This window comes from Phalangium opilio, unplaced genomic scaffold, assembly GCF_054372755.1.
Source record: "Phalangium opilio isolate 3A_F unplaced genomic scaffold, DU_Popi_V2 ptg000217l_1, whole genome shotgun sequence".
NCBI classification, from domain to species: Eukaryota; Metazoa; Arthropoda; class Arachnida; order Opiliones; family Phalangiidae; genus Phalangium; species Phalangium opilio.
The window spans coordinates 12,714,650-12,857,764 of NW_028324218.1; the positions used below are offsets into that span (position 1 = coordinate 12,714,650).

At 36.4% G+C, this 143,115-nt stretch overlaps 11 protein-coding genes and 2 long non-coding RNA genes across 18 annotated transcripts; 8 read left to right on the forward strand and 5 right to left on the reverse strand.

Moving 5' to 3' along the window:
• Positions 1-890: 890 nt before the first annotated feature.
• On the reverse strand, positions 891-1,787 carry LOC149616643 (uncharacterized). Its single transcript, XM_089856192.1, has 2 exons — positions 1,463-1,787; positions 891-1,396 (listed from the first exon to the last, which is right to left on the reverse strand). Exons 1-2 carry the CDS (start codon positions 1,785-1,787, stop codon positions 891-893), a joined length of 831 nt encoding a protein of 276 aa, XP_089712318.1.
• Positions 1,788-6,251: 4,464 nt separating this feature from the next.
• Positions 6,252-28,511, forward strand: LOC149616644 (multidrug resistance-associated protein 1-like). The gene is made up of 27 exons (XM_089857426.1): positions 6,252-6,351; positions 14,455-14,507; positions 14,575-14,751; positions 15,011-15,136; positions 16,347-16,484; positions 16,567-16,707; positions 17,515-17,576; positions 18,022-18,153; positions 18,236-18,406; positions 18,718-18,892; positions 19,470-19,724; positions 20,157-20,360; positions 21,340-21,486; positions 21,553-21,640; positions 21,720-21,913; positions 22,696-22,872; positions 22,939-23,354; positions 24,030-24,261; positions 24,327-24,543; positions 24,620-24,930; positions 25,013-25,212; positions 25,532-25,658; positions 25,712-25,813; positions 25,884-26,189; positions 26,965-27,131; positions 28,025-28,219; positions 28,288-28,511. The coding sequence occupies exons 2-27, from the start codon at positions 14,478-14,480 to the stop codon at positions 28,397-28,399; spliced, it is 4,602 nt and encodes a 1,533-aa protein (XP_089713552.1). The 5' UTR covers positions 6,252-6,351; positions 14,455-14,477; the 3' UTR covers positions 28,400-28,511.
• A 5,895-nt stretch (positions 28,512-34,406) lies between these two features.
• On the forward strand, positions 34,407-76,646 carry LOC149616645 (ATP-binding cassette sub-family C member 1-like). Its single transcript, XM_089857427.1, has 23 exons — positions 34,407-34,507; positions 34,582-34,725; positions 36,320-36,381; positions 36,454-36,585; positions 36,647-36,820; positions 41,109-41,283; positions 41,559-41,813; positions 42,471-42,674; positions 44,630-44,776; positions 48,829-48,913; positions 49,006-49,199; positions 49,268-49,444; positions 50,893-51,302; positions 53,169-53,397; positions 70,273-70,489; positions 71,364-71,674; positions 71,735-71,934; positions 72,094-72,220; positions 72,669-72,770; positions 72,840-73,145; positions 74,022-74,188; positions 74,630-74,824; positions 76,283-76,646. Exons 1-23 carry the CDS (start codon positions 34,451-34,453, stop codon positions 76,392-76,394), a joined length of 4,182 nt encoding a protein of 1,393 aa, XP_089713553.1. The 5' UTR covers positions 34,407-34,450; the 3' UTR covers positions 76,395-76,646.
• Positions 49,037-49,499, reverse strand: LOC149616646 (uncharacterized). Its single transcript, XR_016376085.1, has 3 exons — positions 49,413-49,499; positions 49,251-49,336; positions 49,037-49,175 (listed from the first exon to the last, which is right to left on the reverse strand). It is a non-coding gene; the product is annotated as an uncharacterized LOC149616646 (long non-coding RNA).
• LOC149616647 (uncharacterized) lies at positions 58,534-60,849 on the forward strand. The gene is made up of 2 exons (XM_089857445.1): positions 58,534-58,957; positions 59,030-60,849. Exons 1-2 carry the CDS (start codon positions 58,895-58,897, stop codon positions 60,767-60,769), a joined length of 1,803 nt encoding a protein of 600 aa, XP_089713571.1. The 5' UTR covers positions 58,534-58,894; the 3' UTR covers positions 60,770-60,849.
• On the reverse strand, positions 60,831-62,106 carry LOC149616648 (uncharacterized). The gene is made up of 2 exons (XM_089857432.1): positions 61,713-62,106; positions 60,831-61,637 (listed from the first exon to the last, which is right to left on the reverse strand). The coding sequence occupies exons 1-2, from the start codon at positions 62,085-62,087 to the stop codon at positions 60,927-60,929; spliced, it is 1,086 nt and encodes a 361-aa protein (XP_089713558.1). The 5' UTR covers positions 62,088-62,106; the 3' UTR covers positions 60,831-60,926.
• Positions 65,233-66,120, reverse strand: LOC149616649 (uncharacterized). The gene is made up of 2 exons (XM_089857100.1): positions 65,678-66,120; positions 65,233-65,614 (listed from the first exon to the last, which is right to left on the reverse strand). The coding sequence occupies exons 1-2, from the start codon at positions 65,884-65,886 to the stop codon at positions 65,233-65,235; spliced, it is 591 nt and encodes a 196-aa protein (XP_089713226.1). The 5' UTR covers positions 65,887-66,120.
• A 29-nt stretch (positions 76,647-76,675) lies between the features above and the next one.
• Positions 76,676-78,292, forward strand: LOC149616650 (uncharacterized). 4 transcript variants are annotated; one of them, XM_089857436.1, is made up of 5 exons: positions 76,676-77,252; positions 77,353-77,427; positions 77,496-77,693; positions 77,768-77,881; positions 78,027-78,162. In XM_089857436.1, exons 1-5 carry the CDS (start codon positions 77,064-77,066, stop codon positions 78,027-78,029), a joined length of 579 nt encoding a protein of 192 aa, XP_089713562.1. In that variant the 5' UTR covers positions 76,676-77,063; the 3' UTR covers positions 78,030-78,162. The 4 variants fall into 4 exon arrangements, with proteins under 4 accessions (XP_089713562.1, XP_089713561.1, XP_089713559.1 ...); XM_089857435.1 differs by having other exon boundaries at positions 77,968-78,096; XM_089857433.1 differs by having other exon boundaries at positions 77,768-78,292.
• An 84-nt stretch (positions 78,293-78,376) lies between these two features.
• On the forward strand, positions 78,377-80,363 carry LOC149616651 (uncharacterized). Its single transcript, XM_089857430.1, has 5 exons — positions 78,377-78,590; positions 78,661-78,708; positions 78,773-79,479; positions 79,543-79,767; positions 79,828-80,363. The coding sequence occupies exons 1-5, from the start codon at positions 78,377-78,379 to the stop codon at positions 79,999-80,001; spliced, it is 1,368 nt and encodes a 455-aa protein (XP_089713556.1). The 3' UTR covers positions 80,002-80,363.
• Positions 80,364-80,852: 489 nt separating this feature from the next.
• LOC149616652 (uncharacterized) lies at positions 80,853-82,051 on the forward strand. The gene is made up of 2 exons (XM_089857438.1): positions 80,853-81,512; positions 81,596-82,051. Exons 1-2 carry the CDS (start codon positions 81,347-81,349, stop codon positions 81,955-81,957), a joined length of 528 nt encoding a protein of 175 aa, XP_089713564.1. The 5' UTR covers positions 80,853-81,346; the 3' UTR covers positions 81,958-82,051.
• A 17,940-nt stretch (positions 82,052-99,991) lies between these two features.
• On the forward strand, positions 99,992-131,686 carry LOC149616653 (multidrug resistance-associated protein 1-like). Of its 2 annotated transcripts, XM_089857425.1 has the most exons (29): positions 99,992-100,190; positions 100,604-100,711; positions 100,770-100,830; positions 103,940-104,116; positions 106,108-106,233; positions 107,571-107,708; positions 107,769-107,909; positions 109,895-109,956; positions 110,027-110,158; positions 110,217-110,390; positions 111,264-111,438; positions 113,874-114,128; positions 115,900-116,103; positions 119,542-119,688; positions 120,152-120,236; positions 120,318-120,511; positions 120,580-120,756; positions 121,248-121,657; positions 122,321-122,549; positions 123,852-124,068; positions 124,553-124,863; positions 124,924-125,123; positions 125,850-125,976; positions 127,117-127,218; positions 127,288-127,593; positions 128,404-128,570; positions 129,563-129,757; positions 130,417-130,529; positions 130,595-131,686. In XM_089857425.1, the coding sequence occupies exons 2-28, from the start codon at positions 100,707-100,709 to the stop codon at positions 130,526-130,528; spliced, it is 4,629 nt and encodes a 1,542-aa protein (XP_089713551.1). In that variant the 5' UTR covers positions 99,992-100,190; positions 100,604-100,706; the 3' UTR covers position 130,529; positions 130,595-131,686. The 2 variants fall into 2 exon arrangements, with proteins under 2 accessions (XP_089713551.1, XP_089713550.1); XM_089857424.1 differs by having other exon boundaries at positions 130,417-131,686.
• Positions 116,122-119,526, forward strand: LOC149616654 (uncharacterized). The gene is made up of 2 exons (XR_016376082.1): positions 116,122-117,472; positions 117,546-119,526. It is a non-coding gene; the product is annotated as an uncharacterized LOC149616654 (long non-coding RNA).
• A 1,974-nt stretch (positions 131,687-133,660) lies between the features above and the next one.
• On the reverse strand, positions 133,661-140,114 carry LOC149616655 (uncharacterized). Of its 2 annotated transcripts, XM_089857429.1 has the most exons (5): positions 139,616-140,114; positions 139,001-139,515; positions 137,989-138,934; positions 135,104-135,249; positions 133,661-135,017 (listed from the first exon to the last, which is right to left on the reverse strand). In XM_089857429.1, the coding sequence occupies exons 2-4, from the start codon at positions 139,410-139,412 to the stop codon at positions 135,234-135,236; spliced, it is 1,374 nt and encodes a 457-aa protein (XP_089713555.1). In that variant the 5' UTR covers positions 139,413-139,515; positions 139,616-140,114; the 3' UTR covers positions 133,661-135,017; positions 135,104-135,233. The 2 variants fall into 2 exon arrangements, with proteins under 2 accessions (XP_089713555.1, XP_089713554.1); XM_089857428.1 differs by having other exon boundaries at positions 137,989-139,515.
• Positions 140,115-143,115: the final 3,001 nt, after the last annotated feature.

The window sequence follows — 143,115 nt, forward strand, 5'->3', positions numbered from 1 at the left end:
ACTACGCAAACCCTATGTATGAAGCACCGCCTGTTGATCGACCGGAAGTAATGGCCTGCTTCAACTACCTAAAAGCCTGCCATAACATCTTTGAAGAGGGTTTACTTTCCCATAATCCTGTTTATGGCGTAAACTCGGATCCTGTAAAATCCATGATAATGGGCATGAAGTTCTTTGAAGATTGGGCCACTGAAAGAATTAAGGAAGATACAAATGTATCGATGACGAAGAATCCCAAATTTCTGGCTTGGCAAACTTGGGAGCTTCTTCGAGTTGCAGTTTATGGATTTATAGACTACATTGAAGACTTTACCACTACTGACCCAGGACGTTATGTTTACCCAGTTCGGATCAGTGGCTCTGCAGTGGAGACATTGTTCAGCCAAATGAAGTACGTAGCCGCTGGAAAATTCACAAGCATAAATTATAGTAGTGCCAGAAGATCTCTGTTGATTAAAGGGTGTACAAAGACATCCCAGAATGCCGAGGCATCGTATCGTAAAGTAGGATTAGATATTTGCAATAAATAAATTTAGCGTATAAATAAAATCAATAAAAGTTACCAATTGAAGCAAAAACATTTCATATTGACCATTTACAATTTCAAATAATCACAGTTTTGACAGATTTGTTTTCAGATAAGAACTTAATTAAACTTTTAACAAATGAAATCTTATATTGACGAATTTAAATTTGAAATAATCACAGTTTTGTTATGAGATATCACATATAGGAACTTCGGAACAATTTGAACAAATTCATTTTAATTTGAAATAATCAGTCTTGTTTTAATATAGGAACTTGTTATCACAAAACAGGAAATATCATTAACCAATTTCTTCATGTTTGAATTAGTTGTAAACTTGTGATCGTCAAAATCATACCGTCCTCTAATCGTATTGAAAATCGTCGCAAATTCTTGTTCGGATCTGTCTGCCTCGTTTTGAAACTTGAATAGGTGACGTTGCCAATTGTGGAAGTGGGTTATGAGCTGATGATGTTGATGGATCCTGTTCACGAATTTCTGATTGTGGAACTGCGATATTAGCCTGCTGCAATTGCCTCTTCTGGGTTTCGTTCAAGGATTTTAGAAATTTATCTGTTTTAGCTTTGGTTTTAGCTGCTTTTATTTTTCCCGATTTCATTCCATACAGCATACAACGTAATGTTTGTCCTCCAACTCTTCGTCTCCCTTTTAATTCATTTCTTCTTCTTGCTGCGGCTCTAATTAAATCCGCAACTTTGGCATGAGTTATTTTTCTTTGGAAAATAACCCTGTATTTTTCCAAATCGGCATTTTGAAATTCATGCTCAATAATTTCTGGTATATTTGACACAGCAGAATGAAATTGTTGCTTTAACGATTGGTTATTTTTGACAATTGCTGTTATTTCATCTGTAAAAATTATAGGATTAAGTCCAAATAGACAAAAATAAAGCGCTATGGTTAAGAGAAAATTACTTATAACTCTAGATGGATAAGCGCTGAGCCTCCACTTTCGGTATTCGTCAACCACGATTTTGCATATCTTGTTGACGTAAGGAATTAGACTCACATCAGCGACAAATAAACCACCTTTGTTTATCGCATCTATGGCTGGTGGGATGTCTTCTTTAAAGAGATCACGGTTGCGCAGTGAAAGGCTGATTTGATATAAAGTGTGGGCCTCAACCCTTTGTTTTGCAGTTAAAAGTTTTTTCCCTTTTTTCAGCCTCCTAGTAATTTGCATGCCAGCTTTATTTATGGACCATATTTCACCCATGGCACCCCCAACCAGTCTATTCATTGAGTATGCCTATCAGTTTGGAGGTGTCTGATTTTACATTTTTTGGCTGGAGAGTTTGGTATGTTTAAATCGTAACTTCTTTCGAGCTTTTGCTGATTATCAACTTTTAGGCTCATTTCAATATCAGTTTCTCTAGAAACCTTAGCTTTGGCATCTAGTACTTTCCAGGCAAACCAATGGATTACCTTGGAAAGTTCTGATTTAAATTCTTCGTGGCACACAATAACTGGGTGAGGCTTATCATTTTGGAACAATATATCATGTACCCAGTTGTTCCAAGGAAACAAAAACGAGGAATACCCACATTGTTCTTTTTTATATTTTGATTTCAACAAATCATACTGGCTACACATAACTTCGAATATTTCTTTTAAACTGCCATTGTTTTTCATGCATTCTATTGCACCTTTAAGTTTTCCGTCTTTATCAATCAGGAAAAAGTCATCCTTTTCGTAACTTTCTAAAATGTTTGCTAAATTCAAATCTGACATTTTGACAACTGTGCCGATTCCCGACAACCTAAATGACTAGATTATATTAAGCCTAGGAATTAAACTATAGCAGACGACATGAAGATAAGGAAATAAGTGCACTATTTTTTCGAACCAACTTACGCATGTACCTTGTGTAAAACTACGCGAAAGTAACTCTCCGCGGCGGCATAAGACCAACTCTTCCCGTCGCTCTGTAAGGGGGACGGAAATCTTGAATCGACTATGGGGGAACTCATTTTTCACGTTGCGGTTTAGGCTTCTCGTTCTTCACTTTCTGGTTATCTATGCGCTTTTGGTATAAATTACTTATGCCGTAATTGTAATATTCCAACTTATGCCCAGAAGCGTTTGAAAGAGAAAGAATTCGGTAAAACACCCAACTTGAGTTCTTTCTTTGTGTAAACCCCGAACTTTTTATTGTATAGATAGTTCTGATTCTTAGAAAAGTCATGGCTTAAAGTATGAGAAATTTTAAAGAGAGAATGAAATTTCTCGATTTAGGTAAGGCAATATGATAAATTTGTGTGTTCATAAGAGACTATAGATCTCTTTGTTCCTTAATATTTTCACAGTGCTTCCGCATTGTACTGTTAGAGATATATCATAAGCCTCTCCCCTTTAAAATCGCCAATTAATGAAAAATATCACCTTAACACAATTTATCCCTTTTCACTCTAAGTGCGTTCATTAACATGTGCGTTGTACATTCGCATTGCACTGTTATAGACAAATCATAATCTCCACCCTTTGAAAATCAAAAATCCCTTTTTCATTCTCCCTTTAAAAGACGAACGATACTTCATCATCACCATCTTCTTCAGACCAAGCCAAACTAATACCCCCATCGTTAGATGTACATCAAACGATGTGGCTAAAAAGCGGAGAGGAAAACCCTAACCGTACCTAGACCGTACAATCATAAAAATTCAACAGAGCAGACGACATAATAAAGGTCACAAGATCTATGCCTTGAAAAGTTTCGGGACTCTCCCGCTAGGGGCGACAACACGCGCTGAAGTTTAAAGATAGGGGTTTTAGCTTATCATTCTAGTCCATCTGTGTTTAATGGTTTTAGGTCGGAGGTCCTTATTTCAAATTATCCATAAAATCTGAACCTAATTTGAATTTTAAAATCATTCGGAGATATTTCCTGGATGTTACACCACTGCCATCTCAAATACTAGGCCATGCAATACGAAAAAAGGGGGTGGCAGTTAGTATTTCATAAATGGCGCTAGATGTCGCTTTTCTGGGGTTTTAAACTGGCGGCAAATTCAAAACTAGGGGAAATTTTTGAAAGTTTGCAAGACAACGGTTAAAGTAAAGGTATTGAGGATAATATAGAAGCTGACTTAAATAAAAAGACACATAAAAATTCAAACGACAATATAAAAAGGCATGTATCACAGTGTGGGTAAAATGTATTTACATCTTTAGAGTTTTTCATGGGAGAAATTTGTTCTTGAACTTTTTGTACGATTCTTTGCGATCTGTTAAATCTTTTGCATAGTTGTCTAACAATGGTCTTATAAACTTTGTTAACAGTAGTTTCATTAATGCCAAATATGTATCACAGTCATATTTTAAAGCCTTCGCGAATCGGAAATATGGTTGAATGATATGTACAAGTATCATCAATGAAGTGCATTGCTTCCTTCACAAAATCTGCAACATCAATTAAAATGTTCGTCTCTATTGATCTAGCAAATGTATTAAACTTAAAAGTTTTTGCATTGGTTCTAGGTTGAGAGACACGATCCAAACACATTGATCTATTCATTGTAGTTGGGCTTCAGATTTAACTGAATTTGACGAAAAATACAATCATACATACCTAAGTATCATTTTAACGACGAATTGCACCCATAGTCCGCCACAGCGTGGGAAATAAGGCGGTGGCACAGGGCAAATGACCAGTTTAAAAATTGCCTGGTCCAGTTTAAAAATTAAACAGGAGGGGGTCAATGGTCCTCGGGACCACTAAGATAATTCAAGGGTAACTAGAGTTCAAACATTAACTCTAATAGTTTAATTATCCACTTCTCTAGTTTAGCAGACGGCGTGCCCTTGTGAAATGGACCATGTTATTTAGTCCAGTTTAAAAAAACCCTTATTTCCCACCCTGGTCTGCCATAAGCGAAAGAAGTGACGTCATGCGAGACTGCGCAGTACGAATTTACTTTCGTCATCGCGAAAATTCTCCCCAGAAAAGAGCCATCTAACGGTTACTAAGCGCAAATTCAAAATGTTAAATAAAAATACTTCTGTTGTATTAGAGAAGGCAGTGGTTACACTATGCAGAATGGACATACAATTAGTAGAAGAATCGATAAAAAATCATTTGATTTCCCACTTCACCCTCCCTTTAAGTATCTGGTTTTTTTTCTTTGTACTAAAATTATTATTGTAGTACAATTATAAGTTATAAATATTATTTACTTGCCTTATGCAGTATTTATATTTAAAGCCCTAAATATAATAGAATAAGACCGATAGATGGCGAGCACGAGTTTTCAAATCATAAGCCACTCCCATCAAGTTATACAAAGTAGTCGAGGATGAGTAGGGAATTAGCTAGGATCAAAGTTCTTACATTAATCCGTTTTCGGTAAAACTGACATATTTGATAATTCAAAAATCGTGACATAGGAAGGCCTTCATATTTCCTATAGAGCATATCAGAAGCTTATAATTCACACCGAAGTTCACATTAGGCATCTGTTCCAGCTTGGCATTGAAGATGAAAGTTTCCATTTCTGCGATAGTAGCGCTCTAAGGCGGAATTTTTAATTCTTGTCCGAAAAAAAAGTAATAAATAAAAAATAAGTTAATAAAAGAAAATTGAAATTAAAATTCCACTTGCTAATCAGGGCGTCGTAATTTTTTCGAGATCCAGAGTCGTACAGTTATGACGACGCCAATACGCTTTAAAAAAAAAATCCCCTCTCTAAGCTGCATTCAGCAGAGCACACTAAGCAAAACAGCGGATTTTGGGAACTTTTACCCGTGAGCTTTGTCGTCATAGCTTTGCTGAACGCTTTTCCCCAGTCATCGGTGTTTTCATAATTAGGGTAGCGCAATAAAGCGTGCAAGGTACCAAGGCTTAACAAAACTGGTATGATACATATTTATAGAGATAAATTAGAAAAACGTTCTTTAATAATTAAAATTAGAAAGACTAACATATCTCTTAAAATTCTTGCGTAGGTAGTCCCAACAGAATCAGCAAGAGCTATTTGTAATAATTTCTCCATGTTTTTTTTTCGCCAAACTGAGAACTACGCGTTTTACGTCACGCTATCCAAAAAACCGACTATTTTCTAGCGTGACGTCAAAGAGAATATAGGGGAGGAGTGGAAAATGGGGCAAAACTTGTCACTCTTTTCTACCGCGCATCTTCAATGCGCAGTACCGAGGCATTTCCGTTTGAGACATTAAATGGTATGTAGGTGGCGCGACTGAGCCGGAAACTCCCTCGTACCGCTAGTATAATTTAGGCGTAACATAACCATTTACGCTTGTGGAGCGGGGGAGGTTCCACTCCTCCCTTATATTCTCTTTGGTGACGTCAAAATCCAAAAACAAAATCCCGTTCAGTAGAACACAGCCAACAGCGGTGACTCAGCGCTAAGCTCTGCTGAACACGGCCCTAATCTCATCGCTTCTCGACTTTAGAAGGGGCAACAATTTTCAACTATATCTGTGCTTAAAATGGGAACTTTCCAAGAATTTTCATCGCCAACGCCAGTTACAGTATAAAGCATTGCTCTTACTAACTCCCTGTGTAATAAACTCCTGAGTATACTAACTTTGGAAATGTGGGCTACAGTGGATGTTTAATCAGTTTGGGATAATTGCCAACTTTATGATATAGTTTTGAATGACTTTTATTCTATATTTTTGCAAAACAGAGATAAGAGTTCTACCAAATTTCCTGATAATGGAAAAGCGGCGTGGTGTGCATTGTTTCGTAAGAATCTTCGGATGAATGTATGGTTTTTAAAACTCTCCCCTTCGATGATTTTGGAACAATTTTAGCGGCAGAACAAGGATTTCTTGGATTTTTGGAGGTAAATCATTAAAAATTTCCAATTAATTTTTTTATCTCAAATTATAGAAGTTGCAATTATTTTATTTAACTTTTGATATTGTTTTTTCCAACTGGAAGCCTTGTTTAATTCAATAGCTATTAACCGCGGCGTCGCACGCGTATTTTTAGAAATTCTATTGAATTTTTTTTATAGGAAATGGGTTAATTTTACTAATGAGTAATATTTTGTAGTACTTCATTTTCTCGTATAATCAACCATTTGTTGAGCGATAGTCAATAAAATAGCTTCGGAATAGATTAAAGGGATAGAATCAAGGATTTCCGACTAGTACAAGATGAGGGCAGTTTTAGGTAAAAAAAATGTGCCTAAAATTATGTGTGCCAAAAAAAAATCGAATTAAAACGTTTAAAATTAAGAAAAGTACGTTAGATATTTTGAAATTCAAACTAGCCGCGAATACCGTCCAACTTGTTTTGTTACCCTAGTGACGTTGCTAACGTCCACTCATTCATTGGTTGTTTGGAAATAGGAGTATATAGGGGAACTCAAGTTGAGGATAGTAGGTTTTTTTTTCCGTCGTCTGCTACAGGAGCCAAATAGAAAATGTCATCGTCGACGTCGAGTCGTAGCTCGGAATCCGAAATATCAGACGGGCCTGACTCTGTAGTAGAATCCGATAGTTTAGACTCGGTTGAATCTTTCGAAATTCGTGAGTCAAGTGAGGAAAATTCAAATTCGGATAATTCGTTACTTGGTAGACTATGAAATGACAGAGATTTGTCCGAGTCTGTATTGGTACAGTCAAAAACAACGCACTTTCTACGACATTTTGGCAAAGGCTTAGTTTCCATGATCGATTTTTTTATTCTAAGTGGCCCTAAATTCAAGCTTTTAAAATTTATTTTTCAAATTAAATGTGCTAAACCTCTTCCTTAAACGATTTAATTGCTATGAAACTATTTAGCTTCTTTCACGCCTCTCAAAACACGTAAATCGAAATAAAAGTTAAGGCCAAGTTTATTTGTGATCCACAAGTGAAATAGTATGAAAACTACTGTTAGTCGTAAAGCTACCATATCTTCAAATAAGAGGAGCGTATGGAGGGGTGGGTAGATGTTTCAACCGTGTTTTTGCCAAACGACGCAGGAGGGGGTAGTGATCGGAGCAGTCCCAAAAAACAATACTTTTAAAAATTAATTAAAAATAGTTAAGTTATTAAAAGTATCAATATATATATATTTTTGAAAACGTAATTTTAGGTTCTATCTGATTTTAAAATATGAAATCTTTTCATTAGTAGCCAAAACATCGATTCTATCCCTTTAACAAATATTAGAATTAATTTACGAACTTGTTTAAAAATGGGACGACCTCATATGAGCGGTTCTTATAGCCGCGGTTTCCCGAAAAAGCAGTTTACCCGTTACGGTAGTTCCCTATAAAGTGGTTTCCCAAAAACCTGGTGTACCATTACAGCAGTTCTCTAAAGATCAGTACAACCGGATGTGAACAACGAGACGTTTCTGAGGGTGTAGGTTGGGTTATTTGAACTCAAATAGTACTAGGTCAGGTAACGTTAATTGGGTCACATTATTTGAAACCCAAACAGTGTAAGGTTAAATTAGAATTAATTTTTTTTTATTTTTTATTTTTTTATATAGGTAAGGTAAAGTGTAGGATTAAGAATTTTTCAAAATTGTTGTTAAACACTGCTATTTCCCAAAAACAGCAGCCGCTATTTCTAAAACAGTACTTTTGAATTACACCTCAGCTTTTTAGAACCGCGATTGCTATTTCAAGAACTGCTCTTCAGGGAACTGATGCTACATGGTGCACCCTTTAAAAATAAAGTATAGCCTTAATTGCTCAGGGTTAGTATAGCTAATGAAACTAGTTGCTAAGGTTACGGCAGTTGTCTCATCCGTTAAACACTCAAATCATAACTTGTAACAATGACCCTTGGTTCTAAATTTCATAAAACGTTTTCGACTCAAATTGACCCATTGAACCCTGGTCCTACCACCCTTTTAGGAACACTCTGTATAATAAGTACGTTTTTATATCAAATTAATACAGATGCCTATATTCGGATGAACTTTTAACAATTTATAATTAACAGAATGAAAATGCATAAATAATTTTATCATATTGTTCGTTTTAACTTATATAATCAATTGAAATACATTTACATACACTCGTAGACTCGTGATCGTTCTATTTCAATTTATCAAGAAGGCTTATCTTTAAAACCTCAGATATTATATACAAGACGAATAAACATGAAGTACTCTAAGAGTTATATAAATATGAGGCATTATGTAATTAAATTACATAATATACAGGGTGTGGTAGGACCAAAGCACAGTTTACTCTAAGCGAAAGTTTTAGTCGTATATTCAATGATAATTGGCACTAAGGCCCACAATCTTTAAATTATGATGGAAAATTTATGAAATTAGCAGTTTAAATCAAAGGGCGGTTCCGTTGTGCCCCTTAAAGATGAACTTTCCTACAATACAGTGGCTAAGCTTGGTAAAGGCTAGTGTAGACAAAAGCCGGAACCAAACGGACCTTAAGAATTAGGTCTGATTGGTTCCTGCCTTTGGCAAGATAAAATTCGTGTTCAGAAGATTATCCAGAATGCTAGGGAGCCGCCTGTTGTTTTAGGAGAAGAAAATTTTATGAAATTAGCCATGTCTTTCAGTTTCTTACTTAAAAAACTTTCAATTAAAAATTGCTTATTGTGGCCTTTAGTGAAAAGTGTCACAGATCTTTTCTTGACTCAAAATCGCCCATTGAACCCATTGTACTTAGGTTCTAAAAACCCGTACGTAACTTCCTGTATAATAAGAGTTTTAGAAGGGGTGACGTGTTTATGTAATTAAAGTACATAAAAGTTTTCAAACTTTGAAGATAAAGTATGATTATTATGAAACATAAGCAGTCTATTTACAGAAGCTATTCAAACTCCCCATTATCGAAAGTGAATTACAATGAAACCACAGAACGTGCGAGTAAAATGAAGGCCGCAAAACGCCCTAAATCGATTAAGCTTTTACATTAGTTGCTAATCGTAGAGCAGCGTTTTATCAGAAGTATATAATACTTCTCTTCAAGAGAAGTGTACCACAAAGCGGGGTAAGTGTAACGTCATTCTTCCCAACATCCGAACATTTGGAGCAAGGTTACTAAACCGAATCACACGCAATAAATATTTCTCTCATCATTAGTCTATTTGCGTTAACTATTTTGCAAGACGCACTTTAAGATTTTTGTCTCACCCCAAGACGAGGTTAGGGAGTTGATTGCTGAGGATTTAGTACCAAACAGTTATAGAATTCACCTTACGGTGCGATGCCTATCTGTAGTTTGATGAGCGGGAGAGCAAACAAAAAGGGTGCGCCTGGGAAGAATGACGTTACATAACTAATGTATTAAGATGATACAGAGTGGCATCCTTTTTCTATTATCCCCTTCTGGTTTCATGGATGATATAACCTCACTATCCACTGGAACACAGTGTCGCGATAGTTGTCCTCTAATGAAGCAGACTATTCTAGGAAGTCTTTCTTGAAATTTATCTATTTGGTAGCTGTCAGTACTCAGTAGTGGTACTTTCCCGTTTTGATAAATAAAAATTGGGAAAGTTGAGTACTTTGACCTTATTGGTCTGATGGAAGGGTGACGATGTTTTAAGATATTACAAATCTTTTCACATGGTGTTAGTTTACTTACGTATCTAAAAATGCGGTTATTTTGTGATTGCTTGCTTTTTTGTGTATTTCAATGGGGAAAGGATTTAGTTAGGCCGCCACAGGATATAATCGTGCACTTTTTGATAAAAGCATGAAAATTGGTGAAAAGGTAGTACTATATATGTAGAAGCAATTTAAGATTGGAGGCAACGTGCATTCGCTGTGCAAAATTAATTATAAGTAATTAAACATGCCTCGAAAGTGTAGTGATACCTGTATGAGAAACCCCTATACTGGCCCTTTTACCCGCTATACGGAGGGGAGTCGACTATAATTCACGACTCTTTGCGATCGCGGGGGACCGACACTAAAGGTATGTCCGCACTAGGCCAAAAATTGCGCTAAGTTCGCTGCGTTCGCTACGCTCGCCAATCACGCCGAGAAAACCAGCTGTTCGCACTTCGAAATTTTCCGCGCTCAGCGTACTCGACGAAGCTGGCGAGAGAGAGAACGAAGTTGAAAATGTTGAACTTTTTGCGTCGATCTCGCCAGCGTAGGCGACGCACAAACAATCCACGACCTTTTCTTTGTCACGTGGGATAAGTTCTGTGAATAGATCGAAATAATGGCGGGAAATTGCAGTAGAGTGAAGCGTTTAGCTCATGCGAATAAATTAATTATTTCATTGCTATTAATTCGAAAACAAAAGAAAAGGGACCATATAAAAGGTATTTGGTTTAGAGAAGTTTTCCAGGACAGAAAAAAAGATGGAGATTTTTATAATCTCACACCCAAAATGAGATATTATTACGAACGATACGGGGATAAACTCTTCGTTGAGCATTTGCATTAATATCAATTCTAGTTTCGTTGTCCGACAGCATAACGAGAAAAATTCCAAATAGCAGCCAAACCAAGATTCAACATGCAATTAATTCAGACTTCTATAGTGAATAAAAACCGATGCAGCTCTTTAAATATGACGTCCGTAAAACGATGGACGCTGATTGGTTGTGCGTCGCCTACGCCGGCGAGACCGACGCAAAAAGTTGAACATTTTCAACTTCGTTCTCTCTCTCGCCAGCTTCGTCGAGTACGCTGAGCGCGGAAAATTTCGAAGTGCGAACAGCTGGTTTTCTCGGCGTGATTGGCGAGCGTAGCGAACGCAGCGAACTTAGCGCAATTTTTGGCCTAGTGCGGACATACCTTAAAGCCAATTTTTAGGTAAAACTACCTTTCTGCGGCTTCCAAATTGAATAATGTACAGAAATGTTCATGGATTAAAAGCAAATTATAATTATACATCACCAAATTTTATTTAATCATAAAAATAGTTAGTACTTCACTTATACTGAATATAATTTGTTTAATTTTAATGAGAATTAAATCGTTAATCGTATACACGAGTACAAATCGGTGGAATGTTTACCTTATCTCTGTTTTTTTTTTTTGGGAGAACATCATTTTTCTGGCAATGTTTACGTCAGATTCCAAACTACAGCGATCATGCATTAAAATAATGAAACGTTCCACAATGCTTAAATTTGGAACCGTAGGTCTTAAAGACAAAACCTAAACTAAGCCTTACCTAACACTAACCAAGCCTAACCTAATCTGACCTATAAAACAAGCAATATTTTGTAAAAGGCAGGTGTTTATTGTATAAAAACTTTGCTAGTAGTTTTCACGATTATTTAGAGAGGACGATCGCCTATCAAACTTAGTTTTGTAATTAATCAGCCAGTTAAGCCAGTAATTTAGTTTAGCTATAACCTCCATTTTCTAATAATATTTCGTAATTTGTGTCCTGGAAAAATCAACAGCCAGAGCCTAATTTCGAAGACAAAAAAATCCACTGAATAATGGTAAAAAAATTGGCAAATTATTATGTTCTTGAACATCAAAATATAATAAAAATAACTTTTGTGATTAAATAAACCTGGATTTATAACCAAAAAACTCGCCAAAAACACTCCTTTGAACGCCCAGAAAGCAATCATTTGATTAGAAAAAAAGCTCCCGTGTGAACTCTCATAACGCTCTCGTTAAAAAGCCAAAAACGCTCTCATTTGAACACCAAAAATAGTCACGTTTGAACGCCCATAATTCTCTTGTTTTAAAGCCAAAAACACTCTTGTTAGAACTCCAAAAACAAACTCATTTGAACGTCAAAATGATCCTATTTAAACGCCAAAAACGCTCTAGTTTGAATACTAATACATTCCTATTTGAACGCTAAAACGACCATGTCTGAACGTTTCATTAGCGCAAGGCAGTTATTCAAAATTGAATGAGATAAAGATTAATTTTTGAATGCTAATATATAAGCTGTTCAAAAATTAGTGCTAGCGTTAAGGTTTGGTCGATATGACGGTATATTGATCAGAAATGAATGCCCGTGCTTAGTTTTGAACGCGTAAAATACTCCTGTTCAAAACGGAATGTTTCTGGTTAAATTTGAATTCGTCAATAGAGGCTTGTTCAAAATTGAACGGTCGTTATCATTTTTGCATGCCGAAAGCACGCTCATTTTTATCGTGCAGCAATTTGGCTTAACGCCGATGTTAGTCAACATGTAAAATCAGAAATTCATGATACTGTATAACCGTCAAGTTTATAAAACGTCATTAACTTCTGGTAAAATGTATATGATTTATTTCTCATTATTCAAGAAACATCTCATAATTCAACATATTATATTCTGAATATTATTTATTTATTTATTTATTTATCAAACAAACACTGTTCGTGAAGCCAGCAGAGTGGCTTATGTACGAACATCGGATACAAAGTGAGATGTAAGAACAAGTTAATTAATGAATATAGGGCTAAGAAACAGTGATGGAATAAAATTTGGTGATGTATAATTATAATTTGCTTTTAATCCATGAACATTTCTGTTCATTATTCAATTTGGAAGCCACAGAAAGGTAGTTTTACCTAAAAATTGGCTTTAGTGTCGGTCCCCCGCGATCGTAAAGAGTCGTGAATTATAGTCGACTCCCCTCCGTATAGCGGGTAAAAGGGCCAGTATAGGGGTTTCTCATACAGGTATCACTACACTTTCGAGGCATGTTTAATTACTTATAATTAACTTTACACAGCGAATGCACGTTGCCTCCAATCTTAAATCGCTTCTACATATATAGTACTATCTTTTCACCAATTTTCATGCTTTTATCAAAAAGTGCACGATTTAAATAAAATATGCTTGTTGGCTGCTGTACTAATTTTATATTTCGAAGTTTTAAAACGCAGTATAAATAATTCACCTTGGAATTTAACATCATATTGGTGGGCTAAATCAGAAATAAAAAAACCGGGTAACAGTTTTGCAATAGATAATTGGTGTCGTTGACTAAATCAAAACGGTTATCTACTTTCGAAAATTAAAGAAACTTTTCGAAAATGCTGAACGTTTGACCATTTTCTAAAATTAACTAGTAAGTTAAACGCCACAACCAAACCCTGTCCACGGCAGTCAGGGAAATAAGATCCTTTCTTAAACTTGTCCCCGTGACCAGAGACACGCGTGAACTGGTCCTTGCACTTGTCTCCTTAATTTTCCTGTGGTTTTGTAATTAATGAACTGGACCCTAGGACTTGTAACCCCCACAACTTCAATTTAAAAACCGATCGAAGCAATTAATAAACTGGTCAAGCACCAGAAGTAGGAGGAGCTAATTGAAAAATATAACAAATCGCCACGAGTGACGTTTCTAGTCTGGAGAAATGACGCTCGCGCTCAGAGTCGTAAGATCATGAATAAAGAATGCATGCGCGTGAGTAAATTTGTTTCATGTTATTGGATAGCTTGAACACATTCCCTCACGCGTATTCTTTATCCATGGCTTAACAACAAATCACGAGACTCACTTCACGTACACAATCGCGGAGCGCATGCCTGAAAAACCGGAAGTAGCGTCATAACGTGATGACGATTTCCTATTTTTCAACAAGCTCAGCAAGACGAAATACTTTACATTTTCCAAACATGAAATAAATCCAAACAGAGAGGGACTGTTTACACTAGCATATGTCAAATACATTATCCCTCGATGATAAATGAAAAAACAATAGGAATTTAGCTAGTTCAATAAAATGGTTGAAATTCAGATTATCCTGTTCTGGACTATAGTAAAGCGGAACACGGAAATAGTAGTAGAGGCTGTAATTTTGTCTACATGCATTTCCATCTTAGTTTTCCTGAAGGTGTTAATAAATTCTTACAAAAAGTAAGGTTTTTTTTACATAACAGCGCTGCATGAAAAGGATAATTCTCAACTTCTCAAGGCAGTTGTTACGAGATTCTTATCAAGCACTGCCTTCTCTAATTTCATATTATAAAAATATTATTACTAAAGCTAAAGGCAATGACTCGGATATCATAAAAAATCTAATCTTTACATAAAAACTATTTCCTTAGGTTCTTAGACTCCAATAATCGTAATGGATAGTTTTTGCGGAGGAAAATTCTGGGTGAGCGAAGTTTAAAATTAGATTTATAATTTTGTGTTAATTTACTGCTTATTTCATATATATACAGGATAACAACGTCACCTGGAACACGGATGTTCCAGACTTTACGACCTGTTTTCAAGACACTGCACTAATTTGGGGACCATGCGCTTTCCTGTGGATATTTTCACCTTTGGAAATATACTTTCAGTCACACAGCATCCAGAAAAGCAATGCGTGGAATTTACTAACAATAACCAGAATGGTAAACATTTTTGTAAACAATTTTTCAAAGAAAATATACGCTCCAGGAATGGAAGGTATGTCTGGGGGTTTTGGTTAACAAAGGAACTTCCGGTCTATGCAATTTCAATGTAGCCGGAAATACCTCGGTCAACCGAGCCGGCCTTTGGAGCGTACTAGGAGGGGCCAGCCAAAAATTTACACTAGAGGAAGCTACACTTTCCATTCCTGGGGCGTGTATCTTCTTTGGTATCATAATAAACATTGTTTTTTTTATATAGTTCATTGCAACGTGTCTCACTGGCGTATCATTGGCTGACATGATAAGAGCCGTATTGATTTACTTGGATGGTGGTGATGTCTACCCTTCAAGTTACTATGGGTCATTTGTTAAATCGTTATCCTACGTAAGTTGCATTTTTTTCAATCTAGAGCTCGGCATTTTCTATCCATTATACACAAATTAGTGGATAACCAATTATTTATAAACCAAGTTGTGGATATAATACCATTTAACATGCAAGTTCTGTGAATAATTTTTGACTATGGATGTAGATAAAAAGACGTGGACAATGGATAGATAACGCCGAGCTCTATTTCAAACGACCGTTATCCATTTCAGATAAGAAACAATCATTATGGAGAGGCAGTCACGGATAGGGTTTAGTTATATAACTTTTTCAGAATAAGCTTAAGTTCATGAGATAAGTTCCATAAGTTTGTCACGGGATACTGAGGGCTTGTCATGAAGTGACGTAGGTGAAACGTCATAGATTCTCGTAAAACGACCCCTGGTGGCTTAGTACAGACTAAATAGAAATGTGGTCTGCTAAACCGAGTGTAGTCAATTCTCGCCTCGTTCTCGAACTAGCGCTCACAAAGTGTCTAGCATTACAAAGTGTAGGTAATGGTATACTTGAGGAACATATCTTTTAAAGTTATGGTGTTTGGGTTTATCGTACATAATTGTTTGATTTTGCGTAGCTGTAATCTCTCTACGTTATATACAATTGGTATTAATTGAAGAAAGAAAGTAGTTACCCTAATGATTTTTAGGCAAAAAAATTGTTTTCGACTTGACCATTGAACTGTAACTATAGTCCACACTGGCAAATAAGACATTATTATTATTTTAAAACACTAGCTTTGTAGCTGTGTTACAATATACCTGTAATAAGCTATTGCTTAACTGGTAGTGAGAAACGTTCCGTTCATGGACATCTTTATGAATTTTTCATTTCTCTGTGATTGTAATTGAATATGGGTCTTTAAATAAAACCGACATAGCTAAAATGCACAGCAGAATGTAGCTTTCATAGGCCTTTGTGGATTAACTTCCCACTGAAACTGTATCATTTTCATAGCATTAGCTTTTATCAGCTTAAACGCAAGCCTTTTTTCAGCATAAAGATGAAAACTAAATAATTCAAGATCGCAAATTAATCCATGAACAACATTAAATTCTTTCTCATGCTAAATCCTGACAGCACGGTTTCCATTTTGGGCTTTTGCCTCTCCATGTGTTAGGTTTGGTTGCTCTGCTAAATGAAATTACATGGGAAAGCTATAGTTTTAATAATATTAGTCATTTTTAATTGTGGAACATATATCTCTCAGATTTTGTGCATCATTTTGATTCATACTGGTCGAAAACGTGGTATCAGAACCTCCGGTGTGCTGTTCATATTCTTCTTGTTGCTGACACTTTCTGAAGTCATTATTTTTCGATCATTTCTACTTCAAATATACAACAGTGTAAGTTATATTTTACAATGTGAAGTAAAGTTTTGTGATGCTTAGTTCAAATAAAATTTCTCTCATTTTTATTACCTTGTAGGAAGTTGCATATCAAGCAGACAAGGATGAAGTGTCTTTCATTCTAATATCAGTCACATTACCATTGGTTTTTTGTGAATTGATACTGTTCTGCTTTGCCGATCATAAATCCACTTTGCAGCAACCAGGACTAAACATTGAGGTTTGTGATTTTCAAAGTTTAGTTTCGTACTGATTTCTTTTTGAGACGAGACAGGAATAATCAATGACATTAATCTTGGAGAGAACAGCAAAATTTATGAACATTCCTCCCTGCTAAGCCCTTTTAACGTTCGTTCTTTTCCTTACAAAAAACTAGGACAGTATAGGTTATAAGTGAAAAACCTGAAAAAAAACCCTTTTCCGTTGAGTTTTGTCCCCATTTGTTAAATAAGGTTTCCACCGTGGTCTTACCAAGGTTTCCTTTCCATCAAAACTTGCGGATGTTAACGGTAAAAGTTTGAAAAGGGCGCTGTCGGGTAGCTGTGACTTGGCGCTAGGCACCGTCTCTCTGTGCATTGAAATCAGGACCCACCTGTTCGTAGATAAAGCCTAGACTATTATTTTAAAACGAAAAATATGTTTATTGAAAAACGAAACCAGCAGTTGAAATTTTGAAATCACTGTTGTACTCGCTCACTATAGCTACTTCTGTTTATTCTAACGTGTAATGGTATTAACGTCTTTAGTTAGTTGTGTTTGACCAAATCAGAGATAACTGGGCCAAAAAGAAGCAAGTTGACAGGTAAAACATAAACTGTGAAGAGAAGTTAAGATATAGTATCAGACGCTAAAGGCTTAGCTATGGGGTGGAACTAAGAGGGGAAAAGCTGAGATCTAGGCAGTCCATCTTATGTTTGAAAATACTTCACCCGTCCGTATTTCGCAAATGCGTGCTTACCCAGATTTAAGATTTTACTAAAAATAGCAAGTTTGGGTTATATTTGGTTTTATTTTCTTTTTACTTCAGAAAATTAGTCCAGAAGAAACGTCTTCGTTTTTGTCACATTTGAGCTTTTGGTGGTTTAATGAGTAAGATTTAAATTGAATTACCTGAAGAAAATAGCAGGCTAGAATATTTGAGTTTTATTTGAAAGAGCATAAAAATAATGCATATTTCAATATTGAAACCAAGATTCCATATTCAATATTGAAGAAGAGACAAACAATTATGGTTTTCTTTTCGATTCGATGCATTCGACACCTCTGAGAAAGCGACAAAAGAGTGCTAAAAACACTATTGGGCGACAACTACCACCACATGACGGATTCCTCCTATTGGATTTTACAGCGCTCTTTCACATCAGAAAACCTAATTATTTGAATATTCTTTAATATTGTAGCGCATTCATGGTTTCAATCTGAAATTCTCGATATTTTTACGTTATTTCCAATAAATATTCTATCCTGAAATTTACCTGCAATATCTTCTTAGTTACAAAAAAAATTAAAACTTGAATTTACTTCTCTATATCAGCCTCGCGATAAAAGGATACAAAAACCCATTACACATGGACGATATGTGGACATTATCTGATGCCAACAAATCAAAAGTAATAGTGTCGCAATTTGATAAGTATTATAATCCTATGATGGAAAAATCCATGAAGTGAGTGTGCAATAAAATCTATTACTTTTTTTAAAATTAAAGCAAAGATTAAAGTAAAATGTTTCGATAATTTCTTCAACAGATTGAAGGCTTCCATGGCACCCTCAACCGAGGCGTTTGACTCTTCATCGAATAAACCAACAGCTGGAATTTTAACACCAATCATCAAGGCATTCGGTCTTCCTTTTCTCACGGCAGTCGTTATCAAGTTTGTGGCAAGCTTGTTGACATTTGCCAGTCCACTTATCCTTGAGTAAGAAAATATTTCATTTAATTAAACACTCTCCAAGCGAGCAACGAACCATATCGTCATCAGATTAACAGATATTTTTGATGTTAAAGACTGTTCTCATATTTTCTTGAATTTTCCATTAAATAAACATATAACGGGACAAAATTAGTTGATTTTAAAATTGGATTCAACGATGTACCCACAAAGTCTTGTGTGTGCATCGTGAAAAACAATTTCACTTGTTATTACGTTACTATTTCTATATCATAGTTTAATTTTCCTTTTGAGCAAATTTCGAGGTTTGACAACCATTTTTATTTCTTTCCATTTAGCGAGTTGATTGCTTTCGTTAGTGGCAATGACGCCTATTGGAAAGGCTTCTTCTACGCTGGCTTGCTTTTCTTTTCTGCAATGATTGAATCGATTTTAAACAACCAGCATGAATACATTGTTTATTGCGTTGGTTTAAGAATGAAGTCGGCCATGGTTTCTGCAATTTACAGAAAAGTAAGAGCTTATTTAAAAACATCTCTTTTCGTTTGCCAAAAAGATTTTCACTTAAAAGACTGCAATGTCACGCAATCTGCTAACTTTCTCTGTCATTTTACCTTATATATTTGGGTAAATTTTGAGTCTTTTTACTTTTGACGTGAAACAATCCTAAATACGCTTAGAAACGCTGTATAATTACGGATTGTGGACTCCTTTTGTTAAATATGTCTATACTAAATTTTTTGCATATAACGAAAGTTCAAAAAATCAGAAGGAAGCATGACATAAGTTCATAAGATATCTTTCATAAGTTTGTCACTGGTTACTGAGAGCTTGTCATGAAGTGACGTAGGTTACAGATTCTCGTAAAGCGACAACTGGTGAGGGGCTGTCAAAGGCTTAGTACAGACTAAATAGGAAGATGGACTACAAAACAGATTGTAGTCAATTCTCGCGTCGTTCTCGAACTAGCTCTCAGTAAGTCTACCATTGCGAACTTTAGGAACTGGAACATGTCTTTTAAACTTATGTTAATGGAAATACATGGAAACCGCACAAACACGATTTAATGTGTTCTTCTTATTATTTGTAGGCAATAGTACTATCCAGTTCTGCACGCCGCAACTACACCGTTGGGGAAATTGTAAACTTGATGTCGGTTGATATCCAAAGATTAGTGGATTTCATGCCTTTAGTTAACATACTATGGTCAGCTCCGTTGCAAATTGGAGTCGCACTGTATTTGCTGTGGCAACAAATAGGAGTTTCAACTTTGGCCGGTTTAGGCTTCATGATTCTTTTGGTCCCAGTTAATGGATATATTACAGTTAAACTGAAAACTCTTCAGGTAGGCCTAATACTTTGACAAAACTCATTGAAACAAGCGAGATCTGAGTAATTATGTGTGCAAATATGTATTCCGATAAATCCTTTTCCAAATGCGAAGAACTATTCTGACTTCCAAAGGAGAAACGTTTTTGTTTTTTGGTTTTCCATAATTACCAATAAAGCTCGGCATTTTCTATCCATTATCCACAAATTGGTGGATAACCGATTATTTATAAACAAAGTTGGGGATATATTACGATTTAACATGCAAGTTCTGTGGATAATGTTCGAGTATGGATAAAGATAAAATAACGTGGATAATGGATAGATAATGCCGACCTCTAATTACCACGTGATTGAGACTAATCCCACACATAATCAGAACGGTCTTTAATAATTTGGCTGTAATTTTTTTAATCTTAAGTTTTATAATCTTTACCGGTATAAAAAGGTTTTCCTAATGAAGGCAAAGGACAAACGTACCAAACTGATGAACGAAATTCTAGGCGGTATTAAAGTTTTGAAGTTATATGGTTGGGAAGAATCGTTTGAAAAGAAAGCCATGGACTTCAGACAAGGCGAAGTGAAAAGTTTAACAACCCAAGCCTATTATTCCGCTGTCATTACATTTTTCTTTACAACAGCTCCATTTTTTGTAAGTGTATAGATTTAGCCAGGAATACATAGATTACTTCTATTTGGAATCATTAATAGACCATAGACCCCAATACAAATATCTGATTGAACCACGGAACTCTGAGGTGAAAATTTCTTAGCACCCCAGAGTGGATTTGAACCACCGACCTTGGGTGCTCTAACCATCTGAGCTACTGAGGCTCGCTATTGAGCCGCAACAGTAACATCTTTTAGTTAACTCTTTAATGTTAACTCTCAGGTTAAGCGATCAATGGTTCATTCACCGTATTTTGCCCGGTATAGGCTTGTGCATTCAAGTCAAGAGTTGTTTAACATGGAATAAGCTCCATTAGCAGTTTACCACGGAACTGTGATGTGAAAATTTCTTAACACTCCAGAGTGGATTTGAACCACCGACCTTGGGTCACCGTCCCAATACTCTAACCATCTGAGCTACTGGGGCTCGCTATTGATGGTTAGACCATTGTGACGGTGATCCAAGGTCGGTGATTCAAATCCACGCTGGGGTGTTAAGAAATTTTCACCTCGGAGTTCCGTGGTAAACTGCTAATGGAGCTTATTCCATGTTAAACAACTCTTGACTTGAATCTGATTGAAGGTAAGTGGATGGGTTTAAAGCTTTAGTAAACCACAAGCACCACCTTTCAAGTGTTTCATTGGCCCACCGTCGACACTAGGGCTACTCGTTGAGACTTGATTACATTCAGGTTCGGCGCTCATAGATCGTTCGATTCACGGAGCAGATCGCTATCTACGTGAATGTCACGTGGTGAATTATGCATGACGTCAGAGGATGACAGTTTGTACATACCCTCCCATTTAATTCGAGCAGAAATACCCAGAAAATGACCTATTAAAGATTTCAAGTAGACGAAATCTATGTATTTATAATTTAACTAATAGTATTATTTCTCTACAAATGAGATGGTCCTGTATTTCTTTGCATATTTAAATAAAACTCTTGTTAATAATTTTAGGTCAGTTTGGCCAGTTTTGCAGTATTCGTATTAATAAGCCCAAATAATATTCTTGATGCGAATAAAGCTTTCGTATCATTATCTCTGTTCAACATCCTTAAAATGCCATTTGCCTTTTTGCCAATGGTCATCACTTTCGCTGCCATGGTATGTAACTAGTGTATAATATTGGATTTTCCAACAGAAAATTTTTGAAACTGAACTCTTTTGCAGTTTTTAGTCTCTTTAACTCGTTTGAATAACTTCTTGAGCTGCGACGAACTTGACCCAAATGCAATAACCCGTGATAGTTCAACTGGAGGTAGAATATACTCGAATCAGTTCAATCACAAAAAATGATAATAAAAAAACTTGGTAATAACCGTTGAAATTCTTTTTAGACACTCCATTGTCAGTGAAAAACGCCTCTTTCACCTGGTCAAGCGACGAAGAACCACTGTTGAAAGATCTCAACTTAAACGTAGAAAAAGGGTCCTTGGTGGCCATTGTTGGTACCGTTGGTTCTGGAAAGTCTTCACTTCTATCTGCAATACTTGGTGACATGCTGAAACTATCTGGACAAGTTAATATCAAGGTAATTTAAGAACTTCCCTTATTGCATAACTAGTTTGGTTTTTCCTTGAGATATATCAGATAAGAAAAAATTCTACCAGAAGTTTATAATATATGTTCCATAAGTGTGACACAACCTATATTTCTAATGGGAGAGAACGACGTGGGAATTGACTACACTCGGTATTTAAACTGTGTTGAGACTTTAACAGCGCTTCACCAAGCGTGGCTTTATCTATGACGTTTCACCTACGTCACTTCGTGGCCAGCTCTCATTAACTCGTGACAAACTTATGGAACATATCTTTTCACCTCTCCAAGTGACGATGACGTCACGGAGAGGTATTACAGAGCACGTATTTGTGTGTTTCACCGCGTTCGCAGTTGGACAATCGGAGCAAACGTTTATGCTTTATCCGGGACGCGTTCGCAGTTCCATTATCGTCGTTAGGGTTAAGATTTATGCGGGTATCGTCTAGGATTACAAGAATCTTATAGCCTACCAATGGCAGGGTTTGCACCAAAGTTTTACGCAATTGAGGGTTTTGTTATCATTTACTGTAATCATTTAATAATTTACCAAAATTGTTAAAGAGGCATGCGGTAGAATTCAAACTTCAACAATAGCTATGTTTAAAATGATTTTAGGAATTATGTTTCTTAAAACGGCCTAACTAATATTAGTGTAAATTGCTGACGATAAAAATAATCAATATCAATTATATTTATTTAATTATCTACGTCTCGATTTGGAGAGGTTTATTTTGGTTGTTAACTAATGCTAAATTCAATAATTTTTCTCAGGGAAGGATTGCATACGTTCCTCAACAAGCATGGATTCAAAATGCTACGCTTAGAAATAACATTTTATTTTTGAAGAAGATTAATGAGCGTTGGTATAACAGTGTCATTGAAAAGTGTTGCCTCAAACCCGATTTTGACATTTTACCCGGTGGAGACCAGACTGAAATTGGTGAAAAGGTGCTTAGCAACGTTTCAATTCTCGATGACAAATGGCTTCTAGCTACAAAATACTTTTTTCTATAGGGAATAAATTTAAGTGGAGGACAAAAGCAAAGAGTGAGCTTGGCTCGTGCCGTGTACAGTGATTCGGACGTCTATCTACTGGACGATCCTTTAAGCGCCGTTGACGCCCATGTTAGCAAGGATATCTTCGATAACGTTATCAGCCATAGTGGTGTACTCAAGGGAAAAACAAGAATATTGGTCACTCACAGAATAACAGTTCTTCCTGAATGTGACAGCATTATTGTCTTGAAAGATGGAAAAATTAGCGAAGAAGGATCCTATAATGAACTTCTTGCTCGAAAGGGAGCTTTTGCGGAATTCTTGGTTCAACATTTAACTCAACAAGGCGCTGATGCTGTTGATTCCGTAACACCGAATGAGCTACAAGTGATGGAACAAATTGCTGCTCATGTGGGATCAGCTGAACTTTTCAGGTTTTGATGACTTTCTGTAATACTATAGAACAGCATTTCTTAAATTGTGGTTCGCAAGCCATTATTAGCTTTAGTTTGATAAGAATAGCATGAAAAATATTCTTCCAATAAGAGGCCATTGAACCATAAATTACACGCAAAATGGTTAGGGGTTAGGTTAGGTTAGGTTACGGAATGTACAAAGCAAAATTTTGCAAAAGGGTGTCCATATAGTACATGAGTTTAAGAATGTTAGCATTTGGTTGATAGCATCCCTCATGATTTTATGTTTCTTTTGACATTCTTGTCAGTAAGCATTGTTAGGGTTTGAGAGAACGATGTGCAAAACAAAATAGTGCAAAGGTTGTCCGTATAGTACGTACTTTTAAGAACCGCTTCCGTCGAAGAAGGTTAACATTATTTGCGTAGGGATATGACATACCAAAAAGATAGCAAGAAAGGTTGACAATGTTTTGCATTTTGTTGATAGCGTCCCTCATGATTTTTATGTCTTTAGCTCGTGGATATTCAGTTTCGTTAAATGATGTCACAGAAAAACCGTTGCCTTAGAATAAAACATGTGATTTAGGTGCTATTGGAAGCGAAACATTATAATTATGTTTCAAAGCTAGCTTGTAAACCGCATGGTATAGCCATCAAATTTGTATAATAATATCTTTGCGTTTCTTATTCTAGGCAAATCTCGATACGTAGTGGGGGTGAAAGTGACGGTGGAGTATTCTCAGACAGTGCGCATGGTAGGACTAGAACAATGTCTAATCGACAAATGTCCGTTACTGAAAGCCTTAGGAGAAGAACATCCACTGTAACGAGTATGCAAGGTGGTAAAGGATCATCAAAGGAAGACTTACGTAAGATCGTCGACCAAACTAAGCTAATTGATGCCGAAACATCAGAAGAGGGTTCAGTGAGTATCATTCGCAATGACTATTAAGTTTAAGCATTACTTAAATGGTTTCATTGGCATTCAAGGTGAAAATGGATGTCTACTTTAAATACTTCAAAGCTTGCGGATGGCAGAGCACCATTTGGGTTATCTTAGCGTTCGCCTTTGCGCACGGCTTTAATATTGGCTCTAGCATCTGGCTAAGTGAGTGGAGTAATGATTCGTTAGATCCAAATAATATGTACGATACGAAATTAAGAGACACACGACTCGGAGTTTACAGTGCACTCGGGGGTGGCGAAGGCAAGTTTAAAAATATTCTCATGTTTCGAAACTGTTTCCCGTATTAACGCTAAACTCTACTGGTTTTTGTGATTAGCCATATTTATTATGATGGGATCACTTATCCTCTCACTCTGCACGTTAACTGGTGCCAAAATCTTGCACGATGATAGTTTAACTCATATTTTAAAAGCACCAATGTCCTTTTTTGACACAACACCCATGGGTCGAATTCTGAACAGATTCACGAAAGACATTGACTCAATTGACAATGTCATTCGTTTCAACTTGCGCATGTGGCTCGTCACAGTATTCAGGGCTATAGTGGCAATAATACTTATATCGTTACAAACTTGGTACTTCATCCTGGTGATGATTCCCTTGGCAGTTGTGTACTATTTAGTACAGGTGAGTAGTAACTGACCATTGAATTAAGTTAAGTAAAATAAAAATGATTTAGTTTAATATTAATTTTCGCTACCGTTTATAGTTATTTTACATCGCATCATCACGTCAGTTAAAACGATTGGAATCAGTTACTCGATCACCTATTTATACTCATTTCTCTGAAACTGTCAGTGGATCTACTTCGATCAGAGCGTTTGGTGCAACAGGAGATTTTATTGAAGAGTCTAATAACAGAGTGGATTATAATCATTGTAGTTACTTTCCGAGTATCGCTTCTAATAGGTAATTTGCCCTCGTAGTCAGATGACAATTGCTTAATGAACCCCTATTTTCAAAAACCAATTTTGGGGTACAATGGAGTTTGGTGGCACTTGGTTTTCTTAAGACGGCACATTCTGTATGTGATTCCAAAGACGTTAGATATGACTTCAAACAAAACTTGGACTTTGATGGACTGTCTACCTTCAAGCCCTATCTAACGTCGTTGAATCTAGCTACCGAATGTTCTGTCTTGACCACATATTGAAGAGACAATACTCCTCTTTTGCAAAGTGGCTATATAATTAAAAAGAATTTGATAGAAGTTCAATGCAACTTTTAGGTGGCTTGCAATCAGGCTTGAGTTCTTAGGTTATACAATATCGTTCCTTGCTGCATTATTTGCGGTTTTATCACGAGAGACTCTTAGCCCGGGTATCGCTGGTTTGGCTATCAGTTACTCTTTAACGGTAATCTTTGAAAAGACACTTAATATTCTTGAAACTAATAATTTAAATCACAGATGACTGCTACATTGAACATGCTTGTTCGAGCAAGCGCCGATATCGAAACTAATATAGTCTGTGTGGAAAGATGTTTGGAATATACAACAACACCAATTGAGGTAAACTGCATCTTCGAATTTCTTATTTTACTTTAAACCCAGGATGGTTTAATCACCTTTACGTTCATAGGCTCCAAGGAGAGTGGAGTCTTCAAAACCTGGTCCAGAATGGCCTCACGAAGGCAATATCCAATTCGAAGACTATTCTGTTCGCTATCGAGATGGGTTGGACTTGGTGCTCAAGAAAATTAACTGCAACATCCGTCCCAAAGAGAAAGTTGGCATAGTGGGACGAACGGGTGCTGGAAAGTCGTCATTGACACTGTGTCTCTTCCGTCTCATCGAGAGTGTGACTGGACGCATTATGATCGATGGCATAGATATTTCCAAACTAGGACTCTATGACCTGAGATCAAAGCTGACCATTATCCCTCAGGTATAATGCACTGTGCTAATAGGAAAGTATAGATAGTTAAGAATGGGTACCATCGTGAAAACGTTTCCGAATTTACTCCTTCCCTTTTCTTTAAGTCAGTCAATAAGAAGCTTTTATGTTACCATACATGCAAAATGACGTGTTTGTCAATGTTTAATGGCATCCTTAAAGGGAGGGTGAATTGTAAAATCAAGTATTTTTAACGATTCTTCTACTAATTATAAGACCATTCTGCATAGTGAAACATTCAGGAAATATCTCCAAATGATTTCAAAATTCGAATTAGTTCAGATTTTAACGATAATTTGAAATAAGGACCTCCGACCAATCACGTAACGCCTTCTCGTGGCACGCTCCATGCCAAATGAAATTTACTTCAAGATATGATAAAAGTTGCTCCAGATATGACAATCGTGGCACGAGATGCAGAGTGTGCAACGGAAATTTTGTTAGCAGGAAGGCACGGCGTTACACGATTGGTCAGTGGTCCTTATTTGAAATTATTCATAAAATCTGAACCTAATTTGAATTTTAAAATCATTCAGAGATATTTCCTGGATGTTTCACTATGCAGACTGGTCTTATAATTAGTAGAAGAATCGATAAAAAATCACTTTATTTTCCTCTTTACCCTCCCTTTAATGCGTTATAACATTTAAAGCTAGGTTCTATGCCAAGAAGGGCTTCCAGTGATTTTGGAAAATAATTTCCTGATTAATTACATAGGGAATGAATTATTCTGGTCAAAACCTTAATGAATGTTTTAATTTGCTAGGATCCAGTTTTGTTCACTGGAACGCTTAGATTGAACTTGGATCCTTTTGACACTCACACTGATGATGAACTTTGGGCTGCCCTTGAACACGCTCATTTAAAAGCCTATGTGACATCAACGGAAAAATGTTTATTACATGATATAAGTGAAGGAGGGGAAAATTTGAGGTGAGATTTTTTTCTACATTCTATGTATTAAGTCAATTAAGAACCCATTAGTGATCTGAAAATAAGGTTCAAAGATAGAATTGAACTGTTATTCCATAATCTGGGGTTTTTTCCTCACTCTTTCGGGTTCCCTCACCATTACCCCCATATAGACCATATGCAATATGAGGTCATGGAAACCTAAATAATGCCTATTTATACGTTCTCAGATCTTGTATGGGTTCTTGTACCAAACTTTAAATAGTTGACAGTATTTTTTCTTCAAAATCAAATGCTGTAAAATATTTTTTGACACTTCGAACAATTGATACTTTTTATCAAGCACATTTTTGAACTGAAAGTTAAAACTGGTGTAGGAAAGTTTAAAATCGTGATATTAATAGACTTTACTATAAGTATATCACATGTTCCCTAAACTATGTAACTTATAAGTGATCAATAAGTACATTAATTGTTGATTTTAAAAAAATGTTTTTCGCACTTGATGTTTGTTAAAATCACAAAACTGACAGTTAATTTTTAAAGCAATTAAATCGTTAAAAATTATTTTAAGTAAACATTTCGATATAATTTAAACGTGAAATGCCTCAGGCTAAGACTACAGATCGATTATTTTAAAATCAGGTTTCGCGATTAAAATAGACTTTACTTCGTATCACATTTTCACAGTTAAAAAATTGATTATAGCTCCACATTTTCTCCGCAATTGATTGGATAAAATTGTGGATATAGTACGATTTAACATGCAAGTTCTGTGGATAGTTTTCAAGCACGGATAAAAATAAAATGACAAGGATAATGGATAGATTATGTTGATCTCTAACATTGGTTGCCTTGCTCCGTTTATCTATGTATAAAGGTTTTCAAATTTCAATTTTTTTAAATATTGACAGTGTGGGGCAACGCCAACTTCTATGCCTAGCCAGAGCTTTATTGAGAAAAACCAAAGTATTAATCATGGACGAAGCCACTGCCGCAGTAGATATGGAAACTGACGAGCTAATTCAAACTACAATTAGGAAAGAGTTCGAAGAATGTACTGTTCTGACCATCGCCCATAGACTAAACACTATCATGGACTATGACAGGTATGCATCCTTACTTTATATCGTCTTTACCTTTTCAATATCTACTAACACTAACTATAAATATGTAGAGTAATTGTGCTGGATAAGGGGGAGGTAGCCGAGTTTGACTCCCCAGAAAATCTACTCAAGGACAGTAATTCCATATTTTATGGAATGGCCAAAGATGCCGATCTAGTCTAACTAAACCTTTTATTCGTAATACAGCTTAAAACTACATGCAGTATTAAATAAAATTTAATACTCGAATCGTGTCCTGGAAGAATATTTAAATAAATTAAATAATTTTTGAATATATTGTACTCTTTCAAATTTTCATTGGGTCCTATGGGAAGTTCTAGTTGTTCCGCGACACTTATAGATGTGGGATCATCTTATGTTGTACCACAAGGTGAATAATCTAACACCAAGGACATAGCTTTCCAGCCTACGAATGAGGGTATTGTGTGTCAGGTTCTCTCTAACGAACGTCTCATCTCGAGTGTTCCTAAAACTTGATATCCCAAGGCTAGGCCGAATGTATTTACCGGAGAGTAAACAGTAGTTGAACGCCCAAAGTTTTTCTCTCCTAACATTTTTTCTCGACGTCAACTAACATCAGCCGCGGAAATCTGGGTCTCACTAAAAAAATTCCACCCCCCTTAAAAAATGTACGAAACTTCAATTTTTGGATTGGAGGTTGGGTCCGCTTGTGATGAGCTTCTCGGCCAATAGAGAGACGAATATCTTATAAGTTTACGTTATGGCCGAGGAATTTACGAATAACGAATCGGGTGCAAATGTATTAATTTAGAAATGGATAAAGGGCTCTCAAAACAAACTCAGAGTATTTCCGCGCCTGAAAAATATACTTCTGTCGGCTTTAAATTTATCCATTATGTCGAATTAACCACCCTCTTTAAAAGCCTTAGTACGCCAATCGATACGCCGTCGCAATGAAAAACGTAAACACCGTGCACATGGATGAAACCTCCATGCTTGAACATACTCAGATAAAAAATTAGCCCCGCCTGCTTAACTTCACTCTCCACCGCTGTGGAGCGCTGCTTCGAAACCTCGTTCAAGGTCGTGGCCAAGATTTTAGAAATTTTATCTCTTCATTCACGCGAGCTCCGTTGGGAACGTAAAAAACTTAACGTCACAACTTTCAGATCTAGAGGCTACGGCAAAAATTCTTATTTAGGACCTTGGTGTTAGATTATTCACCTTGTGGTCCCGCCCATATCTCAGAGATTCACTTTCTCATTTGAGACGGAGAGAGAAGAATTCCTTATGTCGCTTCTGTTTTTTCGAGGATCAAATGGAATGCAGAAACTTAAATTATTTCTCCAAAGTAAAATGATTAATAATTACAATTCTATTTGAGACCCTACATAAGTAATTTTAAAATAAAACAGTAGACGTAGAATTTCTTACGGCGAAGACACTATATAGTTTAGTAGCGGGGAATTTTTGAATGTGAAAGGCAACGTTACTATAGCGGTTTTAAATTAATAGTTACCTTACATACGCAATCAATCATTTTGAACTTTATCAAGTATAAATCGTTATACTTCTCACCCCCTTTTACCTCTCCGAGTGACGATGACATCACGGAGAGGTATTACACTGAGCTTTTCTGTAAGTGACTGTCACCGCATTCTCAGTTGGCAAATCGAAGCAAACGTGTTCGCAGAAAGCAATTTTTGGCTTCTCCCATCGTTAGGATCAAGAAGTACGTGGAGATCGGCAAGGGTTACGAGAAACGTCACTCTAGCCTCCCAATGATAGAGCTTCCACCAAAGGTTCACGCAATTGTGAGTTTCATTATCATTTATTGTGAATCAATATACCCTAATTTCCAAAAATTGTTAAAGAGGCATACGTTTGAATTCCAACGTCAGCAATAGTTATGTTTAAAATAATTTTAGGAGTAGAGTTTCTTAAAACGATTTAACCAGAATTAAGGGAAATTAATGACGCTTAAAATAACTAATATCAATTGTATTTGTTAATTTATCTAAATATTTAAGAAAAACCTCTTAATTGTTTCTCGACTCGGAGACGTTAATTTTGGTTTCCCAACTTGTTTTAAAACTGAATAAATAATTTTAATTTTTTTAGAAGCTAACATATTGGGAATTTTAAATTAAAACAATACAATCTAAAATGATTGAAAATTTACTATAAAGCAATAACCTTCGATAAAGTTCCTGATAAAACAACCTGACTAAACAATAAAATAGCTCCCACGTTAGAGTGCACATCTCGTAGAAGCACACCTTACTTTTTTATCTAGTCTTTGTTTAGACAGAGTATCGAGCGTTAAAGGTTTAATTTTTATCATAGTTAGAAGATAAAAGCTCCATCATTGTTATGAGATTTATTATGAAATAGTTAACCAAATAGGTTCTTAGGGTTTAGGAAAGTTATCAATCACACACCAGTTGTCTAATTAAAATCGGTATGTAATATTTTAAAAGTATCATTATTAATTATAAAGTCTACCCGAAATGTCAATTTTACAGAGATTTGGCATAAAATCCCAAAGTCGTAATTAAGGTTAATATCTAGAACAGGGGAGAACTCCAACTCCTTAGAAATAGAAATGCAAGGGACTCTAGAATACAATGTGGGCCTATAAGCGCGAAATATAAAGAAGTTCTATTTGAAGTGTATTAGTAATTATATTACCTAGTTTTTAGTTTATTTTTGAAGTAAATTTTATTACTATATCTTCAAAAATTATAGCATGAAAAGAAAAAAACTCTTTATAAGGCAACGTTGGACCTCTTAGCAATAAAATGTTTTTCGCAATAGCGTTAAGTGTAGTTTTAACTTTAACAGATTTTCTGTCAACTTCAACTCATTGTAAATGAATGAATTTTGTGGAAGTCCATTTTGGGTAAGTCTACGTTATGTGTACAGTTATGATTAAGATAATTACTTAATGGAATGAAATGTGGTTTAGATTAGAAATTTCGTTTTTGTTTGTTGTTTCCCCGAAGGCATGTAGTATAATGAATATATCAAATAGGAAACCATTTAACCATCTAAAGTATTAACAGGAGTTCATAATAACCCCCCTTCGGGGGGGGGGAGTATGAAACTGGCCATAGAGCAATGGTAAAAATCGCGAACAACAAGATTCTGTCGTTTCGCATAGAAAGGATTAGCCTGTTTATGGACATACAACGTTACAGTATATCGTAGTGGTACTATGCTCCTTGGTTTTCGTTCCAAAACTTCCGTTGGCTGGGATCTCCGTCGAAAAGAAAAATGGCGATATGGTGCACGTAGAAACACGTTGCAATTCTTATATTAAAGATACTGCGAATAAATTTGTCCAAACCGTTTTAATTTAACCACGGAATTCTCACTCATACACATCACAACAAAACATTATTGACGATCGTTTAAATGTTTTGTAGAAAACTTGAAACCCCGACTAAAAGCCAACTTCTTAGCCAAGGCTTAATTTACACCGTTCCGACAGAAGCAGACGTGAGCCATTTTCGCTCTCAAAATCACAAAATAAAAATAGTGCTAAACCGGAAGTGTGAAAGTTAATGCGCTTGGGCGGTAAAAATGGGGTAACTATTTCTTTGGGAGTTAAGCGGTGTATGAATCCGCTGAGCTTTACGGCGAAACTTAGTTGTTACGGGCTTTTTAATCAGTTTCGTACTTCGGGTTATTATGAACTCCTGGTATTAATAAAGATACCAGCAGTTAACTTACTAACAAACGCATAAGATAATTTAGTCGTTGTATCTTTAATATTGTAGATTTCTACACGGTACCAATTTGACAAATTCATGATGCTCTTTTAAATTTTGTATAGGGTTTCCTTTAATTTTGAGGAACATCTTACTTCATAAAATATACCTCTGGTCCGTTCATGTGACACTATACACATCATTGATTAGAGGAAAAATATCTTTAGGCCCACAACTTTACCGGTTCATCCCTAAAACGAATGATTGTTTTCCTATAATGAAAATTGTCTTACAATTTCAGTGATATTGCTTATTCTGATAATCGTAATTTCTTTTAGTTGCTAATAATTTTTGTTTTTTTTTGTACTCAGAACAACAACGTTACCTGGAACACTGACGTGCCTGACTTCACAACATGCTTCCAGGAAACGGCGCTAGTGTGGGCACCTTGCGCTTTTCTGTGGTTGTTTGCTCCTCTAGAAATATATTTTCAGTCACGGAGTGCCCGTAAAGGAAACGCATGGAATCTTCTCACAATTTTGAAAATTGTTAGGTTCTATCAAGAAGCGATATCTAGTTTACTTGGGAGAAGATATAAATTCGCCTCACTTTTAGCTTTATCTCCAGTCCAAACGTAGGTCCGGAGTTAATCCCCGCCTCTAAATTACAACCACCATCTCATTGGTTCTTGAAACTCACGTCAGCGCGACGCAAATGACGAAAATTAAGTAATTTCCGACTGAGGAGAGGTGAAATAGCCCGGCTTCCTTTTACGTCCCCCTTGTATTTTTCAAGAGAGGCTGGGACTATGGCGCGCGAATACTTAGACATCTTATAACCTCTCCCTAGTAAACTAGATATCGCTTCTTGGTTATATCTTAAACCTATCTTACCTTCCATAAGTGTGGATCGAAAGAATTTTTGCTACGAGGTTGCATCCTTTATAAAAGGATGAAAGCCAGTATTTCTCGTAGATGGTTGTTTCATGGCAGCAGACTTACTGGTTTCATAACCTTCTGTGATATCATGGATATGTATAAATTCTACGTGTTGGCTCAAAAGCAGGACACAAAATGTAAGGTACAACAGCGGATGTGAGTTGGCTCCAAACTGAGTAGCAAATAAGTTAGGTCGTGGGAAAAAGGAACTGAAGCTCACCGGTAGTCACCGGATAATCCTGAGTGGTGTTTTCTATTTTGCCCATGCGCAAAAAAAAATACGAAATTCTGTCTCTCTCACAACCCAGGCGTTGCTTAGTCTCGTGAATTATCTCGACTTACCGGTCGATTAAGTGGAATGGCTGGAATTCCACTATAAGTATTATTTATACATATCCATGGTCGAACTCTAGTTTTATGTGGTGATATACATCTCTACGAATAACCCGACTTGGCCAAGAAAAAAATCACAGTATCTAGGTTGTTCTTGTTCGGAATATAAACTTGTGCACATAGATTACACAGCACTCTAAAATTTTGTCCAGCATGAACATACTTATAATGGGGATATAGTTCTATTAACAGGGCCGGATTAAGGGGAACTATCCACTAGGACCTGCAACTGCCTATCGAAGCAGAGCCATTCCTTTTCCGTTAATCCGGGCCTGTAAATTGATTTAGCATCATATTAATCATTTTGGTACTATCATTCTTTATCCATACAGTTTCTTACCATGTGCTTGTCTGCTATATCTTTGGGCGATATGAGCAAGGCATTTATTCTTTATATGGATAATGAAGACATTTACCCTTCAAATTATTACGCTTCATTCATCAAAGCGCTTTCTTACGTAAGTTTCCATATATACGTTTTATTACATTTGGTAATAAGTAAAATAACGATTTACGAGGTATAATGTTAAATTACGGACAAGTTATCACGGGTGGTATGATAAGACAAAAAATATAACTCTGGCTTTTAGTTTAACACTTGCTAAAAACAATATTTTTTTTTCCACTGAAATTGTCTAAAACTTTTCAAGGATTTTCGCGTAAAGGTTTCTACATTAAGAGCGTTTTGAAGGGTTACGTTTTGCGTAGTACATAGAAAACATTATGCCAAGACTTGCGTTACGGTCGTAGCGACATCTGGCGACGCTATTCACAGGGGAAAACGCAAAACGCATACCCTGCCCAAAGCTCTAAAACATGCTAATAAGAAGTAGACTATAGATAAATTTGCATTGCTTACAAGCAGCAATACATAGATTTCATGAACTTGAAATCATTAGGAAGCCATAGACCACATTTTAATGTCTGATTGTAAGTAAGGTTAAGGGCTTAAAACTTCGTTAAACCGGCGGGTCCTCTTTCCTCGCTTTTCAATGGCTATTTTTATATAGTTGAAGAAATCTATGTAATCGGTCATTAATAATACTAAGATAATTCAATTTGCATGATCTTATTAAATTATTATTATAATTAGAATTTTGTAAAACCATTTTTTTTTCAATATATAGCTTTTGTGCGTGTTACTAATTTATACGGGAAGAAAAAGAGGAATCAGAACATCCGGAGTTTTATTCATTTTCTTTCTACTCATGTTCGTGACAGAAATTGTAACATATAGATCGTTCCTACTACAAATATTCAATAATGTGAGTGTTTCCAACCATAAAGTATTTAATTTAATTTTATTTTAATTATTTTAATTACTTGAAACTTTTTAAAGGATGTACCATACTCATCACAAAAGGATGAATTCTCATTTATACTGATATCAGTCACGCTACCCCTTGTTTTCAGTCAACTAATTCTCTGCAGTTTTGCTGATCATAAAGCCACACTGATGACAATTAGTGGAGAAAATGTGAAGGTAATATTTTAAGCGGTTTCCATTAGCTTTTAGCAGATGGCGGTGGTAAGGGGAAAGTTTTCAGCTTTTAGTGAAACTTTTGAGATACAACGGGAACAATTCAAAAGCTATGATAAAATTATATTTAAATAATGGGGTTGAAAACCGCAAGTTGCTTCTAATAATCACAACGTACCTCCTTCGAAATAATTTATGATAAACCTTTCTTAAAACTTTAGTGCTTCTATTGAGGGTTAATGCATTTTGTTGAAGCACAAAGTCTTTCACTACATTTCGGCGAACTCTACCGCTTTCATTATCAGTACGCGATAAATACGAGAAACCGCAGGTTGCATTAAGTAGGCCTATAGCTCTGGTGGTTGATCCAATGGGTTTTTAAGGTCACCTGCATAAACAATGCAGGAGGGAACCAGACTAAACTTGGCATTATTCCCTCCAAGTTTTGTCCGCGCACCGGGTGAAATGCCATTTTTATAATCGTCTATTCCCTACTCCAGGGAGTGCTCAATGCCTACTCGAAGTAGAACGACTTAAAAGGGCAAGAACGGTATAAGTTGGCGTCCTTTCGGGTAGTTGATCGAGACTTTTGGTTTTAATATATATACTTTTGATTTAATCAAGCCTGATGGTTAAAACTTCAAACCAATTTCTTTTATTTGCGTTAGAATGATAAAATAATAAATAAATATATTAAATAATAATAATAATAATAATAATAATAATAATAATAATAATAATAATAATAAATATATTAAACATTGGCGTTGGCATTTAGCTGATTTAAAATTATTTCCGAAGACCTGAAAATGAATTCGACAATTTTACTCTGTATTTTCGCAGTTTCCCACTTAATTCTCCGCCTATCCAAAGTTTCAGTCAAGCAAATAGGGGAACACAAGCAGCGAAATACATATATACTTTTGTTGCTATTCGCGTTCCCTTCTTTGATTGGCCGAATCTTTGGTCTATGAGATCACCAGTCGGATTTTGCGTTAAAAATATCTACAAAGTAAAAATAATGGTATTTACTTCGGATCTTTGAAAAATATAGAATGCACAGCGTAAAAATAGGGGAATTTACTGCGGATATTTAATTAGTAATAACAAAAGTAAGAAGCAAAATCAAAAAAGTACACTTCGTTGAAACTTGCTCGTGCCGTCTAATATGAAAAGCCCCCCTATATCGCAGAATAGTGTCGACCCCCTCTGCACAGGGAAAAAGCCGTGAATAGGCTCTAAAGTATAGTGGGTGCTGGTTCTAGTACCAAAAATGAACGTTTGGATCGCCAGCATCATGAACTAATTTCTATAAACCAATGACGTCAAGAAACTCTTCCGTGATTGGTTGGTTCCTGTAGGCGATTAAGCAACGAGTAGTTGGCTTCTCAGTTTACATGTTGTCTACAGCCAAAGACAGGGAATTATTTATGAAGTGTAATTTTTGTTTTTATATCTATACACTTTTGGTAATACCAGAAACTTTTTTAAATTTTTTTAAAGACAGCGCCAATGTTTTGGTGAGTTTTGCTAACGTTTCAAAAGATAAAAACCTGTTTTATTTTATCGTGTCATAATTTCCGTATAATAATTATAGAAAATCAGCCCAGAAGAAACATCTTCATTTTTATCACATCTAAGTTTTTGGTGGTTCAACGAGTAAGAAAATTCCAGAAACTGTAATATCTCTTTTTTTTTAATAATAAAGGCTACATTATTCTTTGTTTTTAGCATGGCAAAACTGGGGTATAAAACACCCTTGAAAATGAACAATATGTGGTTGTTATCGGACCACAATAAATCTCTGAACATTGTGTCAAATTTTGATAAATACTACCTTTCAATGATGGAAAAGGCTATGAAGTAAGAGATTAATTATTAATTACATATAATTTACGGATTATTTAAAACTCAAACTTTTTAGGTTAAAATCAACAAAAGAGCCTAGTGACCACTTGAGTAAAGACTCGGTGGAAAAAGTGCCCGTTGCTGGTATTCTGATACCAGTTTTGAAAACATTTCGATGGTATTTACTCTCCGCAGCTCTCTTCAGGCTAGCCGGTATTTGTTTGGTGTTCGTCAGTCCACTTGTACTTGAGTGAGTAAACTTAAAACTATGTCAATCGGTCCTATAATTCCTATAAAAAATCCTATATTTTTGAACCTGTCCTATATTATCCTATAATTTCATAAAATGTCCTATAATATCCTATACGTTTCACTTAGTCGAAGTTGCCATATAGTTTAGCATCAAATTTATCAAAATTTTGCTCTTTTATCGTGATGACATTTGCAGTAGCGTCGCTAGGGTTTGAAATTTGGGGGAGAGGGGGCTAAATCTGGGCAAACTAGTTATTATAAGAAATTATTAAAAAAAATTGCATAATGGGTTCATTGGAAAATGTGTAGACCTTTAAAACTATCCGTAAATTTGTGTCAACGTGAAATTATTCGTATGTTAAAGATATACAACCTTTTATTGATAAAAACTACGGAACCGATTATGAAGGAATTTCACTCGTCTTAAGTTTAATTTTAGTTTTGGCTAGCTTTTAGTCCACACTATTGGGACTCCCTTCGAAAGAACATGAAACATTTTACTTGTCTCCATCTGTTCTTTTGTTCAAAATTGTACTGTTTGATATTGAAATTCATCTCTGCAGAGATGAAAGTTAACGAATCTATCATTATAATTTTTTTTATATATATTGCTACAGAATATTAGGTTGCTAACAGCAATTTTTGGTAGGGTTAACGGATTATTTTGGGGGGGCTAAGTTTGGACATTTGACTAGACATCGAAATTGCGGAGCTCGCTTCGGAATTTTTATACATTACATTTTATTTAAGTTTCTCTTTTCAAACTAAAATCCAAGTTATTATTTTTTGAGATTTTTCTACGAAATTCAAACCAAAATAGTATTATACAGTATACGAGCATTTTTAGTCTTATACTTTTCTATAAAAACACATTTTTTCCCATATAAAATCCTATAATTTTATAAACCTTCTCCTATTTTTCCTATGAGGAATTTTAATTTTTGGCTGGGCTCCCATCTTTCATATGTTCTCAGGCCTTATCAGTAAGCTAGTGATTTTATGAAATAGAGACATTTATTCGGCATTACAAGTTTTTACCTCTCCGAGTGACGTATGTCACGGAGAGGTTCTAATTTCGACGTGTCTGTGTGTGTGTCTGTCTGTCTGTCTGTCTGTCTGTTGTTATTGACTTACACCCCAGGGGACCGCGTTCGCAGTTTGAAAATCGGAGCAAACGTGTTCTCAATTTCCGGAAATTGTATTACACTTGCAGGCTATTAATCCATTGCCTGTCTAACACCACCAGCCTCTGGTCTTTGTCCATCCCACATGGACACCAGTCTGTACACACTGGCTTCTAATCACCACCCTCTTATGGTCTTTGTCCATCCCACATGGACACCAGTCTGTACTTACTGGCTTCTAACACCACCATCTTCTGGTCTTTGTTTTTGTCCATCCCACATGGACACCAGTCTGTACACACTGGCTTCAACTCCATCATCATCCTTAAGGTTAAGACATACGCGGCGATCGGCCAGGGTTACGAGAAACGTCCGGCCTCCCAATGGTGGGGCTTCCACCAAAGGTTCACGCAATTGCGATGTTCTTATTGTCCATCCCACATGGACACCAGTCTGTACACCTGGCTTCTACACCACCATCTTCTGGTCTTAGTTTTTGTCCATCCCACATGGACGCCAGTCTGTACACCTGGCTTCTACTCCATCATCATCCTTAATGTTAAGACATACGCGGCGATCGGCCAGGGTTACGAGAAACGTCCGGCCTCCCTAAGGTGGGGCTTCCACCAAAGGTTCACGCAATTGCGCTGTTCTTATCCATAGCTGCGATTCGAAACCCTTATATACTACCTATTTGAGTAAGGGGAAGCAACCGTCGTATGCTTCATTTCAAACGCCAATATTAGTCAAGTCTCTCAAGAATGTTTAATTGTTCTTTTTTAAAACGATGTAACGTTCAATAAGGCGAATAACTAACGAAGAAAATATTAAATATTAATTATATTTATTTTAATATTTAAGATAATCTTGTTTCTCAATTCAAAATTAATACGGAAAGAGTTAAAAAGCAGTCTATGTTTTAGTCTGTGTATGTCCGTCCGTTAGTACATCGCGTTAGCAGTTCGCTTTGTTTTGTGGAAAGAAATCCTACAAAACCTTAAAATTTGGTTTTCTCATAATTTATAATTAATATATGGAAATATATTTCGTAATTTCGATGCCTTTAGTGGTTTTGTAGCTATAAAGCTCTGTTTCATTTTGATATCCCAAGAATATTTTTTAATATTATTATTTGAAATCGATGTTTATATATTACTTAAGCTATACTACATCTGTTTATAGCATAATCCTTTCTAAAGTGATTTCAAGAAGAACGCCACTATATTGGTCAAATGAACTATCATTTGTCAATAGGCCTAGTGAACCAAATAGTAAACGCTTGGTTTTCGTTTCTGTAATGCAGAGACATTAACGGTTCAGAGTGAGCCGAAAGTTAATTACACTTTTAAATAATCAGGCTTAGATTTTATAATCATGGTGGAAATCTGGGCCGCGTTAAGCAGAGCTCAGCGCTGTTAGCAGTGTCCTACAGAACCATAGATAATAATGTGTATATTATCTATGACAGAACGGGATTTTGGTTTTGAATTTTGACGTCACGGTGCTCAGCGCTGAGCCAGCACGGTCACCAAAGACATTAGTCGGGTTGTTGGGTAACGTGTCGTAAAACGCGTAGTTCTCAGCTTGGCGAAAAAAAAACATGGAGGAATTAATACAAATAGCTCTTGCTGATTCTGATGGGGCTATAGCTATTCATTTGACGTGAAACCAGTTGATCACGCGAGAATTTTAAGAGATATGTTAGTTTCTATGTTTAGTTATAAAAGTTGTTCTTATCTATCTCCATAAATATGTTATCATACAATTTTTGTTAAGCCTTTGTACCTTGCACGCTTTATTGCGCTAGCTTATTTTTAAAACACCGATGACCGGAGAAAAGCTATGACGACAGATCTCACCGGTAAACGTTTTCCAAAATCCGCTGTCTTTTTTGGTGAGCTCTGCAGAACGCAGCCCAGATCAGTGAAGGTCTGATCGTTATCGGATTATAGCTTCGTGTTATCATGATTTTAATGGTGCACGTTTACTTTCAGTGTGTGTAGCCACAAATAAGCTTTGGTGTTATGTAACGTTAATCGTCATGTTGACAAACTAAGAAAATTTTTGAGGTGAAACGAGAGGATAGTGTTTACATGGCAACCCTGTTGTGAATATGGCTTTGAACATAGAGGGTATACAGTTGAGGAGTAGCAAATTGGGCCTTTACAAACAGGTAAAGGTAATATCCCTCCAAAGTTTTATCTCTTCATTTCCCGTTTTTCCCCCATCGGATGATTTTAATGTGTACAAGTATATCCTTATTGGATGTAAAATGTCGTCTGATTTACAGTATATTTGCTATGCTTTGTATACTGCTTTAATATTTCATAAATTATAACTTCAGTATTTGTTCATAAAAAAAGAAGAAACATTTCCATATCTGGGTAAATAAGTTTGTAAGTAGTTCTTCTCTTGACTCGGAGAGGTAATATTTTGGTTTTCCCAACTTGTTAAACCTTGTGCTGGTAGAATTGGACCATTTCTTAAACCTTTCCCTGGTTTTACTGAAATTAAAATTGCAGTTTAGTTGAACTCTTTAACAATCCAAACAAGCCACTTTCTGAAATATCCGGAGTAAGAGTTAGACTGGAAAGCAGGTAGATTTTTGTATTTAAGTAAACATCTAACATTGAAATGACTTTAGACCTACCCGTATGAAATATCTGCATGATGCTAATTTTTCCAAAATTATTTTTAACATCATTTAAACTCAATAAGGGTGTTAAATAAGGACTATTCATAAAGTTAAACGGTTATGGGTCTAGATGTTATTTACAAGCTTAATAACCAGGGGACTCATCCTCGATAAACTCAACCAAACCTATACGAAATCCTTCACCTAGTGTTTTTGAAGTAAATCAACAATCATGCAGATTGGTCAAAGTCGGTGCATAAAGAACAAACATACAATATACCACTTTTTCAAATATACAAGGTGTTTTTGCAAAATCATCACAAATGATGGGGAGCGTTCTTTGGACGATTTCGAGTCAAAATTATTCTGTGGCATTTTGCCGTACCTCTATCATAACTTGTAAACGGTAGACCCGGCGTGAAAATTGCTTACAACATTTTCACCGCGAAACCACCCAAAGAACACCTTGCTTAATTTTAAGATGCCCTATTTCTACCGTCTAATAATTTGTGAAATTAATTATTCAGTCTCCTGATCTCGTTTGTGAGTGGTAACGAGCCCTATTGGAGAGGATTTTTCTACGCTGGGTTGCTTTTCTTCTCAGCAATGTTGGAATCCATTGTAAACAACCAATACGAATACATTATTTACTGCACATCCATGAGAGTTAGATCAGCCACTATATCAGCAATTTATAGAAAGGTAACTGTAATTCAATCAACGTAACGTTCACATTATCAACGAATTTGTTATACAACAAAATTAAACTCGCCATACTACTGTGGCACAATTGTTTTGGTGTCAAAGCCTTCACTTCACCCTTAGGGTTTGAAGTATCCATTGGCTGATCTTTCCACTCTGTAATTAGCCAAAAGCAATGTGTTCAATAGATTAAAATTAGGTTCTGTCGCTGGGGATTCATTGCAATTGTTATCTCTTTCATATTCTTGGTATTTTTAATGAAACAATTATTGCAGGCAATGGTTCTATCCAGCTCAGCCAGGCGCAACTATACAGTTGGAGAAATAGTGAATTTGATGTCAGTTGATATTCAGCGATTTATGGATTTTATGCCAATTGCTAACATGCTGTGGTCTGCGCCGCTGGAAATAGTGATAGCGTTCTATTTCCTATGGCAGCAAATTGGAGTTTCCTCTTTGGCTGGATTAGGGTTCCTAATTCTACTAATACCAATTAATGCGTACATGACATCGAAAGTTAGAGGTTTCCAGGTGGGGTATTACTCCTTAATTACAATAAGGTATATGTTATAAAAAAGTCTCGGTTAGGTTGCCCACCTTAGTTAGTGGTTAAAATCTTGTTAGCATTGTAGATGACCCAAGTCGAACTCTCTCCAAATCACAGACCGTTTTAGCTACGTCATTTTAAAATATGTTTGAAAATTGATTGTATGATCTTAATTTGTCAATAAGTAACTATCTGTTACCCGCGGCGTCTCTCGCGTGTAATTAGAGCTTCCATCAAAATTTTATAATAAAAGGGTAGATTTTACCGATGACTGATATTTTTGTAGCACTCGGCATTGCCCGTCAGCCCGTCGGGACATTTTTTATTACTATTCATGCGGACATTATTTCATAAAGAAGGCTTTTTAAATTTCTTTGTTGCACAGAGAAGATTTTTTTACATTTCTGGGCGCCATTTATTAAGATGGCGGCGGATTGGAAAAATATTTCTTAGTATACTTATGAGTAACGTTCCTGCAAATATTCAGCCTTCTTTGGCAAGCGGTTTGGGCTGCGTGTTAATTATCAGTCAGTCTGTCAGTCAATCTGTAGTATTCTGCTTCTACCACCATTTAAGAACTTCCCTTTTTAATGAATATTTTTCTATGTTATATTTCACACCATGACTTAATTTTACTTAAGGTATTTGTCATGAAATCCAAAGACAAGCGAACAAAACTGATAAATGAGATTCTTAGCGGTATTAAAGTGCTGAAGTTGTACGGTTGGGAAGAGTCGTTTCAGAAGAAGGCCATGGGCTACAGAGAAGATGAAGTGAAAACCCTAACCATTCAAGCGTATTATTCAGCAGTTTTTACGTTCATTTTTACAACGGCTCCGTTTTTCGTAAGTTAACATCTAAGAACTTATGGTTTTGGGGGCAAAACATTTCATTGGATGACTTATCCAGTTTTGTTCAATGGACTTTTATCATAACGTTAAACACTTCACAGAATCACAGCATGTCCTAACGCGAATTCTCCTATTGTCTAAAGAGAGTTCAAAGATGGCAACAGCGGGTGGGTAAAATTATTTGTTGTACGTCACAGGCACCAGGTGATACCAAGATCCAAAGACTCCGTATGGCGTGGAACTGGACACTTTGTCCTTGTCTTCGCGAGATTGCTGCACCAATTCCCTGAAGTGCTCGTTTTCGAAATAACACGAAGAAAGTTTTTTTCAACCACGCCTATCCTTGGTCATTTGCCTCTGTTGTATTTCAATTAATTTTTACGTGCCCGCCTTCTTTGGAGTCTGTAAGCCATTTTCCATTGCCATTTACTGTGGGGTGATTTTCTTGGAGTGAGAACGAAAGTTCCTTTAGAATTCCATTAAATGCATCTATGTCTAATTTAATATTGCTCCATGGTGTAGATTTCTAGCAGCCAATGGAAAACGGCGTTAAAGTCAATGCCTCGTATCTGGGAGCACGGCAGAACATCTTTGTTCGTATCAAAAATATCGTGACTTGGCAAGCGCAGGTAATTACCTTATAAACGTGTACATAAGGTTATGCATAACTCGCCTTATAAACTTGTACATATCCCATCGACCATAAACGATTTAGTGAATATCCCTTCGATTATTTTAAAATCGGCAACGATTTAGTGAATATCCCCTCGACTTCCTTTTAATATTACTTACCTGCGATTGCCAAGTCACGATATTTTTGATACGAACAAAGATGTATAATAATGATAGAGTCAAAGAATATTGGTTATTAATTAGGAAAAGGACTTAATTTATAACATAATTGTTCAATTGGCGATTGAATGAGAACAAAAGGCAGACTTGGCTCTACATGGGATCTCAGAACGTTTTACGGCGGAGAGGGCACGAAGCGAGGCTTGGCCCATTTTTGTACATGTTAATGTTTTTCATAGGATCCCCTTTACTATTGCAGATGGACACGTGGTGCAAATTTAAAAAAATTCATAATTTTGTATAGCCTTTTTTGAAAAGTTTGACTTTGCTTCCAAAAATTTCATGATTTTAACTTCAAATAAATTGGCAATAATTTTATTTACAATCAAAATATAAACTGCAAGTGCCCAGTAACTAACGAAGGACAAATTTATCTTATAATATTGTTCTTAGAGAATTTGTGTATTAAGGGGACCCTACACGCTCAATAATAAAAACGTGGGGCCCCCGTTCAATATTTGTGTAATAAACTGAGAATATATATTGCATCACTGATAGCATGATTTTTTTAATGGCTCATAATGTTATTCAAACAATTGAACAATATTTCGCATTCGAATAACATTAAAGTCTGTTTTTTCGACGCGTTTGGTCAATAAAGTTGTACCCGGTCGATCGACCCAACATCAACATTTTTATTGTTACCAAAATATATTCAATATAATTGAATAAATTGTGTGAAATTTAATCAATATATTTGTCCAATAAGGTTTTAAGGTTTTTTCTAAATATTGGATATTCAACATCATGTTGGATTTTGATTTGCACAATTATTGAAAAGTTTTGGGATGAATTTTATAGATGTTTCCCATTTAATTTGTGCAGAATATTGAGCGTGTAAGGCCGCATAAAATTGGAAAGAGAATTGAAATAAAACTGCTTTAATTGACACAATAAAACTGTTTTTTCAAGAACGAAGCATTGAAAAAGTACGCCACACGACAAATTTTTTAAAGCTTTATTCTTGTAAAAAGAGTTTTTTTGTGTTAATTAAAGTGGTTTTGTTTAAAAAATTCGTTAATGCTATTCTTGTTTCGCTTAGTGCGGCATGCAAAATCTACCTGACTTTCATGTTCAACCTTTTCTTTTAATAACAGGTTGGACTTGCAAGTTTTGCCATGTTCGTCTTAATAAGTCCGAATAACATTTTGGATGCGAATACAGCTTTCGTATCTTTATCATTGTTCAACATTCTTAGAGTTCCTTTTGCCTTATTACCAGTAGTGGTTACCTTTGCGGCAATGGTAAGTTAGATAAGGGCTCTGAATTGAAGTTATAGGTGATTATAGTGCTAAACCAGATTTTTAATCGGATCCAATCCAAGACATGCTACATTGTCTTGGATTGGTCCTCAAACAACAGATATGAGATCTCTTAAAAAATCATTTATTGTATTAGTGCTAGCAGCCCGTCAGTACATTTTGACTACTTTTTTCCCATTTTAAGTGATTATTTGTTATACCCCAAAACCCTTATGGTTCGCATATGTACAGGGTTGCAACTAAATTTCAAATTCCCTGACTTTTCCAAATTTTCCCTGATATTTTTTGTGGTTTTTTCCCTGAATTTTTAGGCAAATTTGTCATTATACTAAATATAATTATAACTAAACAATTGCGTTTGAATCGCATATTTGAATATAACGTAAAATATTGCGAGCGAACGAAGCGAGGTCCCAGTTTACATTGTCTGATCAACCATGATTTCCCTAAAACGGCGTTTAAAAAGTCACCCAGCTGGATAGTTGAACCGCAAATATTTTACCCACTTTAACCATGCAGATTCCCTGAGTGATCCCTGACATTTTTGCCCCATTTTGAAATTCCCTTACCTGTGGCAATCCTGGAACCAATGTGCTAAATATTGATGAATTATGGAAGATTTAGGTTTACACGCATGATGTCTAAAGTTATACCACTGTAATTGAAATTCGAGTAATCATGGGCCAAAATTTGCATTTGTATGCAAATATTTTTAAACATTTAGTTTTATTGAAATCAAAGTCATGCGTTTTTGTCCAAGTATAACAATTTCTCAATATCGACTGTGATATATGTAATAACGCAGGTGTTATTAGCACATGTTAAAATATAATATATGTGCACGAATTCATATAATTCTATATTATTATTTAAATATTTTATTTGCGTCTTTCGATTGATAGGTATAAAAGTTTTTCTAAGAAATTGATGATGAATAATGTTAGGCAAATTGCCGCTGTTTTTATATACAGAGCGTTTCTGAAAGGTTTTATGGATGATCCCTTGCAATTAATTTGAATTGTCATTCAGTTTCTTAATAAAACTAAGGTGTAAATCATAAAATGAAAACGTTGACCAGGACCGTAAAATATCGTAGAACATTTTAGAGTCAAAATCGTCCAAATAACACCCCCTTCGTTTTATTATTAAATTAAAATATTTTGTCTTTAGCAATTATCTCACTATTTAGTGTAATTTAATTTTAGTTCGCATTGTTCGAATAATTCCTTGTAGTTACTTGAATTAAAACACTTTCCTGCATTTTCTCGATGTGGTATTAACGTAACCATAAACGCAGAGTACGACACTGCGCCCATAAAAATAGTCAACAGCAAACCACGATCAATCGTTACGCAGCGCCAAACAGTAAACTTTATAATGCCAAGCCTGATTTTTGTACACAAATAATTTTCCCTGATCGTATCAACCAAAGTTAGTCTTACATTTCTGGATCGTTTGTGACAACATGCCACTAAGAACTCGGCGCAATCTGACATTAACGATAGGACGAATATGAAAACTGCGCCAGAAATAAAAAACCAGTTATATCCAACTTTAAACAACACTGTCAAAGGATCTTCGTTTAAGCCATACTCGTATAGTATTGTAAAATATTTGCAAATATTGACAGTCCATTGAACTATCCAAATTAAAACTATCAAATTCAGCTTCGAATCTAGATTGGAGGTAATGTCTAGTATTTCAGTGTGTTGTAAGCTCCATATATACACTTGGCCAGGCTTTCTCATTAAACATTCACTCCAAGATTTGAATTTAGCCACAAGAGCCGTTACAGTAAATGTTATCATTGATTGAATTAAAAATAATGCACTAAAACTCAAAATATTGCCTATGGCGAAAAAACAGATATGAAACTTTATGATTACAGGATGTTCCTTCAAAAAAGACCAATTGTAAAAAGCATCCAACATGAAGCTTACACGAGACGTATTGTAAATTCCACAAACCAGAAAAATCGTCCATAAAATCGCCACTAATAAATGCACCATATCCAACAACCGTGTTTTTTTAATGTCGAAATCAACGGTCAGTAGGTTATTCGATTTAATTAACGACTTCAGACAAGTAGATACTACACCACAATTTGACATTGATACGTTTATGACGTAAATCATTGAAAGCACAATTAATACGTCGATGGCTTCGCCCATTGCACTCAAAATGTCATCCAATTTGCGATACAATAAGTAGAAGGATTGTCTTGCTGTATCTAACAAGTTTATTGTAATTACGGTACGAGTTAAGATTGAACGAATTCGACTTATTTTCGTGTTCTGTATGCCATGGAATGCACCCATAAAATTTAAACATTTAAAGACTATATTGAAAACGAAACTATTTTTCACGCAACTGAGAACTTCCATGTTAAAACGTTCAAAGACAAAACTGGAAAATTTACTTTTAGCTTTCCTTTATCTTGGAACGCAATTGAAGGCAAAACATTTTTCTGGTATGGTCAAGCTTAATTTTCGTCACGCTTTTACGTGACACTACCACATTAACACAATTAACCACATCAAATATTTTTTCGGTGCTTTGGCAAAAACTTATCATTCGAACTTTCACTATCTGCAATGCGTCAGACCGGAGCCTCCGAAATGATGTAGGCCCGTGCGTGTCGATTTTTATGTGGGGAAATATCTAGTTTCATAGAGGAAATATTTTCACCCTATATGTGTACTAGGTGGCGCTTTTATTACCGTTTTGACCGAGGTCTTCCTTAAATTATCTTTGATATTTTAGGGGCCAATTATAAAAATTTTATGAAAGAGAAAGGTTTCACCCTTAAATTAACGTTATTGTTTTAGGGGATATTCACTTTTTATTGATTCTATTGGTTATATTGTGTGGACAACAAAATGCAATATGAGATTTTAACATTGTTGTTTTTTTTTTAGTAAAACAAAACTTCTTGAAGTTAATAATTCACAATTTTATTATACCATAAGAGAAATTTTTTTACCCCTTCATAACCTTTCATTTTTTTAACCTTGACGTTTTTATCCTTTACTTCTTTGGCATGATTGTTAAATAAAGGTCTTCGGAAATTTTCTAAAACATTTTCTTACTATCCTCGACCTCGGTTTCACCGCTCTAAGTCTATGCCTTTCCCTAATATTGTAGCAGTCGACGGGGTCACGAGGCTGAAGTTATTTTTATTTTACGATACTAAGAGCGCCCCCAAGCGAGATAACACGGCGAACTAAAATAGTTAAAAAAAATATTCTTGCTTCACGATAGGCACGGGCCTAGATCATTTCGGAGGCTCCGGTCAGGCTACAAAGTTAACTTTCACCTCAACTAAACTCATTAAGGTTCTATAAGACTTCGTTTATAAAAGTTTAGTTCCAAAACGCGAAGGTGCATGTCTAAAGTAATTTATGTGAAACTTTCTCGAAGAACAACAGTATGTTTACATAGCACCAATGTTTTCTAACTCCCTAAAGTATTTAACAATATAGCCCAACGGTTGTTGTACAGTACAGTCCCAGACCAAAGTTTCTGGACATTTTTATTTGACGGCCATTTCGTTTTAATTAGTGCAATAGAGTTAAAAGATATTTCACATGCAAGATAGTTTCGCTTCACGAAATTATTATACAATTAAAATTGACACGGTGGCCTTACTTGGGCTTTAGTAATACCGAAAATAATAATAGCGTCACAAAATAACGCCTCATGCGGATCAAGAATGGTATCACTGCACTCCTCTTTTCACATAGAATCCAAATCGATTTTCAAATTGTAAATCGGTTGAGAAATTCAAAAGTTATAGCACAAAACATAGGAAGATAAGCATAACGAATATATCATTGTATCAATATGAACTTATCTCAGTAATAAACAGAAGATTATGGTTTGAATTAATACAGTAGTAAAATAAGGACTAATCACTTGTTCTTATGACATTAAAATGGTTAGGCCTATTCAATTCTGAGCACTGCGTTTCATAATTTGTGTAATTGACGAATGTAGATTTCAATTGAAGTACAAAATTTCCTTTTTTTTTGTAGTTCCACGTTTCTCTAACCCGTATCAACAATTTCCTAAGTTGTGAAGAACTAGATTCAGGCGTAATCACTAATAATAATTACGGCGGTGAGTTTTAAATTGATTTGAAATGATGAATTTGTACTTAACTAAATATTTCTTTAACCGAAAAAATATATATATTTAATTTTTAAAATCAGAAAGTCCGCTAAAAATTTCAAAGGCATCTTTCGCATGGTCAAGAACCGAGCAACCACTTCTGAAAGACGTCACATTAAAAATTGAAAAGGGTTCTTTGGTGGCTATCGTTGGCTCAGTTGGTTCAGGAAAATCATCACTTCTTTCAGCCATTTTAGGTGACATGGTGAAACTGTCCGGGCATGTCAGTGTCAATGTGAGTCATCGTACTTGTTTTTAATATCCTCTATAGAAAATGCGATCTTACGTTTTAAAATTTTGTAGGGAAGAATAGCGTATGTGCCTCAACAAGCTTGGATCCAAAACGCTTCCCTCAGAAGTAATATCTTGTTTCTGAAGAACAAAAATGAAACATTGTACAATAGTGTCATTGAAAAGTGTTGTTTAAAACCTGACTTTGAAATTCTACCTGGAGGAGACATGACTGAAATTGGGGAAAAGGTGAAGAATAATTCCACTGATATAATTTTTATCTCCACGTGGTATTAATAGACAGGTCCATCCTTCTGCTATACATATATTTGCAATGCAATGTTTCTAGAGGAATTGGTCAAAGGATGCAACTAGAAAATGGCTTTAGCTATAGGCCCACAAGCACTAACGGTGGACGTGCTTTTACTTTAAATTGCAAAGGCACCGCGCCCGCAAGCCTTCGGTGGTGGCCTCTAAGTATGGGGAGGTGTTCTTTAAGACTCGCGTTAGAGCAACGCCACAAAGTACAGTACTAAACTTTGTGGACAGCTTTTGGGCCAATTTGACAATCCATGCGTAGCACTCGTTGCTCCATGTTGCGACTGTACCAGATTCTAACTTTCAGCTCCTTTACCTGCATTATTCTGAAACCCATGGTATACTGTCAATCTCTTTTATTTGCGGTGTGATCTTTAAATATGGCTTTTCCCGTACCTGCTCCATTATTAAAACCAGGAATGTATGGAGGGACTGCAATGGCTAAGGGGGCTCTCGTTGTACCCTTGATGGTGGAAACATAAGGCGAGTCATTTTTTATTTTGAGAAGTGTTACATGGCGTCGCTAGGCTTTTTTGGGGGGCTATAGCCCCCCAAATTCCAAACTTAGCCCCCCAAAATAATACGTAAACCCTACCAAAAAATTGCTGTTAGGAAGAAAAGAACAGATGGAGACAAGTAAAATGTTTCATGTTCTTTCGAAGGGAGTCCCAGTAGTGTGGACTAAAAGCTAACCAAAACTAAAATTAAACTTAAAACGAGTGAAAATCCTTGATAATCGGTTCCGTAGTGGCGTAGTCTTTATCAATAAAAGGTTGTATATCTTTAAAATACGAATAATTTCACGTTGACACGGATAGTTTTAAAGGTCTACACATTTTCCAATGAACCCATTAAGCAATTTTTTTTATTAATTTCTTATAGTTCGCCCAGATTTAGCCCCCCCCCCCAAATTTCAAACCCTAGCGACGCTACTGGAAGTGTAGCTCCTCCCCCTACGTCTGTTAAGCTGTCTACCAAAGGCGAAAAATGTCATGACTCGTTAAAGAAGGCATGGCAGAAGTGACCTTTTAGATTTTTTAAAGTTAAATGCGCTGATTCGCCGCCGTTCGCGTTCATATTTGATTCTCTCAGCCTAGGGTGGAGGGTGGAGAATTATAGCAAACAAGTTTTTTTGGCAGCCAATGAATGAATGAAAACAATTTAAGTGGTAAATGCGATTTTTACGTCAGGCTATGACGTCACTAGTGTAAATTAGCCACGCCAGTTGTTTCCAAGATCATTTCACGCCGATTAGGATTTGACCTTAGCCATTCCAACCCCTCCATACATTCCTGTTAAAACTGAAATAGTTTAATTGAAGCGTTAATTTGTCCTTCTGGCTTACAATCAAATTTTAATTAATTAATTTATACTTCCAGGGTATTAATTTGAGTGGTGGTCAAAAGCAAAGGGTCAGTTTGGCACGAGCCGTGTATAGTGATTCCGACATTTATCTGCTGGATGATCCTTTGAGCGCGGTTGATGCGCACGTTAGTAAAGACATCTTTGATGACGTTATCAGTCACAATGGACTATTGAAAGGCAAAACTAGAATCTTAGTCACTCATAGAATCACAGTACTTCCGGAATGCGATACCATTGTTGTCATAAAGGATGGTAAAATTACCGAAGAAGGATCGTACAACGAACTTTTGTCTCGTAGGGGCGAATTTTCAGAATTTCTGATTCAACACCTGTCGCAAGTCAATGAGTCGCAAGATGTTACTTTAAATGAATTGGAAGTAATGGAGAAAATTGCCGCTCATGTTGGTGTCCCTGATTTAGTAAGGTAAGTCGTTGGTTATAGAAGCTCTAGCATTGTAAAAATGGCAATTTGTGAAACTATGGATTTTTTTCCCTAAACTTCTTATCCGCGGGAGAACCGCATAATTGTTGGCTAGATGTTTTGCCCTATTTGAGAATCCATATCACGTTACTATTTATATATTAGAGATGGCCGATACCAGGCTTAACCGATACCGATGCAAACATGAACCGATACCGATATTTACTCACTATGATCCAAAAACCCGATACTTCAACCGATACTGATATTTTTAGTATGACAGTGCCATTGACATATGTATTAAAAATACTTCGAAATAATTTAAAGAGTAATTTCGTGGATTATACTACTAAATCAATGTTTAGAGGTATTTTCAAAATAATATCACGGCTTGTTTTTTTAACTAGTATATGCTGAGAGGCCCTTTTATACTTAAACTTCTATTAAACTTAGTTATTAGATAACTAAATTCAGGTACTTTTTATATAAATGAGAAATCATCACGATTGGCATTCATAGAAATGAGATATTATCACCATCAATACATTACTGAAAGACCTAAAAATGTCATGTAGCGCTATATAACGTATTTTCAACGAATATCTGTTTAGCATCATATTAAACCCCGAGATACCATATCGGAATCGGCACCGGTTCATCTCTAACTTATATATGTTCATGGTTCAACAAAGGTTATAAAATCATATTTTCGCCAAACTTTTGATGAAATCAAAATATAAAAATTACTCAAACTACAGTTCTATGAAATAAAAAAACTTCTAATAGAAATACGCCACGTATTAATAATCGGGCAAAAGACGTGTCGCAATAGGGAGTGGACAAAGGGGTGAAAATATATACCATTAGTATATGGGTCATGCTTCGGATTAGCCAATCAGATACATTTCCCCACAAGCCTTTCACTCTGTAAAGTTTGCCGCCATTTTGTGGAAAGTTGAGGCACTGCCAACTCTAATACTAGGCCTTGAAATGTACATCAGAAGCATTTTTTATGTGACATTTTGAATTTGCGCTTAGTGACCGTTAGATGGCTCTTTTCTGAGGCGAATTTTCGCGATGACGAAAGTAAATTCGTACTGCGCAGTCTCGCATGACGTCACGTCTTTCGCTTATGGCTGACCAGGGTGGGAAATAAGGATTTTTTAAACTACTAAATAAAATGATCCATGACCATTGACCAGGGCACATCGTCTGCTAAACTAGAGAAGTGGGTAATTAAAATATTGGAGTTTATAATGTCTGTGTCCGAATTCAGCTGCCAAAGAAATCTCCTCCTACCTCTCCTAAGCTCGCTCATTGGTCAATCAAAATCAAACTTAAGGCATTTCATTGGCAGTGGCAGGTTTTGGGAAAAACTTAAGGGCTGTGATAGGTTGGAATTTCCATGCAGACGCCATTGACAGGTGTCAAAACGTACACCAAATTTAAACTAGTATTTTTCGAACTCGGAAACCGTTCAGCATCATGAACCGGTTTTTTGCTTTCTTTTTCGAGCCGAACTTAGCAGATTACACTTCGTCCTTGCTAACAATTTCCCATAGTTTTGAATTTGCCGCCAGTTTAATACCTCAGAAAAGCGACATCTAGCGCCATTTGTGAAATCCTAACTGCCACCCCCCTTTTATTCCTATCGCAAGGCCTAGTATTAGAGAAGGCAGCGGTTGAGGCATCCATATTAATCTACACCCCTCTGGCCTCACTCTATATCGACCACTGCACTATCCTCTGTGAATCCTGTAAACTGTATCTATTAATATCCACAATGGTCACCATCGAGTGTTCCCCTCCCCCAAGTGTATAAGTAAGGGCAAAATTTACATAATAAGCCTTGTAATTATTTGCTTGTAGACAAATATCTCAACTAAGCAGTGGAGAGAGCGATGCAGTCCACTCAGAGAGCCCACGTTTAAGTAAATTTACATCGTCAAGTAGGCAAATATCAGTAAGCGAAGGTTTAAGAAGACGTTCGTCAACTATACCTAGTCAACTAGCATCAGCTCATACAGTAGCAAGACCAACGAAAGAAGATGTCGATCGAAGAAAATTAATTGATGATGAAACTTCGGAAATTGGTTCTGTAAGATATTTTGTTTTTATACCAAAGAACCCCTTATATCAGGAGCAGATGACAAAGGAGTCTCGGACGCTAGCTTCCACAATATAGAGAGCAATGGGACCGGCGTACGTCACAGCTGTAGCGGTATCGTTTGCCATAGAGGCGCTATCAGACATTATAGCAGACGATGCTTTTGGTGGATTATATCTGGCACCAAAGTCTGCTGGGAATTTGTTTTGTAATAGGGGACTAACGGTGGCTACTGAGGTTCGTCTTACCCGATCGCGACATAAATATACACAATATAATTACTTTATTCAAACAGCTATAATCGTTGGTATTAAGATAAAAGATAAGACTACATTTTGTGACCTTAAAGGTAGGAATTAATTGACTGCTACAAGAGGTTGGAAATGAAATCCTTGTCTCTTACTTTTTGGGTTTTAAAAGATCGTGAGTGATTTCTTTTCCCAACCTCTTTTAGCTATCATTTAATTCAAGAAGAAATTGAGAAAAATTTGGCACTGAAACACATTTTAGTTTTTTAATAGTGTACATACGTTATTCGCTGGGCTTTTCATTATCAATTTTAGCAGAGATTTTAGTCTAAAAAAAAGATTAAAAAGCCGTTGAAATCCATTTTTTAACTCTAATACTCGTTATGCCTAGGCTAATTATAAGCAGACGGTACGTATTTTTAAAGAGATGCTCCAGACGCGATTTCCCAGATCTCCTTTCGAGACTTTGCAGCCACGCTATTGGTTGGAAAATAAAGCTCAAATTTCCTACCGAGAGGTGGCACTGGCGTAATGATTTTGGTTAATAACCGTGACGTTCGCGGATCCCATTGCCCTCTACATTATGGAAGCTAGCGTCCGAGACTCCTCTGTCATCTGCTCCTGCTTATATTTGAACCTATAAGTATGTAAACCCTCACGAATGTGCAAGGGAAAAAACCCAGAACGCTTTGATAGACCACTGCCTTCTCTAATACTAGGCCTTGCGATAGGAATAAAAGGGGGGTGGCAGTTAGGATTTCACAAATGGCGCTAGATGTCGCTTTTCTGAGGTATTAAACTGGCGGCAAATTCAAAACTATGGGAAATTGTTAGCAAGGACGAAGTGTAATCTGCTAAGTTCGGCTCGAAAAAGAAAGCAAAAAACCGGTTCATGATGCTGAACGGTTTCCGAGTTCGAAAAATACTAGTTTAAATTTGGTGTACGTTTTGACACCTGTCAATGGCGTCTGCATGGAAATTCCAACCTATCACAGCCCTTAAGTTTTTCCCAAAACCTGCCACTGCCAATGAAATGCCTTAAGTTTGATTTTGATTGACCAATGAGCGAGCTTAGGAGAGGTAGGAGGAGATTTCTTTGGCAGCTGAATTCGGACACAGACATTATAAACTCCAATATTTTAATTACCCACTTCTCTAGTTTAGCAGACGATGTGCCCTGGTCAATGGTCATGGATCATTTTATTTAGTAGTTTAAAAAATCCTTATTTCCCACCCTGGTCAGCCATAAGCGAAAGACGTGACGTCATGCGAGACTGCGCAGTACGAATTTACTTTCGTCATCGCGAAAATTCGCCTCAGAAAAGAGCCATCTAACGGTCACTAAGCGCAAATTCAAAATGTCACATAAAAAATGCTTCTGACGTACATTTCAAGGCCTAGTATTAGAGTTGGCAGTGGATAGACTTAAGCCATGTTACCGGTTCGAAGAGATTCCAAACGCTTGCAAAGTGTGTACAAAAGTGATTCTCGAGAAGCTAATTACAAACACGGTTTCTTGAAGTTGCTTTGCGGACCAACCTAAAGCCAGTTTGGAGGGTAGTTTCTAGTTTTCAAGGTAGTTTCACCTGAGACAGACAGGTTTTTAGGGTCATTTCACCTATGACGAGATCATTTTTCAGGGTTATTTCAAAAGAGACGAGACTACTTTTAAGGGTTATTTCACCTGAGACGAGACTACTTTTAAGGGTTATATCACCTGAGACGAGACTACTTTTAAGGGTTATTTCACCTGAGACGAGACTACTTTTAAGGGTTATTTCACCTGAGACGAGACTACTTTTAAGGGTTATTTCACCTGAGACGAGACTACTTTTAAGGGTTATTTCACCTGAGACGAGACTACTTTTAAGGGTTATTTCACCTGAGACGAGACTACTTTTAAGGGTTATTTCACCTGAGACGAGACTACTTTTAAGGGTTATTTCACCTGAGACGAGACTACTTTTAAGGGTTATTTCACCTGAGACGAGACTACTTTTAAGGGTTATTTCACCTGAGACGAGACTACTTTTAAGGGTTATTTCACTTGGGAAGAGATTTTTTCAGGGTTATTTCACTTGGGAAGAGATTGTTTTCGGGGTTAATTCACTTGGTATGAGATTGTTTTCTGGGTTATTTCACTTGGAATGAGATATTTTTCGGGGTTATTTCACTTGCGATGAGATTGTTTTCAGGATAATTTCACTTGGGATGAGATTGTTTTCAGGATAATTTCACTTGGGATGAGATTGTTTTCAGGATAACTTCACTTGGGATGAGGTTGTTTTAGGGTTATTTCACTTGGGATGAGCCTAGTTTTCAGGGTTATTTCACCTTGGATGAGCCTAGTTTTCAGGGTTATTTCACCTTGTATGAGCCTAGTTTTCAGGGTTATTTCACCTTGGATGAGCCTAGTTTTCAGGGTTATTTCACCTTGTATGAGCCTAGTTTTCAGGGTTATATCAACTAGGATGTGTCTAGTTTTCAGGGTTATATCAACTGGGATGAGACTAATTTTCACTTGGGATGAGATTGTTTTCAGGATAATTTCACTTGCGATGAGATTGTTTTCAGGATAAATTCACTTGGGATGAGATTGTTTTCAGGATAATTTCACTTGGGATGAGATTGTTTTCAGGATAACTTCACTTGGGGTGAGATTGTTTCCAGGGTTATTTCACTTGGGTTGAGGTTGTTTTAGGGTTATTTCACTTGGGATGAGAATATATTTCAAGGTTATTTCACCTTGGATGAGCCTAGTTTTCAGGGTTATTTCACCTTGGATGAGCCTAGTTTTCAGGGTTATTTCACCTTGGATGAGCCTAGTTTTCAGGGTTATTTCACCTTGTATGAGCCTAGTTTTCAGGGTTATATCAACTAGGATGAGTCTAGTTTTCAGGGTTATATCAACTGGGATGAGACTAATTTTCAAGTTATTTCAACTGCGCTGAGAATAGTCTTAACGGTATTTTCAACGGTCTCGGGAGATAGCACTAACAGAAGCGTTTTAAAGTGTGAAACGGGGCTGTCGAAATCGCTTCGAACTGGTAATGACGATTCATTTTGTAGAGATGGGCCGATACCAGTTTTAAAAGATACCGATATCATTCGATACTTGGAAACCGATACGTACGGATACCGATATTTTACCCGATCCTTCGAATAAACCGATATTTTACCCGATCCTTCGAATAAACCGATATTTTACCCGATCCTTCGAATAAACCGATATTTTACCCGATCCTTCGAATAAACCGATATTTTACCCGATCCTTCGAATAAACCGATATTAAACCGATACCGATAAATTAACCGATATCAATAATAATATTAAATAAGAAAACAAGTTGGGAAAACCAAAATATTACCTCTCCGTGTCAAGAGGTCTACTACTACAAACGTATTTACCTAGATATGGAATTATTTCACTTTTTTGAAGTAAAAATTTACGAAATATTGAAGCAGTATTCCAAACATAGCGAATGTACAGTAAAGCAGACGACATTTCACATCCAATAAGGATAAATCTTGGACACATGGAAATCAGACAATGGGGAAAAGAACAGGAAATGAAGTCTACGCTTCAGCTGTTTACCCTATATTCTGAAAGCTACATTCACAACTGGTTTGCAGTGTAAACACTATCGTCTCGTCTCACCTCAACAATATTCTTAGTTTGCCAACATGAATGTTAACGTTAAATAACACCAAAGCTAAATTGTAGCTAGACGCACTAATAGTCAATGCGCACCATAAAGAGAATAATAAGTCTGTAGTTACTACCCGTTTACCATTAGCTTTTTTACTAATCTTATTATTATTATTTAAGAGTGTATTTAACTTTCGGCTCACTCTGAACCGTTGATGTCTGTTCATTTCAGACACGATAATCAAAGCCAAAAGTTTACTTCACCTCAGGCCTCAATTATTTACTCTTTGTTTCACTAAGCCTATTGCGGATAATACTTGTTATACGCGCCGGAGTCTAGGTCTTACTTTTCTTCATGAAATCACTAAACCAAGGATTATTCTATATACAGATGTAGTATAGCTTAAGCAATATATAAACAGCCATTTCAAATAACAGTATTAAAAAAATCTTTGGAATATCAAAATGAAACAGAGCTTTAAAGCTACAAAAGTACTAAATGCATCATAACTACGAAAAATACTTCCACATATTCACTTTATATTATGGAAAAAGGGAATATTAAGGTTCTGTATGATTTCTTAACACATCAACACAAGACTAACTGCTAACAATGGACGGACACACACAGACAACAAGAGTAACAAGGAGTATAAACCCATTAGTGGAAGCAGTATTTGTTTTCCGAAACAATCTCGCTTATGTTTATCCTCTCTAGACTTCGCTAAAAACGTATTACTACTACGTAAAATATTAATAGACAGGCAAGGATTGATACCATTAAAGAAGGAGCGCAATATTATCCATATTTTCATTTCATATATAGAGAAAAGAAATTATTATGTTTCTGAGAGGAGCTTCCCATTTTGGTTGTTGTTTTGAAAAATCTATCGCAATGCACGGGCCTTGATAGATATAGGAGGCAATGAATGAAATATATCGCATGCACGGGCCTTGGCAGATATAGGAGGCGATGATAATCTCTCTCTTTGCACGAGAGGTTTATCTTTAATATTTAAATAAATATAATTATTTTTAATTATTTTAATCTTCAATAATTAACATTAATAATAGTTAAATCGTTTAAAATAACGTTATACCTATTATAATCTCAAACTTTGCTAATATTGACGTTAAAAGTGAAGGGTACCCCTCTTGCCCACTTTCTTCAAATTTTGGGGTATATATACGATGCGTTTCCATTATAATAGTAAGGAAAAAGCGCAATAGACCAATTCGAAAAGGCAAAGGTAGAAGAGGGAATTACAGGGGCAGCCGCCAACTAGATAATTTTTTCATGCTAAAAGCTGCTAAGAGGTGGCGTTGCATGTACCTATTTTCTCGGTGTCCCTGATTGGATAAAAGCTATCGAATGTTCAAATATGGCCGTGGCCGTCGTGAGATTACTTAATAATATTGTTTTCGTTATATTTTTGTGCATTTAAACGGCTTAATTCTTCATTCGGGCTTTTTCAAACGTTGCGTTTGTCAAATTCGTTAAGTTTAATATATAAACATAATAAGATACCTTTGAAAAGGGATTGTGTATGAAAAGTTTTAATATTCGTTGTCAAGCCTTGGTCAAAATAAAATGAGCGGCCCAGGAAAAGTGTGTTGTGTTCTGTATTGTACTCAGAGATCGTCTTCGAATAATGTAAGTGCAATTTAATTATTCACCTAAAAGACATTATTAAATGCACATTCCTACTAATCAAACGATTTTCAGGTATCTTTTCATAAAGTTCCGTCACAAACCAACAAGGTGATGAGACTGCTTTGGTTGAAGCAAATCCGTCGACGAGATTACATTTACAAACCTGCGGATAACATTTTTGTGTGTTCCAAACATTTTCGATCCACCGATTATCGATCAGGCGTTCCTAGTGGCAGGAAATATTTGAAAGCTGGAGCTATACCTTCAGTATTTCAATGGAACTTTCATAATGAAATCAAATCCGATGACGCTTATGAGGAAAGATCCATTAGCTATGAAGAAAAGGAAGACCTGGAAATGATAGTCAAAGATACCGTAAATGATTTGGTGACAGTTGTTGTTTCTACAGAGGAGTCGATTACACAGTCACTAGGTTATTGTCAGTGCTCAAACAGAATAACAGAGTTGGAAACAAAAATTGCAGAATTGAAACGCATAATATCAATCCAAGATCATAAAATATCTATTCAAAATTCCAAACTTAAGACTTTCAAGAAGGAACTACTTGAAGCAAAAAAACGGGCTGACATCGCTGAGAACCACTGCAACAAAATGAAACCGAGTCTGGATAGAATTAAAGATAACAGTGATGACTTGTTATTCTACACTGGCCTTCCCAATAATGATAAACTCGTTGCATTGTACAATCGTCTAAATCCAGGACCGAATGGGGAAAATTTAAACCTTTGGAATGGTGGTAAGGCTGTGCAGAAACCTTCGCCTATAGGCCGTCCTAGAAAACTGGGTGTTAAAGACCAATTTCTACTAGTCTTGATGCGCCTGCGATTAGGCCTCTTTCTTAAAGACTTAGCAGACCGTTTCGGCATTTCTTCAAGCACAGCATCCAATTACTGTATTTCTTGGATTAATTTCATGTATTTTCGCCTCGGGAAAATTAATATATGGCCAACAAGGGAGCAAATTGATGCGACTATGCCAGAAGATTTTAAAAAAGATTATCCGAGTACTCGTGTGATAATTGACGCAACTGAATTGAAATGTCAAGCATCAAAGTCGTTAGTTCTACAGTCAGCGTCTTATTCAAACTATAAATCCACAACCACATTCAAGGGTCTTATTGGTATAAGTCCTAATGGCTATGTGACATTTGTGTCACATTTGTTCACCGGGTCCATCTCTGACCAGGAAATAACTAGGCGAAGTGGTTTCCTAAATTTAAAATTTTCACCTAATGACAGCGTTATGGCAGATAAGGGATTTCTGATTGAAGGCATGCTAAAAGAAAAAGGCGTTATACTGAATATACCACCTTTCCTTGGTGAGAAAGGACAGTTCACTAAAGAAGAACTACAAAAGTCACAGAAAATTGCAGCCCTCCGCATTCATGTGGAACGAAGAATAGCGAGAATAAGAGGCTTTCATATACTTGATCGACCAATTCCCTTGACTCTAGCACCTGTAATTAATCAACTCTGGACAGTGATTGCGCTCTTATCAAACTTCCAAACACCTCTAATCAGAAATGTCGCCAGTGGCGCTGAAAATGAGCACAGTATTTTAACCAACGTTACTGATGAAATTGACAATTTCCAAGAAGAAATTCTATATTCCGCTAGTAACTCCAAAAACGAACACAGCATTTTAAAGAGTGCTAGTTATGATAGTGATGATTTTCAAGAAGAAATTGTAGAACCTGAAATCGAATCCTTGGAAGATGAGTCAGCTGAGTGGAGTGACACTGATGCAACTAAAAATGAGATTCCGCTTATTAATTTAGATTTATCTTTGTAGAGGCTTTATCTACTACTACCAGTATCTGTAACCCCGTGAATAAAAAATAATAAACAATACATTTTACATAAAAGACTGAATTTATGTTGCCTATTATTATCACACAAGGGAGGCACTTGAGTATCTAGGAACATAGTATATCCTGATCACATTTTTTTTACATTATCACATTTTTACGGATCGTAAGCTTTGCCAAATTAGGTAGCATGTGTGTGAAATAGAAAGCTTTTAAAATTGATTGCATTCGGTCCCACTTTTCTTGATTGAAATGCACCCTCACAATTATCAATCCAGCTGGAAAATAAGTTACGTAATCACACCACTTGAGTCCCGACAGCGCCATTTGACCCATAATTTGGTAGTAATGGTTGTCATTTTCATTTAAAAGAGGTTTTTCAGCAACCATTTTAATTCTATCATCTTCACCCAGTACTTCGCTGGGCTTTTTATCCCGCTTCGACCAGGGGCATTTAATTTCTAAAAGCCCAAAAGGGTCAGGTTCCTTTGGATCATGGACCAATCCATCAGGAGAAGTTCCTAGCCATGGTTTTCTTGGGTCAACAATGTATCCTGAACCATGGATTGTCACGTAGTGACCCAAACTGTGCATAGTTTTGCAGTATTTGTTCTTAGCAATACTTTCGTACTGTTTTCCATACTTTATAGGTTTTAAATGTCCAATGTCTTTAGGATTGACTAGATTCTTAATTCCTATCTGTGTCCATTTTTGATTTTTCCTTTTGCAAACTAGACCAAAATTAGAAGAACTCAATCTAGTTTTTCGGGCTTCTTTCCACAGCGGCGAATCAGCTTGGTTCCTGGTGTTTGCTTCTAGATTTCGAGCTTGATCAATAGAAACTTCATTTTTCTAAAATCATCACATTAAACCTTTTATTGAGACTCATTTAATTTGAACTAAAATATAACTAATAATTGAATTTACCATAAGTACGGCCAACTCTGAAGAACCATATTTCTCCTTCAAATTCTTCTGACACCAGGGCGTAGAGTTACAAGAATGTGTCGGGATTGGAAATCGATCTGAAGGTAGGTATTCACGACAAAATAGTAGGCTGGGATCGCAGTTTTGAAAGTTGTGGATAACTTCAAATCCATATTCGTTTGCTGATAGTTGCAATCTTAGCGCTGAACCTTCAGGGGCATATCCCATCCTAGTTTCTATCCAGGTATACTCCTCAGGCGGTGGTAGAATGCTTGCCCAGCCATCAACTCCATTAACATTGAGATCATTAATTAAGTTTTTTGTTGCTTCTGACACCTCAGTTTGTTCTTGGCTACTGGAGCTAGCTTCGTACATCTTACATAATACTGGCTTGTTATTACTTATGGAACGCCGTTTCGGCCAAAATTATGTACTTGCCAGGTTGTTATATAGTACGAGGCAAGTTGTTATATAGTACGAGGCAAGTTGTTATATAGTACGAGGCAAGTTGTTATATAGTACGAGGAAAGTTGTTATATAGTATACGGACAAGGCAAGATGTTATATAGTACGAGGCAAGTTGTTATATAGTACGAGGCAAGTTGTTATATAGTACGAGGCAAGTTGTTGTATAGTACGAGGCAAGTTGTTGTATAGTACGAGGCAAGTTGTTATATAGTACGAGGCAAGTTGTTATATAGTACGAGGCAAGTTGTTATATAGTACGAGGCAAGTTGTTATATAGTACGAGGCAAGTTGTTATATAGTACGAGGCAAGTTGTTATATAGTACGAGGCAAGTTGTTATATAGTACGAGGCAAGTTGTTATATAGTACGAGGCAAGTTGTTATATAGTACGAGGCAAGTTGTTATATACGTGGACTTAGATTTATTTTTTCGAAAAATTGGGAGAGGTGAAGACAGTAATGGCATCACTATATATATGAAAATAGCTACGCAAAGGAAAGAAATGTCATTTCCCTCGTGAGCTTGGAGGGGGCAAAAAACGAGCGAAGCCGGTTTTAGGGAGACGAGAAGCAGCAGTATATATTGGTCAAATTTCAGGGGTATTGTACCGCCCCCCCCATTGAACTTAGTTTTATATGGAGTGGTAAAGTCTATACCGTTTGTAAAGAGTTCCAACGCCTATAGAGTGCTGTCAGAAGCCCCGATTTGACGTCACCCATGCTATGTTCCCATAAAGAAAAAACGGAAACAAGCATGGCCTCCCTTTGCTAAAGGCAGACTGGTGACATTTAACATTGGTTCTTACGTCACAACTGACAGCACTCTATAGTTGGCAGTCTAAAATTCGAGCATACCTAGCACGGTAGGTGAACTTACTTTTTATATGACACTTGGTGGACGACGATAGGCACTAAATTACGTTTCGTGGAAAAGCACGAAATAGATGGCTCTGCAATTTTAGATCCACCTAAATTAAAGCATGATGGATAATTTATACTGCTGCGCATAGCCTTCCTCTTTTACACTCTATGTAAAACCTTTTTTCCTTTAGGGGTTTATTTCGTGGAAAATTTGTGAAAAGTTAAGAAAGTAATGGCAGCTTCATAATAAAAAGCGCTACGATAATGAATGAAATGCCAAAGCTATGTATACTCCTCTTTTAGCTACTTTGAAGGTTGTTCGAGGCTCAGGTTCGAAGAATATTGATACACGTGACACCAGAAGTGAGATGAGACTTGAAGTACTGAGCTAACCAAATTCTTCACTCGGCGAAAGTGAATATTCTTGATAATACACCAACGGTTGGCCCTCTGGTAGCGGTTTCTGAATTTTCCCTCCAAAACGTGAGACGCTCGTGGCGGTAGACGGCCGAACTAAATTCAAGCACTGGCGTCCGTGTTCCGTGGCTTTAGGTTGAGGGGAAGGGGGTAGGAAATGTTTTTGGAACTCAACCAATTTTTTCTCTGTAGTGTAGGCGCGATGGAAGCGGCATAAAATCCTCAAATTTGTTCACTAGTGCCAGGATCTACTACCAATGCTAGAGCCCTTCACTTCTAGTCTCATCTTACTTCTGGTGACACCAGAGAGAATTGAAACAGGGAGTGGAAGCTAGAGCCAGAAATGTCGCTATAAAAACCACGTGATCAGGCCAGGGCGGTTTTCGGCTTAGTGTTACTGGAAGCTAGCTCTAGACCGGAAACTAGCCTGGCCTGTTACGCCTACTAAGAGTAGCTACATTCTCGATAGCACAGCCTTCCACTCCCTGTCTTAATTCTCTCTGGTTACACACACCACGGAAGTTTTAAAGAATACAATAAGGCACGACCACCTACATTTTTAGCCACATCGTTTGATGTACATCTAACGATGGGGGTATTAGTTTGACTTGGTCTGAAGAAGTAGTAGAAGAAGATGATGAAGAAGTATCGTTCGTCTTTTTAAAGGGAGAACGAAAAGAGTGATTGATGATTTTCAAAGGGAGAGCATTATGATTTGTCTATAACTGTGCATTGGGAATGCACTCTGCACATATAAATTAACACACTTAGAGTGAAAAGGGATAAATTGTGTTAAGGTGATATTTTTCATTTATGGGGAAATAACTTGAGTAGGTTTAATTTCTCTTCAGGAAAAAATTATTTTGAGTTTAGTTTCCTTTCAGGAGTAAATAACTTTGAGAAAGTTTAGTTTCCCTTCAGGAGTAAATAACTTTGAGAAAGTTTGGTTTCCCTTCAGGAGTAAATAACTTTAAGTAAGTCGAGGTTTTTGATAATACCCACGCTATATTCTAGGGGTCGGACATTTGCACATAATTAGAAAAACTGTACAACGCGACAGTAAGTTTTAGTGGTCTGGTATTTTTACAAAAACAGATAAACTGCAGAACGCAAGTTTGTCTTTGCGGATAATTGTTTACTTGAGTGTAAATGAGATACATTACTACAATACCCCTGAAATTTCACCAATATATACGGGACTTACGAGGTTACCGCCCCCTTTTCGGAGAGTTGTTCTGCCAAGGCTACAGAGCACGTTCGACGACAGGCAATGTCAGCCACAAACTAAAGACCGCCGACAGGTTATGGCAGCGCTCACAGAAAACCTCTTGTAAATCCCGTATACTGCTGCTTCTCGTCTCCCTAAAACCGGCTTCGCTCGTTTTTTGCCCCCTCCAAGCTCACGAGGGAAATGACATTTCTTTCCTTACCGTAGCTATTTTCATATATATAGTGATGCCATTACTGTCTTCACCTCTCCCAATTTTTCGAAAAAATAAATCTAAGTCCACGTATATAACAACTTGCCTCGTACTATATAACAACTTGCCTCGTACTATATAACAACTTGCCTCGTACTATATAACAACTTGCCTCGTAGTATATAACAACTTGCCTCGTAGTATATAACAACGTGCCTCGTACTATATAACAACTTGCCTCGTACTATATAACAACTTGCCTCGTACTATATAACAACTTGCCTCGTACTATATAACAACTTGCCTCGTACTATATAACAACTTGCCTCGTACTATATAACAACTTGCCTCGTACTATATAACAACCTGGCAAGTACATAATTTTGGCCGAAACGGCGTTCCATAATTACTGCCTTCTTTAGGAGCCTGAACATTTAAGTCCATCACAGAAAAGGGCTGGATTTTCTTGCCCCTAGGACGGTTCCATTGTTGGGGTTTATCAGTACATGAGAGTTCGTTTGGAGGATAGTGTATTTTTTTATTACGCAAAAGCGTTAGCAATCGTAATAAGGCCACACCATGATTGCAGGTTCCAGAAATTCCAGCAGGGCAGCCGCAATACTCGTCTAGGATTTCGGCATTAGAAATTTTCAGTGCAGCACAAACCGTGTAGGGCTTGTCATTTTTCTTTTGGCTTTTAAAGCATAGCCCTTTCACAAAAACTCGGTCGTTTGCACTATAAATATTTAAGATGAGACCATACCAAAACTAAGATCTTAAAACAATTGTTGTAACTTACAGTTCCGCTTTGCTCATTAACGAGTCAGATATAATATATTCTTCAATTAAAAACTTGTAACTTCTACGGTAATGTTGCAAGGTTGTAGATTTTGACTGGTAAAATCTTTTAATTTCTTCCATTGTAATGCTTGGCACATCCTTTAAGGTTTTTTGGTATCCCAAAATTGGAAATACCAATCCGCCATCAATTGCAGCATTGAAATTCATTGTTTTTTCACCACAAATTTAATTTAAAGTTTTCGAAGACCACTTGTTGATGCTTTTAAAAAAAACGTCGCTAACCCTAACATTCGAATTTTGCACCGTTAACTAAATTGAGCAGACGACAAAAGAGACAAAACTACCGCTGGCGCCATCGTTGGCGAGCCCTGAAAATAATTTATTATCTAGTTGGCGGCTGCCCTTGCTAGTTGGGCTTAAAGTATGGCCTTTTCGAATTGGTCTATTGCGAAAACCTTTGGTGGCGATCCCACCTTAGGGAGGCTAGACGTTTCTCGTAACCCTAGCTGATCGCCGCGTATATCCTAAAACCAAACGATGATAATGGAGTAGAAGCCAATGATACAGATTGGTGTCTATGTGGAATAGACGGAAGAAGGTTGGTGGTGTTGAGAAGCCAGTATGTGCAGACTGGTGTCCAAGTGGGATGGACAAAGACCAGAAGATGGTGGTGATTAGAAGCCAGTATGTACAGACTGGTGTCCAAGTGGGATGGACAAAGACCAGAAGATGGTGGTAATTAGAAGCCAGATGTACAGACTGGTGTCCAAGTGGAATGGACGAAGACCAGAAGATGGTGGTGATTAGAAGCCAGTATGTACAGACTGATGTCCGTGTGGGATGGACAAAGACCAGAAGATGGTGGTGTGAGAACTCAAGTAGAGGAGCCATTTCCGTGTCTGTGAAAGCAGTTCGGAAATGGCGAACACGTTTGCTCCGATACGCAAACTGCGAACGCGGTCACGTGGGTGTAACAACGGACAGACAGACAGACACACAGACACACACACAGACAGACAGACAGACACGGCCGTTACAGAACCTCTCCTGGACTACGTCACACGGAGAGGTAATAGATGCTAAAATGTAGGTTGGAAAATAGTAACTTCATTTTTGATAATAAATCACAGCTTGTAACTTATAGAATTTCATATATTTTTGAAATTTTTACCTCTCCGAGTGACGTATGTCACGGAGAGGTTCTAATTTCGACGTGTGTGTGTGTGTGTGTGTGTGTGTGTGTCTGTCTGTGTGTCTGTTGTTACACCCACGTGACCGCGTTCGCAGTTTCCAAATCGGAGCAAACGTGTTCGCCATTTCCGAACTGCTTTCACAGTCACGGAAATGGCTCCTCTACTTGAGTTCTCACACCACCATCTTCTGGTTTTTGTCCATCCCACACGGAGACCAATCTGTACTTACTGGCTTCTAATCACCACCATCTTTTGGTCTTCGTCCATCCCACATGGAGACCAATCTGTACTTACTGGCTTCTAATCACCACCATCTTTTGGTCTTCGTCCATCCCACATGGACACCAGTCTGTACATACTGGCTTCTAATCACCACCATCTTTTGGTCTTCGTCCATCCCACACGGACACCAGTCTGTACATACTGGCTTCTAATCACCACCATCTTCTGGTCTTCGTCCATTCCACTTGGACACCAGTCTGTACACCTGGCTTCTACTCCATCGTCATCGTTGGGTTTAAGACATTCGCGGCGATCAGCTAGGGTTACGAGAAACGTCTAGCCTCCCTAAGGTGGGATCGCCACCAAAGGTTTTCGCAATTGCGGTTGTTCTTGCTATTAGCTGTAGTTCGACACCCTTATATACTACCTATTTGAGTAAGGTAATGCAACCGGCGTATGCTTCATTTCAAACGCCAATATTAGTCAAGTCTCTCAAGAATGTCTAATTGTTCTTTATAAACGCGATGTAACGCTCAATAAGGCGAACAACTAACGAAGAAAATATTTAATATTAATTATATTTATTAAATTATTTAAGTAAAATCTGTGCTAACTAAAGCCATATAGTCAAAGTTTATATAGGACGAGTAATGAAGATTGCGTATAAAGTCGATACACTGTACACATTTCATAGTTAATATAGAGCGAGTATTTAAGAATTTCGCCCACTGTATTACTAATCATGGAAACTCTAGAAAATTAAAATAGGTCGAGTATTGATGTTAATAGAGACGGAGTAGAGGAGTTGAATTAGGATAAATAACAAATGCAGTTTGCTGTGTCACTGTCTCAGTTAGAGAGGTAACGGTTGGTAAGTGCGATACCTATCGTAAGTGTGTTTTGGGCACATTCGCGTTGTTGGTACACAATTAGAAAGATGTTTTCAATCCACGGCCATATTTGAAACTTCCACACCTCTGTTCATACTCCTTGGGTGTTTTAAATTTCTTTTCTTAAAGAATTAAGAAGTTGAAACTATATATTTTATTAGCGGCGTATTTAAATATTTTTTACCGTCGCGAAACACCACAATGATAAGGAAAAATATTTTTTTAAAACATAATCAGATGAATTTCAGTTATAAAGAACTAAAATCCTGTGAATACCTAGGAGTAATGGAGTGAATTTTTACCAATGCCCAGAGATGATAAACATAAGCGGGATTGTTTCATATTTGAATAAAAATACTGTTTCCACTAATAGGTTTATACTCCTTGTGTTTTGATGTGTAAAGAAATCCTTCAGAACCTTAATATTCCCGTTTTCCATAATATAAAATGAATATGTGGAAATATTTTTCGTAATTATGATGCATTTAGTACTTTTGTAGCTTTAAAGCTCCGTTTCATTTTGATATTCCAAAGATTTTGTTTAATATTATTATTTAAAATGGATGTTTATATGTTACTTAAGCTATACTACATCTGTTTATAGCATAATCCTTTCTAAAGTCACAGTGAATACAAACACAACGCTGCTATGTTGGTCAAATGAACTTTTATTTGTCAATAGGACTAGTGAACCAAAAAGTAAACGTTTGGGTTTGGTTTTCGTTTCTGTATGCAGAGACATTAACGGTTCAGAGTGAGACGAAAGTTAAATACACTTTTAAATAATTAGGCTTAGATTTTATAATCATGGTGGTAATCTGGGCCGCGTTCAGCAGAGCCCAGCGCTGCTAGCAGTGTCCTACATAACGGGATTTTGCTTTTGAATTTTGACGTCACGGTGCTTAGCGCTGGGCTAGCGCGGTCTTCAAAGAAAATAGTCGGCTTTTTGGATAGCTTTATGGGAATATAGCTATTTAATTGGCGTGAAACCAGTTGATCACGCGAGAATTTTAAGAGACATGTTATTTTCCAATTTTAATTATAAAAGTTGTTATCTATCTCTATAAATATGTTATCCTACAATTTTTGTTAAGCCTTGGTACCTTGCACGCTTTATTGCGCTAGCGTCATTTATAAAACGCCGATGACCGGAGAAAAGCGATGACGGCAGAGCTCACCGGTAAACATTTCCAAAATCCGCTGTCTTTTTTGGTGAGCTCTGCTGAACGCAGCCCAGACCAGTGAAAGGTCTGATCGTAATCGGATAATAGCTTCGTGTTTTCATGCTTTTTATGGTACGCATTTACTTTCAGTGTGTGTAGCCACAAATAAGCTTTGGTGTTATGTAACGTTAACAGTCATGTTGTTAAACTAAGAAAATCGTTGAGGTGAAACGAGAGGATAGTGTTTACATGCCAACCCTGTTGTGAATATGGCTTTGAACATAGAGGGCATACAGTTGAGGAGTAGAAAATTGGGCCTTTACAAACACGTAAAGGTAATATCCCTCCAAAGTTTTATCTCTTCATTTCCCGTTTTTCCCCCATCGGATGATTTTAATGTGTACAAGTATATCATTATTGGATGTAAAATGTCGTCTGATTTACAGTAAATTTGCTATGCTTTGTATACTGCTTTAATATTTCATAAATTTTAACTTAAGAAACATTTCTATATCTGGGTAAATAAGTTTGTAAGTAGTCGTCTTGACTCGGAGAGGTAATATTTTGGTTTTCCCAACTTGTTCTAAACTGTATTCGTATCACAGAAAAACACTTTTTCCCCGTGTTAACTTGAAGGTCAGGCATCCAAAGAAATAATACTAATTGTATTATGTAATAATACAGTATTTAAAGAGTGCAATTGTTCAACAATGCCAACTTTTCGACATTCGAGGTTTCAGGCTACTTCTTTTTGGAGTAACAGAATCCCCAGTTATACGTATGCTCACTCTACTGTAATTCTCTGTGCTTGTGATTCGTTAAATATTAAGTCTTTGGCGCCATCTACTCTCAACATAAGTATTTTTCTTTAAAAAATATCGGGTAGAAATATCGGTTCATTTTTAACCGATACCGATATATCGGTTAAAGTCAAATATCGGTACCGATACCGATAAGGGATCGGTATCGGCCCATCTCAAGAAGATCGTTTTAAAACTAGTTTGGCAAACCAGTTCTCAACCAACTGCCATGCAATTAAATTCGAACCAACCGAGATTAATTTAAGTCAAATTAACAAAGAGTCATATCTTCTACTATGAACTTCTGTGTACCTTCTGTTAATAGGTAAAAACTGATGTCTACTTACAATATTTTCGGGCTTGTGGTTGGAAAAGTATAGTGTGGGTGGTAGTGGCTTTCGCATCAGCACACGCATTCAGCATTGGGTCCAGCATTTGGCTTAGCGAATGGAGTGACGACTCTCTTGATCCACGAAACTACAACGATACGAAGCTAAGGGATCTCAGGCTTGGAGTTTATGGTGGTCTTGGTGGTGGCGAAGGTAAGTGAAATATCATATAATTATATAATCTTTTCAAGTAAAGTCAGAGCCGTCGAGAGAATATGCTGGCCCCATCAAGATAGCCCTATAGAGGGTCCGGAAACCCTTGAAGGTACGGGCCCCGTGAAAACTGAACGAATTGCCCTCTCTCGACGTTCCTGAGTAAAGCTTAAGTTCGTCGCTGCGAAATAATAAAAATTTAAAGCAAAGTAAATAAAATATAAGTTCAACCATGAATTTATTCTTATACATGAATGCCCTAATAACCTCACTGTCATAAAGAGGCTGGCTTTTGAAGGCCTTATAACTCAGAGTCGCTGTATACCTGTTGACGAATTACGCGTAATAATGTTAGCACTGTCAAGGGCAGGGATTTTATAGATTACGCGAATACTTTTAGTACAGCCAATAGGTCAGCAGGTTAAACAGATTACGATGAGTGACTGGTCACTCGCTGCTTTTAATCCCACGCACCAATCAGGTAAGACTTAAGGCCTTGTCAGACGATACAAATTTTCGACTCATTTAGTTAAGACGTCTGAACTGAAGTTGAACAACTTGAATCACGAAATTATAAATTGATCACTGACCAATGTTTGCTGACTCAACGTTTTGACCCATCTCGTTGAGTCAAGAGTTTTATCGTCTGAAAAGGCCAACTGTAATGCCGTTAGAGGTGAAGGATTAGGAATGGCGAAGGTGCTCTATTGCCTGGGACCTCATTCAAAATCCAATAGCTTTTTGACAGTGACGACAAATTCACTATGTTCGTTCTATATCTATGACCCTACATGTAGAAACTCATGGTTCAGCTCGGATTTGTAATCTGGTCATAAGAGATGTGACTAATCCCTAGTTTTAATATTAATATTAGCAATTTTCGTCATGGTGGCCTCGCTTACTCTGTCTATCTGCACACTAAAGGGATCCAGGTTATTGCACAACCAAAGTTTGAAACACATTTTAAAAGCACCCATGTCGTTCTTCGATACTACACCTATGGGAAGAATTTTGAATCGATTCACAAAAGACATTGACGCCATTGACAGCGTTATCCGTTTCAATTTACGACTATGGCTAATCAATGTTTTTCGCGCCATAGTAGCACTAATACTTATTTCGTTGCAAACGTGGTACTTCACCTTGATGATCATACCCTTGGCTGTAATTTATTATTTAGTTCAAGTAAGATTTCTTTATTCTTCATTATATTGTCGGTCAAATGTTAATAGAAATTTAAAACAGACGTTTTACATCGCATCGTCACGGCAATTGAAACGTCTAGAATCAGTCTCTCGATCTCCAATTTATACTCACTTTTCCGAAAGTGTCAGTGGATCTACATCGATTAGGGCTTTCGGAGTTACTAACATTTTTGTTCAAGAGTCGAACAATCGGGTGGATTACAATCACTCCAGTTTCTTCCCGAGTTTAACTGCTAATAGGTATTAATACCATTAATTGCATCTAAATTCTTAAATACTCTTATTGTGTTGTGTTCACGTTTCATATCAGTTTGACCTATCATAATCCTGGCCATTGAAAAACGAACAACGAAAAATATCCCATTATAAATAAACTTTTTTTGGTTATTTCTTTTCTAGGTGGCTTGCTATAAGGTTGGAGTTTCTAGGCTACACAATATCATTTCTAGCAGCGCTTTTTGCTGTTTTGTCCAAGGATACTCTCAGCCCCGGTGTCGCGGGATTGGCCATAAGTTACTCACTGACGGTAACTTAAAAGCACTTCAATAAATTTTTACATAAGCAGATTAGTTCGCTTGGTTAGAAGCACATAAAATTACTATGTCAGGTTGTTTTACGTTAAAGCAAATGTCGGCTCCTGTGGCTATCCTGATATACTGGCTAATCTTCTACACCAATTTTACCTTGTCAAAGGCAAGAACAAACCAGAACTCGTTAACGAGGGCGGAGCTATAACTAGCCTTTGGTATGCTTAGTGCCATGGAGCAGTCAATGCCACCATTTGACTATGGTACCACAGCCGAGACTTGCTTTAAGTGTAACGCTGGTTTAACGAGACCATTAGTGAGATCTAAAAACATTCCGATTGATGTTGGATATTATTTATGTAAAACGTTTAATAAATATGGTACAATCTTAGCAATAGTAAAACCATCACTAAAACAACTGTTACTTTTGGCATGTTTCTTTAACAGATGACTTCCACCTTAAATCAGCTAGTAAGATCTACAGCTGATGTTGAAACCAATATTGTCTCTGTGGAAAGATGTTTAGAATACACAAGAACGCCAACTGAAGTGCGTATGCGTTGAATAATGTTTTTGCAATTGTTATGCAATTTAAATACAACTAACTTTTTACTGCAGGCTCCTCGGCGAATTGAAAATGCAAAACCAGACGAATCATGGCCTTATGAAGGAAATATCAAGTTCCAGGATTATTCGGTTCGCTACCGGGATGGTTTGGATTTGGTCCTCAAGAAAATTACTTGCGACATTCACCCTAAAGAAAAAGTTGGTATCGTTGGAAGAACCGGCGCTGGAAAGTCGTCATTGACACTGTGTCTTTTCCGTCTGATTGAGAGCGTGACTGGTTGCATTACTATTGACGGCATAGATATTGCTAAACTGGGACTCTATGACCTAAGGTCCAAGTTAACCATTATCCCACAGGTATTTTTTAAGTGCAGCTGTGTTTATTTTTTAAAAGAAAAAGCACGCTTTCCGTGACCCTTATGGAAGTCGGCTACATTTTGTTAAGCTAGATTCAAACTCCATCAAAAAATAATGAATTTTGAGTTTGACGGTAGATATTTTTGTGTCACTTGACAGGTGAGAGCGATTTCTCGAGGGCGCAAACGGACACATCTAGTTTCTTTCTTGGTGCCATTATTTGCTAATAGCTCTAACAGCTAAGCTATGTCTCTGTGTAGGGAAATCCGCACTAAGCATATGGCTTTAGGTGGATTCTTTTACATTGCATAGAATGGTATGCCGCAGCTAACCGGCATCGCTAACTATTACCGGCGAGCTTTGCTCTTGAAATATATGACGTCGCTAGTTCAGTTCGATTAATTTCGTTGGTAACGCCGCACACGACAGAAAGCGCAACTTCCGTCTGGCTAGGCGGCAAAACAATTCGTTAGGACCCCTTTCTACCGGGTTACCGTCGTGTTTTCGACAGAGCTGGGAATCTAGCTTAGTGCCTTAAACGAAGTTCGTAGTCATACTTGACTTTCATTGGTCTATATTTGCTTAAGACCAGATTGAAATCGCGGATTCTGTAAATGGGTTGTTTATAGGAGCTAGATAAATTGTAGGTACCCAGCTCCCCCATGTCAAAAAACAGTATTCTATAGTTCCCCTGGTACCATTGTTAACGCTACCCTCTTGAACAACGACCAGTGACATTTACCTTTCACGACAATTTGTATAACTTAGCATGAGTCTAGCTATGGTCTAGCTGAACGAGCCGCGTGCTTCGCTTTTTTACCGCCCCTTTCAATATTAGGATTACCTTTTATCTAACATATCATTATTTGCTTCTAGGATCCAGTTTTATTTACAGGAACATTAAGGTTAAATTTAGATCCTTTTGAGACCCACACAGACGATGAACTCTGGGCCGCTCTGGAACATTCACATTTAAAATCTTTTGTTCTGTCTACCGACAAAGGCTTGGCTCATGATATCAGCGAGAGTGGCGAAAACCTCAGGTATAAATTGTTGAAGATGGAAAAATTACTCTATTCTTGTGCTGAGTGTTTAAACCAACTTGCATTTTACGATTATCATCATAAATCACCAAACCAGCCTAAAGTTCGCGTTAACAGAACTCAACGATAAACTACACAGAGTGATTTTCATATGCATTCTTTTAGAATAAGGAATAATCATATTTTCAGTTTAACTAAGCAACTCAGAGATGACGCTCACCACTAAGTTAATAATGTGCCGTCTTGTGTGTACCGTAATTTACGCTGTAAAATTTGTGCTATTTGTAATATTATCTTGTGTGACCGAACTCAATTACAGTCGTTTTTAGTAGCACTTGATGCAATTTATCACAAACTTCCATAGTCATCACAATCACTTGAGACACATGGTGATAAATTTATATTTGAAAATATGAAAATCAATTATGTGAATTTTTTTAGTGTGGGTCAGCGTCAACTTTTATGTCTCGCTCGAGCCTTGCTTCGAAAAACAAAGGTTTTAATTATGGATGAAGCCACTGCAGCCGTTGATATGGAAACGGACGATCTAATCCAGACTACGATTCGAAAAGAATTTGAAGATTGCACTGTTTTAACAATTGCTCATCGTTTGAACACTATAATCGATTATGACAGGTAATTAAAATTTCAATGTCTGTCGATGAAACCAAATGTAAAGTAATATCAATATCAGAGAGTTATGAATTTAGACAAAGACGCGTCCTCTTTAAAGGTAATGAGAAGCTTCGTTCGAAAAACCTCTAATTTATACAAAAAAAAAAAGAAAAAATTTCTGTGAATTCAAAAATATCAAGCTTTTAAACCTCCGATTTCTGGTTATTTGACAATATGCATTTGAAAATGGCTCATATGAAATTATTTAAAATCCACTTTTTATGAAAGGCTAAAACGTTTCCAGTAGGCTGACGTCACAGATATATTTTTCACGTGAGATGGTGCCACTCTCTCTCTGTTATCAAACCCAGAGTTTAAACTGGCGAAAAGCTCGAGACGTGTATGATTCCCGCGCTTTTTTTTTCCTTACGTCGTAGTGATATCATCAAACGGGCGAACAAGCTCGACAAGACAAAATTGCTGATATATCGAAACTGAGTTTTCGTGATTTTTCAATGGATTTTAAAAATAGAAACTTTGGCTCAATTACATTAAAAACTTGATATTTTGAAAGTAGAGACTTAAAAGTGTAACATAATACCACTTTCGTGGTAAAATATAATACGAAATTGTAAATTCGCATACCCTTTAAAGGAGACACGCAAGATCGGCTCTCTCTTCAGTTTACATTCCCCTATCCTTTTAATGTCTTCATTCTATGCTCAGTATCGCTTGTTCTGAAATTTCAAAAGTATGAAATTGGAGACTAGAGTTATTTCTGACTCTAGATTTTGCTAAGAATTTACTGGCACATGTACAAGTAACGTGTCTACCTCTGAATCATTATAAACATAGTACTCTTCCCGCTTTTAGTACTAAAACAGTAGCACACTTAGGCCTTAAACGGTTAAACGCATTATGTCGAATCAAGAAGTTATATCAGTATCTCAGAGGGAAGGTATAAGATGCCTTTGTATTCGCGCGCCATAGTCCCAGTCCCCCTTTCAAAATACAAGGGGGGACGTAAAAGGAGGCGCCGGGCTATTTCGCCTCTCCTCAGTCGGAAAATATGACTGTAATTTTCGTCACTCGCGTCGTCGCGCTGACGTGAGTTTTCAAGAACCAATGAGATGCTGGTTGTAATTTAGAGACGGGGATTGACTCCGGACCTACGTTTGGACTGGAGATAAAGCTGGAAATCTGGCGAATTTATACCTTCTCTCTGAGATACTAGATATAACTTCTTGGTCGAATAATTTTGCCAATTTAGGGGATTTGACAGTGTTGTATTTTCCTTTATGGATGGAACTTGAGTAAATTTATAGATATATTTCTTTCTTCGAACACACTATAGTAGAGAAAAAATTATGAATTCCTATTGACTAGACCATGCAACCTACGGTTTTGTGCTAACTCCTTAGACATTCAAATTTCTTTTAATGTAGTGATATACAACCTTTTTTGCGTTTTTTGTTTCAGAGTTATTGTACTGGATAAAGGAGAAATAGCAGAATTTGATTCACCTTCAATTTTACTCAAGAATTCAAACTCCATATTTTATGGAATGGCTAAAGACGCTGATCTCGTATAAATAAGAAATTTTCAAAAACATCTATCTAATTAACAATAAATGAACTTGATCGCAAAATATACATATATAGTACATTGTGAAATCATGGGTAACATTACATTAAGGTTTGATTTCTCTGATCACCGAAACAATAAAAGTTGCTATTAGGAGAAGTCATAACTGTTTACTTCACTATTCATTCGTTTTGTTAATATTTTTGACATTTTTTATCTCTAGCCATTACACTCCCGTTAAGAAAATATTTAAAAAACCAATTAATTCTATGCAATTTGATGTTATCATAAGTACAATAATTAAACATAAGTTTGCCAATTACCTCATTTCCTATACTAATGGATGTCGAGAACCTATTTTCACTAGTGACTAGTTAGCAGGCTAAAGCGTGGACACGATAATACTATAGTCGTTGTTCACCAAAACTTCGAATTTTTTTATTGGCTGGAATGTGTCCATTGATGAGAGCTAATAGAGAAAAAGCTAGCTCGACTAGAACGCGCTTGTATTGTTGGGTACTGTGCCCTAGCTTTGTCTCTTATACGTTTAATTCAGTGGATGGTTTGAGCAGGGGATCTACTTTTTTCTGGAGAGTGCAGACTACGTTTCGCTTTCAGTCGTGAATTTGCCGTTGTTTAGGCGCGTTTCGCGTAACTTCGCACTTTAATTTGGAAAATGTACAGCATTTTAAAGTCTAATAATCCTCATATTGGTGAAGTTGGTAGTAAGGCAAGCAAATCTACTCAGTGTAATTTGAATCTAAAACTATTTAAATCTGTATCTACTCAAACGGTTCTTAACTTGCAAAACCAATTGCCAAGGCTTAAGTATAAACTGACAAAAGAAGTCTCTTCAGAAAATCAGGTTTGTGCTTTATGATGTTAAAGTTCGAAAAACTAAAGCAAAAATAGATATAATATTTGTATAAATCGGTTTATTAATTACAAATGTATATTCACATTAGCATGAAGAATGCACAAGCGCTAATTCAGCGGCAGAAGTTACCCATCAGAATAAACTTCTATCCCCAGTTAATGAAGTATTTATCTTTTGCGTTTTATTTCAAGTATATGATGTACTTAAGGATTAATGTGTGTTTTTGGGTAGGGACTGGAATGTACCTCGACAGATTGTGAGGAGAAATTGAAATGTTTACAACCCCCAGGCCAAAGTGATTACGTAGATCAAGGAATGAGATGTAATAGTCCCGAGGAATTTCCCACAGTTTTGGGTGAACCATTTAAAAAGTTGGCATCTCAATTTAAGAATCTCGAATTAGCTGAAAAACGCACAACAGATAAAAAGGTATGTAAGGGGAAAATCCCAAATATTAATGAAGGTCCAAGATATTAAAAAAATTATTGTTATATATATTTAAGTGCATATTGGAGATAACAAGAAAGGATTCATTTGAAGATTCGTATAACACAGAGCCGATAAAATATGTACTGAATTCTGATGGAGTTTTGAAGGTCGTCGTACTTTTTAAAGGGGTTGTTAAAGAGCATATTGTTTTCCAAAATAATGTTTTCTTCGATGTTAAGACTCGTGATATACTATTTGATTTATCAAATATTAGTAACGTGTTTTGCATCGGTATTGCCACTGACTTCAAAGATAATTTATCCCAATTGCCAGTGAAACCAAAAACGTTACGAATTTATGAGTACCCCTACAAACATATTGCTTCAGCCTCTTGCCCAGTTTGGTTTAAGAAAGTTCGTATTAGTGATGACGGATCAAACATTTGCAAAGACTGTAAAAGTCTTCTGCGGTACTTAAGAAACTCTTGTTTGAAAAGACGTATAAAATCCTTATCAAGTCCTCGTGCCCGTAAAAGGAGAAGTGAACCCTCTTCCACATGCCCAACCTCATACCTTTCTCCATGCAGCCTTGCTGCGTAAAAGAGGAAAGTGTCCTACAGGTATCACAACGTTAAAAACCAAAACATCAGGTTAAAGGCTAATCTAAATGAACTGAGAATATCTATGACTGACAAGCAGCATGATGAAATGAAAAATGTTACGTCTATAATAAGAAATAGATTTTCTGATGAATTAAACACCATATTTTCTGAAGAAAATGAAATGGAGCAAACGAAAAAAGACAATCGTAGAAGGCTTCGCAAAGTTTGGGAAGAAGATTGTGAGATGTATTCCACTAAAGAAAAAGAAGCATTTCTGGGAGATCAACAAAAGAATGGTATACTTAATCTGTACATGAAAAGTTTTTATAACTGAGTAAATTTTAAACGTCATAATGTAATTTTCAGCAAATGGGAAACACAAAAATCGGTGGAGTGTTATAACTTACCGAATTGGTAAATAATTTATTTATAAATAAACAAATAATTATGAAAGTAATAATATTTAAATTTAAAACAGCAATGGCCGTTGCTTGTAGGAGTAAGGCCGCATATGAAGCCCTTAGAGGCTTCAATATTTTGAACTTGCCATCATTGAGAAGCTTACGTAGAAAAACATCCAAAAATTTCGATGAACCTGGGATAAACTACGAATATTTGCAAGAACAGAAGAAAACATACGACATGTTCAGAAAAGAACAGGTTTCATTAGGACTAGCAGAACCAAGAGCAGATGGGCTATTAATTTTTGACGAAGTTAAAGTTGCGGCAAAAATAATTTGGAATAGTAAGAATCACAAAATTATGGGCCTGGCAATGCCAAAAGAGGAATACTCTTACTTGGAAGATCTATACGAAGAGGTCCGTGATGATAAGGATATTACGAAGGCCAATTACATGCTTCAGTTCCTCTGGAGAGATTTAACATCAAACTACGATGTGATTGGGCCATATTTCTCGGTAGCATCAACAGCCGACGCACATTTCACATCACAATGCCTACTTCAAGTCTTGAAAGGTTTTCAGTTTCAAGGTTTCAATATTTCTGGAATTGTTTGTGATGGTGCTAGTGCTAACTTATCAGTAATTAAGATGATGGTGGGGGTTCAAACTTTCCCAAGCTACAAGTTCATCAATGGTGAAATTAATGTGGAAGTACCAGTGTCATTTCCAAACCCATTTCGACTAGACAGAAACATATATTTTATCATTTGTCCATCTCTCCAGGTACAAGAGCATATTTTAAATTTTTCAGATGTTTTAACCTTATTCAGGATAAATTTACACTAGTTAAAGAACCTGGTAAACCAGCTGTACGCCTCAGACCCCGAGAGAGCCAAAAACTTTTCCATCAATGGCCTAAATTTTGGGTGGAAACAAATTGTGGAGCTTAAGAAAAGGGATGATGAATTGCGAGCCAATGAAATTCCTCGACTTATTCCAGACCTACTTCAGAGTTACATTGATCGCGATGCTTGGACGAAGCTTAATGTTAAACCGGCACGCATTTTACAAGTAAAGCGATTGTCCATAATGGCACTCATGTACCAAATTTGAACTGACAACATATTTCAGCAAAATGAAGTTCTGTCCGCACTGTACGAGTATGCCAATCCCCCGAATGAAGACGATAAACCAGAAGATGCGCAAAATGTTATGGCAACATATGACTACCTTACCGCGGGTGACTCCCATAATCCCCCTGGACATAATCCCTCCAAATATTTCCCCCCGTCCAAATGGGTATAAGACAAAATCCCCCCATTTGCAGACAGAATCCCCCCAAACTGGAGACAAAATCCCCCCCCCCCCAAATTGGAGACAAAATCCCCCGCTTACGGAACGAAATCCCCACCTTGGAGACGAACCCTTAAGGGTCATTCCTATTTTAGAGGTCGTTTTCCACAGTGGAAAATGTTTTAGTAGGATAGTAGTAAAAATAGTAGTATTCCCCCTACGAGGAAAAGCGGAACCAATGATGGAGAAAATAGTATGAATTGCCGACTAACCATAAATTTTCGCCTTTTCCAAAATATTGCTGCCTAACCATAAATTTCCGCCTTTTCCAAAATATCGCTGACTAACCATAAATTTCCGCCTTTTCCAAAATATCGCTGACTAACCATAAATTTCCGTCTTTTCCAAAATATCGCTGACTAACCATAAATTTCCGCGTTTTCCAAAATATCGCTGACTAACCATAAATTTCCGCCTTTTCCAAAATACTGCTGATAACCATAAATTTCCGCCTTTTCAAAATATCGCTGACTAACCATAAATTTCCGCCTTTTCCAAAATATCGCTGACTAACCATAAATTTCCGCCTTTTCCAAAATATCGCTGACTAACCATAAATTTCCTCCTTTTCCAAAATATCGCTGACTAACCATAAATTTCCGCCTTTTCCAAAATATCGCTGACGAACCATAAATTTCCGCCTTTTCCAAAATATCGCTGACTAACCATAAATTTCCGCCTTTTCCAAAATACTGCTGATAACCATAAATTTCCGCCTTTTCCAAAATATTGCTGACTAACCATAAATTTCTGCCTTTTCCAAAATATCGCTGACTAACCATAAATTGCCGCCTTTTCCAAAATATTTTTGACTAACCACAAATTTCCGCCTTTTCCAAAATATCGCTGACTAACCATAAATTTCCCCCTTTTCCAAAATATTGCTGACTAACCATAAATTTCCGCCTTTTCCAAAATATCGCTGACTAAACATAAATTTCCGCCTTTTCCAAAATATTGGAATTTTGGAAATAAGTTAAAACAAAATCAGTAGTTTACTTCTTTTGGTTTAGGAACATTGTTTGCAATACCTTTCACTCTTGTGAATTATACTTTTGCATTATTATTAAAGATAATCTTTGGATTTGGGCTTCCGTTTACCTTTACTTCTAAATGCCTATTATCTGGGGGATTTTCAATAAAATGATCCTTTCGGTAGGATTTTGTTGAACAGTTTTCCTTTTGGGGGATTTTGTCCTGGACGTTTTCTCTGGGGGGATTTTGTACAAACGCGTCTAAAATCGGGTGGAAAAAGTCTTGGCAAATCCAAAATAGGGGGATTTTGTCCGGGGGGATTATGTCCAGGGGGATTATGTACGAGACCCACCTTACCGCATGCAAGTGGTTATTTGAGGAGGGACTTTTCCAAAAATTCAAGAAAATTGACTCAACAGATGGTGATATTATAAAAAACCTGGATAAGGCGCTTCAGTATTTCACAAATTGGCTGAAAAGTCTTCTAGGTAGGAAATTGAATATCCGTAGATATTGGTTTTCTTAATGAACCCTGGTCTCTTTTAGAATATATAATATAATTTAATTTTAGATGAAGATAAAGATTTTATCCCTGGGCATCCTCGCCAGAAAAAATTTATTTCATGGCAGACGTGGACATTGCTTCGTGTGATGGTCTACGGGATAAAAGGGTTAACAGAAGAATACCTCAGAATTTATCCCAATGGCGATCATTACTTGAGCCCAATACGCATTAACGGCAGCGCTGTTGAAACCCTTTTCTCGCAATATAAACACGCAGCTGGAGGAAAGCTTACAAGCGTGAATTTTAACACATCGCGCAAGTCAATCCTAACAAGAATAGACATTAAAGGTCATCACAGCGGAAAAGGATATCGCGATGTACCCCTGTATGTGAGAGAATCATTTGGTGATAAATTTGGCAAAAAATAACTTTAATTTCTCTGATGACAACTAAAAAATAACAAATGTTTAAATATTTTAACTCTAAACTCGTTAAGTAATAAAAAAAAAAAATAAAAAATATCACTCATATCGACTAGGAAGCTTTATCACTCTTTTTGGCCTACCCTTGTAGGGCTGTTCTTCCGACAGCTTTTCAACCAAATCACAATGCTTTATAGGTTTCTTTTTTTTAGGGGTGACTAGAATTTCATTTGCCGTAGGTTCGGATGGAACTTGAATATCGACATGTTTAACGTTTGCACTTCTAGTTGCACCATCGTTTGTCTCTTTTCTTGAATATTTTCTTTTCTTAATGATTGAAACGTGTGGTGAAGCTTTACTAGATTTCTTGTTGGGTTGCGTTGGTTTAGATTTCGGTGTTTGCGGTTGTGAAGCTGTTTTCGTGTTTACTGTTAATGGCGTTTTAGAATGCTTACTTTTCGATGATGAAGCGTCCGAGATCTTGGGGGAATCTTTCTTGCTACCTTTCTTGGATAGAATGTATAGTTCATCTCGCAAACCACTAGCTCCCTTTGAACGATCATTTTTTTCATCTTTTATCCTTTCATCCATTGCAGTTAGAAATTCGTTGCTAAGTGCGTGAACAAATTTTCTTTCCAATTCCCTTTGAAAGGCTTCAGCCGCATCATATCCAATCACAGCTTCTGTTCCAACCAAAAACGCTTCCCTTAGTGTTTCTTGATTTTCTTTCACGGCGTCAACCACAGCTTGAAGAATATTTCGGCCATGTTTTAGAATACCCTTCTGGTTAAGTACTGATCTACAAATCCTATTTAGGATGAGTAGGTAATGTCGCAGTTGTTCTCTAGGTATAAATAATCCTCCAGCATCTCTTATTTTGATCCCTGAGAATAATATCTGTTCTTTCTCCTCATTAGTTTGGCGAAGATTCAGAACTGTGTCATAGAGTAACTTTGCTTCAGCAATCTGTTTGTCGCTCAGACTTTTATTTCCAAGGAAAGATCTCCTTTTGCTCTTTCTCCATATTTGCCCCATACATCCTCCACCAACCGTTAAGAGAGATCTCACATACTTCATCTTCAATATTAGCTTGAATATCTTCGTCATTATCATCAGTGACAGTATTTAGTATGCTAGAGATTCTACGTTTTTGGCACCAGTAATTTAGAATGCCTTCAGCGTACGCTTGGCACAAGAGTAACAATTCATTGTCATCTATTTGACCAATGGGCAAAGTTGTCGATTTATAGAAATCCATGTTCTGTCTAACAGATTGTAAAAACATAAAAACGACGAGATCACTTTTCGATTTCGTATCACCGAGTTCTCCTTTCTTCCTTTTACATGGTTTATTTCTATTATAAAGCGAAACAAAGGAACCGTGAATGTGTTGAAGTATAGTGCTTACTAAATTAGCATCTATTAGCTGGTTATGAATGCTAAGAATAGTACTAGATTCTCCAAAAAACTTTGGCAACAATATATTCAAACTACTTAAGATATCTAAATACTCTTCTGAGGATAAAACGTCCATTTTATGCTTCTAACTACCAAACTCAATATTATCACTCTATCCAATTCTTACAATTTCAAATACTGCGGATTTCTGGCAGTGCTGCCAACCAACATGGAAAAAAGGTTGTTGAGCCTTATGTTCAGCCTGTATCGGAACCGGAACTCGCGGAGGGATACAATTAACGAGTTTCAGCTAATTGACGCAAGGGGGCGCCGCGCTGGAGAGTATAAGCAGATGACGTGAAAATCAGTTGTTGTCGGATCTAGCTAAATTGGCAAACTTATGTTTAATTATTGTACTTATGATGTTATTAATTATAAAAAAATAGTTTTGCCACACAGTCTTGAACAACTGCATTAATATTGGATCTCTAAGAATTTACAGTTTTAATTGCATCACCAAAATTAATAAATGTGTCAATATTATGCAAAAACTAGATGGTAGTTATAAGCAGAGAACGGAACAATGAATAATTCATATTATAAAAAAACCGTTTTTACAAACGGAAAAAACCTGATATATACTACATCGTTGATTTTGGGTCGGCTGACATTTTTTGAAGCTAAAAATAAATAATTTTTGCCATAACAACGAAGTTATGGTAAAAATGTCAGCCGAAATAAAAAGTAAAGAAAATTTGTTAAGATAATGAAGTTGACGCCCCTGATAAGAATCGACAGTTTTTAGCTGTGACATGTGAAATTAATTGTCATGACGTAATATTACCGCTTTAATAGTTGGTGCTGTCGTGACATGTGATATTAATTGTCATGACGCAATGTTACCGCTTTAATAAATGGTGGTGTTATATGAAACGGTTAGAATAAATAATATCTGTCCCTTAAGGCCTATCCAGACTGACACATTTTGCTAGTTCGCATCTTCGCTTTGCTTGTTTGCAAGATCGCTCTACTGTCCACATTGGTTTTTCGCTACTTTGCGTCCTCATATCGCGAAGATACAAATTTCTTGCGACTAGGCCAAGAATTTCGCGCCTTCGCGTGAAAAGCACCAATCACAGACGAGAGGAAGGGTGGGACGATTAGTTTCGTTTTTCTCTTTGGACAACGTCGATGGAGAGGGGCAGAAGGCGTAATGATTGCTCAAACTTGATTGGCTCTCAGAATTGGAAATGCAAAATTTTTGCGTGTATCAGAACAGAAGTGCAAATGTTTTCGTGATCTGTTGCGAAGATGCGAATAGACGAGGCGCGAACACGCGAGCGCGAGTTCAGTGTGGACAAAGCTTTAGAAGCCGTGACAAGAACAGTGAGTGGCGACCCAAAATCAACGATGTAGTATATATCAGGTTTTTTCCGTTTGTAAAAACGGTTTTTTTATAATATGTGTCCCTTCCTTGAAAGGCTTGGTCTTACTAATAATGAAATATGAAATGATTAATTTCAAACGGAATGGATATTTGTGTCCCTTCCATGAAAAGCTTGGTCTTACTGATAATGAAACGAATCGGAGAACGACAGAGATACGTGCATTGTAACTCAAAGAGAGTCCAAGTCTCAATAAACGAATCGGAGATACGTGCATTTTAACCTCAGTGCCTTGGAGTTAAGAGAATTTTGAACTCGAGTACGTCGTTAAAAGATCCCCCACCATGATAAGAGCTAGATAGAGCCCACCCTCGAGAAAAACCTACGCGACCTACGCGACCTATACGCTCGTGGCAGCACAAGGGTTAAAAACGAATTGTCAATTATTCGCGTGTAGCCGTAGGGTTGCCATTTCTGCACCTCAGAAATACTTACGCTAAAGGGGGCTGTTTGCGACACAAGGGTTAAAAATGAATTGGCGTTTATTCGCTTGAAGCCATAGGCCTGCCATTTCTGGCGTCAAAATTATCTACTCTCCCGTTCCAAAAATTTGCCCGTACAAAGGCAGGAAACTCGAACGACCCGTATATATCAGCCAGTCTGTCGACTGGCTTAAATATCGTTATGCAGATGAAAAACGAAATGACAAAAATCCAAAGATTGAAATACGAAATTTATTTCGATAAAATTTTCACTAAACATTAACTTGGTGAAATTTTAATTGAATAAGAAATAATAATCTCCCTGTCTTCTTTCGCTGGATTTTAGTGAGTTTGGTCGGGATGGTGTATGTTTGTAGTTTTTTAGGACTATTTAGTAAATCTTGTTTCTTACATATTTTATCAATTAGTGACATAAATCAATGTTGTGAAAGGAATAGTTGGAAACACTTATTATTAAAATACATGAAAGTAATATAAAGATGATGAAAGCTTTTTTACATGTCCGTTTATTGACAATTTACTTCGCAAAGCAAAAGTAGTTTTAAAGCCCGGTAATCAAAGTCGTTAAGTTCATACACACTTAATGCAGTTTGCCCACTAAAACCTGTGTAATTTTGCTACTACTTTAATGTGGTATCGCGAGATGCTCAAGGCAAAAATACCACAGATATACTTCTTTTGGTGTTTGGAAGAAAGTCTTTTGCTACACCGGGTGGAAGCATTCTCCGGCGTCCAGTCAAGATGCTGCTCCGAAAGCATTGGTGCAATGCAGCTAAGAATGGTAAGGGATATACAGGCGCTATTACAGAAATTAAAAGAGAAGTCGCAATCTTTGACTGAAAACAGCTAAGCAGTGTATGCCACCGACATTTTAACTGTGCATAATGAAATAACAAACTGTTTCTAACGTAAATGTTCGAAATTCCGTCCGTCGACATTACATTGGCGACAGCGTATTGCCCAGTTTTCTCTTGTGCGAGCTAGCATAATTTGAGGTTTTACAAATACTCATTTAATTTCTGTATAGCGCCTGTAAATCCCTAACAACGTTTTCCTGCATTACACCAATGCTTTTGGAGCAGCATCTTGACTGGACGCCGGCGAATGCTTCCATCCTGTATAGTCCACTTATAACGTAATAACTATGGCTCTTTGGAATTGTGTTTTATCGAAAAGATTGTAACAATAAGTGAGTTACGTCATCTGATTATAAATAACTGATACGGAGAAAAGCGTATACATGTTAAATTCTTCCAAGAAATAATAGTGACAGTATTCCAGAAGTATTTTTTACAAAGCTGAAATTACAAAATATTACGCTAAAAGTTAGACTTCAAAGCAAGTGAATTTTACAATAGAAAATATTTTTAATTTAACCGAACAAAGAGTACGACCCTTTTTCTATATAAATTTTTCGGAAAATTTTGCCGATTGAATACATTTGCCGGTTAAAATCTTACTAAGATTATTCAATCTTAAAAAATATCATCTAAAATTGTTGTTTTCGTTAAATGAAGAAACTTCTGAATAGTTTTCGATTATTTGTAGTTAACCGTATTTTTCGAAAAAAAAAGCGATCAAAAAACCCCGAGCCCTACACGCAATTGCGAGTTTTCTAATCATTAATTCTGAATCAATAGACTTATACACCCTAAATTTCCAAAAAAATATTTAAGAGGCATACGCTAGAATTCAAACGTCAACAATAGCTATGTTTAAAATAACTTTAGGAATAGCGTTTCTTAAAACGACTTAACTAGAATTAAGGTAAATTAATGACGATTAAAATAATTAATATCAATTATATTCATTTAATTATTTAAGAAAAACCTCTCAATTGCGTCTCGACTCGGAGAGGTTTAATTTGGTTTCCCAACTTGATAAAATTTAATAACAAATAATTATTATTTTTTTAGAAGCTAACATATATGGGAATTTCAAATTAAAATAATACAATCTAAAATGATTGAAAATTTACTCTAAAGCAATAACCTTCGATAAAGTTCCTGATAAAACAATCTGACTAAACAATAAAATAGCTCCCACGTTAGAGTGCACATCTCCTAGAAGCACACCTTACTTTTTATCTAGTTTTCGTTTAGACAAGAGTATCGAGCGTTAAAGGTTTAATTTTTATCTTAGCTAGAAGATAAAGCTCTGAATTGGTACGAGATTGATTATGAAATAGTTAACCTAAGAGGTTCTTAGGGTTTAGGAAAGTTATCAATCACAAACCAGTAGTCTAATTAAAATCAGGTATGTAATATTTTAAAAGTACCATTATTAATAAAAACGCTAACCCGAAATGCCAGTTTTTGCAGTGATTTGGCATAAAATCAAAATTAAAGTTTATAACTAGAAAAGGGGACTTGGAAGGGAAATAAACCGGAGTCAGGAGGGAGTTGAAATATTTTTATATCTAATACGGAAGTCGATAGGGATTGGTTAATGGTTGGATTCAGTTGGCTTTGGGTTGGCGTTGGCATTTAGAGTTGCCAATGGAGTCAGTCGTACTTAGAGTTGCCAATGGAGTTAGTGGCACTTGGAGTTGCCAATGGAGTTTTTTTTTTGTAGCACCCTAAGAGCGAAGGCACTCGGCGTTATCCGTCAGCCCGTCCCCTTACAAAAATCTTCTTAAGAACTCTTAAGAAAATTCCTTGGGAAATTTCTTTGGAAATCCTTAAGGCGTTCTTTAGGAAATTGGGGAATATTGGCCTCTTTTTCTTTGGAAATTACTTTGGAAATATCTTTGGAATTTTCTTGGGAAATATCTTTGGAATTTCCTTGCGAAATATCTTTGGAATTTTCTTGGGAAATATCTTTGGAATTTTCTTGGGAAATATCTTTGGAATTTTCTTGGGAAATATCTTTGGAATGTTCTTGGGAAATATCTTTGGAATTCCCTTGGGAAATATCTTTGGAATTTCCTTGGGAAATATCTTTGGAATTTTCTTGGGAAATATCTTTGGAATTTCCTTGGGAAATATCTTTGGAATTTTCTTGGGAAATATCTTTGGAATTCTCTTGGGAAATATCTTTGGAATTTTCTTGGGAAATATCTTTGGAATTTTCTTGGGAAATATCTTTGGAATTCTCTTGGGAAATATCTTTGGAATTTTCTTGGAAAATATATAGAGAAGTGGGTAAATTAATTTAGCCATTTGAAACGAGGATAGTTCTTACATGCAGAACCATATCCCAATACAGGAAGTGTAGTTCTTACACGTTGAACTACACCCCTTATAGAGAGGGAAGTTCTCGCATGCAGAGTGAAGTTGCTTTAAAAGTCAGACATTTAATCGACTTATTAAAAACATCCGTAAACGGCAGAAAGTTTTAAACCTTGTGCAATTGTATGGGGTACTAAGTGGGTTTTGGAGGCTTTAACGGCCAAGCAGTAGATACAGACGTCGTTGTTTAATTTAATAATGTATATTCACTGAGAGTTTTTCGAGTATCAGAAACGCGTTTAACCTAATTTCCTCTACAATGTTTTTAAAAAAATATTTATTTTGGACTCTAATTTCGCTCGAAATAAAGATAAAACATGCCATAAGAGAATTAAGCAAAAATTCCGACTGACAGCTTAGATTCCCTGTAAATCTAAACATAACGATTTTAATTACTCTTATTTTACTTTTAATCTATTTTATCCTTTACATAAACACCTCACGGATTATTGAAGGCAAAAAAATATAATAAAAAAATAGGTAAATGTAACATTCCATTTCAGCGCTTGCTTAGCCTTAGCTACGGGACAAGCCTTCGTGAAACGTTTTTAATTTTTTTAACCATCAAGTTAATGTCTATCTAGGAAAACTTTAGCTAAACAATTTGGGTAAAAATATTTTGAGATAATTATATGTAAAGCATAATTGCAATATATCTGGCCCTTTGAAATTAATCTCTTGAATTCCAAACGAATTTCGTTGGAAGATAAACCCTAGATCTTCTCTGGAAAACCAACCCTAGAGCTTCATTGGACATTTATCTCAATAATGCTAACGAATTTCTTTTGGAAATAAACCATGGACCTTCTTTGGAAATTGATCTCAAGAATTCTAAAGAATTTCGTTGGAAAATATTCCCTAAACATTCTTTGGAAATTTATCTCAAGCATTTCTAAAGAACTTCTTTGGAAAACAACCCCTAGACCTACTTTGGAAATTTATCCCTAGAATTCCTAAATAATTTCGTTAGAAAATAATACCAAGAAATTCTTTGGAAATTTATCTCTAGACTTCCAAAAGAATTTCTTTAGAAAGTAATCCCAAGATATTCTTTGGAAATTTATCTCTAGAATTCCTAAAGAATTTCTTTCGAAAATAATCCCAAGACCCTCTTAGGAAATTTATCTCTAGAATTCCTAAAGAATTTCTTTAGAAAATAATCCCAAGACCCTCTTAGGAAATTTATCTCTAGAATTCCTAAAGAATTTCTTTAGAAAATAGTCCCTAGATCTTCTTAGGAAATTCATCTTTAGAATTCCTAAAGAATTTCTTTAGAAAATAGTCCCAAGACATTCTTTGGAAATTTATCTCCAGAATTCCTAAAGAATTTCTTTAGAAAATAATCCCTAGACCTTCTTAGGAAATTTATCTTTAGAATTCCTAACGAATTTCTTTAGAAAATAATCCCAAGACATTCTTTGGAAATTTATCTCTAGAATACCTAAATAATTTCGTTAGAAAATAATACCAAGAAATTCTTTGGAAATTTATCTCTAGACTTCCAGAAGAATTTCTTTAGAAAGTAATCCCAAGACATTCTTTGGAAATTTATCTCTAGAATTCCTAAAGAATTTCTTTCGAAAATAATCCCAAGACCTTCTTAGGAAATTTATCTTTAGAATTCCTAACGAATTTCTTTAGAAAATAATCCCAAGACATTCTTTGGAAATTTATCTCTAGAATACCTAAAGAATTTCTTTAGAAAATAATCCCTAGACCTTCTTAGGAAATTTATCTTTAGAATTCCTAAAGATTTTCTTTAGAAAATAATCCCAAGCCATTCTTTGGAAATTTATCTCAAGAATTCTTTAGGAAATTCCATGGAAGTCTTTGGAAATAGTTTCTTTGGAAAATGATCCCAAGGGCTCCGTAGGGTTCCAAAGAAATTCCTTTAGAACTCTTAAGAAGATTTTTGTAAGGGTCGGGACATTTTTTATTACTTTTCATGCGGACATTGTTCCATAAAGAAGAGTTTTTAAGTTTTTGGCCGCCATTTAGAAATATGGCATCAAATCGAACCCAAAAGACCATTCAGACCGTCTATAGGCGAAAGGAAACCACTGGTTTCAAACTAGTTAGTTAAATATTTGCGAAATCGATTGAAAAGCGCGGACTTTGTTGCATAGAGAAGATTTTTTACATTTCTGGGCGCCATTTATAAAGATGGCGGCGGATTAGAAAAATCCTTCTTAGTACTACTTATGAGTAACGTTCCTGAAAATTTTCAGCCTTCTAGGGCAAGCAGTTTAGTCTGTCAGTCAGGACTTTGATTTATATAGATATAGATTTTAAATAAGTACCTCCAACCAAGCACGTGCCTTTTAATTAACAAAATTCTTGGGGCTTGCTCCGTGTCGAAAGAAATTTATCGAGAGATTTGATAAAATTTGTGACAATCGTGGCTTAAGACATGGAGCGTGCCACAGGAATTTTGTTAAAAGGAAGGCAGGAACTTACGGGATTGGTCGGAGGTACTTATTTTAAATTAAACCATACAGATGTATTTCACTTGGCATATTGGTCTTATAATTAGCAGAATCGACGAAAAATCACTTGATTTTCTTTTACACACTCCCTTTGATGCATAGCTATTTGAGATTCCATAGTTTCAGTGCATTAATAACACGGAGAGCCGGCAAGGCCAAATTCGGGACAACTGATTTATTCTGATCAACACTATATAGTTCCACACAGTGTGGATAGGTGGCGTCTACGTAGTTTTCGCTAGCGAATAAGTTTAATATTTCTGATCGTCGAAGACAGCAACCTAGACGACATCGGTGAGTGTATAAGAGCTTCAACAGCATGGGTAACATTACGTGACCTGCATATACTAAGCATGGCCTGTTGCACATTCTACACATCATGCGAGACTTTCTAAACGTGAGACTGAAGAATGGGGAACTCATGAAAGACTATACTTAGGACGTATCATGAACTTTCATAGAAAATTAGAAGCATGTGGCTATGGTTTTAACAGAAGTGAGATGAGACCAGAAGTACTGAGCTAACCAAATTCTTCACTCGGCGAAAGTGAATATTCTTGATAACACAAGAACGGTTGACCCTCTAGTAGCGGTTTCTGAATTTTCCCTCCAAAACGTGAGACGCTCGCGGTGGTAGACGGCCGAACTAGATTCAAGGAGCCTCGCCCGTGTTCGGCCGCTTTAGGTTGAGGGGAAGGGGGTAAGAAATATTTTTGGAACTCGACCAATTATTTTCTCAGTAGTGTAGGCGCGTGGGAAGCCTAAAAATTTGTTCACTAGTGCCAGGATCTACTACCAATGCTAGAGCCCTTCACTTCTAGTCTCATCTCACTTCTGGTTTTAACGATAAAGAGTTGGCAATGATAATACTCTTGGGCTTCCCTGAGTCGTACGAAGCCTCCCTTACAAAAATCTTCTTAAGAGTTCTAAAGGAATTTCTTTGGAACCCTACGGAGCCCTTGGGATCATTTTCCAAAGAAACTATTTCCAAAGACTTCCATGGAATTTCCTAAAGAATTCTTGAGATAAATTTCCAAAGAATGGCTTGGGATTATTTTCTAAAGAAAATCTTTAGGAATTCTAAAGATAAATTTCCTAAGAAGGTCTAGGGATTATTTTCTAAAGAAATTCTTTAGGTATTCTAGAGATAAATTTCCAAAGAATGTCTTGGGATTATTTTCTAAAGAAATTCGTTAGGAATTCTAAAGATAAATTTCCTAAGAAGGTCTTGGGATTATTTTCGAAAGAAATTCTTTAGGAATTCTAGAGATAAATTTCCAAAGAATGTCTTGGGATTACTTTCTAAAGAAATTCTTCTGGAAGTCTAGAGATAAATTTCCAAAGAATTTCTTGGTATTATTTTCTAACGAAATTATTTAGGTATTCTAGAGATAAATTTCCAAAGAATGTCTTGGGATTATTTTCTAAAGAAATTCGTTAGGAATTCTAAAGATAAATTTCCTAAGAAGGTCTAGGGATTATTTTCTAAAGAAATTCTTTAGGAATTCTGGAGATAAATTTCCAAAGAATGTCTTGGGACTATTTTCTAAAGAAATTCTTTAGGAATTCTAAAGATGAATTTCCTAAGAAGATCTAGGGACTATTTTCTAAAGAAATTCTTTAGGAATTCTAGAGATAAATTTCCTAAGAGGGTCTTGGGATTATTTTCTAAAGAAATTCTTTAGGAATTCTAGAGATAAATTTCCTAAGAGGGTCTTGGGATTATTTTCGAAAGAAATTCTTTAGGAATTCTAGAGATAAATTTCCAAAGAATATCTTGGGATTACTTTCTAAAGAAATTCTTTTGGAAGTCTAGAGATAAATTTCCAAAGAATTTCTTGGTATTATTTTCTAACGAAATTATTTAGGAATTCTAGGGATAAATTTCCAAAGTAGGTCTAGGGGTTGTTTTCCAAAGAAGTTCTTTAGAAATGCTTGAGATAAATTTCCAAAGAATGTTTAGGGAATATTTTCCAACGAAATTCTTTAGAATTCTTGAGATCAATTTCCAAAGAAGGTCCATGGTTTATTTCCAAAAGAAATTCGTTAGCATTATTGAGATAAATGTCCAATGAAGCTCTAGGGTTGGTTTTCCAGAGAAGATCTAGGGTTTATCTTCCAACGAAATTCGTTTGGAATTCAAGAGATTAATTTCAAAGGGCCAGATATATTGCAATTATGCTTTACATATAATTATCTCAAAATATTTTTACCCAAATTGTTTAGCTAAAGTTTTCCTAGATAGACATTAACTTGATGGTTAAAAAAATTAAAAACGTTTCACGAAGGCTTGTCCCGTAGCTAAGGCTAAGCAAGCGCTGAAATGGAATGTTACATTTACCTATTTTTTTATTATATTTTTTTGCCTTCAATAATCCGTGAGGTGTTTATGTAAAGGATAAAATAGATTAAAAGTAAAATAAGAGTAATTAAAATCGTTATGTTTAGATTTACAGGGAATCTAAGCTGTCAGTCGGAATTTTTGCTTAATTCTCTTATGGCATGTTTTATCTTTATTTCGAGCGAAATTAGAGTCCAAAATAAATATTTTTTTAAAAACATTGTAGAGGAAATTAGGTTAAACGCGTTTCTGATACTCGAAAAACTCTCAGTGAATATACATTATTAAATTAAACAACGACGTCTGTATCTACTGCTTGGCCGTTAAAGCCTCCAAAACCCACTTAGTACCCCATACAATTGCACAAGGTTTAAAACTTTCTGCCGTTTACGGATGTTTTTAATAAGTCGATTAAATGTCTGACTTTTAAAGCAACTTCACTCTGCATGCGAGAACTTCCCTCTCTATAAGGGGTGTAGTTCAACGTGTAAGAACTACACTTCCTGTATTGGGATATGGTTCTGCATGTAAGAACTATCCTCGTTTCAAATGGCTAAATTAATTTACCCACTTCTCTATATATTTTCCAAGAAAATTCCAAAGATATTTCCCAAGAGAATTCCAAAGATATTTCCCAAGAAAATTCCAAAGATATTTCCCAAGAAAATTCCAAAGATATTTCCCAAGAGAATTCCAAAGATATTTCCCAAGAAAATTCCAAAGATATTTCCCAAGGAAATTCCAAAGATATTTCCCAAGAAAATTCCAAAGATATTTCCCAAGGAAATTCCAAAGATATTTCCCAAGGGAATTCCAAAGATATTTCCCAAGAACATTCCAAAGATATTTCCCAAGAAAATTCCAAAGATATTTCCCAAGAAAATTCCAAAGATATTTCCCAAGAAAATTCCAAAGATATTTCGCAAGGAAATTCCAAAGATATTTCCCAAGAAAATTCCAAAGATATTTCCAAAGTAATTTCCAAAGAAAAAGAGGCCAATATTCCCCAATTTCCTAAAGAACGCCTTAAGGATTTCCAAAGAAATTTCCCAAGGAATTTTCTTAAGAGTTCTTAAGAAGATTTTTGTAAGGGCTTAATTCAAAGTATCGAGCATGATCCAGCTGCTCTAACAACGACGCTGTTAAAATCCAAGCTATTAGTCGAAGAGAAGCGAAAGAACCACCAAGCTAAATGCAAAGACGAAGACTCGACAAGAGAAAATCAACAAGCCTTATTTATCAAAAATCAGAAGATGACGTCAAAATCAAAACAATATCAGCATACTCAAGCAGATCACAGAAAATCGAGATATACCCATAGACGACCACAACGAGACGTAATTTGCTATTCATGCGGCAAATTGGGACACATCGCTATAAAGAATGTGAAACTGTTGAAGAACTGAAGAGAGAAGAGAAAAATCGAAAAGAAATTGAAAGTCAATCCAAAGCGAAAGTTGCTTAAGAAAGTCAACCAGTAACAGTAAAGGCTCTTTCAGACGATCCAACTTTTTGACTCAGCTTGATGGGTCAATTCGAGTTGAATCAAGTAGTTGGATCGTGTGAATAGACGCTGGATGAGTTGAGTCACCAAAAAGGTTGGCTAGAAAAAATTGGATTTACTTCACTTTTCCCTTCAAAAGTTGGCCAAGTTGATACAACTTTTTGACCCATCGAGCTGAGTCAAAACATCATTGTTAGAAACGGCAAATAAGACGCAGATGAAGGCTATCGAGAAGGGGAAAGTAGAGTTCACAGTCCGCCAAGAAAACAAAGAAAGGAATATCACCCTAGACTGTAATCTGTTGTCAGTAAGCCGAAGGCTAGAGAAGGGCCTTTGATGAGGACGAGGCGAAAGTGTTCGACAAAAACGCCTCCCACCCGTTTTTAATAGCTAAACGACGAGACGGACTTTTTATGATAAACAACGGCACCGACTCAAACCCGAAGGCCATGAAAACGAAACAAGACGAAACATCACTATGGCACAAAAGACTAGGCCACCTTCATTTAACAGCTGTAAAAGATTTAACAAACGAGAAGAAACTTTTTGGGAAGTTGCCCGATATGAGAAGGTGTTATTAATAGAGTCAGGAATTCCGAATACCCTATGGGCTGACGCGGTTGCAACTGCGGCATACTTACGAAATAAATGTCCACCAAAGGGAGCTAATGGATCAATTCCGGAAGAAATGTGGACCGGGCAACCTCTTAACGTTGAACACTTAAGAATTTTTGGTTGCCGAGTTTGGGCTAGAGTAAGAACAAAACTAGAGCCCAAAGCTATCGAATGCATCTTTATTGGCTATCCTCCTGGCGTAAAGGGGTACAAACTTTGGAATAAAGAGGAAAATAAACTCTTCGTAAGTCGAGATGTTGAATTTGAAGAGACTGCATTTCCTTTCAATGGTAAAGCGATAGTCTTAATCAGCACAATTACATTACAACCATTCTTAAAACTTACATCATGAGCGAAGCGAAGTCAAACCTAACAGTTTTGGACATTGGTATGAAATATAAGAAAACCTCGGACGAAAAATGGCAAAATAGCGAAAATAGGACTGATTTCCCATACAGACAAGCGATTGGTCATCTTCTATATTTGGCAGGAGGAACGAGACCAGACCTATGATTCGCCACTTCATTCATGAGCCAATTCAATGAAAGATCAACTAACGAACATGTAAATGGCATAAAGCACATGTTAAAGTATCTGATAGGTACCAGAGAATACAAATTAATCTACAAACAAACGGAAGAGCAAAGCGTGCTTGGTTTCGCAAATTCTCACTGGGGCTCGGATTCTACAGACAAAAAATCTTTCAACGGATACATCTTCACTCTGGGTCAATCAGCCATTAGTTGGAGTACGAAGAAGCAAAGCATGGTAGCCTTATCAACCGTCGAGGCTGAATACATTTCGATGTGCTACGCCTCAAAAGAAGCCATTTGGATGAAGAACTTTATGACGGAAATCGGACAAGAACAATTTGTCAAAGATGCTATTAAAATTTCCGTGGATAACCAAGGAGCGATTTGCATCGCCAAAACTCAAGTCACGTCGGAAAGGAATAAACACATAGACTTGAAGAAATTCTTTTTGCGGGATCTAGTCGAAGCAAGGAGAGTTAAGTTTCAATATTTGGAAACATCGAAAAATCCAGCCGATTTGTTGACGAAAACATTGAATGGAAGGAAGACAAAACAGCACTGTGCTTCAATTGGAATCGAGTAAACTATTTTCAATTTGGTTACGAAGTGTATTGATCTATTCGACAAGGGAGTGTTAGAAAAGACAGACAAATATCGAAAAACATAGAATGCCGAATAGATTGAAGGTTATTGAACCTTATTAAATATAGTATAGTATAACTTTCAACTGTATGTATGCGTCATAAATAAAAGCCATTTCTCATTTTTGTTCTTATAAGAAAGGCTGCGTAGTTTTTGCCTCCCGTTAATAAACAGCATTAGTGGCATTTAGAGTTCGTTCAAAGAACTAGATTACAATGTATAAGCGCGAAATATAAACATGAAGTTATATTTGAAGTGGTAGGTTTTTTTCGGAGATATCCTCTGTTCTAAAATTCAATTGACCTGAAATTTCGACAAGGTTATTAGAAATTATGTTACCAAGTTTTTAGTTTATTTTTGAAGTAAATTTTATTAGTATATCTTCAAAAATTATAGCAAGAAAAGAAATAAAAACTCTTTATAAGGCAATTTCAGACCTTTAAGCAATAAAAATATTTTCGCAATAGCGTTAAATGTAATTTTAATTTCAACAGATTTTGCGTCAAAATCAACTCATTGTAAATGAATGAATTTTGTGGAAGTCCATTTTGGGTAAGTCTACGTTATGTGTACAGTTATGATTAAGATAATTACTTAATGGAATAAAATGTCAAAATATATCAAATAGGAAACCATTTAAGCATATAAAGTTTTAAGAAAGATACCAGCAGTTAACTTACTAACGCATAAGATAATTTAGTCGTAGTATCTTTAATATTGTAGATTTCTACACGGTTCCAATTTGATAAGTTCATGATGCTCTTTCGAATTTTGTATAGGCTTTTCCTTTAATTTTGAGGAACATCTTACTTCATACAAAAACGGATTTATGGGATAAGAACGTCGGATCGTAGCTTTAGCCTCTAGTACCATCCTCGCATACTTTATTGAGAAACTTCGTCTGCTTATATTTTGACTCCACCCACAAATTCCATCTCTAGAAGTAGCTATATACAGAATTTGTGGGTGGAGTCAAAATATAAGCAGACGAAGTTTCTCAATAAAGTATGCAAGGATGGGGAGTAAATTCGCTAACTCCGACGTTCTTATCCCATAAATCCGTTTTTGCTTCATACCATGTACCTCTGGTCTGTTCATGAGATACTATACACGTCCTTCGTTAAAGGAAAAAATATCTTTAGGCCTATACAACTTTATATTGAATATAAATCCGAAGACCTACCATGTCTCTTGAAGCGTTTCACTACAGATATGTATAAATACTTCGTATTATGGATTATCAACCTGGTGCCAAAAGATGGCCACCTAATGAGAGGTGGCTCTAAATTGAGACGAAAGTAGCTAGGTCACGTGGGGAAAGTTACTAAAGACCTCCGGAGAATTCTGAGTGGTGGGTAGGAAATTAAGCCCATGCGCAGCGAGAACAAATATCAGTTTCTGTCTCGCTCACAAAGTTATGGGTTACAAGTTATAATTTTCTCTCCTCAACGGGCGTCTAAGCGAAATGCCTTGTGGAAGATAATTGATGAAAATCCGTAATACATTAGTATTTACACATATTATTGGTCTCACTATTAGAAATATTTCAATTTATACGAATGATTGTTTTCCTATAATGAAAATTGTCTTACAATCTCAGTGTTATTGCTTATTCTGATTATATAAAAAAGGACTTGGTTTGCCCAAGCCTAAAAAACAAAACGATAAGAGTTTTTTCCAGTTGACTGAAGCTCGGATATTTTATTTTTCTATATAATTTTAGAGACAATCCGTATTTTACTACTCTTTAGAATTTAATTCAATCTCCCGATTTTACTGGTAATGGATTTATTTCCTATAAATTAATTGAAATAAAAAATTACTTATCTCAGATTTTTCATGATAAAATGTTACGAAAATGGAATTGTTGTTGAAAAATCTGAGATAAGTAATTTTTTATTTCAATTAATTTATAGGAAATAAATCCATTACCAGTAAAATCGGGAGATTGAATTAAATTCTAAAGAGTAGTAAAATACGGATTGTCTTTAAAATTATATAGAAAAATAAAATATTCGAGCTTCAGTCAACTGGAAAAAACTCTTATCGTTTTGTTTTTTAGGCTTGGGCAAACCAAGCCCTTTTTATATAATATCTGTTCCTTCAGTCTGCATTTGTATTAATCTATTATAAAACAATTTTTTTGCCTGAAATGCGAAATTTTTCACTTCTAGGACGAGGTTAAAAATGGTTCTACACTTCTACTAATTCTTATTCTACAGGGCCGGTAGGCCCTTGTAGATATGACTTGATACACGTTTGTAATGCTAAACGAAACAAGCATTACATTTTACCTGGTTTTTTAGGGAAATTGTCATAGGCGATAGGGAAAAACTACAGCGAAGTTAGTTTTCGGAATACTTTCAAATTAACAAGCATTTACTAAATGAGAAACTTACCTGTTTAGTTTTTAAATAAATGAAGTCTAGTTTTTGTAATTTAACTAATTAATTATGCCTCGAATTCCCTATTTCATAGCAGACGACAGTAAGAAAGTTTATTTCATAGCAGACGACAGTAAGAAAGTTTATTTCATAGCAGACCAGGGTTGGAAATAAGGTGAATTTGGTTAGTGGTCCTCGGGACCAGTGACCCCTCATGTTGGAATTATTAAACTGGTCCTTGGGTCCAGTGACCCTCGCATTAATTATTATTTTACCGGTCCCACTGTAAATTAAATTTCTAAACTGGTGCGAATAAAAAGCACGTAAAGACAGTAAAAGTAGCGTATGAAAATTAAAAATAGTTAACTTTTATTTCTTATCACTATTTTTCAACTAGTTGCCACTAAATATCAATCAACATGTCTAATGATATTTGAAGTTCTGAATCCTTTTCTGAACTATCCTTATTCCTTATTGCATTTTACATAAATTCGGTGGCAATATCTTTTCTCGCTATCAGTAAGCCAGATCAAAATCCTGTAATGTGACCATACAGTACTGACTAATGCAACCACTGACAACTGGTACTGACTATCATCTAGGCTCTCGACTACAAGAGACTCATTCTAGAACAGACCCTAGTCAAGATCAATAGTCAATAGACTACAAAACTTTTGTAGGGAAGCTGTAGCCAAGGAGTACTAACTACATAAGAGTAAAATTGGTAGAAAATGTGTTGAGCTTGAAAAATTCTAATAAGGAACCCCGAATTAATAAAGTGGTCCCTGGGACCACTGACCCCAGGTTTTGGAATAAATAAACTGGTCCGAGCAATTAATAAACTGGTTTTTGACTTGTAAACCTGTCTTATTTCCAACCCTGTAGCAGACGACAGTAAGAAAGTTTATTTCATAGCAGACGACAGTAAGGAAACGCGAATTAATTTTTTGATATTTCATCCGTCGGGCCCGCGGAATATTTCCCTCTTGGCCTTTCTCTCTCCTAATAAAAAAAAAACATATTTCATCCGAGCTTTAACACCTTTATTTGGATTTTCTAATGAACTATAACGCCCTTAAAAACCAAAATTGTTTTTATCAGGTCCAATTTTCGTCTAAAAAAGTAATTAAGGTAAATAATTACAGTTAATAGAGGTTTTAATATCGTTTGAAGTAATTTTTCGACGTTCGTTTTGGCCAAGGCTTAAGTTGAATTTTGGTAAGTCTGTGTAATATACTCTTTATAGCGTCTTTCGTCCTTTAAGATTAAAAAAAAAGCTGATTTCCAGCTCTGTTTTGGAATTTGATATAGTCTGCTTCGTTTCATGCTAGAAACCATAGGGCTAAAAACACAGGGCCGGAAATAAGAAAAATTTCTTATAGGACACCCGTCCAATGACCCCCTGTTTGACTTGAAAATTTATAGGACATTGTCCACTGTAGTGTGCAAAATAGTGTCGCATCTCCATAGTCAAGCTATCAAAACTTCCAAAAATTTATTGGTCAAACTGTCCAGTGACCCCCTTAGTTTATAAAAAATTATGGGACATTTGATAATTTTATTGGACAATGTCCAGTGTCCTGCGCTTATTTCCGGCCCTGTAAAAACATATCCTAAGTTCCTAACCCTAGGTTTTACACTTTAAAATACTACTGGAAAGATGACAAAAAGTGTTTTCGCTTGGCAGTTAAGACAATGGTGTTTACGTAAGCGCAGTTAATTCTACACCTCCATATGAGGTATACAGGGTTTCATTATTTTTTAATTATATATTAATTTTCTTTTGGCTATTCTCAGTGAGCATTCATATGTTAGAACGCAATTTCGGATTTTTGTGGTCTCCCAAGTCTCCAAAACTGTAAGTTTAACATTTTAGGGCAAATTATTATAATAATCAAGAATATGTATAGATCATCAAGGGTATAAATAGGCAACCTAAGACCCATTTGATTTATTATGTAATAGATCATGTTAGGTTTAGATACAGGGTTAAGCTTATGTTAGACTAGGTTATGGGCGGCTAAATGTTCACCTGTTTTTGGAATTATCAAGTTTTATCAACTGAATATATTTCCCCTTTTCCAAAATTTTACTAAATTGGATTTGTTTTTACCCCTGACTATTGCTAATTATCTTGTTTATTGCCACAAATTTTCAAAAAAATGATATTTTAGCTTCTTTCTACCCTAAAAAGAGGAGCACTTTTAGTCATTCGTAGGTTGCCTTTCTTTTAGCCATAATCAATGCACCCATGATCTTCTAAGAGTGAATTTACATAGGCTGATTGCAAGAATAATTTTACAGACAGCTCTTTAAATAGATTTGAGCACATTCCTTTTTTTTGTAAAGTTTAACTTTCTCAACACACTTATTTAAGAAGTAAACAGTTCTTCGAAATTAAATAGTTAATAATTTTACGATTTTGAAAAGGCTATTAATATTAATTAATACTCACTAATATCTCGTGCCATCATTATCAATAATGTATGACAAACCAAAGATGATTTCGATTTATATTTTATTCAAAACCGCTAACTAATAATAGGGACGGGAAATGACATTTTCAGCCTGTTAAGAGTTTACTACTGCCTTAAGACTGAAGTGACAGATATTATACAAAAACGTCTTTGTTTGGACCAAGACCGAAAAAACCAACGATATGAGTGAGGTTTATCAATTGACTGAAGTTCAGATATTGAAATTTTTCTTTAAGTATTATTAGTAGTTTAATCCTTAATCACTACTTAATTCAATCAACTGATTTTACTCCTTATCGATCTATTCCCTCTAAATTTACCCAAAAAATTGCATATCTCCGCTTTTTCAAGAACAATTCCATTTTCCGAAAACATTTTATCATGAAATTAATTATTTTGAAGGGATTTCGTATCGATGTTCCTTAACTTGTAAGCACATTGACGGACATTGGTTTAAATGTTAGTGGCTTGAGAAATTTTCAAGTTTGCACCAAAAAATGTTTTTTCAACGGTTGCAATTTGTTGAGAAGACTGATATTCGATAAAATATGATTAAGAGTAATTTATTTTGCTCGGACTAATAAAATAATGTCGTTTATCAAAGGAAAAGGAACAACTTTTGTCCCATGTGGTACCTTTTAGTAGGTAGCTCTCCTTTCATCGACGGGAAAAATATTTTATAAGCATAAAAATAACCAAAGGTTAGTGTAAAGATTCCATAAAAACAAAAATTTCTCAGTACTGTACAATGTCATTTTATATTCTTTTCAGCGGAATTAATACATAAATCACTTCACTCTAAACGAGTTATTATATAAAATTTTGCAGTCATCCATGCTTGCAGTGTATGGGTGCTCTTCTTAGAAATTCACTAGAATATTTCAAATATTAATTATTGATCCCTCTAAACGTACTCCCTTGAAAATAATTAGTTTCATGATAAAATGTTTTCGGAAAATGGAATTGTTCTTGAAAAAGCGGAGATATGCAATTTTTTGAATAAATTTAGAGGGAATAGATCGATTAAGAGTAAAATCAGTTGATTGAATTAAGTAGTGATTAAGTATTAAACTACTAAAAATACTTAAAGAAAAATTTCAATATCTCAACTTCAGTCAATTGATAAACCTCACTTATATCGTTGGTTTTTTCGGTCTTGGTCCAAACAAAGACGTTTTTGTATAATAAGATACGGCTCACAAATCGTTTTAGAACCCGAGCTTTATAGTCAACTTCAAAACCAACACCCTGCCACGATTTTTAAACTATCAAAGTCGTATCTTTTACAGTCCACTTTACGATTGCAATTATCCATGACATTGCGTTCACTGCCCTTGTACGTTTACAGTGAGTGGCACCGTGGCCAGTTATTTTAATTAAAATACCTAGGCCACAGGTTCAGTTTTAAAAAAAATTCTTATTTCCAACACTGATCCATCTATCCTTCAAGCTTTTACAATCAACCTTTGCATAGACTCACTCAATAGTCTGCCTAAGCATGGATTTATAATAGAAGCTTACGCTTCCTTGATATTTCACTCACCTTAAAACGCGCACAACATTTATTCCTCGTCTGAAATAGTACTAGCCCTCTCCTCAGTTCGAATAAATAAATAAATAAATAAATAGCCTGGCACGCGCGTTTGTGACGTAGAATTTGAGGCAAATTCAGAGGGGGGAGGAAGTTTTTCACGTGATCGTGTTCTAATTTTTAAAAGCGCGCGCGAATATTATTTTTAGAAAAACGCGCGCGCACGCGCGCCGAAAGAAAGAAGTTTGCCTCAATTTCAAAGTCATCAGCCCCCCCCCAGTCCCCACCCGCGCGAAGTTTTATGACATAATTGTGTTTAAAATCAATATGCCTTACTGAAGGCTACAGTGAAATATCCATGAAGCGTAAGCTTCTATTATAAATCCATGGCCTAAGTAATGCAACTTAAGCCTTGGTCGAAACTAACATCTAAAATATAAATTAAAAAGGTATCTTAAGTATAGAATTTCAACCGAGACACATAATTAAACGAAAATCAGACCCGCCAGAGAAATTTTTAATAAATATAGTGTTATATTTATTTGAAAAATATCAAGTTAAAGTTTCAAGGCGGTGAAATTAGCGTCGTCTACTGTAGAGTAATGAACAATTAGCGTCGTCTGCTGTAGCATAATCTTTTGAGGTACTTACATTTTTAATTAAATTAACATACTTAGACTTAATTAATTTTGATGAAACTTGAAAAAGGCACACCTTCAATGGTTACTTGTTAATTTGAAAGTATTCCGAAACGTAACTTCGCTTTAGTTTTTAAATGATTCGATGTGCAGGAGCACCAAAAACCCCATGTTATTCCTATGGGAAAATCGGCGAAAATCTGTGAATTTTCATTTAACATTACGGGAGGGTGTGGGATCTTATCTAGAAGGGCCTACCGGCCCTCTAGAATAATCGTAATTTCTTTTACTTGCTTATAATTTTTGATTTTTTTGACTCAGAACAACAACGTTAGCTGGAACACTGACGTGCCTGACTTCACAACATGCTTCCAGGAAACGGCGCTAGTGTGGGCACCTTGCGCTTTTCTGTGGTTGTTCGCTCCTCTAGAAATATATTTTCAGTCACGGAGTGCCCGTAAAGGAAACGCATGGAATCTTCTCACAATTTTGAAAATTGTTAGGTTCTATCTTAAACCAATCTTATTCTGCATAAGTGTGGATCGAAAGAATTTTGCTATCAGTGTACATCCTTTATAAAAGGATGGAAGCCAGTATTTCCTGGAAGTAGGTTTACTGGTATCATAAACCATCACCTATTGTGATATCATGGATATGTATAAATTCTACGTGTTAGCCCAAAAGCAGGCCACAAAATGATAGGTACACCAGCGGATGTCAGTTGGCTGCAAAGTGAGTAGGAAGTAATTAAGTAAGGTCGTGGAAAAAAAAGAACTGAAGCTCACCGGTAGAGCTCGGCATTATCTGTCCAATATCCACGTTATTTTAGCTTTGTCCGTACTCGAAAATTATCCACTGAATTTGCATGTTAAATCGTATTTTATCCACAACTTTGTTTATAAATAATCGGTGATCCAATAATTTGTGGATAATGGATAGAAAATGCCGAGCTCTAGTCACCGGAGAATCCTGAGTGGTGAGTTTTAAATTTTGCCCATGCGCAGAGAAAAAAAATACGAATTTCAGTCTCACTCACAAATCAGGCGTTGCTTAGACTGCTTAGTCTCGTAAATTTTACCGACTTAACGGTCGATTGAGTGGAATGGCGTGGAATTCCAAAATAAGTATTATTTATACATATCCATGGTCGAACTCTTGTTTTACGTGGTGATGTATATCTCTACGAATAACCCGACTTGGCCAGGAAAAAATCACTGTAGGTTGTTCCGATTTGGAATGTAAACTTTTGCCGGAACAAGACATTTGGGCGCCGACACTTATGCAACAATTTGGCACCGATACATTTAGGCTCCGAGACATTTAGGCGTCGCGACATTGCAGTATAAGTTTCGTGAAAGATTTGAGATATTGAATAAAAGAACAAGACAAGTACTTTTATGTTTATATGCTTTTTATTCAACTGACATCAGAATTCAACCATATTGTTGTTTATCTTTATTGACTTCCCAAAATAATATGCCTTTTCCAAATTATTGTTGTTTATCTTCTTTGACTTTCCAAAATAATATAACTTTTCCAAAATATTGTTGTTTATCTTTATTGACTTCCCAAAATAATATGCCTTTCCCAAAATAATGTGGTTTATCTTCATTGACTTCCCAAAATAATATGCCTTTTCCAAAATAATGTGGTTTATCTTCATTGACTTCCCAAAATAATATGCCTTTTCCAAAATAATGTGGTCTATCTTCATTGACTTCCCAAAATAATATGCCTTTTCCAAAATATTGTTGTTCATGTTCGTTGACTTCCCAAAATAATATGCCTTTTCCAAAATATTGTTGTTTATCTTCATTGACTTCCCAAATTAATATGCCTTTTCCAAAATAATATGCCTTTTCCGAATTATTGTTGTTTATCTTCTTTGACTTCCCAACTTAGGTTAGGTTAGGTTTTTTTTTATTTTTTTAGGATATGTTTTGTAAAAACAGGTAAGGCTTCGTGTCCTTTAATGGTGATTGCGAACATAGTCATGCAGTGACGCACAGGGACAATACACGGCTAACCAAATTGAGAGGTCATTACGGATTTTTAGAAGAAATAGTGGAAAAATTATCGGCACGTAAATGTCTCGACGCCTAAATGTCAAGACGCCAAAATGTCGCGGCGCCTACATGTCACGACGCCTTATTTTCTCTGCGCCTAAATGTCACGGCGCCTAATTGTCTTGGCGGCTACATGGCGGCACCTAAATAACCAGCGCTTAAGTGGCGGTGCCTAAATGTGACGGACCGAACTTTAGCACCTAGATTACACAGCACTATATAATTTTGTCCGGCATGAACAATGCCGTTATCATAAGACCCTATGATAGATCCATACTTATAACAGGGTCGGATTAAGGGCAACTATTAGGACCTGCAACTGTCTATCGAAGCAGATCCATTCCTTTTCCGTTAATCCGGGCCTGTAAATTGATTTAGCTTCATATTAATCATTTTGGTAACTATCATACTTTATCCATACAGTTTCTTGCCACGTGCTTGACTGCCATATCTTTGGGTGATATGAGTAAGGCATTTATTCTTTATATGGATAATGAAGACATTTACCCTTCAAATTATTACGCTTCATTCATCAAAGCGCTCTCTTACGTAAGTTTCCATAAATACATTTTATTAAATTTAGAAATAAGTAAAATAATGATTTAACTATTGGACTGAGTGAGCGATGAGGTAATGTTAAATTACTGACAAGTGACGCTTTATGTATGATAAGACAAAAAATATAATTCAGGCTTTAAGTTTAACACTTGATAAAAACAATAATTTTTTTCCACTGAAATTGTCTAACACTTTTCAAGCAACACCTATCAAGGATTTTCGTGTAAAGTTTACTACACTAAGAGCGTTTTGAAGCGTTGCGTAGTACATGCGTTTAAAAATATTTTGCGGAGACTTGCTTTACGGTCTTAGCGCCATCTGGCCACGCTATTCACGACGATAAAATTGCATTGTTTACAAGCAGCAATACATAGATTTCATCTACTTGGAATCTTTGAGAAGCCATAGAACCCATTTTAATATCTAATTGTAGGTACGGTTAAGGGCTTAAAACTTTGTTAAACGGACAGGTCCTCCTTTCTCGTTTTTCATTGGCTATTTATAAATAGGACAACCGTCTACCGGTTTACTCATTCAGAACACACAGAGAACCTTTTACCTCTCAGAGTGACGATAACGTCACGGAGAGATATTACACTGAACGTATCTGTCTGTGCGTGTGTCTGTCACAGTTGGCAAATCGGACCAAACGTTTTCGCTGAAAGCAATTTTTGGCTTCTATTCCCATCGTTAGGATTAAGATGTACGCGGCGATCGGCAAGGATTACGAGGAACGTATAGCCTCCCAATGGCAGGGCTTCCACCAAGTTTCCACGCAATTGCGGCTTGTGAATCAATCACCTAATATACCCTTAGTTTCCAAAAATTCGCTTGAATTCAAACGTCAACAATAGCCATGTTTAAAATAATTTTAGGAATAAAGTTTCTTAAAACGATTTAAATATAATTTCGGTCAAATTAATGACGATTAACATAATTAATGTCGATTCTATTTATTTAATTATTGAAGAAAAATCTCTTAATTGCGTCTCGGAGGGGTTTATTTTGGTTTCCCAACTTGTTATAATCGAGTTCGACGCTCATATAGGTAGCGAAAATTTCAGCGCTAACTACGTCAATATCACGTGGTTTCTAAGTTCAAATACACATGCATGACATCAGGGTGACGGTTTCTACACCTATACTCTTCTTTAATTCAAGTAGAAAGGCCGAGAAAATGGCCTGTTGAAGATTCCAAGTTGAAGAGAGCTATGTATTAGGTCAATAATGCTTCGATAATTCCATTTGCAAGATCTTATTAAACTCTTATTATATTTAGAAATTAATAGCCGTCGATTGTAAATCCAAATTTTATTTTCAATATATAGCTCTTGTGCGTATTACTAATATTTACGGGAAGAAGAAGAGGAATCAGATCATCCGGAGTTTTATTCATTTTCTTTCTACTCATGTCCATGACAGAAATTGTAACATATAGATCGTTCCTACTTCAAATATTCAATAATGTGAGTGTTTCAAACCATAAAGTATTCAATTTTATTTTAATTACTTGCATTTTTTTAAAGGATGTACCATACTCATCACAAAAGGATGAATTCTCATTTATACTGATATCAGTCACGCTACCCCTTGTTTTCAGTCAACTAATTCTCTGCAGTTTTGCTGATCATAAAAATGCACTGATGACAAATGGAGAAAATGTGAAGGTAATATTTTAATAGGTTTTCCATTGGCTTTTAGTGGATACCGGTAAGTGTTTCTTCGGTGGTAAAGGTGAAGTTTTCAGCTCGTGACCTTTTATGAAACTTTTCGGATAAAAGGGAACAGTTCAAAAGCAATGACACAATATTATTTAAAGCATGGGGTTGAAAACAACACGTTGACTCTAACATAAACAATCACAACGTACCATTCTTTGAAATAATTTATGATAAAGCTTTCATAAAACTTTACTGTTTCTTTTGTGGGTTAATACAATTTGTTAAAGCAAAAGGTCTTTCGCTACATTTCGGCGAACTCTACCGCTTTAATTATCAGTACGCGAAAAATACGAGACACCACAGGCCTGTATCAAAGGGGGAGTAAAAGGTTTGGGTCGAGTGTTCTCGCTTTGAAAATTTACCACTAAGCTTCCGGTGTGCATCTTTTATTAGTTGAAATGAGATGAACCGGATACTAGAAGGTGAATATAACAAATAAATAACAAGATGGCCCCAGCCAAATTAACGTTTTGCGAGACCTCTAGTAACTAGAATTAGCATTATCTAATTTTTATAATGTGACCCGGCTTACTTTAATATATAATTATTCAACTTTTTGATTGATAAGATCATATTAATGGTAATGTTTTAGTTCCAAGGCGCCCAGCCGAGAGGAGAGGGAACAATCGTTTTCCAGCTCTAAAGAGTGCAAAACTAAAAAAAAAGCTAGAACTCCCAAATGCCTTGCTAAAGCTGGTAGCTTGAACTCCCCTTCTTTATACCCTCTTTGCATTTATGTAGCTCTTGAAATTGTAACCAATGGGTTTTTTCTAAGTCACCCTTAGAAAAAAACTTAGAGGGGGGAAAAAGCAGACTGAAGGCATTTTTCCTTCGAGTTTTTGTCCGTGCACCGGGTGAAAATGACTCATTTTATAATCGTCTATTCCCGACTCGAAATAGGACCACTTAAAAAAGAGGGGGGGGGGACGAAACTTGGAGACACAGGTATAAGTTGGCATCCTTTCGGGTGGATGATTGAGACTTTTGGTTTTAATATACATACTTTTGGTTTAATGAAGGCTGAAGATTCAAACTAGTTTATTTTATTCGCGTTAGAATGATAAAATTCTCTTACAAACGTATATTAAACATTGGCGTGGACTTTTTTAACTGATTTTAAAATGTACCCGAAGACTCGAAAATCCGAAATGAATTCGACAAGTTTACTCTGTATTTTCGCAGTTTCCCACTAAATTCTTCGCGCATCCAAAGTTTCAGTCCAGCAAATAGGGGAACACATAAAGAGAAAATCTCATGCTATTTTTGTTGCTATTCGCGTTCCCTTCTTTGATTGGCTGAATCTTTAGTCTATGAAACCACCGGTCGGATATTGCGTTAAAACTATCTGCAAAGAAAAAATAATGTTATTTACCTCGGATATTTGAAAAATATAGAATGTACAGCGTAAAATCAAGAGAAAATAGAAGAGAGTATAATACTTCTGGCTCCGCCTGTTGCGCCCCATTTGAGGGGTTAGATTTCTACCGCTCTAGCCTCGCGACCCCCCTTCCCTGGATATCCTCCTCACAGCTCTTAGAGAGAGAAAAATAGTTCCCGCGAGCAAAACAGACTACGGGATTAGGTGGCGGTCTAGGAGTAACTCCCTCTCCTAGAATCCCTTGAGCAGTGCTACTATCCAAAAACACTATCTAACCTCTAGCCTCCTGATTGGCTACTTGAAGTAGTACTGAAACGAGGAAGAAAGTAGAGCTTAAGTTAAAGTACTATACTCTCTTCTATTTTCTCTTGGTAAAATTAGGGAAATTTACTATGGATCTTTAGTAAGTAATAACGGAAAGTTTTTTAAAATTTTAAAAGAAAAAGCCAATGTTTTGATGAGTTTTGCTAACGTTTTTGAGCCTAATCTCATTTTCAAAAGATAAAAATCAGTTTTATTTTATCTTATCATAATTTCCATATAATAATTATAGAAAATCAGCCCAGAAGAAACATCTTCATTTTTATCACATCTAAGTTTTTGGTGGTTCAACGAGTAAGAAAATTCCAGAAACTGTAATATGTCTTTTTTCCATAATAAAGGCTACATTATTCTTTGTTTTTAGCATGGCAAAACTGGGGTATAAAACACCCTTGGAAATGGACAATATGTGGTTGCTATCGGATCATAATAAATCTCTGAACATTGTTTCAAATTTTGATAAATACTACCTTTCAATGATGGAAAAGGCTATGAAGTAAAAGATAAATTATTAATTTCTAATTTAAGGATTATTTAAAATTCAAACTATACAGATTAAAATCAACAAAACAGCCTAGTGACCACTTGAGTAATGACTCGGTGGAAAAAGTGCCCGTTGCTGGTATTCTGATACCACTTTTGAAAACATTTCGATGGTATTTACTCTCTGCAGCTCTCTTCAGGCTAGCCGGTATTTGGTTGGTTTTCGTCAGTCCACTGGTTCTTGAGTGAGTAAACTTAAAACTTTACGATAGAATCCATATAAGATCTAAGAAAGTTAGTGCTATTTCATTGTCATTCACTATCTTAACTACAATCCGATTCCAACACATCACAGCATAAGTGGATAAAGAAAGTGATAATGGCAAGTTTGTATTGATTTTTCACAAAACGTATGACCTGGTGCAAAACCTTAGATGAATTTCGTATGTTCTTAGGCCTTATCAGTAGTGTAGTGATTTTTCGAGTTCTTCTTTAAAACAGAGACATTTATTCGGTATTACAAGTTTTAAAACCTTTAGCTGGTAGAATTAGACCATTTCTAAAACTTTACCCTGGTGTTACTGAAATAAAAATTGCAGTTTAGTTGAATTCGGAAACGATCCAACAAACCTGTTTCTGAAATATATGTAATACTATTTAAGCTACCCTTTCCCTGCCCGTTTATTTTAAGGGCCTGGAAAGCAGGTAGAGTTTCGCTTTTACGTAAACATCCAACTAACACTGAAATGATTTTATCTGCATGATGATAACCAAACCTATAATTGAAACCTTCACCTCATGTTTTTGACATCAACCAACAACATGCAGTTTGGTCAAGGTCGGTGCACATACAAAGCACCACTTTTTCAAATACACAAGGTGTTTTTGCAAAATCATCACAAATAATGGGGCGTGTTCTTTGGATGATTTCGAGTCGAAAATGTTCCATGACATTTTTCCGTGACTCTAATCATATCTTGTAAACGGTAGACCCGGTGTGAAAATGTCTTACAACATTTTCGCCTCGAAATCACCCACAGAACTCCCTTTTAATTTCCGTCAGATTTTTAAGATACAATATTTCTACGGTCTAACAATTTGTGAAATTAATTATTCAGTCTCCTGATCTCGTTTGTGAGTGGTAACGAGCCCTATTGGAGAGGATTTTTCTACGCTGGGTTGCTTTTCTTCGCAGCTATGTTGGAATCCATTGTAAACAACCAATACGAATACATTATTTACTGCACATCCATGAGAGTTAGATCAGCCACTATATCAGCAATTTATAGAAAGGTAACTGTAATTCAATCAACTAAGATGTTTATAAGAATACTAGCTGCTACCCGCGGCGTCGCTCGCGTGTAATAAGAACTTCCATCAAAAATATAAAAAGAATGGGTACATTTTACTACTAATATTTATGTGGCACCCTAGGAGCGTTCTCGGCGTTGCCCGTCGCGACATTTTTTATTACTTTTCATGCGGACATTATTCCATAAAGAAGGGTTTTAAATTTCTGGCAACAAATCGAACCCGAAAGACTATTCAACCCGTCTATAGGTTAAAGGAAACCAGTGTACTAAATATTTGCGAAATCGGTTGAAACGCGCGGACTTTGTTGCACAGAGAAGATTTTTTACATTTCTTAGCGTCATTTATTAAGATGAAGGCGGATTGGAAAAATATTTTTTAGTACGCGCTTACTACTTATGAGTAACGTTCTTGCAAATTTTCAGCCTTTTAGGGCTAAGCGGTTCGGACTGGGCGTTCATTATCAGTCAGTCAGTCAATCAGGACTTTGATTTATATAGATATAGATAATTGAGATATGCAACCCAGTTTGAATGGGGATGGCTAAAATTATTGAGAGGATGGAACTTATAGTGAGTGAAGCTTAGGCATGGATAAAACCAGGATTGTCGACTTAAAGCTTTGGTCTATGTTAACCAATTTTCAAAACGCGACCGTTGTGCCTCTTTTTTGTTCGGAAAAACGGTGGAGATATTAATATTGGGGAAACTAGTCCCTTGCCCCCCGCACATCTAATTATGTTCCGTAAGAAAACTAGAGGCCGCTAGAAGCACTAGCTTCTGCCAGGCCTCTACCGGACGGTAACGGAAACTGCCAGTCGACTCTCCTGGTTTGCTCCATGGCTTAGGTTCCTCCAGTTCTAAATAAGGTGCCCCGACACAAAGTACACTCGTGCGGGATTTACATAAGTAAAATGGAAGTGAAACCATAGGTGGTTAAAAACGCGAGCGTGTGCATGGTACAGTTTTTACTGCGATATTTTCTATAGTAAATTAAACATTAAATCAATGTTTTTATTCGTTGATATTGCAAGACATAATCATATAATTTGTATCATTGTAGATTTATACACTTTATAAAGATATCATATTCGTGCTAAAATTATGCAACCACATTGAGAAAGCTATTTGCAATATTTGCCCAAAGGTAGACTATAGTCTGTCAAACGAAAGAAGAGCCCTGAGAAATTTGTCCAAATTGGTGTCGCCACCATCGACCCCATAGTACTTTATCAACTTGTTTTGTTTTGCCAATAGTCGTCTGTAATATAGTCTGCTATAAGCAGATAGGCTTAATCGCAATAGAACCAATACATTTTGCAATATATATATATTAATAATTATATATTATATTAAATATATATTGCAAAATGTATATTAATAGATATATATTATATATTATATTAAGTATATATTTCAAAATGTATTGGTTCTATTGCGATTAAACCTATCTGCTTATAGCAGACTATATTACAGACGACTATTGACAAAACAAAACAAGTTGATAAAGTACTATGGGGTCGATGGTGGCGACACCAATTTGGACAAATTTCTCAGGGCTCTTCTTTCGTTTGACAGACTATAGTTCGCTCCGCACAAATTGTAACTTTTAATTCGGTCCCGAAACTAAAAATAAATTACAATGTCTAAAATATCAAAGGAAATGGGAGCACCCGATTGTTACCAAGAATGACGATGGACCAAAGTCCGATTGCAGAAATTTATTGGCCGAAAATATAACAGCCCCGCTTACTCTCTAGATTCAGTCGCTCATAGAGCAGCAACAGGAAATGCCGTACCCCTTAAGGCTTAGTTTCCTTTTCTCGAATAAATATTGAGCTAGAATTGATGTACCTGAAGTAGTTTTAAAAACACAATTTACCACATATTTTGTAACTAAGTATCTTACAGAACAACATAAAAGTGAAGAGGTATTACAATATTTACAAATAAGTGGTATTTTTTTTTAAACAAAATGTCGCCTAAATCCACCATGCTTTTCAAGTCGTATATGCAGAGGTAGATTTCATTATGTAAAAATTTTAACATATAAGCTCTAGACAAACTCAGATTTGATCTTCACCCCTTTTTTGTGGCATACGTTCTGAAACATTACTGATTTGGCACTCGGTCTCACCACCACACTTCCATTAACGAGGTAGGCCTAACGTTCACATGATCAGAGAATTTGTTATACAAAAAAATTAAACTCGCCATACTATGGCACAATTGTTTTAGTGTCGAAGCCTTCCCTTTACTCTTTAGGGTTTGAAGTATCCATTAGCTGGTCTTTTCCACTCTCCAATTAGCCAAAAGCAATGTGTTCCATCGTTTGATATTAGTTTCTGTGGCTGGGGATTCATTACAATTATTATCTCTTTTATATTCTTGGTATTTTTAATGAAACCATTATTACAGGCAATGGTTCTATCCAGCTCAGCCAGGCGCAACTATACAGTTGGAGAAATAGTGAATTTGATGTCAGTTGATATTCAGCGATTTATGGATTTCATGCCAATTGCTAATATGGTGTGGTCTGCGCCGCTAGAAATGGTGATAGCGTTCTATTTCCTATGGCAGCAAATTGGAGTTTCCTCTTTGGCTGGATTAGGCTTCCTAATTCTACTAGTGCCGCTTAATGCGTACATGACATCGAAACTTAGAGGTCTCCAGGTGAAGTATTACTCCATAAAAACATCTCGGTAGCCCACCTTAGTCTGTGGTAGTGCTTGAAATCTTGTCAACATTGCAGATGACGGAAGTCGAGCTCTCTCCCAATCACAGACAGTTTTAGTTACGTCATTTTAGAAACATACTTCAAAATTTATTGTATGGTCTTAGTTTGTCTATACTTAACTATTGGTCTTACTGTTGGGTTTTATTTCTACTTAGAATTCAAAGCGTACCTTAGTTTGAGTCAATGAGTGTCAGAGTATTCTACGTGAGTCTACGTGAACGAGACTTTGGTTTAAATGTATTTTCTTTTGCGAATTATTTAAATTCTAGACAAACCAAGCATCACAAAGTAATTTTCGAACCCATTAGTGCACGTCATGAGGAATATCCAAGACTTCCTTTTAGCTACATCGTAGTATACGATGAGGCTCTTAGTTTGACACGAGCCGTAGTAGTAGTAGTAGTAGTGGCTGGCCGTGGTTGTCGCATTCGTTATCGTTAGATTTTAGCTTAAAAGGAACTCGATAGTGCCTCAACCCACCAATAGGGGTAGCGGAGCTCAGTTAGAGATTTTATTTTAATTGAAATATTTTCACATCGCACCCGGGTCGCTGGCGCAGCAGTAAGACACGCTACCACTGAGCCATACAGATTATATAGAACATTCGAATTTTCATCCTTTAGTTTATCTCTAAGTGTCTCTATCTGTGGGGTCGTATACTTTTGAATTTTTATCTGTGGTGTCGCGCACTTCAGATTTTTTTAGGGTCTTTGAATTTTTTTCTTTTTATTTGTGTGCTAATTAAATAGATAACGATGTGGCTGCTATTACGATCCCTTGGGTCGACTTGTTAATTTTAGTTAGGCATCGACTAAATAAATGTTCCTCGAAAATCACTCTCACAATGCGTTTCTGAATGGTAGGAACGGAGTACTACAATTCTAGAAGACAATATGAGTCGAAAATGTGCTGTGAATTTATGCTGCGGTCCGCCATTTTGGAAAAGAAATATACTAAATTTATGATTTGAAACTTAAGGAAAAATTAACACATAATTCAATTTAAGTTACTTAATAAAAAGGCTAACCCTCACCTGGCACCTGATTTCCAAGTGGGTATAGGGAATAAATATAAAATACAGTATATATTTAAGAAAAGGATTTGTTAAAAAGATGCGGTTCACGTGTTTAATAAGAGATGCATTTGGTAATATGTTGAGGTCTTGTGGTAGTACGCCTTTGTCCTGAACTGAAAGGTTCCGTAGATAGGAATTAGTCATCACCACATGAAAGTGGACCGAGTTGGCTTTCGTCGTGTTGTATGGATGGGGCATGATTTCCAAAGGAAGCTGGTTAAAGCTAAATACAGAATTGGTCTCGGAAAGAAAACCCTCCAAAGAATGAATTTCTTAAGTGTATGGATAATTGAAATTAAATGGGTTAAACTAACTAGTTGTCGACGGTGATCAAACCCACGATGTTCATCGTCATAAATTTCTAACAATTTAAACCTATTTCATTCTTAAATTGGTTTTTCGAGATGAATTTGATTAGGTTCGTAAATTGAAATATGTTGGCATGATATATGTATATCTTATTTTCTCTAGTTCCAAAATGATGGCTAAGAGGGCATATTCGAAGATGATTTTAGACTCAAATTGTATCGTAGACCCTACAGTATTCTGCTTCTACAACAATTTAAGAAATACCCTATTTAGTGAATATTTAAATATGTTATATTTCACACCATGACTTAACTTTACTTAAGGTATTTGTCATGATATCCAAAGACAAGCGAACCAAACTGATAAATGAGATTCTTAGCGGTATCAAAGTGCTGAAGTTGTACGGTTGGGAAGAGTCGTTCCAGAAGAAGGCCATGGGCCACAGAGATGACGAAGTGAAAACTCTTACCATTCAAGCGTATTATTCAGTTATTTTTACGTTTGTTCTTACATCGGCTCCGTTTTTCGTAAGTTAATTTTAAGTCTCATATCTAAGAACTTAGGTTGGTATTAATGGATTGGGGGCAAAAAGTGCTCGGCATTTTCTACCCATTATCCACATTTTGGTGGATAACCGATTATTTATAAACAAAGTTGTGGATATAATACAATTTAACATGTAATTTCTGTGGATAATTTTCGAGTATGGATAAAGATAAAATAACGTGTATAAGCTCTAAAAAATTTCATTGGATTACTTATCCACATGACGGAATTTTCCAGTGTTGTTCAATAGATTTTTACCATAACGTTAGACGCTTCATATGTGCTAACGCGAATTCTCCTATTGGTTATAAAGAGAATTTAAAGAAGGCAACAGAGGGTGGGTAAAAATTATTTGTTGTGTGTCACAGGCACCAGGTGATACCAAGATCCAAAGACTTCGTATGGCGTGGGACTGGACACCTTATCCTTGTCTTCGCGTGATTGCAGCACCAATTCCCTGAGGTGCTCGTTTTCGAAATAACACGAAGAAAGTTTCTTTCAAGCACGCCTATCCTTGGTCATTTGCCTCTGATGTATTTCAATTAATTTTGACGTGCCCGCCTTCTATGGAGTCTGTAAGCCATTTTCCATTGAGTCTGTAAGCCATTTTCCATTGCTATTTACTATGGGTTAATTTTCTTGGAGACGGAACGAAAGTTCCTTTAAAATTTTTTTAAATGCATATACGTCTAATTTAATATTGCTCGAAGGTGGCAGATTCCTATCAGCAGTGCCGTCTTATCCATTGGGCCCGTTGGGCACTGGCCCAGGGGCCCCTTAAGAACAGGGGCCCCATAATTGTCAAATAATACTCTTTTTTCATTTCTTGTCATAAGAAAACCACTAGAAAATAAAAACTACTTTCCATCGGTCATACAGTCTTTTCAATGAAAAATTTGGCCATCGAACTTGAAAAATGTAAAACTAAAAATATGAGACCTATGAGGTAGTCACCCAATGCCTTGGCTGTAACATTATCCCCCCTCCCCATGGCCTCACTTCAAAACCGCATATCGGCTTATTTCTTTAGTTTGAAACCTTCACCCTAAAACCGACTCAGTCTATACTGTCATTTTGCCCATGCGCAGAGAGAAAACCTGGAATTTTCTCGCTCATTCTCGCTGTTTGGTGGGACGTAGGGTACAAGTCTATTTCTTTCCCTGCTGAAAGTAGAAAACGCTGTTTAAAATATAATGCATGTTATGAATAAAATTATGGCTGACATGTTAGACAAACTATAAATAGAGATTAGTAGTGATCAAATCAAAAATGAAACGTAATACTTTGAGCGGTGCTCAGAAGATAAAACGAGCTGCGAAGGAGAAAGAGAAAGCTAACAAACTTCCCAAGGTAACATCATGGTGCCATAAAAATGCAATGAGAAGTGCCTGGTAAAATTGCTCTTTCAATAATATCACCGAAGCCCTCAACGACTACCACATGCAGTTCCAACCAACATTGCAGTGGAGTCATGCAGTTCCAACCGACATTGCAGTGGAGTCATGCAGTTCAACCGACATTGCAGTGGAGTCATCACTTGTTCCTACAACTGATCCAGATGAGGATATTCCACCAGTGAAAGTGCCTAAATGTGAAACGAAAACATCTTCCTTCCAAGAAACAGATGCAGGGCTATGGGTAATCGGCAATCCTAACACAGTTGATTGCTGGATTCGAAATGGGCCGACATATTGTCAGAACCATGAAAGCACGCCAAGTGTATAAAGCAGATGGAGAAAGCATTAGTATTCCAAGACAAGATATTTGTCAAAATATGTGTTCAAACGTGAATTACGTAATGGCGAACCAAAAAACGATCGACTTCGATCCAATTGTTAAGGAATTTTCAAGGAAGAAAGTGCGCAAATGTTTCTGACTTTGCGTTGACTGTTAAATTTGTAGACTTTTGTTTGAAGGAAATAATAAATATTTTAATTTCTCGATTAATTTGTTTTGTATAGGGGATTAGCGGGTCCAATATACTGCACTGCCCAGGGGGCCGGGGCCCATATAGCACTTAAGACGGCCCTGCCTATCAGCCAATGGAAAACGGCATTAACGTCAATGCCTCGTATCCCCATTACTACTGTAGATGGACACGTGGTGCATATTTGAAAAAAATGTTTTACTTTTCTCCAAAATATTTCATGATTTTCACTTCAACTAAATTGGCAACCATTTCGTTTGCAATTGCAATCAAAACATAAACTTCCTTTTATAACTAAAGAAGGACCAATGTTTCTCATAATGTGGGTTCAACGAAATTAGTGAAATGGGAACTGTGTATAAAATAAGGAATAAAATGAAAATGGAACCACTCTTTTTTCGAGAAGAAGCGTAAAAATTACAAGACACGACTAGTTTTTACCTCTCCTAGTGACGATGACATTACGGAGACGTGTCTGGGTGTGTGTGTCTGTAACCGCGTTCGCAGTTGGTAAATCGGAGAAAGCGTGTACGCAGTTCACAGAAAGCTATAATATAGATCATCATTAGGGTTAATATATACGCGGTGACCAGCTAGGGTTGCGAGAAAGGTCTAGCCTACCAGTGGCAGGGCTTCCACGAAAGATTCACACAATTGGGCTTTTTCTTACCCTTTATCGGGAATCAATCACTCTTCATATTACCAGAGAGAATTTATAATAGGGAATGGAAGCTCTTGCCTTTGACAGTGCTAAATACAATGTAGCTCAAACAAGTAGGCTGCGACGCTAAAATTAGCCAGGTAAATTTCCGGTCAATTGACTCTCCTCTAAATTTTAAAGTTTGCCCTCAATCCCTGTTGGTTGTCCAATTACCAAATAAGGTTTCGCGATTTCGAGCGCGACTGGCGCCATTTGGAGTTATTTTAAGTCAGACGTTTCCCTTTCCCTAAAAAGGTAGTGCGCATCTCCCCTAGACCCTTCCGCAACATTCTAGACCCACCCTAGAGGGAGGGGCCACAAAAAATTATACCGGAAATAGACCTGGCCAGTTTTGTTGATCACATGATTTTTGAGCTTCATAATATTCCTCATTTTTCACTCCCTATGATAAATTCTCTCTGATATTCCCTAAATTTCCAAAAATTGTTGTTAAAGAGGTGAAGGCTAAAATTCAAACGTTAACAACACCTATGTGTAAAAGGATTTTTGGAATAACGTTTCTTAAAACGACTTAACTTGAATTAAGGTAAATTACAGCCAATTAAAATAATTAATATCAATTATATTTATTTAATTATTAAAAAAAACTCTTAAGTGGGTAGATAGATCTCGTCTCGACTGGAGAGGTTTTTCTGGTTTCCCAACTTCTTTAAAACTTTATTCTTCAAAAAAGAGTTTTATTGTATCGAATCGATTAAAGGGATTGTTTTGGCTCAGGGTGGGAAGCAAAATCTACGTGTCTTTCACGTTTAACCTTTTCTTTAATAACAGGTTGGACTTGCAAGTTTTGCCATGTTCGTCTTAATAAGTCCGAATAACATTTTGGATGCGAATACAGCTTTCGTATCTTTATCATTGTTCAACATTCTTAGAGTTCCTTTTGCCTTATTACCAGTAGTGGTCATTTTTGCGGCAATGGTAAGTTAGATAAGTGCTCTAAATCCAAGTTATGGGTGATTCTAGTGCTAAACCAGATTAGTAAATCGAATCCAATCCAAGACATGCTACACTGTCTTGGATAATTGGTCCTCTAACAACAGATATGAGATCTCTTTAGAAAAATCATTGATTGTATTAGTGCTAGCAGCAAAGGGGCCAAGTTTCGCCCGTCAGTACAATTTTTGCCTACTTTTTTTCCCCGATTTTAAAAGATTGAGATATTTTCTACCCCAAAACCCTTAAAGTATTACGAAGTGAATGTTAATCTCCGAAGATTATGTTTTGAATTAATATACTAGTAAAATAAGGTCTAACCACTGGTCTAACCATTTGTTCTTATGACATGAAAATGGTTATTCAATTCTGAGCACCGCGTTTCATAATTTGTGAAATTGACTAATGTAGATTTAAATTCAAGTCCAAAATTTTATTTTTTTTGTAGTTCCATGTTTCTCTAACGCGTATCAACAATTTCTTAAGTTGTGAAGAACTAGATTCAGGCGTAATCACTAATAATAATTACGGCGGTGAGTTTTAAATTCATTTGAATTGATCAATCCGTACTTTACCCAACTAATTATTTCTTTGCCTGAAATTTTTTAAATCAGAAACTCCGCTAAAAATTTCAAAGGCATCATTCGCATGGTCGAGAACCGAACAACCACTTTTGAACGACGTCACATTAAAGGTTGAAAAGGGTTCATTGGTGGCTATCGTTGGCTCAGTTGGTTCAGGAAAATCATCACTTCTTTCAGCCATTTTAGGTGACATGGTGAAACTGTCCGGGCATGTCAGTGTTAATGTGAGTCATCGTACTTGTTTTGAATATACTCTATAGAAAATGAGATCTTACGTTTTAAAATTTTGTAGGGAAGAATAGCGTATGTGCCTCAACAAGCTTGGATTCAAAACGCTTCTCTCAGAAGTAACATCTTGTTTCTGAAGAACAAAAATGAAACATTGTACAATAGTGTCATTGAAAAGTGTTGCTTAAAACCTGACTTTGAAATTCTACCTGGAGGAGACATGACTGAAATTGGGGAAAAGGTTAAGAATAATTCCATTGATGTAATTTTTATCTACATGTGGGTGTGAATGGACAAGTGCAGGATGGGCTGTTGGATATTTGCAATTCTAACACCCCATTGACCAATTGAGGAATTGGTCAAAGGGTGCCACCAGAGACTTGCATTAGCTCTAGGCCTACAAGTCGGACTTGCTTAGAGCAACGCCACATATTCTGGAGTACTAAACATTGTGGGCAGCTTTTGGGCCAATTTGACAATCCATAATGCGTAGTGTTCGTTCCTTCGTGTTGCGACTGTACCAGGTTCTAGCTTTCAACTCCTTTACCAGTTCGTATTCTGAAAGAGTTAGTAAAACCAAATCTTAACCATGTTTATCTTGGACTTATTTTGAGCGGAAAATTGCCTAATCCGGTATCTGCTCCATAATTAAATCTGAAATAGTTTAATAGAAGCGATGATTTGTCCTTCCAACTTACAATCAAATTTCAATTGATTTATTTATACTTCCAGGGTATTAATTTGAGTGGTGGTCAAAAGCAAAGGGTCAGTTTGGCACGAGCCGTGTATAGTGATTCCGACATTTATCTGCTGGATGATCCTTTGAGCGCGGTTGATGCGCACGTTAGTAAAGACATCTTTGATGACGTTATCAGTCACAATGGACTCTTGAAAGGCAAAACCAGAATCTTAGTCACTCATAGAATCACAGTACTTCCGGAATGCGATACCATTATTGTGATAAAGGATGGTAAAATTACCGAAGAAGGATCGTACACTGAACTTTTGTCTCGAAAGGGCGAATTTTCAGAATTCTTGATTCAACACCTGTCGCAAGTCAATGAGTCGCAAGATGTTACTTTAAATGAATTACAAGTAATGGAGAAAATTGCCGCTCATGTTGGTGTTCCTGATTTAGTAAGGTAAGTCATTGGTTTTAAATGTTTTATCATAAGTAATATAACTGACGAAGTACGCCTCTTCTAATTGTTAAAATAGTAATTTGAGAAACCCACCGTGCACTCTGAATTCTTTTCCCTAAACCTCTTTGGGTTGGCTAGCAGTTTTTCCCTATTTGAGAATCCATATTATGTTACTATTTATGCATGTTCATGGTTCAACAGAGGTTATAAAACCATATTTTCGCAAAACGTTTTCCCGTATAGTTCAAATCAAAATATAAAAATTCTTCAAACTTCAGTTCTATGAAATTAAAAAAAACTTCCAATAGAAATATGTCATGTATTTATAATCGGGAAAAATACGTGTCGCAATATCGACCACTTAGGGAAACACTGCACCATCTTCTGTGAATCCCGTGAGATTTATCTATGAATAGTATCCGCGTAGACATGTAGGTTTTTCAATTAATATAGAGGGAATAGATCTATTAACAGTAAAATCAGTTGATTGAATTAAATAGTGATTAAAAATTAAATGAATAAAACCAATTTAAACAAATGGCAATATCTGAACTTCAGTCAATTGATAAATGTCACTCATATTGTTTGTTTTTTCGGACTTGTTTTAAACCAAGACGTTTTTTTATAATTGACATAATAAGCCTTGTAATTATTTGCTTTTAGACAAATATCTCAACTAAGCAGTGGAGACAGCGATGCAGTCCACTCAGAGAGTCCACGTTTAAGTAAATTTACATCGTCAAGTAGGCAAATATCAGTAAGCGAAGGTTTAAGAAGACGTTCATCAACTATATCTAGTCAACCAGCATCAGCTCATACAGTAGGAAGACCAACGAAAGAAGATGTCGATCGAAGAAAATTAATTGATGATGAAACTTCGGAAATTGGTTCTGTAAGATATTTTATTTTTATACCAAAGAAACCCATAAGTAAAAAAACCCAGAACACTCTGCTCGACTTAAGCTATATTCACACTTACAATGGAAACCGGTTCGAAGCGATTCCAAACGCTTCCAAAGTGTGTACAAAACTGATTCTCGAAAATTTATTAGACACGCCGTTTCTTGAAGTTGCTAGTGTGGAGCATAGATTCTAGTTTTCTAGGTCATTTCACCAAATACAAGACTAGTTTTCAGGGTCATTTCACCTAAGACAAGACTAGTTTTCAAGGTCATTTCACCTAAGACAAGACTAGTTTTCAGGGTCATTTCACCTAAGACAAGATTATTGATCAGGGTCATTTCGCCTGAGAAAAGATTATTGATCAGGGTCATTTCACCTGAGACAAGATTATCAAGGGTTACTTCACATGGGAAGAGATTGTTTTCAGGGTTATTTCACTTGGGAAGAGATTGTTTTCAGGGTTATTTCACTTGGGAAGAGATTGTTTTCAGGGTTATTTCACTTGGGAAGAGATTGTTTTCAGGGTTATTTTATTTGAGAAGAGATTGTTTTCAGGGTTTTTTCACTTGGGGAGATTGTTTTCAGGGTTATTTCACTTGGGAAGAGATTTTTTTCAGGGTTATTTCACTTGGGAAGAGATTGTTTTCAGGGTTATTTCACTTGGGAAGAGATTGTTTTCAGGGTTATTTCACTTCGGAAGAGATTGTTTTCAGGGTTATTTCACTTGGGAAGAGATTGTTTTCAGGGTTATATCAACTGGGAAGAGATTGTTTTCAGGGTTATTTCACTTGGGAAGAGATTGTTTTCAGGATTATTTCACTTGGGAAGAGATTGTTTTCAGGGTTATTTCACTTGGGAAGAGTTTGTTTTCAGGGTTATATCAACTGGGAAGAGATTGTTTTCAGGGTTATATCAACTGGGATGAGGCTTGTTTTCAGGGTTATATCAACTGGGATGAGGCTTGTTTTCAGGGTTATATCAACTGGGATGAGGCTAGTTCTCAGGGTTATTTCACTTGGGATGAGATTGTTTTCACGGTTAAATCAACTTAGATGAGGCTAGTTTTCAGGTTATTTCAACTGGGCTGAGAATAGTCTTAAGGGTATTTTCAACGGTCCCGGGAGACAGCACTAACAGAAGCGTTTTAAAGTGTGCAACGGGGCTGTCGAAATCGCTTCGAACTGGTAATGAAGATTGTTTTAAAACTAGTTTGGCACACCAGTTCTCAACCAACTGCCAACAAGAGTCATAACTTCTACTATATGAACTTCTGTGTACCTTCTCTTAATAGGTAAAAACTGATGTCTACTTACAATATTTTCGGGCTTGTGGTTGGAAAAGTATAGTGTGGGTGGTAGTGGCTTTCGCATCAGCACACGCATTCAGTATTGGATCCAGCATTTGGCTTAGCGAATGGAGTGACGACTCTCTAGATCCACGAAACTACAATGATACGAAGCTAAGGGATCTCAGGCTTGGAGTTTATGGTGGTCTTGGCGGTGGTGAAGGTAAGTGAAATATCACATAATTACGTAACTTTTTCAAGTAAATTCAGGGCCATCGAGAGAATTTCTCCTCTCTCGGCGGCCTTGAGTAAAGCTTAATTTGGTCGCGGCGAGATTATAAAAATTAAAGCAAAGTGAATAATATATATGTTCAGAAATAAATTTATTCTTATATGTGAATGCCCTGATAACCTCACTGTCATAAAAAGGCTGGCTTTTGAAGGCCTTGCCGTGTAAACCGATTACGATGAGTGACTAGCCTCTCAATGGTTTTAATCCAACGCGAGCCAGCCAATCAGCTAAGACGTAGTGACGTTAGAGGTGTAGGATGAGCTATGGCGAAGGCGCTGTAGGGCCAGGTCTCGGATTTAAAATGCAATCGTACTGTTCGTTTTATATCTATTGATATGTAATAACTCATGGTTCAGCTTGGACTTCTAGCCGGGTCAAAAGAGATTTAATATTAATATTTAATATTGATATATAGCAATTTTCGTCATGGTGGCCTCGCTTACCCTGTCTATCTCCACACTAAAGGGATCCAGATTATTGCACAACCAAAGTTTGAAACACATTTTAAAAGCACCCATGTCGTTCTTCGATACTACACCTATGGGAAGAATTTTGAATCGATTCACAAAAGACATTGACGCCATTGACAGCGTTATCCGTTTCAATTTACGACTATGGCTAATCAATGTATTTCGCGCCATAGTAGCGCTAATACTTATTTCGTTTCAAACGTGGTACTTCACCTTGATGATCATACCCTTGGCTGTAATTTATTATTTAGTTCAAGTAAGATTTCTTTATTTGTCATTGTTTTTTCAGTCAATTGTTAATAGCAGTTTATAACAGATGTTTTACATCGCGTCGTCACGGCAATTGAAACGGCTAGAATCTGTGTCTCGATCTCCTATTTATACTCACTTTTCCGAAAGTGTCAGTGGATCAACATCGATTAGGGCTTTCGGAGTTACTAACATTTTTATTGAAGAGTCGAACAATCGGGTGGATTATAATCACACCAGTTTCTTCCCAAGTTTAACTGCAAATAGGTATTAATACCGTTAATTTTATCTAAATTCTAAAATACTCTTATTGTGTTGTGTTCACGTTTCATATCAGTTTGACTTTGACTTTGACCTATTATAATCCTAGCCATTAAAAAACGAACGAACGTAAAATATCCCATTGCCAGAATCCTTTTACTTTCACTCCCCCTTCAAAGACGAACGTAATATTTGTATTCATACTATTACAGGCCAGGTTAAACGAATAGCTTCATCGTAGATATGCATCACACGATCAGGGATTAGTGAGGTGAGAGGGAGTGTTGTTCTAATATTAAAGAAGCAGTAATATACATGGAAGGGAAAAGGAGGCAGGGTAGGAATTTTTATCTCTTTCCCCCCTCGTTTCTAGCTAACGCGCATGCGCGAGTGGCGTCGTTAACTACACTAGTACACTACCAGTCTACCGCCAGCTCCCACTTCGAGTTCAATGCCGGTTTTTAAATTTTACGCATGCGTGCGGACACCGCGGCGAGTGACTGAGCCAGCGCCGGAGAGAGACGAGTTTAGCCACGAAGCGAACCAACCCGTCTATTTACATTATTACTCCCTCTCGCCTCACTCCTCCCTGATAAGATGTGCCAAAAAGCTTAGCCTGGTAGTTGAACTATACGCATAAACGCATTTTATAAGCCCGCTCCGCCGATTAACAGTACTTAGATCTTCCTAATTGCATCAATTATATATTTTTCTTGGTTATTTCTTTTCTAGGTGGCTAGCTATAAGATTGGAGTTTCTAGGCTACACAATATCATTCCTAGCAGCGCTTTTTGCTGTTTTGTCCAAGGACACTCTCAGCCCTGGTGTCGCGGGATTGGCCATAAGTTACTCACTGACGGTAACTCAGAAGCACTTCAATAAATTTTTACACAAGCATATTATTTCGCTTAGTTAGAAGCCCATAAAATTTCTCTGTCAAGGGTTTTGTCAGGTTGTTTTACGTTAAAGCAAATGTCGGCTCCGGTGGCTACCCTAACATGCTGGCTACTCTTCAACACAAGGCAAGAACCAACCTTTGGTATGCTTGTTGGAGCATGGTACCACAGCCGAGACTTGCTTTAAGTGTAACGCTGGTTCAACGAGACCATTAGTAAAATCTCAAAACATTCTGATAGAGCTTTTAATAAATATGGTAAATCTTATGGTAAAACGGGAAGCCTTCACATGAGCAGTTCCCTTGTGAGCGGATTTCATAATAGCGGTCCTCATAGCAACAGTTCTCTAAATAGCGGTTCCCGAAATGGCATTACAGCAATTACCGATACAGCGGTTCTCGTAAACGCGGCGTACCGTTACAGCAGTTCTCTAAAGAGCGGAAAAACAGATATGCGAAAAACCATATTATGGTGTAAGCTTGCCCAGCTGGGTTATGTGAACTCAAAATGAACTAGGTCAGATATGGATAATTTGGTTAGGTTAAAGTTGATTATTTCAACTAAATAGTATTAGGTCAGGTTAGGTTAGGTTTTGTTTCGTTTGGTGAGACTTAGGTTAGTAATATTTTGGAAATGGTGTAACAATGTTACGCCTTTTGCAAAATATTACGGTTTACAATTATCTACTTACGAAATAAAATAACCTTTTATTTATTGTAAACTGATAACAGCCTGAAGAATAGTACAATATTTAAATGTACTTTAAAAAAAATCATAAACACGATCCGTTAGTAGGTCACATTACTGATTAAATGATCACAGAAATAGGTAGTTTTTGAAACCAACGAATACAACGGTATTGTTAAGAAATGCGCAAAACTCAACACAAACACTGCTATTTCCCAAAACAGCAGCCGCTATTTCTAAAACAGCAGTTTTGAAAAACTCCTTCGTTGTTTTTTAGGGATCGCGGTTGCTATTTCGAGAACTGCTCTACAGGGAACTGCTCATATGAGGTACACCCGGTAAAACCACAAAAACAACTGATTCTTTTGGTATTTTTAAAGATTGGTGTTTAAAAATTTAGTACTTCTCTTTAACAGATGACTGCCACTTTAAATCAGCTAGTAAGATCTACAGCTGATGTTGAAACCAATATTGTTTCTGTGGAAAGATGTTTAGAGTACACAAAAACGCCAACTGAAGTGAGATGCGTGGAATATTTTTAATGAAAATTGTTATACAGTTTAACTACAACTAACCTTTTACTGCAGGCTCCTCGGCGAATTGAAAATGCGAAACCAGACCAATCATGGCCTTATGAAGGAAATATCAAGTTCCAGGATTATTCCGTTCGCTACAGGGATGGTTTGGATTTGGTCCTCAAGAAAATTACTTGCGACATTCACCCTAAAGAAAAAGTTGGTATCGTTGGAAGAACCGGCGCTGGAAAGTCGTCATTGACACTGTGTCTTTTCCGTCTGATTGAGAGCGTGACTGGTTGCATTACTATTGACGGCATAGATATTTCTAAACTGGGACTTTACGACCTACGGTCCAAGTTAACCATTATCCCACAGGTATTTATCTGGGGGGGGGGGTGTTTATTTTTTAAATGAAAAAGCACGCTTTTCGTGACAGTGACCCTTATGGAAGTTGACTACATTTTGTTTAGCAAGAAGCGATCTCTAGTTAAATAGGGAGATGCTATAATTTAGCCACATTTCCAGTTTTATCTCCAGTGCAAACGTAGGTCCGGAGTTAATTCCCGCCCCTAAATTACAACCAGTATCTCATTGGTTCTTGAAAACTCTAGTCAACGCGACGCGAATGACGAAAATTATGTATTTTCCGACTGAGGAGAGGCGACATAGCCCGGCCTCCTTTTACGTCTCCCCTTGTATTTTGAAAGGGGGACTGAAACTATGGCTCGCGAATACTTAGGCATCTTATACTTTCTCCCCAGTAAACTAGATATCGATTCTTGGTTAAGCTTGATTCTCACTCGACCGAATAATACAGAATTTTGCCGTCATGTATTAGATAAAGTGGGAATCTAGCATAGTACCATAAACGATCCTTTGTAGTCAAATTATACTTTATGTTGACTTTTATTGGTCTCGATTTGCTTAAGACCAGATAGAAATCACGGATACTGTAAAAGGAAAGTTTTGGAGCTTGCTAAAAACCTGCCCGTTTCAAATAACGGTTTTCTATATATTCTATATTGTTAACGTACCCTCTTGAACAACGAGAAGTGACGCTTACCATTTACGACGGTTTGCCCAACTGAGGATGAGTGTAGCTGAACGAACTGCGTGCTTCGATTTTTTACTGTTCCTTTCCTGATTTAGACTACATTTTATTTAACGAGTTATTATTGTTTCTAGGATCCAGTTTTGTTTACAGGAACATTAAGGTTAAATTTGGATCCTTTTGAGACCCACACAGACGATGAATTATGGGCCGCTCTGGAACATTCACATTTAAGATCCTTTGTTCTGTCTACCGACAAAGGCTTGGCTCATGATATCAGCGAGGGTGGCGAAAACCTCAGGTATAAATTGTTGAAGATGGAAAAATTCCTTCAGTTTTGTGCTGGGTGTTTTAACGAACTTGTATTTTAAGATAATCACCGTCATCTAAAGATATTGTTCAAAATGTCCACTCCTGTGCTAATGCACTTTGAACTACTTTTACATTACTAACTTAGGCACACTTCTACCTTTAAACGTACACACTTCTGCTAGTTAAACGCCCATTAACGTTCTTAGATCGGAGGCTATTGAAATTGTCTAAACAAGATGGGCACCCTGATATGTCTTACTCCACATGTGTACCAATTTTTTGGTTTTAGAGGTAGTGTTTCTTAGGATACAAAATGTTTTAGACCCCATGTTCTTTGACACTATTCACTCAGTCCGACTCAAATAACACGTCCCATATTTTATGGCAGACTTATCCGAAACACCCTGTATAAACCGAAAATAACCTAACTTCATCTGAGCCTCAGATTTCCAGAAAATAAAGTACTATTAGACTTTCGTCGAAACATGAATGTTTCATCTAAAGCGTTTATATTCGTTGTCAGGCGTTTACTGTTAGTAGTATAAATCATTTGAAACATTTCGAGGTGAAAATAGTTATAACTAAATATGAACTAAATGCTTAGCACTTGATTATTATTATTTGACCAAACCTAACGAAGAGAAGCACGATAAATAACACAGAGTGAACACTTCAATGAATTTTCATTTGTAATGTATTAGAATACTCATATTTTACATTTAACCAAATAACTCTGAGATGACGCTCGATCACTACTGAGTTAACAATGTGCATTCTTGTGTTTACCGTAATATACAATGGAAATTTGTAGTGTGTGTAGTGTTATCTTGTCTGAACGAACACCGTGACCGTCGTTGTTTTTGGTCGAACTTGATGCAATTTATCATAAACATCCATAGTCATGACAATATGTAGCATTTGAGACACATGGTGATAAACTTCTAATTGAAAAGATGAAAACATTGATGTGAAATTTTTTAGTGTGGGTCAACGTCAACTTTTATGTCTCGCTCGAGCCTTGCTTCGAAAAACAAAGGTTTTAATTATGGATGAGGCCACTGCAGCCGTTGATATGGAAACCGACGATCTAATCCAGACTACGATTCGAAAGGAATTTGAAGATTGCACTGTTTTAACAATTGCTCATCGTTTGAACACTATAATCGATTATGACAGGTAATTAAAATTTAAATGTCTGTCAATGAAATCAAATATAAAGTAATATCAATATCAGCGGGTTATACATTTAGACAATTACGCGTCCTCCTTCTGAAGGGTTGCATCGAAAGGGACGCGCAAGATCTCTCTCTCTCTCTCTTTCTTTCTCCCTCTCTCTTTCTCTCTCTCTCTTTCTCTCTCTCTCTCTCTCTCTTTTCTCTCTCTCTCTCTCTCTCTCTCTCTCTCTCTTTCTCTTTCTCTTAACTTTACATTCCCCTGTCCTTTTAGAAAAAGTGATACTGAGCATAGAAGCTCAGAACCTATTTTTCTAGTACATTTGTGAAATTTCAAATAACGTGTCTACCTCTTAATCATTATAAAAATAGTACTCTTTCCGCTTTTAGTACTAAAACAGAAGCACACTTAGACCTTAAACTGTTATGTGCATTATGTCGAATAATTTTGCCAATTTAGGAGGTTTGATAGCGTTGTATTTTCCTTAATGGAACTTGGGTAAATTAGTAGATATATTTCTTTTTTCGTACACACCAGAAGAGAAAAATTATCAATTCCTATTGACTAGACCATGCAACCTACGGTTTTGTGCAAACTCCTTAGACATTTTAAATTTCTTTTGATGTAGTTATGAATTGTGAAATAGAACTTTTTTCTTTCAGAGTTATTGTTCTGGATAAAGGAGAAATAGCAGAATTTGATTCGCCTTCAATTTTACTCAAGAATTCAAACTCCATATTTTACGGAATGGCTAAAGACGCTGATCTCGTATAAAGTAGAAATTTTAAAAAAACCCTATCTGATGGACAATAAATTAACTTGATTGTAAAATATATATAGAGTCAGGAATGTATGGAGGGGCTGAAATGGCTAAGGGGGCTCTCGTTGTACCCTTGATGGTGGAAACATAAGGCGAGTCATTTTTTTTTTGAGAAATGTAGCTCCTCCCCCTACGTCTGTTTAGCTGTCTACCGAAGGCGAAAAATGTCATGACTCGTTAAAAAGGTGTGGCAGAAGTGACCTTTTAGATTTTTTAAAGTTAAATGCGCTGATTCGCCGCCGTTCGCCTTCATATTCGATTCTCTCAGCCTAGGCAGATGAGGGTGGAGAATTATAGCAAACAAGTTTTTTTGGCAGCCAATGAATGAATGAAAATAATTTAAGTGGTAAATGCAATTTTTACGTCAGGCTATGACGTCACTAGCGTAAATTAAGCCACGCCAGTTATTTCCAAGATCATTTTTCGCCGATTAGGATTTGACCTTAGCTATTCCAACCCCTCCATACATTCCTGTTAAAATTAATGCAATTTACTGGAAACGCCAGTTTTATGTTTCGTCGCAATTACGTAATGAGCACTTAACGATGAACAATGAAAGTTTTGCCATAATATTAGGGGAAGAGACGAAGAAAATGTAACAATCCAAAGCCGCCTTTACACTGGAAACTTCGAAAATGTTTTAACCCTTTTTTCAAAGGCTGATAACTGTAGAGAGCTTTTCTGAGAAAATGCGACTAGTGCATTTAAAATTTTGTTAAACCTTCCCAAGCCACTTTAAAATTTTCTAATGTTGCGGCTATAGTTTCTTTCTTGGAGGACTTCTTTCCGAGATTTAATAATTACAAATTTGAAATCAACTCTCATTCTTCAATTCACTTACGAAAGTACTTGAGCAACTTGGAAGACATTAATTTAGTCTGTGTGCTTATAGCCACTGAAGTTTGATTTCAGAACACTAAATTAGGCAATGTGCTTATAGCCGTTGTCGTTTGTATTGTAAAATACAAAGGTTGCTATCAATTTTATCACAAAATTTATTTTTATCTGAAACACGATTTGTTGCTCCTAAGTTTTTCTGAGCGTGACCACCAATCTTAACGACTTAATTATTTTGAATTAAAATAACATTTTTGCTTAAATTTCTTCAACAACCTGTTTTAATTAATTCCTAATGATGCTTTTACTTTTGCTTTTACCGCTTTTAATACTGGTCCAAAGGCAAGCATACACTCTGTCGTTTTTTGGAAATCGAGAAATGTTACATTCGTTCTTTTTAACAAACAATTTCCCAGCGTATGGCTACAACTCGATACAACGATTATTTGTAAAACATCAGAGAGCATTTATAATAGGGAGTGAAACTGAGGAATATTATGTAGCTCAATAATCACGTGATCAACAAAACTGGCCAGGTCTATTTCCGGTATTATTTTTTGTGGCCCTTCCCTCTAGCGTGAGTCTCTAGAATGTTGCGGGAGGGTCTAGGGGAGATGGACACTACCTTTTTTGGGAAAGGGAAACGTCTGTGTTAAAATAACTCCAAATGGCGCCAGTCGCACTCGAAATCGCGAACCCTTATTCGGTAATTGACAACCAACAGTTATTGAGGGCAAACTTTAAAATTAAACGAGAGTCATGTGACCGGAAATTTACTTGGCCACTTGGCCAGTTTTAGCGCCGCAGCCTACATGTTTGAGCTACATTGTATTTAGCACTATCAAGGGCAAGAGCTTCCACTCCCTATTATAAATTCTCTCGGAAAACATCAAGAATTTTCTGAAAGCGTTTCCCCAAAAAATCATTTTCCCAGAGATATTTTTTAAACTGGCCGAGAATCAAACTGATTTATGTTTTGTACAAATTTGAGATCCTGATTATTACGTGTTCGTTGAAATTTTATTAATGCATTTAAAAAAGGAAATATTATGTCGCTAAATAATTTTTTGGAATTTCTATCATCAAATGCAAACAAAGAACTACAGTTATTATTTACAGGCAAATTAAAGGTGTGGGTTATCATCGGTTAATGGAGGCATTGGACAATTTCTCTTCAAAAGACATTACCTAAAACGTCAGAATCCATAAAGCCATATCACACGAAGGGCATTGCTAATGTTACCAGAAGTCCATAACCCCTCTTGTTATGATGGACTCCTGATGTTACCAACACGACGTGTTAATTCACGAAGTTAACGCTAGTTTTTTGTTTTCTGTATTTTAAACTATGGCTTCGAAATAACCGTTTGCTTTTGATAAATTTATACGCCTTTACGATTAAGCAATATTTTCTAAACCCTTTATTTCAAAAATATTGGTATTGGAGTCGTTCTTTGTACTATTCTAAAACTTTTCATGTTGAACACCTTGATATTACACCTCTATTACTACTGATTTCATTTCCCAATTAGCACTTAATGAATAGAAAAATTAAACTTACATTTTCCTTTTCCGCAGCAACACTTATATATTATAGACGTCTTCTTTCATTTTAAAACAGCCAGCTTTGTCCTTACTTGTCAAAATCGTTTTTCTACTTGTGAGTTACAAAAATATCGATTCCGTAGGACGCTGTCTAGTTTTATACCTATGAAGGGTTTTTATAGCGAATCGACTTCGACATTATTACTCCTCTTCAGTTTTTATCCACATATTATCGTAAATGATGTGCTATTAGTTTGACTTGGTCTGTAGTAGTAGTAAGAATCATCAAATTGTTTTAAAGAGGGCCTGGTTTTAACCTCTCGCAGCTTGGACCCATAATAGGTAGGAAACAGTTTAACATTCGACAGAAATAAAAATGTATTTCATTTTATTAAATCATCAGCCCTACTAGAAGAATTCAGGGACGTTTATGTTTAAAATTGCCAGAACTTCCATTAATATTTCCCAGAAAATGAAACTTTCTAATAATAATATAGGAAATAATATTTTGCAAGACTACCTGAATAAATTGGAAAAATTAATCACTAGGATACAAGTTTAAGTTAATTAAATTCTTATTTGAAACGAATGTCTTAATGCAAAATTTAACTAATGGTTTTTCGTTACTATTTATTTAAATCAAATTTAACCATTACAAAATATATTTTAATTTCACAAAAAAAAATAAAAAAAATTGCAATAAGTGGAATTTTTCTCTAGACATGATTTATTAAAATAAAAGTATCATTAATTCTTCATTACATTTGCAAGACTCGGGAAAAAATACTGAAAGTCATAAATTAATCAAAAGGTTCAAATATCTCGCAAAATCGTCAATTTCAAATAAATAAATTAATTGGTAAAGAAATATCGCACAAATACACCGGAAATAAACCCGTGAGTTCTTGAAAATGTTCACAACACTTCAAATTAAAGAAAAGTTTGAAAAGAACACTTTAAATATTGCCCAAAATATTTAAAAAAATATAAATAGTTGGCTTTATGAAAGAGGAGGAGCCTATAGAGAAATTGTTGCCCTGACGTCATTTTGCTAGAGCAAATGAAAGCCGACCGTTTATTTAAAGCATAGCCCATTTGGAGTTCATGACGTACTAGAAAGGTCGAAGGTCGTTTTAGATTGAAGTAAAAGAAACACTCTTTTGCGGGCATGGGACCGTTTAGTCGGGGGAAGAGCGTGTGACTCATAACAATTGCAAATGAAGGGTAGTTAAAAGGAACCACAAGTAAGAAAATTAGAGATATTCCATAAAGGGAAAATGAAATGAACTTATAAATCGAAAGATTTAATAATGGTAGTCTGATCATTTCACGTTCCCTTTAAAATCCTGCACAGGTTAGGTTTCATCTTCTAGTTTAGTGATTGTCCACAATTTCCTTTCTCACAAGCAGACTGTGGTTACTCAATAGAAGGGAGGTTAAATGAAAGCTCAGATTAAGTTTCGGCTTGTTATAAGGTTAGGCAGGATTTATGGAGGGGCTGGAATGGCTAAAGGGTCTCTCGTTGTACCCTTGATGGTGGATTTTGAGAAATGTAGCTCCTCCCCCTACGTCTGTTTAGCTGTCTACCGAAGGCGAAAAATGTCATGACTCGTTAAAAAGGTGTGGCAGAAGTGACCTTTTAGATTTTTTAAAGTTAAATGCGCTGATTCGCCGCCGTTCGCGTTCATATTCGATTCTGTCAGCCTAGGCAGAGGACCTAGGGTAGAGGGTGGGGAATTATAGCAAACAAGTTTTTTTGGCAGCCAATGAATGAATGAAAATAATTTAAGTGGTAAAAACGATTTTTACGTCAGGCTATGACGTCACTAGCGTAAATTAAGCCACGCCAGTTGTTTCCAAGATCATTTCACGCCGATTAGGATTTGACCTTAGCCATTCCAACCCCTCCATACATTCCTGGGTTAGGTTAGATGATGATAAATTTAAGTTCAGAAACTTCAGAATAAGGTTAGGTATAGGTTAGGTTTGACTTAAGATTGGTGGGTTCTCTGAAATCTTGCCTTCCCCGAGATCAGGCTTCTCTCGTTGGTGATAAGTTTGCTTAGAAATATTAGAAAAGAGTCACAATTGGAAACCAAGTTGTTTACGGTGGTCGTCGGTCGCTCAAATTTTTATTGTTTATTTACCTTCATTTGCAATTCATAGTTTGGCCTATTGGTCATCCATCTAGAGTCCTCAAGCGATCACGACGAAAACTTCAAATCCTTCAACGAGTGGCGTTTCGTCTGGAATGAGGCCATGTGTGCGCGACCACTTTCATTCGTTTCCGCAACTGATATCAAGTTTATAGAATGTATTTAGTTGACATTGAATTTGAAAAGAAAGGAATGAAGCGTGACCTTATAATTTTGTGCCTTACAATTTTTTCAATATCTTATTTTTCGGTACGCGACAATTTGGTCTCGCCGTTATGGTCTCGCCGTTTTGGTCTCGGGACAAATGGGTCTCGGGACAATTGGGTCTCGGGACAAATGGGTCTCGGGACAAATGGGTCTCGGGACAAATGGGTCTTGGGACAATTGGGTCTCGGGACAAATGGGTCTCGGGACAAATGGGTCTCGGGACAAATGGGTCTCGGGACAATTGGGTCTCGGGACAAATGGGTCTCGGGACCTAACCCAACCCAACATTGTTTGGGGGTAAGAAGATTATTTATATGAGTATTAAAAGCCCGCCTCTTACCACGAACAATTTATTAGCAATAATAATTAATAGGAGAATATTTTGGAAAAGGTGGCAGCTAATTAATTGGAGAATATTTTGGAAAAGGTGGCAGCTAACTATTAGAAGAATATTTTGGAAAAGGTGGCAGCTAACTATTAGAAGAATATTTTGGAAAAGGTGGTAGCTAATTAGTAGGAGAATGTTTTGGAAAAGGTGGTAGCTAATTAGTAGGAGAATGTTTTGGAAAAGGTGGCAGCTAATTAATAGGAGAATATTTTGGAAAAGTTGGCAGCTATTTAATAGCTTTAATAGCAGAATATTTTGGAAAAGTTGGCAGCTATTTAATAGCTTTAATAGCAGAATATTTTGGAAAAGGTGGCAGCTAATTAATAGGAGAATATTTAGGAAAAGGTGGCAGCTAATTAATTGGAAAATATTTTGGAAAAGGTGGCCGCTAACTATTTGGAGAATATTTTGGAAAAGGTGGCAGCTAATTGGTAGGAGAATGTTTTGGAAAAGGTGGTAGCTAATTATAGTCTGTCAAACGAAAGAAAAGCCCTGAGAAATTCGTCCAAATTGATGTCGCCACCATCGACCCCATAGTACTTTATCAACTTGTTTTGTTTTGTCAATAGTCGTCTGTAATATAGTCTGCTATAAACAGATAGGCTTAATCGCAATAGAACCAATACATTTTGCAATATATATTTAATATGTTTATGTTTCATGGTTTTTTACGATCAGCGAGTATTATAGAATATAAAACAAAATTAACGACAAGACACCAGTTTTATCTTTGTTGAACTAGCATTGCAATATATTTTAATGACATAATAGCAGACTATATTACAGACGACTATTGACAAAACAAAACAAGTTGATGAAGTACTATGGGGTCGATGGTGGCGACACCAATTTGGACAAATTTCTCAGGGCTCTTCTTTCGTTTGACAGACTATAGTAGGAAAATGTTTTGGAAAAGGTGGTAGCTAATTAGTAGGAGAATGTTTTGGAAAAGGTGGTAGCTAATTAGTAGGAGAATGTTTTGGAAAAGGTGGCAGCTAATTAATAGGAGAATATTTTGGAAAAGTTGGCAGCTAGTTAATAGCAGAATATTTTGGAAAAGGTGGCAGCTAATTAATAGGAGAATATTTAGGAAAAGGTGGCAGCTAATTAATTGGAGAATATTTTGGAAGAGGTGGCAGCTAACTATTAGGAGAATATTTTGGAAAAGGTGGCAGCTAATTAGTCGGAGAATGTTTTGGAAAAGGTGGTAGCTAATTAGTAGGAGAATGTTTTGGAAAAGGTGGTAGCTAATTAGTAGAAGAATGTTTTGGAAAAGGTGGCAGCTAATTAATAGGAGAATATTTTGGAAAATTTGGCAGCCAGTTAATAGCAGAATATTTTGGAAAAGGTGGCAGCTACTTAATAGGAGAATATTTATTAAAAGGTGGCAGCTACTTAATAGTAGAATATTTAGGAAAAGGTGGCAGCTAATTGGAGAATATTTTGGAAAAGGTGGCAGCTAATTAGTAGGAGAATATTTTGGAAAAGGTGGCAGCTAATTAGTAGGAGAATGTTTTGGAAAATGTGGTAGCTAATTAGTAGGAGAATGTTTTGGAAAAGGTGGCAGCTAATTAATAGCAGAATATTTTGGAAAAGGTGGCAGCTAATTAATAGGAGAATATTTAGGAAAAGGTTGCAGCTAATTAATTGGAGAATATTTTGGAAAAGGTGTCAGCTAACTATTAGGAGAATATTTTGGAAAAGGAGGCAGCTAATTAGTAGGAGAATGTTTTGGAAAAGGTGGTAGCTAATTAGTAGGAGAATGTTTTGGAAAAGGTGGCAGCTAATTAATAGTAGAATATTTTGGAAAAGGTGGCAGCTAATTAATAGGAGAATATTTTGGAAAAGGTGGCGACGAATTATTGGGACCATTGCTTTGGAAAAGGAGGCAACTAATTAGGTAACCAAATAAGCACGAGACCAAACCGTCCCGAGACCAAATAATCACGATACCAAATAGTCCCGAGACCAAATAATCACGATACCAAATAGTCCCGAGACCCAATAATCACGATACCAAATAGTCCCGAGACCAAAAAATCACGATACCAAATAGTCCCGAGACCAAATAATCACGATACCAAATAGTCCCGAGACCAAATCGGTGAGACCAATTAGTCCCGCGACCAAATCGGCGAGACCAATTCGGCGAGACCAAATTGTCCTGCTCCGCTTATTTTTAGTTGCACAGCAAACACCATTAAGTATTCAGTTACAACTATACTTAGTGTGAACTGAAAACTTTTTGCATAAGAGAAAGTTTGAAGGCGCCGTAACTCACCATTTTGATGAAATGTTGATATTGGTTTGTCCGGCGTTGGCTGCGCTGCTGAAGTGTGTTACATGTACCGGCGCGTAGACGTGGGTGTTGTTTGTCACTATGTTTAGTTGGCCGATCATCTTATTCAGTCTTTCGATCTCCCTGTCCCGATCGCCAACTGATTTGACCAGTTGCTCATTGCGATCACTCAGCTCCGTGTTGCAATCGGTCAGTTCTTGCATCCTGTTCTGGAGAAGTCTGATGTCGGCCTTCAGAGAAGCTATTTCCGCGTTCCTCTCGGAGATTTTTGCTTCCAGGCGCTCTCTGATTTTATTTTTAACAGAATCTTTGGTACATTTCAAGGCGGTAAGGCCATCATTGCTAGTCCAGTGAATGTTGGCGCCATGATCCAGCAACATTGTAAGCACCTGCAAGTGACTAATATGGGAAGCGATCATAAATGGTGTCCAGCCATCTTCATTGGCTTTATTGACCTCAGCTCCATTTTGGAGCAAGAGACGGACGACATCCAAGCTACCATTCTGGGATGCGAGGAACAAGGGTGTGAAGCCATCTTTATCTGCCTGATTGACGTCGGCTCCATTTTGTATCAAATGATGGACGACATCCAAGTGACCATTTTCAGAAGCGACCCACAAGAGTGAATTGTCATATTTATTGACCTGATTAACCTCAGCTTCGTTTTGGTTGAAGTCATGGACGGCATCCAAATGACCATTTTGGGAAGGAAAGATTAAGGATGTGTTTCCATCTTTTTTGGCCTGATTGTTGTCAGCCCCATTTTCGAGCAAGAGACTGACTGCATCCAAGTTACCATTCTCTAAAGCGATGATCAAGGGTGTGGGGCCGTCTTTATTGGTCTGATTGGCGTCAGCTCCATTTTGGAGCAAAAGACTGAGTACATCCGAGTTACCATTCTCTAAAGCAATGATCAAGGCTGTTTCGCCTTTTTTATTGATCTGATTTGCGTCAGCCCCATTTTGAAGCAAGAGACTGACAACATCCAAGTTACCATTCTCTAAAGCGATGATCAATGGTGTGGCACCGTCTTTATTGGCCTGATTGACGTCAGCTCTCTTTTGGAGCAAAAGACGGACCACATCCAAGTGACCATTCTTTAAAGCGATGATCAAAGGTGTGGTGCCATCATCACTGGCGCGATTCACTTGTGCCCCATTTTGGACCAAGAGACGGACAACATCTAATTTGCCTTCCCGGGATGCCATGTATATGGGTGTTATGTCATATTTATCGATCGCCTCAGTTCGAGCTTCTTTTTCCATAAGTAAAGTGACGTTTTCTACATGTCCATATTGGGAAGGGGTGTGTAATTCCATGCGACCATTTCCCTCTTTCTTGTCAGGGTCTTCCCTTCCCTCCGATAAGGCCTTAACTCTGTCTCCATTACGCGAAGCTTCGTGCATATTCGGTGTGTTCGGTATTCTCCTGAAAACCGCAATTAAGTTTCCTAGGATTTCATTCCTAACAAAGTTTTAGTTTTTTTCAAAAGGGCCTCTTTATTTTGTCCTGCAATAGAAATTAAATAATCCATTTTCCAACATAAAGAATGTCAACATTTGATTGGGTTTGTTGCACAATTCACGAAAATACTCGAAACAGCACTTACCATTTTGATGTCTCCGAATTGCCGGATCTGGATCTGGCTCCTTTTCGCAACTCGATGGGAGCCGTTGGACAAAACCAAGGTGACCCTTTTATCTTCCTCGAGTGTTTAGAGAGCCACTTGATATTAGGTAGATTAACTCATCCCATTTATTTCTCGAATTAGCACATTTTACCGTGAATTGAACCTCTCTCTCTCTCTACCCATCACCGTTCCTATAACTGAAGAGTGCCCTTCTACCCAGAGTTAACCAGAGACAAAATATTTTTGAGTTTAATTCAACTTATCAATTTTGAAGATAAGACAGTCAGTCAACGAAACAAAACACCACTTGAAAAATATACGTTTTACATCAGCTTAAGCGTTGCCCTTGTAGATAAGACCTGATGCCCATCTGTAATGTGATAGGAAAAAATCTGTTTTTAGGGTTAGCTTCCCAAATAACTAGAATTTAGGTAAATTAATGACGATTAAAATAATTAATATTAATTATATTTAATTATTTAAGAAAATCCTCTTAATTGCGTCTCGACTCGGAGAGGTTTATTTTGGCTTCCCAACTTGTTAAGTTTGAATGACTCTTATGTTACCACTTTTGTATTCAGTTTTATTTTGTTTTATTGCTGAGCTCCTCCAACAGAGGAGCCGCCCCGGTATAAAGGGGTGTACTTTGTACGGCTTCCGTAATAAACCTATAAACCTACTTCTGCTGTCAAAGGCCTTGTAAGTTGTAGCGCTAAATACACCGTTTCGCATCCGATCACCGAGCAGCGTCGTACTTGAGAGGGATGCAACCGGGGAACATTGCATGCTGTTGGCTATAATTTCTTTTAATCATATAAACTTTTAAATTAAATTATATAAATTTTTTAGGGTAGACCTGACTCTATTTCTGCACGATTGTCTAAATTTCTGCAACCCGGGCATATCTAGCTGTCTATAGTTACTTTTAGTTTAGGCCTTGGCAAAAATAGTGGCCTTTGTGCTATATTTGCCCTTGTCCTGGAAAGTTTTGGCCTGCGACAAATTGGCGACTGTTTCCGCCCGGAACCCGGGCACCTTTAGTCGACTTTAGGCTTTGCCACAGTTCCGGGCAAAAATAGAAACTCAGTTTTATAAATTTCTGAAACCAGAGTATGGTTAATAATTCTAGGAGAACGGTAGCTCTCTTAGATAAGACTTCATACTGCTCTTAATGTATAAGGAGGGTTTTTTGATTGGATGCAGTTTTTTTTGTATTGTATTAATTGTTTCGAAAAAATTCCACATAACTACAATTCTGGCCCTCAATATGTGGTTAAAATTTCAAAAAGATCCACCCATTAGTTAAATTATAAAAAAATAAAGTTGCTAAGGGTGGTTTTCATTTCCATAAAATTAATCAGCCCTTTTGGTGAAAAAGTTTAATTTTCCCATAGAAATTAACATGGAGTTTTTCTCAAATTTAGCCTTTTTGTCGCCACCCTTTAGAAATGAAATATTCGTTTGTTACGTTTGGGAACGGTTTTATATCAAAATATAAACCTTTTTCTAGGAACAAATTTAAGGTTTTTGCGAAAAGTTGAGTTTAAGTGCTAAATTTCATGTTTTTTAATCATGCTTTGACTTACGTTGTTACACCCTATATGTCATACTTACGGCGTTTTACCGTGGATAAAGCGAAGGAGAAAGCCACTCTTGCACTTACGCTGTTATACCGCGGACGTTTATCTGATTTTACTCTCTTTCGTTGCAAAAACTGAATGATATTAGTTACTGTATATAAAACAATTTTAAGGAAGGAATTAGAATTAACAAATAACTTATGTGTAGGGTAAATAATGTTGAAAAATATTTTTCGCAAATGAAATTTTGGTGAAAAAAACTAAGATAAGAATTTTTTCAAATAATTGATGTTTTATAATCATGTGTTCAAGAGTGAAAATTAAATATCTGTTACTTTAGGCAATTCATTTTCTACACTTATCTTTTACTTTTTCCGTTTTTGTCTACAAAGACAGTTTTTATTAATTAGTTATGTCTTTAGGCAGAAATAGAGGCCTTTAATTAAAGTGCTATATGGGCTCCGGACCGGACAGTTTTAATCTGGGAATATTTAGTGAGCTCAGGGTGAATTTTAACTACTGTTGCCCGGGTTCCGGGCAAAAATATAAACCGCCCTCATTTTACGTCAAATATCTCTATAGTTAGCATAAAGAAAAATTGTGAAGTGTCAAAGTTTTTAGAGTTGTAAAACGTGTTTGTTTTTTACCGTGAACTTTGGTCACATTGCGTGTATGCAGTGAACATTTGATGTATGTGTTACTGTAAATATTAAGTTTATATTATTACTAAATAAGCAACAATCTACTAACATGATTTACACAACAAATTGTATCATCGATGTTAGCAAATGTAGATACATATAGTAGAGTAAGTTTCATTTTATGCTGGAATTTATGCATCCAGAACATTTACTGCTCAATCATTTCTTCCCATCTGATGATGTATAAAATATATTTTGCCCCACAGTCTTGAAAAACTGCATATTGAATCTCTATGAAATTACACTTAATTGCATCACCAAAATAATGTGTCAAACTTACGCGAAAACTAGATGGTTCGTTAAAAACTGGGCATTACAGAACAAAGAAATATTCATACATCGTTATGCAGATGAAAAACGAAATGACAGAAGATCCCAAGATTGAAATACGAAACTCATTTCGATAAATTTCTGCACTATAGTCTGTCAAACGAAAGAAGAGCCCTGAGAAATTTGTCCAAATTGGTGTCGCCACCATCGACCCCATAGTACTTTATCAACTTGTTTTGTTTTGTCAATAGTCCAATAGTCGTCTGTAATATAGTCTGCTATGGCTTAATCGCAATAGAACCAATACATTTTGCAATATATATTTAATATTTTTATTTTTCATGGTTTTTTACCATCATCGAGTATTAAAGAATATAAAACAAAATTAACGAAGACTCTGATGAAGACGTGGACTGAAGACGCTTTGATGCTGAACTACTTAGACTTATGGACAAGTACTTTAACTTATGTCATTAAAATATATTGCAATGCTAGTTCAACAAAGATAAAACTGGTGTCTTGTCGTTAATTTTGTTTTATATTCTTTAATACTCGATGATGGTAAAAAACCATGAAACATAAACATATTAAATATATATTGCAAAATATATTGGTTTTATTGTGATTAAGCCTATCTGTTTATAGCAGACTATATTACAGACGACTATTGACTAAATAAAACAAGTTGATAAAGTACTATGGGGTCGATGGTGGCGACACCAATTTGGACAAATTTCTCAGGGCTTTTCTTTCGTTTGACAGACTATAAACATTAATTTGGTGAAATTTCAAATTAATTACAAATAATAATCTCGTTGTCTTCGTTCGCTGAATTTTTGTGAGTTTGACAGGGATGGTATATGTCTATTTGTTGTTTTTTATAGTTTTTTAGGACTTCTTAGCAAATCTTGTTTCTTATACATTCTAC

Coding starts and splice junctions, on each gene's coding strand:
- LOC149616643 (XM_089856192.1), bottom strand. CDS start 1,787: ATGAATAGACTGGTTGGGGGTGCCATGGGTGAAATATGGTCCATAAAT. Junction 1,397..1,462: donor TTATCCATCTAGAGTTATAA/GTAATTTTCTCT, acceptor TAATTTTTACAG/ATGAAATAACAGCAATTGTC.
- LOC149616644 (XM_089857426.1), top strand. CDS start 14,478: ATGGATAGTTTTTGCGGAGGAAAATTCTGG. Junction 16,485..16,566: donor TACTTCAAATATACAACAGT/GTAAGTTATATT, acceptor ATTACCTTGTAG/GAAGTTGCATATCAAGCAGA. Junction 16,708..17,514: donor AACCAGGACTAAACATTGAG/GTTTGTGATTTT, acceptor TTTTTACTTCAG/AAAATTAGTCCAGAAGAAAC.
- LOC149616645 (XM_089857427.1), top strand. CDS start 34,451: ATGTTCGTGACAGAAATTGTAACATATAGATCGTTCCTACTACAAATA. Junction 44,777..48,828: donor TGGTTACCTTTGCGGCAATG/GTAAGTTAGATA, acceptor TTTTTTTTGTAG/TTCCACGTTTCTCTAACCCG. Junction 71,675..71,734: donor TAATTTATTATTTAGTTCAA/GTAAGATTTCTT, acceptor AATTTAAAACAG/ACGTTTTACATCGCATCGTC.
- LOC149616647 (XM_089857445.1), top strand. CDS start 58,895: ATGAGCGGCCCAGGAAAAGTGTGTTGTGTTCTGTATTGTACTCAGAGA. Junction 58,958..59,029: donor AGAGATCGTCTTCGAATAAT/GTAAGTGCAATT, acceptor AACGATTTTCAG/GTATCTTTTCATAAAGTTCC.
- LOC149616648 (XM_089857432.1), bottom strand. CDS start 62,087: ATGTACGAAGCTAGCTCCAGTAGCCAAGAACAAACTGAGGTGTCAGAA. Junction 61,638..61,712: donor CAGAGTTGGCCGTACTTATG/GTAAATTCAATT, acceptor TGATGATTTTAG/AAAAATGAAGTTTCTATTGA.
- LOC149616649 (XM_089857100.1), bottom strand. CDS start 65,886: ATGAATTTCAATGCTGCAATTGATGGCGGATTGGTATTTCCAATTTTG. Junction 65,615..65,677: donor TTAATGAGCAAAGCGGAACT/GTAAGTTACAAC, acceptor AAATATTTATAG/TGCAAACGACCGAGTTTTTG.
- LOC149616650 (XM_089857433.1), top strand. CDS start 77,064: ATGTACAGCATTTTAAAGTCTAATAATCCTCATATTGGTGAAGTTGGT. Junction 77,428..77,495: donor TTCTATCCCCAGTTAATGAA/GTATTTATCTTT, acceptor GTTTTTGGGTAG/GGACTGGAATGTACCTCGAC. Junction 77,694..77,767: donor AACGCACAACAGATAAAAAG/GTATGTAAGGGG, acceptor TATATATTTAAG/TGCATATTGGAGATAACAAG.
- LOC149616651 (XM_089857430.1), top strand. CDS start 78,377: ATGACTGACAAGCAGCATGATGAAATGAAAAATGTTACGTCTATAATA. Junction 78,709..78,772: donor TGTTATAACTTACCGAATTG/GTAAATAATTTA, acceptor AATTTAAAACAG/CAATGGCCGTTGCTTGTAGG. Junction 79,480..79,542: donor TCATTTGTCCATCTCTCCAG/GTACAAGAGCAT, acceptor AATTTACACTAG/TTAAAGAACCTGGTAAACCA.
- LOC149616652 (XM_089857438.1), top strand. CDS start 81,347: ATGTCCAGGGGGATTATGTACGAGACCCACCTTACCGCATGCAAGTGG. Junction 81,513..81,595: donor TTGGCTGAAAAGTCTTCTAG/GTAGGAAATTGA, acceptor ATTTAATTTTAG/ATGAAGATAAAGATTTTATC.
- LOC149616653 (XM_089857424.1), top strand. Junction 120,237..120,317: donor CACTAATAATAATTACGGCG/GTGAGTTTTAAA, acceptor TTTTTAAATCAG/AAACTCCGCTAAAAATTTCA. Junction 121,658..122,320: donor GGTGTTCCTGATTTAGTAAG/GTAAGTCATTGG, acceptor ATTTGCTTTTAG/ACAAATATCTCAACTAAGCA.
- LOC149616655 (XM_089857428.1), bottom strand. CDS start 139,412: ATGCACGAAGCTTCGCGTAATGGAGACAGAGTTAAGGCCTTATCGGAG.